The following is a 144,179-nucleotide window of genomic DNA, read 5'->3' as shown; positions in this document are numbered from 1 at the left end:
CCCAGCAGAAAATATCTTCCAAGAATTTGATAACATCCCTGGTCTCTATATTCTGTGTCACTTTGACTTCAGGACAACTTGAGTACATGTCAATTAAGACAAGAACATAGGATTGTCCCCAAGAGGTCCAAGGCTACATGTTGCTAACACTGTGTGGGAGCATCTTGTATGACCATAGGCTGTACCCTAGTCTTACAAACTTTGTCACAGGAGTTGCACTCTGTGCAGTCTCTCAACATTCGTTCCACCAGGATATCAATGCCCGGCCACCAGAAATGCAAACAAACTCTTTTTTTTGTTTTCGAGATGCTCTGGTGCCCCTGGTGAGCCAAATGAACAATTTTCGCTCTAAGAGGTAGTGGAGGAACCAAACGTGTGCCCCCCCAAGTAAATCGCTATCCATGGAAAGCTCATCATGGACATTCCAGAATTCCCGGACATTTTCACTCAGGGACTTGATACCTATCCAACCTTCAGACACCAATCTGCACACCTCTTATATGCCAATATCACTCTTCATCGCGTCTTTCCATTCAGACTCAGAAACTACGCCTTCAACTATCTTGCGTACCTTGAATTCATCAATTTCCCAAGAATCTTCGTCAAGCGGGGCTTTCCCACCCTATTTTAGCACTAAACGAGAGAGACAGTCGGCAACCTGGTTATCCGCCCTAAAGGTGTATTTTACAACAAATCTTGCAGGGCAATCACCCATTTACAAATTCTAGAGGAAACAGCGCCTAGAGTCTTTTTACAGAACAGATCCTTTAAAGGTTTATGATCTGAATGTACAACAAACAAGCTACCCCAGATAAACTTCTTTAATTTCTTGACGGCCCAGAGTGCTTCCTTCTCGATGACGGAATATTGGAATTCTGGACCAACAAGAGCTCTTGAGAAAAACATAATGGTGACTTCCTTGCTATCCCTTTCTTACTTGAGAACAGCGCCTAACACCTTAGAACTGGTATCAGTGACCAGGATAGAGCTTAAGGCAGTGTCAAAGCTCTGAAGGGAGGGTGCGGAACTCAGGGCCTTCTTGGCATCCTCAAATTCTAATTGGCACTGAGGAGACCAAGAGAACTTCACACCTTTCTTCAAGAAGGAACGCAAGGTGAATGTGCGGCAAGGAAACCGGGGAACAAATTTGTTGTAGTACTCCGCCATCCCTAAAAAGGTGTCCAATTCATCTCTAGACTGCAGAATGAGAAGATCCTTAATGCTCCTCACCAGATAATCCCTAGGCCTGACTCACACCCAGTTAGGCAGTGACACAGGTAATCAATTTCAGAGAGGTTGAACCTGCATTTGTTCTCACGCAAAGTCAAACCTTCGCACAGAAGCGTTTGAGAATGGACTTCAGTCTTACATCATGCTCTTGTTGAGACAAACCAATAACTAAGACGTTGTCTTGGTATTTTTTTACCCCTTCCACACCATTCAACACATCTTCCATGACCCTTTGGAATACGGAGGCTGCAAAGTTCAAGCCAAAGGGAAGGCAAGTGAACTTGTAAGTCCCAAAAGGGGTGATGAAGGCAGTCAAATCTATGGACTCATCATCAATTTTAACTTGATGGTAGGCCGATCTGAAATCTAGGGTAGAGAAAATGCGCGCATCTCTCAATTGGGACAACATCTCATTGATGTTAGGGAGAGGGTACCTGTCAGCGGCAACTGTACAGTTGAGAGCACGAAGGTCCACATACAAACGTACCTCACCGGAGGGTTTGCGTGCAAAAACGACTGGAGCTAAGCATTCACTAGCCTCCGTCTCAACAATGATCCCTTCCTTCTTCTATTTTTTGAGCTCAGAGTGCATAGACTCCCTCATAGCCAAAGGTAGGCTGCGAACCTTACATGTCACAGGAACAGCTTCAGGTTTTAGTGTAATTATGTGGGTGTAACTCAAGAGGCAACCCAACTTCTCGCTGAAGACTTCATTAAAATCAGCACTTAAGGAACAGCTTGGCACAATTATACTCGGAACAACACTTGACCTCATTTGAAAAAACGTTCTAAGGAACTGGGAGTGGAGAGATGTCTCTGAGGACAATGCAGGGATCACCACCAGGAATCAATGAGACACCCAGATCAGCCTGGTGAAACCAGCTAATTATGATATCACCTCTACAGGAGATGTATATATTCCCAGCAGTTAGTCTCCCTCTATATTCAATATCCCCTATGAAATAGCCGAACAATTATATGGGTTTGCCACCACAAGCTAGGGGCTTGATGTCAGGTTTGTAAACTTTCACTCTCCCATGCAGCTTTTTGTAAATGTAAATGTAAATGTAAATGTATTGGCATTTATATAGCGCACTACTTACCCGTAGGGTCCCAAGGCGCTTCGACCGCTGCGAAACCCTTCCTGGCTTCCCTGAGAGATGGTCCCTTAATGGGTATCTCCAGGGTGAGACCAGGCATCCCCGGCGGTCTGGTGGGGCCGTTAGTGAAGATGAGGCAAGCTAATGCCCAGAGTTGCCGAGTGTGATCGCTGATCAGAGTGGGCACCGAGGCGAGAGAATTATCGAGTCCGCTGACCCTGGTCCAGAAACCTGCCGCGCCGGGAATCGAACCCTGGTCCCGGGCCGTCCTCTGCTCTCGGGTCTGCCGCCTCTAACCAGTGAGCCACACTACTTCACAAAGAAGTCCTTGGGTATACGAGAGATCTTTGCCCCTGAGTCAAAAAGCATTTTAATATTGCAATCATTCACCTGTACCACATCGACAGGCCCATTATCCTTTTTGTGACCATCAAGTATTAAAACCTCCCCCCAGTGTAACTTATAGTCAGTCACTTCCATTCTAAAATGAAACTTCCTTGAACCTCTTGCTCTACAAGCCTTGGCTAAATGACCAATCTTCCCACAATTGAGACACTTAGAGGAGAGAGCAGGGCACGACTTGTCAATACTTTATGAATATATATTGTCTGTACATTGCTTTTATGAATCTGTCTTGCATTTTGTGAATACCTACTGTATTTGTGTCTGCACTGTTTATAAACATATGCTCCATATATCATTTTCTGTATAGATTAGGGACTTTGTGTGTTTTACTGGTGCTACCCCGTCCCTTCTCTAACAATTAGGGTACCTCCCTCTTGTTATTAGTCTTATGCTGTATGATGGCATTTCTTTTTAACACTGGGGGGGTTTTGTCCTACGGGTCCTGGCTGGACAATTAATCATTATAACAAAAATGGAGTTGCCAGGGCTCGAATTTCATGCAAAGCTGCTCTTTATTTAGCAGTTCTGGGCCTCCGTTTCATAGATTGCGAAGGCTCTTGTATTAATTCATACAATACTGTACATTTCAACTCATTTGCATTATTCACAAACGTCAGAGGTTTTCACCGACCTTAACAATTAAAATAGTTGATACAAACAACAATCTTGTAAATGATACTCAATGCAAACATAAATGATAGCATTCAATAACTGTTAGACAAGTGGATTACATCAATTGTGGTGATAAAACAACTCAATATGGTACACCTGTACCTATTTCTGTGCAAATCATAATGTACCAAATGAATGTGATGGAACACAATGGGCCTTTCGGTTTTCTCAGTTCCTGAGTTATTTTAAATTGCCCTATTTGTGATTGGGGATTTTTATTAATCCTGTAATCTCCAAGGTGTAGGCTCCCTTGGGACAGCCGAACAGCCGACGTGTTTCCAAACCCTTGTTCTGTTACCAGGGTTCATCCTCAGGGCTGAGCTGTGTACCTATGGTGTAAAAATTTGGGGAATGTTTAACTTCTCCTATTCTCTGAATTGTTAGACTCATAAACATTTCTGGAAAAAGAAGAGGAAGGGACTTTACCTCATTCTTCAAAAGCGTTCTCTCTCTGTCACTTTCTTACAAGGGGCATCTTTGTATCCTCCAATCTGGCCTGGGTAATGAATCAGAGGATGGCTTACTGTTAACTGTTCTCACCGCTTGTGTGAATTTAATACTAAACAATACATGGCATCAATCGTTTTAGTATTAAGGGGGTGCTAGCACTTACTTCACTGAAGATGAATGATTCTCTAAGGTTGCATTGGATTTGTGAATCTTAACGGGTCGCTAGTACTGGGTGCTGTGAAATATAAAAAAAAAACATTCAGTCAAAAAACTCAGTCTGGGTGCATATTCGATTTTGTTTCCCTGCAGCGTTAGCACTTACTTAGAGGCAGGAGGGATGTTTTTTGCACATGCGGTGTTGCTTCGCTGTATTTACTTTGACTTGGCGGGGGTCCCTGAAATATTAAAGTGTGTGGTTTGTTATATTTTCATGGGGTCACTCGGGTCAGCGTTTGCGGCTTTTATAAACCTTTCTTACCTCCTTTTACTCTGAACTGGTTCGCATTAGCTTGCGTTTCAATTACCGCTAGTCGACGAATGGTTTTCAAACGGTCCCCCGGAACTGGTTTGAACCTTATATATACTGCTGTGTATAGTGGGACTTGTAGTCTCTGATGACTTTCAAGTTTTTCGCCAGTTGGTGGCTGCAATACGGGGTTTAGTTATGATGTGAGTATTAGTTATATTTTGGATAAATGCTGGCACTTATTTACGTGGCGGTGGTGGGGGGGGCAGGGGGCTCAGTAGTTAGATCGTTGCAGTTCGGACATTTCATTCATTCCATCCATCACACAGTTAAACTTGAGAATTAAGTATGCCTCTTTCTTTAACAGCATGGCATCTGCATTTCCTCCACGGGGGGGGAACTTTTATTGCAGATAGGACGGTCCATTTAAAGTCTTTCTCAGTGTGTTTGTACTCTGTAAAATATTCTACCATGGGCGCTGTCAACACCTTATGTCTGATTCTGGATTGGTGTTGCGCCACTCGCTGATTTACTCGTTGAGTATTTTTTCCCAATGTACAGTTTGGGACAGGGACAAATGATTGCGTATATTACGTTGCTCGTTTTGCAATTCGTGAATTCTTTATGGAACCATTTCACTGAGTTAAACTCAAACTCCTCCCCTTCTATTGTGTTGGCACAAGACACACAGGCGCCACATTTATGATGGCCTTTCACTGGTTGGAGCTTCCATAAAGTGCGTAAATCCGATTTGGCCTGGCTTATTCCCAAGTCTGCTCTCACTACATATTGTGCAATGCTTTTATTTTTCTTTAGTGAGAACAGTGGTTTTTCCATTGGAACTTCTGAGTTGGAAATTAAGTGCCAATTTTTTAGAATGATTGTCTTTAGTTTGTTCGTGTATGGCCCGAATGTAGTTACACAGACTGGCCTCTCTATTGGCTTGGTTTCTTTTTTCTTGAGTAGTTCTTATCGTGGAGTATGCCAGGCCCGTGTGATTGCATGTTTTAGCAATTTACTGGGGTACCCTCTCTTACTCAGTTGGTCACTTAGTATTTGGGAGTGTGCTGAAAAGTCTTCTTTCCGAGAACAGTTTCTTCTTATTCTCAACATTTGGCCATATGGGAGGTTGGCTTTTAAACTTTTGGGATGGTAGCTTCCATAATGAAGCATGGTGTTTTTGTCCGTTATCTTCCGGTGTAGAGTAGTGGTCAATTTTCTGTCTTGTGGGAAAACTACTACATCTAAAAAGGTAAGAGATGTTGTACTGGATGTCATTGTGAATTTTAATGTCAGGATTTCTGGTGTTCAGCCACTGATGGAATTGGGCAAGCATTTCTTCAGACCCATTCCATTGGCACCAGATATCATCTATGTAGCGATACCATGTTGTTATGTTTGGTCTATATGGATTGTTCCGGTAGATGAAGCGCTCCTCATACAGGGCCATGAAGAGGACAGCCATTTCTGGGGCATAAGGACACCCCATGGCGGTCCCCTTCACCTGCACGTAGAACGCGTCCATGAACCTGAAATAATTTCTTTTGAGGGCTATCCTCGCCAAGTCAAGTATGAAATCAGTGGGGACTCTTTGTGGTCTGGGTCGTGTTTCTAAGAAGTATTCCATTGCTTCCAATCCTTCCTCTTGCGGGATTTGGGTATATAGGGAAGTGACATCAAAGGATACCATGAGATCGTGACTGTCGTCAAATGGGACATTTTCAACTCTGTTGATAAAATCCATGGTATCTTTAAGATATGATGCTACTCCTGGCATGAATGGTTTTAAAAAAATGTCCACATATTTGGCCAGTGGTTCTAATATTGAGTCACACCCGGAGACGATGGGTCGTCCCGGTGGCTCTGTCAAGTTTTTATGTATTTTCGGTAGAAAATAAATCACTGGAATACAGGGGCTTTTTTTGTCTAGATATTCAAACTCTTTTGTTCCTAGTATTCCTTTGTCAAGTCCCTCTTTTAGTTTGATCTGAATTTCTGCCTTTATTTGTGGAGTTGGATCTTCTTTTAGTTCTCTATACCACTCTGTGTTTTTTATTTGACTGTTGGCTTCTGCAATGTACTTATCTCTGGCCCAAACCACTAAGGCGCCCCCCTTGTCTGCGGGTTTGACAACTATCGTTTCATCTTTACGAAGATTGTTTAGTGCTGTTTGTTGTTCTCTGGTGATGTTTCTCTTCAGAAACATCTTTTGTTTACCTAACTGTGTGATGGAGGAAAGAACTATCTGTTCGAAGGCTATTATTTCCTTAGGTATTGCATATGTTGGAGGAATGAATGTGGACTTGTTGGAGAGATTCGAGGGCTCTTTTGCTCTAGTGTCTTCTTTGTTGTGAAAAAATGCCTTCAATCTTAATTTGCGGCAAAATTTCAAGGCTTCAATTTTCAAATTAGTTAAATCTGTGTTGGTTGTTGGCACGAATTTCAGGCCTAATTCCAAGACAGATTTTTCATGTGAGGTTAGTTGTTTGTTTGATAAATTTACAATGGAAGTTGGATTTAGGTCTTGTACTGAGTTCTTCGTGTTCTCATTTCCCATGGTTGAGGCTGTGGTTTGAATCTGACTCTGACTCTGCCTTCGCCCTTCTCTAAAAAAGGATTGTTACGTTTAGATGGGCCCTCTCTTGGGTCTGTGTCGCTCGCCGACTCTGATGATGAACTCTCTGAGAACGTTACAAATCTGTTTTTGGACCTCCCTTGGTATTGGGTTAGAACTCGTCTAGATTCGATTTGTGTATAGTAGTCTTCTTTTAGGTAGGGATAAACTGTCTCTATTTTGAAAGACTTGACGTCTTTATCGAATTTATTAGACCTGAAGTTAATGGTGTTGTCCCTGAAAGTCGCGATTTCTTTATCAATTTTTTCTAGTAACGCTTTTGCTTCAGTCACCGTGTGGTTATCTTCAATGGCTTTGATTAGAGCCTCGATTTCCTCCTGCTCTTTTTGACATATTCTTTTAGCCGTTTCTACTGTATGGACCATAAGGTCTCTACTGTATTTTGTTGCTATGTAGCTAAAACCCCTTTTATATACTGGGTCCTCTGTGAACACCACCGGTATGTTCTTGACTTGTAGGCCCCAAGGAATGGTGCCTGATTTTAAGTGTTCAAATAAGAAATGCCCATGTAATTCTGTGCGTATGTGTTTCTTATTGAGTCTAAGGAGTTTGTCACTTTCGTTTTGTTGCTGTGCGTTCGAACTAAGTTTGATTGAGGAGAAAGGAGAAGGTCCCGAAATCAAATTTTTAATATGGTCTTCAGTAAAGGAGAGTGTTTCCTCCTCTGACATAGTTAAACAGGTTATGATGGCATTTCGACATGTTTGATCATGTACTTTATGATATTCAAACTCAATCATGCTGCTGCCACCAAACATCCGAAGTACCTCTCGGACATGACATGGCTGTCCTAGCACTTTTTTTTCTTCCATCCGCCATAGCCCATAAATGAATGCTACATGAAACTCTTGTCCTATTCAATGTCTGCGGTTACCTGAGTGCATCTCATAGTTGTTTCTGCACTCTTGCTTTTTGATCTTGCCTGGCATTAGTAGTGCCCATGCACTACTCTCGCCATGCGGTGGCTTCTTGGAATCAATACGGTTCCAGAAGTTCGCTTTGTGCTCTGCCCATGTTTTCCATTGGTGCACGTCATTTTGCGTCACCAATTATGCAAAACAGGGTGTTATGATTATCCTGGAGGATTTTTAGCCCCTCCTGGTTACCACCCTGTCCACTTTTTCCCAGCCCACGTGGACTGGATCATTTACAGGCGGCATGACACAGTCTCCTTCATTAGTCAACACGCACTATTTCTTTTCACAATGCCGACAGCTGTTTGGAAAATGTGCCTCGGGTGGGCTCTCTACCTCGTCTTCAGACTCCAGGTGAAGAGTTTGTTCATGCTAATTCCATTCTTCTGCTGCTACTTGTTGGACAGGCCACATGACGGGCCGCTCTCCCCCGGCTCGACCAGGCCCGAGCCAGTCACGCAAGCACCACACACCACCATTGCACGTCCTACGTCCCCTCAGGGACACCTGCCCTCGAGCATGATAACCTCGTGGGTCCGATCCACTGCCGACCCATGCGCCCAGCCGGGGCCGCCATCTTGGACACTTCGCCACGAGGCAGCCTGGCCCCCGATCGACCTCAACCCTGGGCCTAGCCCGGCCTCAGACATTCCGGCACCACCCTCCACCCAGGAGGTGAGCGAGCTACTTGGCCAGTCAATGGGAGGAAGAGGTGTCGATGGTTCTCCCCCGGCCAGTGCCGCTCGCCCATCGCCTCCCCGGGCGCTGGCTCCACCCCCCTGCTGGGTGTCTGGACTCCCTCATCCCGGACCTCCCGACCTCCAAGTGCGAGGGTCCGGACATCAAAGCACGCCAGCCCTATAACTGGGGCAGCTCCAGAGCAGGAAGGCAGTTGTATCTTGGAGTCGAGAGACGAAAGAAGAACTCATCCTGGACGGACTACTGGCGCTGCCGTAGCTCTGTCCTGCGCACCATCATCCTGCCTGTTGGCGCTGCCACAGCCGTCGTAACCTTCATCCTTCATCGTCGTCCGGATCTGCTGGCGAGGCCGCGGACCGTTGTAACCGTCATCTGCATCGGGACCTGCTTGGCTTCTCCACGGCCCGTCGACCATCCTTCATCCATCTCGGGACCTGCTTGGCTCCTCCACGGCCCGATCAGCAAACCCGCCGAGCTCGAGGATTGAGAGCTATTGAACTCATTGGTAACTAAGACTGTCCCGCTACCCTTTTCCTCAACCAGAGATCAGAACCGAGGGGACCCCTGAGTCCAGACCTCCTTGTATCATATTGACGTAACCTAAGAATTGCATATAAAGTCTCGTTAACCTTCAATCTTGTGTGGTGTCCGTCTGTGGGGGGGAAGTTACTTATCTGTACAGTCGTTGGAGACGGCTCTCCCTGGAGACCTCTCCCCGTAACCTCGGCCGACCCTCCCGGTCCGTCTAACATTGGTGGCCAGCGGCGCGATCCGAATCACCGCATAACGTACAGAGAGTAGCTCACCCCACAACGAACAACAATGTCGACTAAAGAGAGCGGAGCAACTGAGAAGTTCCAAATGGAAAAACTAGAGGAATACAGCCATCGTGAACTAAAGCAGTTCTGCATCGAACTAGGTATCGCTACCACCGGACTAAGCACCAAGGACGATTTTAAGCATGCCCTAGAATCTTGGGCAGAAACCGGGGATGTCGAAACCCCTGAGCAAAGCACCGCGAAAAAGACCAACACGGCCCCTGAAGAGCAAAGAACGGGTCTCTCGCAAGACGAGATCCAAGAAAGAGAAAAAGCCCGACTACACGAACTCGAAATGGCCCGACTCAAGATGGACGTAGAACTCAAATTGGCCGAGCAAAAAATAAACTTAGAGCACCTTCGCCTCCGAGAAGAAAGAGAGGAGAAACAGAGGCAAAGGGAGCTCGAGGAAAAAAAACTAACGTACGAGCACGAGCGGAACCTAGCCGAGATCAACCTGCGCAAACAGAATAAAGAATTAGGGGTGCCCGACAGACCGTCCACCCCAGGGACCACGGACAAAAAAGTGCACATCCCCAAGGATGTGGTCCGAGAATATTTTCGAGAAGACGACATCCAGCAATGGTTTAAGGCATATGAAATCGCGATGACTGCGCACCGGATCGATAGAGCCGACTGGGGAGCCGGCCTATGGGGCAAATTCCTCAATGAGGGCCGCGATACTCTGTTACAGCTCCCAGACCACCAGATGACCTCCTACGACCATATGAAAGCGGCCCTCCTCACTCGCTATGGCCTCACGCCCGAGATGTACCGTCAGAGGTTCCGAGACTGCACACGCATTCCAGGTACAACTTGGGTGGACTATGTAACGTACTTTAGCCGAGCCTTCGAAGGCTGGATCAGAGGGAACAACGTCACGACCTACGAGCAGTTGTTCAATCTGATGGTATGGGAGCATCTGTCCAACAATTGCTTCATTGAACTACGCCAACACCTCCTCGACAGCAAGCTAACCGATCCCCGGCAGCTCGCAGCTGAAGCTGACCGGTGGGAGATCACCCGAGTGGGCCGGAATGGGTCCTACGAGCAGAACAGGAACAACAATGGTCACTACCGACCCAGAGGAGGAGGAGGGGGCCAAGGACGAGGAAGAGACCATACTCCGGCCGCCCCCGCTACCAGCACCACCCCCCCGGCCAACCGGGGCAGCACCCCGGCGCGACCGGGATACAGAGCCAATGTTACATGTCACCGATGCCAACGAGTCGGCCACTATGCAAACGACCCAAGCTGCCCGCAGTATCAGAGTCCAAGACCCCGCCAGGTGGCCGCCGCGGCACTAGGGGAAGAACAGATCTCCGAGGAACAAGAAACAGGCGAGCAAGAGTATCAAGAGTGGGAGCCAGCCGCCATGACTCTCGCGTGCTTAGGGGGAAGAGACATGGTCCCGCGGGTCCCCCTACCCGCTAACACCCAGAAGTACAGCCAATGGGTGAGCATCAATGGACAGCGGGCCGAAGCCCTTCGAGACACCGGGGCTAGTGTGACAGCCGTCCGCTGCCACCTGGTGACCCCAGGACAATATCTACCGAACATTCTCTGCCCTGTGCGATCAGCCGACAACTCGGAGAGTCTGTGTCGGATGGCCTGCGTCCCCTTTGAGTGGGGAGGGGTCTCCGGCATGTTGAAAGTAACGGTCCGAGACGACGCCCCCGTGGACTGCCTCCTCGGAAATGACCTGGAAAGCTCCCCGTGGGCAGCCGTGGAGCGAAAAGAACACTTGGGGATGTTGGGCGTCCCAGACTGGGCGTGTGTCACCACCCGGTCCATGGCCGCCCGTGCCAACCATCACCCGGAAGAACCAGAATGGCCGGCGCCTCCGCCTCCGGTCGCCCCCGCCGAGACCCCCGACCAGGACATCCCCCTCGAACCTGCTCAACCTTCCGACCTTGCTAATCTTGACCAGTGGGCTCAAGAAGGGGGACCCACACAAGAACAATTTCGTCAGGAGCAGAAGACCTGTCCCTCCCTTGAGGGACTCCGACAACAAGCGCTCGCCCAAAGCGCAGGGGATACCTCCGGAACTCATTGGGTCTACTGGGACAATGACCTATTGTACAGCGAGCAACGAATCGCCGAGCTGGGGGCCAACCGAGTACTAGTGGTGCCCCTCCGCTTCAGAGACTTCCTGCTAAATCTGGCCCACGATGTCCCCCTGGCAGGGCACCTGGGACAAGATAAAACCTACAGCCGCCTAGTGACCCACTTCTTCTGGCCAAAAATGAGAAACGATGTGCACCAGCATTGCCGATCTTGCCCCACGTGCCAAGCTAGTGGGAAGAGCGGCCGCAAGTTAAAGGCCCCCCTGCAACCCTTTCCCGTAGTCACGACCCCATTTGAGAGGGTCGGAATAGACATTGTGGGACCCCTAGACCCGCGTACAAGACAAGGCCATCGTTTCATCCTAGTACTAGTGGACCACGCCACCCGCTACCCTGAGGCTATTCCTCTCCGGACCGTGACAGCCCCAGTGGTCGGCAGGGCCCTGATGGGGATCTTCTCCCGTGTGGGGTTCCCCCGAGAAGTCGTCAGTGACAGAGGCACGAACTTTATTTCCAAATATATGAAGTCCCTCTGGCAACAGTGTGGGGTCACCTACCGCTTCACGACCCCCTATCACCCCCAAGGAAACGGACTTGTTGAGCGGTTCAATCGCACACTAAAAGGGATGATCGGGGGATTGGAAGAACCCCTCCGTCGCCAGTGGGACGTGCTGCTGCCGTGCCTCCTCTTCGCCTACCGGGAGGTCCCACAGAAGTCCCTAGGCTTCAGCCCATTCGAGCTGCTCTATGGGCACCCAGTACGGGGACCACTCAGCCTGATCAAAGAAGGCTGGGAGATGCCTCCGGCCAAGAGTCCTCCAGATGTCTTCCGGTACCTCCTCACCCTCCGCAACCAGTCTCAGAGGTTCAGAGACCTAGCAAAAGCCAACCTAGAGGCCAGTCAAGAGGACATGAAGAAATGGTATGACCAGAACGCCTCATCTATTGAATTCGAGCCGGGGCAACAGGTCTGGGTAATGTCCCCCACAGAACCGTGCGCTCTCCAAGACAAATGGACGGGACCCTTCAAGGTAATCGAGCGCAAGGGTCCTGCCACCTATCTGATCGATATGGAGTCCGCCCGGAATCCGCTCCGAGTCCTCCACACCAACAGACTGAAACCCCACTTTGCACGAACAGAACTCAGCCTCTTGATGGCCACAGACAACGGGGTTGAGGACGACTCCGAGCCTCTCCCTGACCTCTTGCGGACCCAGGAGCAAGACGGCTCCGTGGATGGGGTCCGACTCTCGGAGACCCTCACCCAGGAACAACGCCAAGAGTGCCAAGCCCTCCTATCACGATTTGCCAGCCTGTTCTCCCTCACCCCAGGTGTCACTTCCTGGTGTGTGCACGATGTGGACACCGGAGACAGCCCTCCTATCCGCCACCGGGCCTACCGCGTACCTGATCGGGTACGGGCCTGCATCCAGGCGGAAGTAGCCAAGATGCTCACGCTCGGGGTCATCGAGCCCTCCGACAGTCCATGGGCCAGCCCGGTCGTACTGGTCCCCAAAGCAGCCGCCCCCGGAACCACACCCGAACTCCGGTTCTGTGTCGACTACCGGGGCCTGAATGAAGTCACCAGAACGGACGCACACCCCATCCCCCGGGCAGATGAACTGGTCGACCGAATGGGCGCTGCCCGCTACCTCAGCATCTTCGACCTAACGGCGGGCTATTGGCAGATCGGCCTCACACCCCGAGCACAAGAACGTTCTGCCTTCTCCACCCCCGATGGCCACTATCATTTCACGGTCATGCCCTTCGGCATGAAAAATGCCCCAGCGACTTTCCAACGGCTCGTCAATCAGGTCCTGGCGGGGCTCGAAGAGTTCAGCGCCGCCTACCTGGACGACATCGCTGTGTACAGCCACCATTGGACCGAGCACCTCCACCACCTCCAAGCAGTGTTGCAAGCCCTTCAGCGAGCTGGCCTCACGATCAAGGCCAGCAAATGTCAAATTGGACAAGGGTCGGTGACCTACCTCGGACACCAGGTGGGAAGCGGTCTAGTGGCCCCTCTACAACTGAAAATTGCCGCCATCCAGAACTGGCAACCCCCTATCACTCAAACTGAAATACGAGCCTTCCTGGGCCTCACGGGCTACTACCGAAGGTTCGTGAAAGACTATGGTACCATCGTGGGGCCTCTCACCGAACTCACGTCAAAAAATCAGCCCAAGAAGGTGAACTGGACCCCAGAGTGTCAAGCGGCATTCGAACAGCTAAAGGCCGCCATGTGTTCCGCTCCTGTGCTCCAGGCCCCAGACTACAGCCGAGAGTTCGTCGTCCAGACGGACGCCTCCGACCAGGGCATTGGGGCGGTCCTGTCCCAGGTGAACACCGAAGGCCTTGATCAACCGGTGGCCTTCATCAGCCGGAGACTCCTGCCACGGGAACAACGCTGGAGCACCATAGAGAGGGAAGCCTTCGCTGTGGTATGGGCCCTCAAGAAGCTCCGACCCTACCTTTTTGGCACCCACTTTCGGGTGCAGACTGACCACCGACCCCTGCAGTGGTTGATGCATATGCGGGGGGAAAACCCAAAGCTGCTACGCTGGTCCATCTCCTTGCAAGGTATGGACTTTACCGTTGAACACCGGCCTGGGTCCGACCACGCCAACGCGGATGGCCTGTCCCGGTTTTTCCGCCTCGACGAAGAGAGTCCCCAAGAGGATGGGTAACTCTCCCCGCCTTCAGCTGGGGGGGACGCATGTTGGACAGGCCACATGACGGGCCGCTCTCCCCCGGCTCGACCAGGCCCGAGCCAGTCACGCAAGCACCACACACCACCATTGCACGTCCTACGTCCCCTCAGGGACACCTGCCCTCGAGCATGATAACCTCGTGGGTCCGATCCACTGCCGACCCATGCGCCCAGCCGGGGCCGCCATCTTGGACACTTCGCCACGAGGCAGCCTGGCCCCCGATCGACCTCAACCCTGGGCCTAGCCCGGCCTCAGACATTCCGGCACCACCCTCCACCCAGGAGGTGAGCGAGCTACTTGGCCAGTCAATGGGAGGAAGAGGTGTCGATGGTTCTCCCCCGGCCAGTGCCGCTCGCCCATCGCCTCCCCGGGCGCTGGCTCCACCCCCCTGCTGGGTGTCTGGACTCCCTCATCCCGGACCTCCCGACCTCCAAGTGCGAGGGTCCGGACATCAAAGCACGCCAGCCCTATAACTGGGGCAGCTCCAGAGCAGGAAGGCAGTTGTATCTTGGAGTCGAGAGACGAAAGAAGAACTCATCCTGGACGGACTACTGGCGCTGCCGTAGCTCTGTCCTGCGCACCATCATCCTGCCTGTTGGCGCTGCCACAGCCGTCGTAACCTTCATCCTTCATCGTCGTCCGGATCTGCTGGCGAGGCCGCGGACCGTTGTAACCGTCATCTGCATCGGGACCTGCTTGGCTTCTCCACGGCCCGTCGACCATCCTTCATCCATCTCGGGACCTGCTTGGCTCCTCCACGGCCCGATCAGCAAACCCGCCGAGCTCGAGGATTGAGAGCTATTGAACTCATTGGTAACTAAGACTGTCCCGCTACCCTTTTCCTCAACCAGAGATCAGAACCGAGGGGACCCCTGAGTCCAGACCTCCTTGTATCATATTGACGTAACCTAAGAATTGCATATAAAGTCTCGTTAACCTTCAATCTTGTGTGGTGTCCGTCTGTGGGGGGGAAGTTACTTATCTGTACAGTCGTTGGAGACGGCTCTCCCTGGAGACCTCTCCCCGTAACCTCGGCCGACCCTCCCGGTCCGTCTAACACTACTTTTCTTCGGCAAAGCCTTTTGTGAGTTGCTCAGTCGGTATCTCTAAACCTCTTGATATGTTTCTTTCATAGCTGTAGGGCTCTTTGCATACAAACATCAGGGTCTTGCTAAAGATTGTGATTCGTTTTCTTGCTTCGCTAATCTAATTTTCTCCTTTGGAACTCTGTGGCATCCTGTTCGAATGCATTTGTGAAAGCTACAAATATTTGAAGCTCCACATAACGACGAGTAATGCTCTGTCTGTACACGCAAACTGTCTTTACAAGCCTTTTAGCATTACAATAAGTCATTTTAGGGGCTTCCAACATAGTTACTTTTGCAATGTTTTAGTTTGAAGCTGGCCGTCAGCTTGTGCACAAACCTATTCTGAGGCATTCATTATGACATTTCTGTTAAAACAGACCCTTAGCAAGGGATGAGCTGAGAGCAAAAAGCAACAATAAAACGGGTTATTATTTCATGCTAGCTAAATATATTGTGTGTGCCTCACCCTGTCCGACAGAGAGGAAGGCTGCAGCTGTATCCACTCTTGTTTTTTGTTGTGCAGACAAATGGCCGCTTGAATTCATTAATGTAACCATTAATACAATGGGGTATCATACAATTAATATTGTATGATACCCAGGTCCTGGACCTGGGTATCATACAATATTAATAAACAAAGGTCTGTGACCTATTTCTTTTAAATCAAAAAATTAGTCAGTACTTGGTCATCAATTAAACATCTCTTGAGCATGTCTTATAGATCTGCTCAACCCAATAAATGCACCAATTTCAAAAAGGAAAATCAACAGCATCAATATAAACCAAGAGCAATTTATTTATTCATTTCCTCTAGGTAAACTTTGATTAACTAACAATTAATAAGAGTCATACTGGTTGCCCCAAGTGGAGCGTGCAAATAGAGAAGAGTGAACAAGATAGTGTTTGGTGATCAAAGAAGGAAATAAATCTCAAGAAATAGTGACATAAAAATATTCATAAACAATTTATACAGAACAGTGCGGATCCGCAATTATCCGTTCTGTTAGACCTGCCCACAAATACAAATCATTTCACAATTTTCATAAATTTTCAAAAAACACACATATGTATCATCAATGGTTTGCACATAAATGTGGAGCGGAAGCATATGGGTCCAGGTTTAATATCAAGGGCGTCAACGTTTCGACTTGACTTAGGGCCTATCGGTAAATTATGCCTGGGCCATGCGAGTCTTCATCAGGACCATAAAAACACAGGGCAACCATAGCTTTTTCGATGACCCTATGGGGAAGGAGAATAAATGTATATATATATCAGCTGTTGCAAATATAAATCTAAAATGAGGGTTGGATGGCCCAAGATCGCCATAATGCTTACCCTCAAGGAGGAGGTGGTGAATATATTATATTCACTTGTTCCAATCAATGGTGTTGCCTCCTAAAATATAATAACAATAAGGTCTTGTTAAAAACCTGGTCCGAGAGTATGCTCCAGGTTATTTATTTTGACACCGAAACGGCAATACCTTGACTCCATCATGGTGGTAATGCCAATGGAATTTGGTTGGCTAAAAGTCCTCAGTCCTCCATAGTCGATATTTATATCCCTGAAAGAATAAAAATTCTTTTATGTATCAAAAACCTTTCCGTCCTCCAAAGGTGTTAGATAAGGGGTTTGGGGTGATTTTCGTTACCTGTTTAGCTAGTAGCATTGATTGCGGGGCTCCTCTCATCAAAAGTGATGTTATTCTGAGTGTTATGAAGCGATGGTCCTGTCAATATCAAGCCACTGTGAATGAAAATAAGGGTCGGACATTAGGAGCTATCGGGCTTCAATATTAATTTTTCAACAAAGTTACTCTCCCCAACGGCTTACCGTGCTCAGCAACCGCTGCTCAGTCTGCTGGGTATCCGGAAGCGCGTTCGTGTTCGCGTAAACCGGCATTCAAAAATGCTCAGCATGTGAACGGGACATGGAGAAGAGACTAGGATGTGCATCCCTGTTGTGTTCAATCACTCATTTGTGAGTTTGTCCCTGGATTATACATTACAATACCAATGGGGAAGGGAGGGTATACCACGACACTCACTGGGTAACGATTCTTTACAAGGAAATGAAAATACCCACAAATTCGGCAATCAAATACCTCTGTGGCCGCCATTTTGGATTGGGAAGGCACAATTGTCCTCCTACAGTCTTACCATTGAATCTCTGATTCAATCGCATTCAACCAGTCAGAAGGGGGCAACCTGGAGACAGTGCCAATTAGCTTCAAATTAACTCAACAAATCCTATACGGCAGTCATCTAGTGGTCACGCTTGGCACTAATAAATTGTGGATGATATAGCCTATAGGCACAGGTATTAGAAATAAGTCCCTTTGGGGTATTATTGATACAACGTGGATAGTATCCCCTCAAGGGAATAGGTACATAACTTCACATATACATACAATTTCCACTATCAGACATACATCAAGACATTTTCATACATATTACACTTAAGGCAAAATCAACAATTGGACAAGAGAACAATCATAGAAACTCACAACACAACTTATTGGGTTAAACTCATATTGGACCAATATACCAATGTTATACGGAATAATGTATACCACGCTAGATACAAAAGCTCTATCCCCTCAAAAGGGACACCTGTCTGTTGATCTCCTCTAGCTCATTCAGTCCTTTGTTGACAGTATCCAAAGAATGTATCCATTTGCACTCCCTTTTACTCAAAATGCTACTGAGGTCACCACCTCTTGGATTCGCTCTCAGTTTCTCAATGACCCACCATCTTAAACTATTTGGATCATGCTCAAATGTGGTAAAGTGCTCCACTAAAGGGGCCCATGATGTTTTGCAGCGTATCCTACTGCTGTGTTGTAAAATCCGGCACTTGATTTTCTGAATAGTTTGACTCACATACATGAGCCCACAGGGGCATAAGATGGCATAAATCACCCCTGTGGTATTACAATTGCTGTGTTCTTTCAATGTATGTACCTGATTATATAGGTATAGTAGCGCATTCTGTAGTAAGCAGACATGCCTTGCACGTCCCACATTTAGTGTGTCCAATCACCGGTGGGAGACCCCACAGAGTTGTTTTGCTTATTTGCTGTATGGTTGGCAAAAGGGATTTTATTAGGTGCTCCCTGATATTCTTTCCCTTCCTGAACGCATGTAGGGGAGGGGGCATTCCCCCAAGTTCCTCCTTGACTAAATGCCAATGGCGATTAATTGTTTTCTTTATCGCACTGCTCTTTGTATTAAATGTGGTCAGACACACTAGTCGTTCTTCGGTCATCTCCTTTGGTTGCCCATTCAATAGATGTTCCCGGTGGTTATGCCACGCTCGTTTATGATCTTTTTTTTTAAGACGTAGTGGGTATCCCCGTTCACTCAACCTCGCAATCAGAAGTGAATACTCCTCAAAATAGTCCTCTTTTTTTGTGCAATTCCTCCGTAACCTCAGAAATTGTCCAAATGGCAAATGATCCCTGAGGTTACGGGGATGGTGGCTCGAGTATCTAAGGAGTGTATTCCACTCACTACTCTTTCTATATAGGCTTGTGTATAAAGTACCAGCCTCTGCTTTTATTTGGATATCAAGAAAGTTAATTAAAACATTATCAGACTCGAGTGTAAACTGAATATCTTCTGAGCAAGTGTTGAGCCACCCCTGAAATTGTAGCGAAACCTCCTTTTTGCCTTCCCAAATTAGAAAGACGTCATAAATGTATCTAGCCCACAAAGAAATGTGGTTTCGATACGGATTGTTCTGGTTCAGCACATACTCATGTTCATACTCACTCATAAATATTATTGCTAGATTAGGGGCAAAACTTGCCCCCATTGCTACGCCCTTGGTTTGTACATAATATTTATTTTGAAACATGAACATTTTTTGAGTCATGGCTATAGTGAGTAATTGAATGATAAACTCTGTTGGGACCCTATGAGGAGCAGCGGTTGCTGAGCACGGTAAGCTGTTGGGGAGAGTAACTTCGTTGAAATATGAATATTGAAGCCCTGTAGCTCTAATGTCCGACCCTTAATTTCATTCATAGTGGCCTGATATTGACAGGACCATCGCTTCATAACACTCAGAATACCATCACTTTTGATAAGGGAGGAGCCCCGCAATCAATGCTACTAGCTAAGCAGGTAAAAAAAATCACCCCAAACCCCTTATCTAACACCTTTGGAGGACAGAAAGGTTTTTGATACATAAAAGAATTTGTATTCTTTCAGGGATATAAATATCCACTATAGAGGACTGAGGACTTCTAGCCGACCAAATTCCATTGGCATTACCACCATGATGGAGTCAGGGTATTGCTGTTTTGGTGACAAAATAAATAACCTGGAGCATACTCTCGGGCCAGGTTTATAACAAGACCTTATTGTTATTATATTTTGGGAGGCAACACCATTGATTGGAACGTGTGAATATAATATATTCACCACCTCCTCCTTGAGGATAAGCATTATGGCGATCTTGGGCCATCCAACCCTCATTTTAGATTTATATTTGCAACAGCTGATATATATACATTTATTCTCATTCCCCATAAGTTCATCGAAAAAGCTTTGGTAGCCCTGTATTTTTATAGTCCTGATGAAGACTCGCATGGCCCAGGCATAATTTACCGATAGGCCCTAAGTCGAGTCGAAACTTCGACGCCCTTGATATTGAACCTGGACCCATATGCTTCCGCTCCGCATTTATGTGCAAACCATTGATGATACAAATGTGTGTTTTTTTAAAAATTACGAAAATTGTGAAATGATTTGTATTTGTGGCCAGGTCTAACAGGATGGATAATTGCGGATCCGCACTGTTCTGTATAAATTGTTTATGAATATTTTTATGTCACTATTTCTTGAGATTTCTTTTCCTTCTTTGATCACCAAACACTATCGAGTTCACTCTTCTCTATTTGCACGCTCCCCTTGGGGCAACCAGTATGACTCTCATTAATTGTTAGTTAATCAAAGTTTACCTAGAGGCAATGAATAAATAAATTGCTCTTGGTTTATATTGATGCTGTTGCTTTTCCTTTTTGAAATTGGTGCATTTATTGGGTGGAGCAGATCTATATGACATGCTCAAGAGATGTTTAATTGATGACCAAGTACTGACTAATTGTTTGATTTAAAAGAAATAGGTCGCGGACCTTTGTTTATTAATATTGAATTAATTAATGAATATTTTGAAATGAGTAAATAAAACCCCCTACGAAGGCACAACCATCTCACTCTATCTAGAGTTTACTGTCACTGTACAGAAGGCTTGTCTAAAAATTCAATTATGTCAAGAAGTCCCTTTGCAACTAGGACTCAAATATGCTATGCTCTACCCTCAATGAAAATCCTCAAATCTTTGACACCCCAGCAGAGGTGGCCGCTTTATGTAAACAGTTACCCTCCAAGCCTTCTACACTTCGACAAACATCACCCGAACATACTAGATCTTCCACTCCTCCACAGACAACTCCTCCAGATTGAGGTGCCTTGACACATTGGACCTGTCCCTCATCTGTGGGCTGTGCCCATATAGCCTTAATGATATGCCCTTGATACTGTCCACTGTTCATCATCTTTTCATTTTTTTCAGTACATATCAAGAATGTATTCATGCAGTTGTTTCTTCTTTACCTTTCAGATACCTATTCATCAGTAGGCCATGCCATACTGAGCCGTCGCCCATCCCCATGGGAACACCACCCTCAAATTGTTGGGATTGTTTTGTCTTTTGTTTATATTTTCTGGGCTTCAATGGATGCATTTCTACCTGGTGTGGGTGGAGGGTTGGGGTTATGGAGACTTTTCTTTGCTATCTCTTAAATACTTGCTATTCTCATTTTTCCTAGCACATCGTACATACCCCATGCCACTGTTTGACAATCCACCATATTCCATATTCTCCACTTTTATTGCCGCCACACTCAGGGCCAAAAAGGGCAATAGATATCACCCTCATTACATGGCACATACATGGAATTAACCATCCACATATGGGTAAACAGGTTTTGTTCTATCTGAACAGACATGGGGCCAGAATAGCCTTTCTTCAGGAGAAACATTTCTTGTTATAGTTTATACTCCCGGGGCATTTTGATTCTCATACTCAAAAGCGTCCCTTTCACCCTCCATAATTGCCATTCTGACCTGAATGGTCATTATATCCTTTTCCAGGGTATCCTAGCCAATAAGTGTGTTTTACAGGTAAATGTATATGCTCCAAACATCTACGACGCAGAATTCTTACAGGAGCTCTATGCTCCAATGGGACGCTTGGATACCAACTGTGTAATACTGACCGGAGACCTAAATAGGGCACACTGCCTTCATCTCAACTCTACCAGCACCTTGCCCTGTAGCAAACCTCAAGTGAGGGATTTATTCTGACACATCACTGATACATACACTTTACAGAATTCCTGGCATGCCCGATACCCGACTATCCACGGCTTTACTTTCTATTCTGCTCCTCATGCCGTCTGGACAAGTTTTACTGGTTCAATGCCTCGCTCAGGGCCACAGATGTCACATTGCTGCCACAGACTCTATCTGACTATAGACCCATTCTTCTTGGCCTCCAGATACCCAATGAGTGTGGTTCGGACTGCACTTGGAGGTTTCACAGCGAGGCCCTTCACAACCCTGTGTTCCATAGCGATATACTTGACTCCATAGTTGAATACTTCACATTAAATACAGGAATAGTCCTGACACAGGCTACCCTCTGGGAGGCCTTCAAGGCGTAAATCCACGGTTTGTATATTTCTAAATATGTTTGTATTCTCGAAGACATCCGCTCCCAATTACAATGTATGGAAACGGATTTGGAGGATATACATAGAGCCGTCGCTTATGGCGGGGATCCCCGGTTGCATCAATGCTCGGTCTTATTGACCTAGTTCCGTGACCTTGTCAACAGGGAAATCACGTATTTGGGGAAGTATGCCAAAGCCCGGCGTTATGGCGAGGGAGAGCGCCCTAGTCACGCCTGCCCACGTATACTGCACAGTAAACATTGTTTACCACAAAGTTTTTACATCGCGGTACCTTTAGCACGCATCCCTTACAATGCAAGTAGTTACCACCACTTGCGCTGGAGGGCGCTAAAGGATTAAAAGTAGTACATTTATTATCCCAACACCTTCCCTAGGGTCCACGGGGACTGGTGTTAGAATAGTAAATTATACTATTCGAAATCCGCACCCCCAACGCAAGTCGTGGTAACGACTTGCGTTGTAAGGGATGCGTGGTAAAGGGATGCGTTGTGACGGTACACGTTGTACCGTCATACATCCATACTGCACCCTAACCGATTAACTAGTTATCTCACCAAATTGCATGAGGACACCAGATCGCTGATATGCAGCACGTGAGAACGTCCTGGCAGAGTTCCAACATTATTATGAACATATGAACAGGCCTCTAGTGTACCTCATTACACACACAAGATCCCGTCATAACCAGAGGGAGCCACAATGGTCCTGTTCACGGATAGCTAGTGTCAGTTTCTTATTGAACTGATTACTCAAGAGGAGAATGTTCAGGCAACTGATACTCTGGACGGGTCAAAAGCCCCAGGACTTGATGGCCTTTTTTAAAGGCCTTCAAACAACAACCCCCGGGGATCTCTTATCACTCTATACGGAATCTTTAGCTTCTGGTACATTGCGATCTACACTCCGCAAAGCAGTTCTTACACTCCTGTTGAAACCTGGCAAGAATAACCATCTCTGCCCCTCCTACCGACTTGTTTACCTCTTGAACCTGGATAATAAAATTCTAGCTATAGTCCCTGCTACCAGACTGTCTCTTTTAATGGAACAGATTATATCCCCGGTCCATGAATCTGGCCTTGTTTCCCATAGATCCACTTCCCTTAACTTACATACCATCTTTGCAGTTCTCAATAGGATCTTCCCGTCAGCACCAGCGGTAGTTGCTTTGCTGGATGGCGAAACGGTGGTTGACTCCATAAAGTGGCCCTTTTTAAAGGCAGTTCTAGTTAAATTGGGAATCCCAGCTACTTTTGTCTCCCTGATCATGCTTTTATATTCCAACCCAGTCGCTCGTCTGCGGGTCAATGGCTCATTGACAGAAGCCTTTCCATTTGGGAGAGGGACCAGGCAGGGATGCCCCCTGTTCCCTTTTCTCTTTATTATTTCAATGGATCCCCTAGTCCGTTATATACAGGAACAGCATTCACACTGTGGCCTTCAACTTACACATGGTTGCCTCCTTCTCCCCTTAAAAACAATGATATATTATTATTAATTTTTCCATCCATCGGACAACCATCCTCCGCTTATGCAGGAAATTATTCGTCTCAGCATTCTATCTGGGCATCAGGTTAACTGGACCAAGTCTGAGATTTTCCCCCTTACTGATGCAGCTCAACCTGCCCATATATACTATCCTTTAACATGGGCTGCAGAAAGCACCAAATATTTAGGTATCCGACTCTAAAGAGACAAAGACCAGCTATTACAGCTCAATGATGGCCTGGTACTTGCTGACCTTACTACTCAATTAGAAAGCTGGTTTAAATTGCTGCTTTTCTTGGCGGGAAGAGTGGCAATTATCAGAATGGTAGTACTCCCCCGCTTTCTGTACCTTTTCTTAAATATACCCATCCCCCTCACACAGAATTTATTTAACACTTTATGTAGCCTTATTACACACCTCATCTTGGCAGGGAACCGCCCCGCAAACACTGGGACACTTTTACTCCCCCCTACGACCGTAACAGATTTGGGGTCTCAGATCTCTATTTCTATTATCTGGTGGCCCTTTGCTAATATGTGCTTTGGTGGTACCACCAGGATCCCCGTATTCCATATCTGAAGCCCAAGCGGGACCAGTAGGAAGATCTCTCCCACTCCTCGATCCTACTGAAGGGCGTCCTAATGTACGCCAGTGACATCAAGACTTTATCCATGACCTTCTGTTCATTGCAGAAGCTTAGGCAGATACAGGGCAGTGGACCTCCTTACTCCCCTCCTCTTCCTCTATTAGATAACCCCTGGCTACCACTAATGCAAGAGAAATGAGTGCAGCCCACACTTAGCCGCCATAACCTGCTCACTCTAGGGGACCTATTTCCTAATGGACATGTCTTGCAACACTCTGATGATCCTCACTTTCATACTGCTTCATATATGGACCAACTTGTACTCCATGATTAAATAACACCTTACGATCTCTTCTACCCTCCTACCCCTTGTCCCCAGAAGACTTACCACCTTTAACGCTCGTTTTATCAGATACTGATGGAGATAATCTGATCTACAGACTATACTGACTCTGCATACCACTACCCGCATACAGGAGGCCTGGCAGCGGATCTAGGGTTCCCCATCATAGATAAAATATGGTCTTATTGTTGTTCACAGACCCCTCGCATATCAGTAAATCAGAGACACAAGCTTTGACATTTCAAATTCCTACATTGTGCCCATCTCTCTCCCTCCGACATTGCCAGATTTGACCTGCACAATCTGATCATTGTCTCAAAAAGCTGGATCAAGGGGCAAACTTTGTACACTTGATGTGGAACTGCCCAACGATATCCATGTATTGAACGCACATCCGTCTTCACCCATGTTTCGGCCATGACCAGTGCAGTGGTCACACCAGACCCTCTTAGAGGTCTCTAAGGGCATACGAGGGTTATACCCAAGTCCACTCGCAGATTGGTTTTGATGGCACTCCTGTTGGCCAAGCCTGAAATTGCGAGCCACTGAGGCAGTAACAGGGCTCCCACCCTCCTCAGGTTGGTTTAAAGTATGACATATTAGTGTTAGCGATGATTATGCACTCCTGCAACCCCTCAAGTCTCATCACAGGGACGTTTGGCAACCCTTACGACATTATTTACGCTTTCTTGAACATGATTCCACAAATCGAAGGGGTGGGCGGGGCAGAATTCCACGGAGTTGCGCGATTCTGCGGTGTTCCGCTTCGCCCTACTAATTTTCTAATAAAAATGAATTGTCCTTCCTCTCTTTCTGAAAGTAGTTAGGGAGACTGCGGAATGAGACCGGATGCTCCCTAGCTGAACTGCCATCTCCTCCAGGCAACACGTCTAATTGTTTGATGCCCGCAAGAGCATGTTGTAACTCCCTTCAGCAGGAGCCCCAGAGGGAGCGGGCAACAGGGCTCGCTTCACCGAGGGCAGCACGGAAGTGTTCAGGGGGGATACATCTGATGAGGGGCGAGGGAGGCAATAGCAGTTTGACTGGCTCCAGGAGTGATGGTAAATGGATCAGAAACTTCCCCTTGTGGCAGGAGACTGTAATGTCCTCCGGCGCGGAGTAGCATTGCAGTCTACCCGCGCCTCAAAGGTCACGTTAGCGCTGGCATGTGTCGTCACGCGCCAGCTACATAATAAAGGGGGTGTGGCCAGGCAAGTTAGTCGGAGCTGCGTAAGAAGCACGGCAAGGTGTCCGGAGTCTTTATTATTGCTGCAGCGCTATTGCCACGTGCTCGAGCGGCCCCCACCACACTGGCAACGAGGGGCAGAAACGACCCCATGTGGTGCTGGGTATTTGCCTAATTAGCTGGTGATTAAGGTTTTTCTCTGTGACTTTGATCTGGGCTCTAGGCCCACTGAGTGTAGCCAGACCTCTTGCTGGCCTGCTGGGTGCCCCAGGGTGAGTCTGCTGTGTCTGAAGCAGCCCCTGACGCCCCTGAATGTGCCTTTCGAGCAAGTTTGGCCTTGGTTGCACACCCGGAGGAGCTCTCGCCAGCGTGTGCCCTAGCAGCCTATTTGAATAGGAAAGGAAGGAAGAGGGTGAAGAAGGAGGACAGACACTACGCTGAGGCTGAAGATATACAAGCCACAGGAGAAATCCCGGACAACATCACCGTCACCCTCGTCAAGGTGGCTGCAAATGGGCCCAGGAGGTACGCAGTGCGCGTGCCGTGAGGTGTGACTGCGTTTGTGCCAAGATGGCGTCGATCCCCGCCATTGAGCTTTTCGTGGTGGACCGAGCACCCTCCTCCCTTGCCCCGCGATGGAGAGACTGGACCGACCACTTCCATATCTACTTTAAAGGGGCGGGCATAGCCCGGGAAAGGCACAGAGCTCTACTCCTCCACCTCAGAGGTAAAGACATCCACCGTATCTGCAAAACCTTAGTAGAAGCCACACCTAAAACATATTTCACGCTTCTCAACGCCCTAAACGCACACTTCGAGCCGATAGCGAACAGAGACTACAAGAGGTTCATTTTTCGCCAGGCCAAGCAAGAAGCAGAGGAATCATTGGACGCGTTCCACGGACGATTAAAGGAGTTGGCCAGCTCGTGCGGATTCCGTGATGAACAGGAGGAAATTCGAGGTCAGATAATTCAAGGATGCTACTTGTCCAAACTCAGAGTAAACATTCTTCAGGAAGGTGGCAAGCCACTAGCGGACATCCTCACCTTGGGCCGATCGGAGGAACTGTCGCAAGCCAGAGCCTCTCACATGGAAGCGGCCCTCCACCGACCCATCAAGACGGAACAAGTCAGTATGGCGGAGAAGGCGAACGTGGTGAGGCCAAAAGGGTGCCAAAACGCAGGGAGAAGACAGCCAGTCAAGACGAAGGAATGCGGCTACAGAGAAGGCCCACACCATCGCAAGGAAGACTGCCCGGCAAGAGGAAAGAAGTGCAGTGCGGGTGGGTGGGTGAACCATGTCGCAGCGGTATGCCGATCAGCAAAATCAAAAAAAGAGGCAGCACAGACTGTAGCTGAAGAACGAGACAGTGAAGATACGTATGACGACGTGGGTGACTACCTGGTCCACTATGTGTTTTCAGTTGATCAGCCACGATGGAAGAGACGACGACTTCCAAAGTGCAGGATGAAGGTTCACCATCAGGAGGTGAGAGCTACTATTGACACAGGGGCATCGATTGAACTGATGGCCGCCAATGTATACCACCAACTAAGTACACACACACCCCTACGCGAGGCAAGGATCAGAGTATTTGCTTACGGCCAGAAGACACCCATCCCACTTATGGGATGCTTCAAAACTGAACTACAACACCAAGATCTCAAGATTCCCACTACAGTGTATGTGACAAAGGAAGGCAGCGGGATGCTAATAAGTGGACAAACAGCTGAAGAGCTGAGGCTAATATCCTTTGCCATGGCAGTGCAGGAAGAAGAACTAGAGGCCATCATGGAGGAGTTCGAAGACATTTTCAAAGGTATAGGATGCCTGAAAAGGAAGGAAGCCTCACTCCACATCGAACCGTCAGTCCAACCGGTCGCGCTGAGGCACAGGCGCATTGCATTCCACCTGGATAAGAAGGTTGAGGAAGAATTGGAGGCACTGGAGAAGCAAGGTATTATTGAAAAGGTCAGCGGACCCACCCCATAGGTGTCCCCGATCGTAGTGGCACGGAAACCGAAACAGCCAGGGCAAGTCCGCATCTATGTGGACATGCGCCTCCCAAATGCCGCGGTGAAGAGAGAACGTCACCTGACCCCGACCATCGACGACATACTGGGAGAACTGAACGGCGCGAGGTGATTCTCGAAGATGGACCTCCGGTCCGGCTATCACCAACTACCACTACACCCGGACTCCTGATACATCAGCACCTTCTCTACACACGTCGGCCTCAGGAGATATCGCCGCCTCAATTTTGGAATCTCGAGTGCAGCAGAGGTGTTTCAAAACACCATCCGTGAAGTCCTGAGCGGACTCCCAGGGGTTTTGAATGTAAGTGATGATCTACTCATATATGCGTCATCAATAGAAGACCACCACAAGAGACTGCGGGGGAGTCCTCCAAAGGAGCAAAGAATCTGTATTGACCTTACACTGAGAGAAATGCCAATTTTTGAAGAACAAAATCAGTTTTTTTGGCTACACCTTCTCGGACCAAGGACTGGCCCCAGATCCAGATAAGGTGCGAGATGTACAAGAAGGCCCTGCCCCATCTAATATCTCGGAGATAAGAAGCTTCCTGGGAATGGTGAACTTTTGCGGACGTTTCGTCGCCGACCTGTCCAATCTCACAAGACCCCTCAGGGAGCTGACAAAATCATCCACCACTTGGCAGTGGGGCCACTAACAGGAACAGGCCTTCAAAGCCACCAAATCAACCCTATCAGCAGATACGACCCTGTCATACTTTAATCCTACCAGATCCACCAACGCCGCAGTGGATGCCAGTCTTCATGGACTTGGAGCTGTGCTCACAAAATTGCAAGGAAATGGAGAATGGGCCCGGATAGCATACGCAAGCCGTTCACTGACGGACACGGAACAGAGATATTCGCAAATAGAGCAAGAAGCGATTGCCATCCACTGGGCCTATCGGCACTTCCCCGTCTATGTATACGGCCATCCATTCACGGTATCTACAGACCAAAAACTCCTCATCCCTCTGTTTCAAGGGTCAGCGTCCAAACCTCCACCGAGGATTGAAAAATGGATCCTTCAACTGCAGGGATATGACTATCGGGTGGAGTACAAACCGGGCTCATCTAATCCAGCGGACTACCTCTCGAGGCATCCCCGAGCGGCCACCAAAGCAGAGGAAGAGGATGCGGAGGACACTGAAGAATATGTCCGGCTTGTGTTGGAAAGATCCCAACCTCTGCCTATCAGCCTTGAAGCTATCGTTGAAACCACCCAGAACGATGAATGCCTACAATTGACCATGCACACTGTCCAATTGAATGACTGGTGCCCCATTCAGTCCACCATGATCAGACGGACGCAGCAAGCAAAGGCTGTTTTAGAATCAGTGGTGCGAGTCAAGGAGGAACTTTCAATCGACGGTCGAGGCTGTCAGCTCCGAGGGCCACGACTGGTGATGCCGTTGAGCCTGACTCAGCAAGCAATAGACCTCGCACATCGGGGACATCAAGGCATGGTAAAGACCAAGAGCTGGCTGAGAGCTAAGGTGTGGTTCCCAGGAATGGACACACTGGTGGAACAGACCGTCAGAACATGCACATGGTGCCAAGCAGCGGGGCAACCAGATCGCCCTCACAGAAGACAACCCCCAACGGCCATGGGAGTGCATGAGCGTAGACTTTGGACACCTCCCGGATGGCCGCTATGCACTGGTAATCATCGACGATTTCACAAAGTACGCAGAGGTTGAAATTGTGGGGAGTCAGACGGCCGCGGAGGTCATCACCAGATTCGAGAAGACCATTGCTACCCATGGGATATTCGAAGTGGTGAAGACAGACAACGGTCCACCCTTCCATGGACAAGAGTTCGCGGTCTATCTAAAGATATGGGGAATTCAGCACCGGAATGGCCAATGGGGAAGTAGAGAGGTTCATGCGTACTCTCAACAAAACAATACGCATAGCGCATGCCAATGGGTAACCGCTGGAGAGGGCCATAAAAAGTTTCCTAAGGGAATACCGACTGACACCCCATCTCACAACCAAGGCAGCCCCAGGACCGGCGACCATGGGCCGAGTGGTGAGAGACACCATCCCGCATCACCCAAGCTGGACCCCATCTCAGATCGACGTTGGAAAGACCCTAGCCAATCGGACCAACTCGAATAACCAGGCCAGTGCCAGACGACGGGCCCGGAAATCTGTCATTCAAGTGAGAGACAAGGTATACATGAAGGACAGATACCCTGGGAGCAAATTTCGGCTTCCGTTTGAATACAAACCATGAACAGTCATCCGCAGAATGGCACCATGGTGACAGCACGGAGAGGTACAGAAGTGGTCACCCGCAACATTTCTTTCTTCAAGAAGTTGCACGCCGGAACTCCGGAACTGCCGGCGTCAGACTGCCAGACCATGTCAACCGGCGGTGGAAGAGGGCGCAGAGGGGCCAAGAATGCCCCCCCACTGAGAATGAGAACATGGTAGACCAGGACATTCTGCCACTACTGGGAACGCCAGGGGGAGTCTGCCGAGCTCTCTGTCGAGATCCCTGGAGAGTGAAGTCTCGCAAGGAATGACCCCATCACTGCCATCATCATGGGGAGAACACGCCAGGTATGGACTGAGAAGAAACCCGGCTCCATCCTCCAGGCTGTCCGACTTCATGGTGTAATGATCCGGGGACTGGAATTCTAGTGACTGGTAATAGATCCAAATGATCACTGTTATTTTGTTACGTTTGTGTGTTTAATAAAGGTTAGAAGGAATGTGATGTCCCCCGGCTCGGGGTAGCGTTGCAGTCTACCCGCGCCGGAAAGGTCACGTTAGCGCTGGCGCGTGTCGTCACGCGTCAGCTACATAATAAAGGGGTTGTGGCCTGGCAAGTTAGTCGGAGGTGCGTAAGAAGCACAGCAAGGTGTCCGAAGTCTTTATTATCGCCGCAGCGCTATTGCCACGTGCGCGAGCGTCCCCCACCACAGAGACAATGATTTCCTCACAGCTGATGCATGCTTTGTTGTCACAGCCTAACACTTTCCGGAATGCTCATTTGAAACATGCTGAGTTCGTCCTATGTACATTAATCAGTGAGAGCGACTTGACATTTATTAGACAGACATGGAAAGAAGAGGGGCGTGTCCTTTATAGAAAGATAGAAGTCGGACTTTTTGGCACTTGGTTTGCCCAAGAGTTGACAAACAGTGAGTCAGGTGGGAAATTATTTTGGCGTTTGCTGTCAGCAGTATATCTCATGCACAAATGTTTGGACGCAATGATAACTGTAGTGACATGTTTTATAGATTTGAACTGCGGTATATATATTTATTCAACTAAACGTGTGCTTTAGAAATAGAGGCAGTTGAAACCCGAGGGATGTGTAGGACAATGTAGCTAAGAAAACCAATTGCCTTGAAAATGTGCACTGTTGATCTCATTATACATAACAATATGCCAGCTTCGGGAACGGGCCTCCACCAAACGGAACAATATTGACCCCAAAGTACGACAGAGAAACACATGGTGACGTGGACAAGCCATTTGTGCAGACATGCATAAATAGACTTTTTGGTAGCGGGACAGATCCAAGAAATTTGAATTCTCTTGGTCTTCAATTCGAAAACCCAGACTTATGCCATCAAAGCAAGGCACTGCCTCCATTATGTAGCTTTGTTGCTCAGGCTTGGGCAAATGAGGCAGTTCAGTTTAGAATAACCGGTATTGCAGGGCAGAATGGATTTTTCAGGGCAGTCCTTTAGGACACACCCGGTGCAGAACTTTACAGACAGTGGGAGTCATATACACCTTTGCACAAAAGTGGGCACAAAAAATCCCCGGTGCAAAAGAAATTTTCGACAGTGCCTGACAATATTTTACTCTGCAACTTGTGTGTGCGTGTACCTTGATGAAGTTAACGCATACCTTTATGTGTTCCTGCTACACATGCATCTTTCTGTGGGCCTGCCTATCTCCATTTTTTTTTACTAGTGCATTAACAGTGTAGTGTGCCCACTTCTGATATTACAATACAGCATTCCCTGCTTGTGGCTCCGGTTGAGCTTCTGTCTGTATACTTAGAACCAGGGCTTTAAGTGGGCCGGGTCAAGGGGTCTGAGCACCAGCAGTTTTTTTAAGGGGGCCTCGAAACGGGTCTCTATCGGGCTCTGTTTTGAGCCCTGACACAGGCAGTACTTTTTTTTTCTGGACTGCAGTGACAGCCGTTTGCGGTCACTCCAGTCCGGAAAACAATGCCAGGGCGCAAAACAACCCGATAGAGACCCGTTTCGAGACAGAAGGCACATCGATGTGCAGTGCCCATACTGCTCACTTCTCATTAGTGGAGCAGCTACGCCCCATAACATCATGCCAGGTGAGCGTTGTGGGGGAAGGGAAATCCTTTAAAGAGAGTCATTTTCTCTCTGGATTTCCCTTCTCTTTCTGAAACGCAAGAGCAGCAACATTGTTGTGGTGTCAGCAGGGTTCTAAGTGGAAGCTTTTTCAATATTATATGTCACAAGCCATAGTTGCAGCTTATTTATTTTATCCAACTAACATCCATTGACAAGGCCAATAGTCCTGACTTGTTATAGGTGTGATGTTACTTATTGTATCATATATCTGGGTACAATGACAGAAACAGCAAAATACAAGTCGAGCTGCACACTATGCTAAACACATATTTTTAGCCTAAGTGTTTTAAAGACACGCCTCTAATTACACTGGCCACGCCCCTTGCTAAACACATATTTTTAGCCTAAGTGTTTTAAAGACACGCCTCTAATTACACTGGCCACGCCCCTTTGAGAGACCCCCCAGTTTTTTCATCCCACTTAAAGTCCTGCTTAGAACGGATGTATATTTGTGTGTCACTGTTTGCCCCTGCATACATCTCTGCAGCGTGCGCCACTGCATTCTCTGTTTCTGGTGTGCTGTACCTTCCCCATAGATGTGAGACTTAGGGTACATAATGAAAACTCACAAGTGCCAGTCCAAAGTCCCGCAAAACCGTTATAAAACTATATTTAGCTTATCATTAAAAAACACAGTGCTGTAGAGAAGAGACTCAGTACTCCGACCACCATGTGTAAACCGGCGTTTGCATTAAGCACCATCTTAAAATGTCAAATGTATAGCCACCACTCTATAATAGCATTAAAGGATGGACAATACCTGACACGACTTGTGAGTGGATCTTTGTATAAAGAATGTAACTGTAGTGGGCAATTTGAAACCACTGCTGATAGAATACTGATCAATAGCCTGTACTATACAAAGGCAGCAAAGGGACTAGTTGTGTGTGGGTCGGAGAACTCCATAAATGCTCCATGCAGGAGGCGGAGTTTTTGACAAACTCCATGCTCCAAGGGAAGCGCAGAGTGGGGAATAATTCACAAGCTCCGCCAGCGGAGCGGAGTTCACCTCCCACCCCTACATCTTCTTTTCCTCCAACCCTTGGGCTCTTTCCCACCCCACTATGGCTCTGTCTACTTTTTATGTCTTAAGTATGCGTGTTAACCATGCTAATTCACGATATGTTTGACTATGTTAATTTATGATGGTGCTCTCCACTCCTTAACATATAATTAGGGTATATCTCTGTGATGTGCTCTTTTAGGTTTAACTCCGTTTTAGTGAAATAATTAGCATGTATACAGTTTTCATAGCACACATCATCATAAAAGAATGATGTCAGTGCGGACCACAGCGGATCCAAGCAGGATTTGCTTGCACTCTGCCAAAAGCTCTAGCTGGTTTTTGTGTGTCTTTTAAAGTTGGGGGCCAACCTCCTTTTAGTTGTTTTTAAACTTTTAAGCTTTTAAGCTTAAGGCTCACTCAGATTTACTTTTTAGGGTGAAATAATTGTAGTGCTCACCTGCTCCCAAACGTGCCTCAGCTTGCCGCTTGGAACTTAGGCCCCCATTAGGATGGTGGGCGGACTTTGCCAGCCCACGAGCTGAGCGGTGGTCCCGACTTGCATATTATAACATTGCGGCGGGCGGTGTTTACACTTACACCCGCGGCAATGCTATAAATGCATAGCATGCATTTGCATACATAAAGCTGCAGGCACCGTGCAGTGCCTGCTGCATTGTGTATGCAAATGCAGGGGACAAGGGTGTTCCTCAGGGATCATGCCTGACCCTTAGCCCGACTCTGTTCAATATATATATATATATATATATATATATATATATATATATATATATATATATATATATATATATATATATATATATATATATATATATATATATATATGTATGGGCCCGCTGGCAAAGATCACAGAGCAATAAGGCTTTGAGATCATCTCATAAGCTGACGGCACCCAGCTTATGTTTACCATGGGCCGAGACCTAGAATCAGAAAAAGAGCGCTTCACGATCGGAAAAATAGCAATCTCTAACTGGATGACTAAAAATCGTCTCCAGCTTAATCCAGAAAAAACTGAGATTATGTTACTCAGTACATCTCTGGCCATTTGGACGGACGATTGGTGGCTCCACCAATTGGGTACCATCCCCGTGCCTAAACAAAAGGTAAAAAACCTAGGAATAAAACTGGACCAAGCCCTAACAATGAAACACCATATTGCTGCCATCACAATCTCCTGCTACTACAATATGAGTCTCCTGCGCAGATTTTTCCCCCTCCTCCCCTCAAACGCCCTTAGAATCCTGGTCCAGGCAATGGTGATCAGCAGACTGGACTATGGAAATGCACTACTGGCCGAAGTGGGTGATACCCTGCTGTCAAAGCTGCAGGTGGTCCCGAACACCGCAGCCCTGCCGGCACCCCTTCGGCGCCCCTGCTCAGGGAACTGCACTGGCTCCCAGTGAAGAAGAGCTCCCATTTCAAAATCTGCTACCTCACGTGTAATGCCCTGAGAGGCAATGGTCCACTCTATCTTAAAAAAAAAAAACTTACTGCCTACATCCCCAGCCGAAGTCTTTGATCAAGTACTCAATCCTTTCTGTGCGTACCCCGAATCCGTCACACCCGTACCGGGGGTAAGGCTTGCCATAGCGCTCAGAGAGACCCCCACATATAGCAAATTCAGGAAAAACTAAAAGCTTATCTCTATTAAAATACCTGGATCTGCAACAGTGCCGAGATGCCCCCAGGTGATACGTGCGCTATAGCAAATAACACTAACATAACATAACATAACATAGCCACCTCACAATGTTCATTGTGGACCAGAGTCCAAATGTAGGTCATACATAATTTGCCATTACTTGTGAAGTGCAATTCAACATACTCCGCAATATGTTTGTGAGGTGTGCAAAGTTCTGATATAGATACGCATAGTAACAAGAAAAACAATACTCAACATAATCCAAAGGGATTCAAACATGCCCCCCTCCCTCCCCAATCCCCGAACTGGTATACAAGATTACTATTTCGATTTTAAAAATTGGTTTGCAGAGAGAGCTCCATAACAACTTTCAAGTTCTAGTGGTCGTCTCCTCAATTGCTGTGAGCCGAAGAAGGCGGAGATACTTTGGGCACCTGATCTCATCAAATTCTGCAACAGAAGAGTTATAAACGACTGCCAAACCTCTTTGAATCCCGATACAGTGTTTGTGAGGGAAGCCTGTATCAGCTCCATCCCCAAGATAAATGTCTGACATAATATCGATTTTTTATGCTTAAAAAGAATATAAATTAAATTAAAAATACATATAATTAAAATAAACATAGTTAAAATATGTTTAAAATTATAAGTGATACATATAATGTAAAAAAATTAAACATATACATATCAAATGTAATATATATACTTAATAATATTTACAATTAAAAAACCATTTACCCATAATTTACTTAAAAAATTATTACTAACTTCTTAAAATGTAATACATATATTTTAAAGTTAGTACAATAATTAACAAAAATTATAAAAACAAACATCTAAAATACATAATAGAATACATAACAATAATATTAATATCGAAATATCAGTAACATTGATATTTTTGCTATCGATATTACTATCTTCGATATTAACAAAAACGATATTTCTTACCTTCGGGTCGATATTCTGGTTGTCGATATTCTTGATTTCGATATTCTATCCCTCCGTTATTTCCAACTCGATATTATTGTAGGTCGAAAAAAAAAGAGATATTTAGACTGTTTGCCCCCCAAGATATGCCATATTCTGTGAAGCCATCCTGTGTGGGTCAGGATTGTTTGTGTCTCTCAGTGTGATAAAATGTTCTGAAGTGCCGCCCCCAGAGGTAGACCTACTTGTTTACCTTTGAGAGACTTCAGAGGGATCGTTAAGGGATTGGGTAACTGCCAGCAAGTAGGGCTGCGGTCTGGGTTCCCTTTATTAAGGCGCACAGGTGCCAGGTACCAATACGGGCAATTTTAAAAGCTGTTTTTTGCTGGCCGTGTTTCACATCGTATGTTTGGCCCTGTAGTAGATTTCCCCTCACTCCTTCCCTGTGAGCTCCTTTCCTATTTCTTTCGCCCAGCGTTTCTGGCTAGCAGTGGACTGCGTAGGGACTGGAAGGCGCAACATGTCATAAAGCTTGGTAATCAGTTTCCTATCGATTAGCTTCGATACCATCCATTTCTCGTATTTCGTCAATTTCCTTTTCACCTCCGGCTGAAGTCTGGATGTAGTAGCCAATGTCTTATTTGTAAATAGTGGAACCTCTCCAACTCTGGGAGTGTATAGTCCTGTCTTAGTTGTGAAAATGGTATAAGCCCCTCGATATCAAACAGATGGCCTGCCGCTTTGCAAGACGAAGCCAAGTTCAAAACGCCTTTCCATCGAGCCCTGTGGTAAACTCCTTGTTTTCGAATAGGGGAGTCATCGGGGAGGGGAAAGTCATAAGTTCCCTTCTACTGGCTACCCCTTCCCAGACCTGCAGCACGGAAATGTATCAGCAATTCAACAGTGAATAATAAATAATATATTTTGAATTTTGACATTGGGTTGTGTGTAACTTGACCTTTGTATATAAGAATTCATCCAAGTAGTTTTGTAAATTTGGTAACCTGCGCAAATACTCATTACACACTAGTCCACCTGTCCCTACAGGATGTCCACCTCTAACACCATTTGGTTTATTTTTGTTGTGACTATCAAGTGATCCAGGTGTGCATATGTACCATGTGCATGGGATTAGAATGAAAACTGTGAGGCTTGTGGAAGTGCCGCTCGCCACAAATCTACCATCCCCCTGGATTGAAGCAATTCCTTCCCATCTCTGCACAGCTCTCCCAATTGATTGAAGCGGATACCTGACCGGTCTTAAGTTCCATCCACAACGAGATTGTGATCCCCTCCCACAATTGTCCTTCACTCCTGTATGCCCAAGACCTCAAAGAGAACCGCTTTCAGGAATTTCTCTTGTCCTGAGTTGGGAGCATTTATCGATGCTATCACAAGGGAGTGCCACCCCGACCGGAAATGTATAAGCCAAGAGTCATCCTTTGTCTTCAGGCATCTTATCCCCTACTGTCCCAGAGAAACGCTTAGCAACCAGTATAGCTTCCCCCACTTTTTTATCCAGAGTAGAGGAGAAAAATTGATGGGGGAAGGATCGTGATCTCATCGGGTGCCAGTCCTTTGAAAGGAGGTGAGTCTCCTGGAGGAGACACACATTTGCCCCATGAAAGAAGGGATTTCCGCTTGATGGGATTATTAAGGCCGTTAACGTTTAGGGTAACAACGTTCACTGTGGGGTATGACATGGTATGAGATTATGGTGGACCCTTTGTTCCCATGGACTTGTGATCCCTCGTTCCTTCTGTGCCGCCCCCCCTGCAGCAGTGCCTGCTCCATCCTATGCAATCTCTGCCCCTGCAACACCAACACCCAATATACCAGTTCCCTCCCTCCCCCTCTCTAACCCCAACTGACAATCTCAAAAATCTCCATAATGTCCAGAGCCCGCGGTTTGAGTTCACATGCCCTTGGAAAAAATAACTGAGAGGTGCATAGTGTGACCCAAGCCCTGTGGACAGCCCCGCTAACAACTACCGACCCCCCCCTCAGCTCCTCTTAAATCTGTCAATTTTAGTTATCCCCTAAGAATTCAGGAGGCATCTTGGGAAGATGTGTCTATGAGCAACATCTCGAGAACCGACTGCCTCTCCTGTACAATGGTTGTAGGGTCTGGTTTCAGTCCATGCTCTGTGAGGCGCCTCCGCCGGACTCTCTGCCATTGCTCCTGAGGGGATTTGTGGCCATTGCTGTCTGCCTCCTCTTGGGTCGGTTGCTCTGGGCCCAGCACCCTGCAAGCTTCTTGTAGTGATTTGATAGAGTTTTTCTTGCCACTTGAATATCAGTCGGAAGGGATGGTCGGAGGAGTACGCCACTCCCTGGTCCCAAAGGAACGTTGTCCCCACTCGACACTCCCGTCTTTTTTGCAAGGTTATCAATGCCAGGTCCTGGTTTAGGGCCACTGGATGATTTTGATATTTGAGTGGTTGCTTCGCCCTGGCATCTCGTAGAATACGTTCTTTGAGGGGGAAGTCAGGGAGGTAGGCCAAAATGCCTGGTGGAGGTGCTGGTGCCTTTCTTCGCAAACCCACTCTGTGTGCCCGGTCTATCCTGATGTCAAAGTCTGGTGAGAATCCCTGCAGTTATTGAACAATGTCTGAGTCCTCTTCCCCGGATGGAACACCCTTAACACGTATGTTGTTCCGTCTAGAACGATTCTCCAGGTCCTCTGTGTGCGCATGTAGATCAATCTGCTGAGCCCATAGCCTTATCACCTCTTGTTGAAGCTGCTCCACTTCCTTATCCCTGGCCTGCTCTTGCTCTTCGATACTTGCCACTCGCTCTCCCACTGCATCCACATCTCAAAGGATTTCTTTCACATCTGTTGCAATTTTGCTCTTTAGTATCTGAAAATCCTTTGGTAGGGTACTGGACAGTATATCTGTAAAGGAGCTGGTGACAAGGGCTTCCACTCCCTCTGCTTTGTGCTCTAGTTGTGGGGTTGGGGATCCTCTGCCCTCTCCTTCGCTGGTCTGCAGGGTTTTGGTCAACATGTCTTTCAGAGTCCGATCTTTCTTTCCTCTTATTGAGGACATGACGACTGTGTTCCAAGCCGCTGCTTCTCCGACGTCCACCCCACTTGGTTCTAGTCATTGTGCTATACGAGGTACCCTATGGTGTGTGCACCTCCAGATCCGTGCACTCTAAATGACAGCCCCTGGTCTCCTCCTTGTTCCCATGCTAAATTCCCGCTTGGGTCAAGCGCTTCGCGCTTTGCTGGCTACCCAGGGGCTCTTTCGGTGTGCCTGAACACCGGCCCTGGTCAACCGTCCTCACACCCTTTGAAATCTGGACACCCTTCTTCACGGGCCAGCTCCTCTCAGCCTATCCCGTTGTATCTTCCTATAACGTCCCCAGGAGGATTGTGCTAGACCAGTCTGATTCGCTCCTGTTTCTACCTCAGCCCTGATATAGGGGGACTGCAGACACTCCCCTTGTAGTGGCCTCTGCTGATGTCTGCTTCTTGGGTGTCTGCCCACTGCCAGGCCATCTTATGGTTGTGCCACTTCGGCTACTGTCCTTAGGGATCTTGGTGTCGTCTTCTGCTCCACCTCGCGCTGCTGCTTGATGCGGCCCCCAGGGGAAGTGAAGGTCGCAGACCAGTCTTCCCCCAGGGTTTTCGCGCAATAAACGGAAGGACAAGGTGGGGGGCGGGACTATAGGGGTTAAAGGAAGGGGTGGGACAGAGAGGGCATATAAGGTGTCAGGAGAGGAAGATCCGTCCTCTTCCTGACACCTGAGCACCACCGGGAGGATTTTTTAAGTTTGTTAGATCAGTTTTTGGAGGAGGCCGATTTGTCGATCGGCTGGTGGTCGAAGGGTTGGCATTTTGTCGTGTCTGGGCTAGAGAGAAGATCTCCGTGGAGATGCCCCGGGGAGTCTTTCAGCACGGCGGCTGGTTTCGCCACGATGTGAGTGCATAGCCCGAGCAGGCCGGGGGGAGAGGTCATGGCGGGCGTGTCCAGCAGGCGCAGACCCTGGCCTGGATGGGTTTTGTGAAGTAATTTGTGCACGTGCGGGGGACGGCCGGGTGCTGCTGCGGGGTTTGGTTGGCGAGGAGGAGCCTCCACTGTACATGTCGGATGTGGCAGGTAGGGAGGAGGGACTCTGTTCGGGGAGCGGGCAGGGGACCCTCGCTGCGTGCGCGCCTGTGGTTTTCATTTAACTGGTGCGTTTCCTGTGATTGCGTTGCATGCTGTCTTCACCCGCGGGGGTGGAGGGGGGCTGGAGCCAGTGTGCGAGGCTGCTGGGGCCCCCGTAGCGAGGGTGGGGGGTGTGTGTTTTTCCCTGCATCCTCAGGCTTGGGGGGTGGGGGGTTTGAGTCGGGGTGCCTAGGGGGGAAGGGCATAATCGGGCTTAGATTAGGCATCGGAATGAGTTTTTGGCCGTAGCTGTTCCTTGTCTTTCGGAGGCATTCCATTCATTACTTCAGATAGGGGCACCTTAATTTGTAGCGGATATTTCCATGGTTAGGTAGTGGACGGTGGAGCATATTTTAATGACGATGCTCGGAGCCGGCAGTGGTTCCGTCAGGCCTCTATCTTTTTCTGCAGTGAGGTGGAGGTATGGGCCCATCCATTCTGGGACCCCACACTATTTTAGCAGGTCATGGTGCACTGAAGACAGTTGGGGAAGTCGGGCGACAAGTCCCTGCGGAGTTTGTAGGTGGCGCTGTGAAGGGTATACGGGACCAGTGTGAGGGGCTGCCAGGACGGCACGAGGCCCAGTGGTGCTTGGGCCCACCTGGTTGTGTCGCCCCGGTGGGGGGCGAACTAAGGCCGGTGGTCGAGCCCGGCAGTAGGTGTGATACCAGCGGGCGCACAACGGCCTCCAAACGCTGGCCGAAGCAGTAGGGGGGTCTGCGGTGGCCTGCACTCCGTCGGGGACTCGCTCAGCGCCCAATACAGCTTTCTTATCCAGACGACGTTACAGATGTACTGTGTGAGAGTTGGCATGGTTGTTGTGGGAGAAGTTAGAGGTCGGCTGGCGTGGTTGTGAAGGTCGAAGTGGGCTCTGGGGGTGGTGTGGGATGGGGATGTTGGGTTGAATGGAAGTTATTGTGAGAAGGGCTGGGGCCGAGTGGTTTGCTACGGTGGGGGTACATGGTAACCAGACCGTTTTCTTATTGTTGCAGGGGTCAAGTGCGGCCAAGGAAGGACCTGCGAGCACGGCCACTGTGGGCATGGCGCCTACGAACAAAGGGACGATGTGCTGGATTAACCCTTAGCTACGCGATTATGGCTGAGGTCTGGGGAAGCAGAAAGCTTTTGCGGGGATTCCGGCAGTTCAGCTGCGATGCGGTGCGAGTGTGGGGGGGTGTTTTGTGGGAATACAAGTGCTGCTGCGGCAGGAGTCATGATGGGAATCCAATGTTGTGTGGCATGAGCCAGAGAGGATACTATGGCAATGGGGATAACAAGGGTGGCCGCTCGGCTCACAAGCAGTCATTTGGTGGCAAGGCATTGGCTTTCATATGTTGGTGGGGCTCAGGGGTTGGACACTTACACTGGCGGCGGGGGTAGTCTTTACGCAAGATACGGACACTGCCCTCCACATGGCATGCTGACGAGCTTGGCGACGTCACGTGGATGCAAGGTTGGAGCAGAGAAGGTGGGATTGTGGCGCTAGATGCTCCTGGGTGGAAGCTGGGTTTGTTGGTGTACGATGTAGGAGGAGGAATTCTTCACATCATGGCTCAGCAGATGCGCGGGAGGTGCTTGTCAGATGGGCTATCCACACCAGGGTGGGGGGCTGGTTGTGACGGGCTGTAACAGAGGGTAAGAGGTTTTAGTATCCAGATTTTTTGTTTTGCATGGCAGTTTCTTGGGGTTGGGGGGTCACATGAACCAAGTGCAGGAGGGAAAGCACAGTCTATGACAGCGAACACGGGTCTGAGGGTGCTACGAGGGGTTTTCATGGGGTGAAAGTAATATGGTGACGGGCGACTGACGCGTCGGCATGGGGCAGGGTGTTTTTGGCTGGAATGTTTTTGGGAGAGGGTTTTTTTTTGGAGGTGAATGAGGAGATTCGGAAGGTGAGGCATGTGCGGGGGTGCAGATGGTGTCTCGGGATGGCCATGTTTGGACAAGTGAGCATGATTTGCTAAGGGCGTGTAACGTGGGGGTTTTGTGCGGGGATGGTCGAGGTGGGGCTGGAAGATGTAACGCTGTGGTAGAGGTATAGAGCCCCTGTGTTATATGGTCTATGAGAGTTTTGTTTTTTCGTTGAACTGGGTCCTTGGTACTGCACACCCTGGAGGTGGGAGTTTATGGTTCAGAGGTAGCTACGGATAAAAGGGAGATGAAGGGGGGGCAGGTTGGATTGCGCTGGGCATTTTGGTGGGGCCAAAATGGGGCACAGGCAATTCGAGCGGAGCAGCGGCAGTGCGGTACAGATGTGATAGAGGTGTGCCCAAACATTAGGGCAGTGGGGGCCGCGTGTAGCGGTTTGTTCTCGGGCAAGAGTGTGTGTGGCAAAATCACAAGGTATTGAGAGTGGAGGACGTTGGGGGGTAGGAGATGTTGTTTTTCAAAAGGGGGGAGGCATTTCTCCTGGTCTTTATTGGCCTTGTGCGTAAGCGGGCTATTTTGTGGCGGGGGTGTCTTGCGGAGGCGTGTGGTTCTTGGGTGCTCGGGGGTGGCAACAGCTGTGGTGTCATAGGGCGGGTCCTGGGGGGGGCTGCTGACCCGGGGCGACAGGTGTACAGTACGGTGTCTGTGGCGATGTAGGTACTGGGGGCATGGGTTTGCTTTGCAGATGTGTTTAGGTCGACTGCCATAGGAGGGCTAGGGACCACGATGCATTTTTTGCAGGACAAATTTTTTCTTTTTCTACCATAGGGTCTGGAAGTAGAGCGGGAGCCAGGGCAGTCGCCTGGATGGGGTGGCATTTGGACAGCACAGGAGGCGCACTAGCTGGTGTGCAGACATTACTGGTGCAGAGAACACGATCATTGGGCTGTGAATTGATGGGAGAACCAGTTGAATAAAAATTTGTGGGGGGGTGTTTGTTGCCAGTACGGTTGACATTGGGCCACAGGAAATATGAGGTTGACGGATCTGGGACTTGCAGGGAAAAAGTGTGCTGGGATATGTCAGGTCTGGCGTTATCCTGGAATGCTTGGCCGGGGATGTGTTTCCAATGAACAGAGAACGGGGCATCCTGGTGACGCGCATGGATTGTGCTTGGTAGAGCACGGGTTTGGGGGGGAATGGATTTGGAGGTCCAGGCCATGACGCACTGGTGATGAAATGGTTTGAGGTGAAATTGCAAGGGGGGTTCTTTTTTCAAGGGGAGGCACCTGTCTCTGTACAAGAATGGTCAGGGACTGTTCCTCACTTACATTGGGACACAGGTGCAGGTGGTGGATGGTCGTTGACGGGGGGGCACCTCGCATGGACGAACTTTGACCCAAGAACGTCTGTGTACAGGATGCAGATCCAGGTGGTGAATAGTCGTTCACTGCGTGTAGTGGGATCCATGGTTAATATCCAAAGCAGAAAGATATAAGAGACAAATTAAATGTTAACATGCAGGAGTTTGATTCTTAACACGGTCCAAAGTTTGTTCACATTGAACGCCTATGATCATCTGAAGATCACGACACGCTATTGAATACTTCTGTCGTCAGGAACTTCTAAGGTTACACAGGCCGTAAAGAGACGATGCGATTACACAGACGGGAAAAGGACTTACATGCTACTCAGCGTTGGGGGCACCCCTTTTTTATGGACGAGGAGCAGTCTAAAAATGTTATTGTTTATCAAGGGACGCAATGAACGGACGTTCAAGGGGTGGATGGTCATACACCTTGACGGGGGGGGCACCTTGGGTGACCAATGGATGGGTCAGGAAAGGTGCTTGTTTTGCTGGGCACAGGTATAAGTGGTGGACGGTTGTTCGCCGCAAGGTGGGCATTTGTCCTGGGTCGAGGATTGGGCCTGACAGAGGTTGTATGTACATGTGATTCAGGTCCAGGGGATGACTGGTTGTTCAGGGCGAGGGAGGTGTCTGTTTGCGGACAGGGAATGGCCCTGCAAGGTTACCGGTTTCCATGGGATGCAGGCCAGGTGGTGGATGGCCGTTCGCCATGAGAGGGGGGGCACCTTTTTTCGGTCAAAGGATTGGGCCCGGGCAGGTTGCTGTTTTATACGGGCATTGGTCCAGGTGGTGGATGGTCGTTCACCACATTGGAGGGTGCAGTTTACGGCTGGGAGTGGCCCCTTTGGATGTTAATTGCTTACCCGCCACGCAGAGACAGGTGGGAAGATGGACTGTTGCCGTATTGAGAGCATCTTTTCTTGTTGGGGTTTTGTCCCGGGAACATTCCTGACTTGCTGGGGACGCATGTTTAGGTGAATGGTCGTTCACCAGGTGCTGCAGAATGGGGCAGCCTTTAGGCGCACAGGACTGAAGGGCATGTTGGTCCGTTTGTATAGGGCACCTTTCGCGAGTCACGTTTGTACCAAGGATGGTACTTTGTGCAGGACGCAGGGTATGGTGGTGGATGGTCGTCCACTAGGAGGCTGCTGGGTAGGCTGGCAGGATGCGAAAGGTGCAGAGGACAGAGGGGGGGGCAGGTAACTTCCCTATGGGGGTTCCCTGGTTGGCGGTTCTTTGGAGGGGTGGGGAGTTACATACGGGCGGATCCACCCCTCGGGTGGGCGGAGAACGGTACACAGGTGACTGATAGTGGGGCACAGGAGGCAATGAGCAATGAAGGCAAAGTCAACAGAGGATGCTTGGAGGGCAAGTGAAGGTGAGAATGGGGAAAGGAAGGAGGTTATAGAGTGAATGGGTGAAGAGTCAAACAGGTGAGATGGTTTTGAAAAGGTAGAATGGAGAATGCGTGGGTATGGGATGGAATCGTATATTTTATGCATTGATGTACTGTTAATAAGTCTAAATGATTGCAACCTTGTCCTAATAAAATGGCCTTTTATGCTTCAAGTAACAGCGTGGAGTGTAGGTATTGAGAGATGCGGCCCCCGGGGGAAGTGAAGGTCGCAGACCAGTCTTCCCCCGGGTATTTCGTGCAATAAACCGAAGGACAAGGTGGGGGCGGGACTATAGGGGTTAAAGGAAGGGGTGGGACTGGGAGGGCATATAAGGTGTCAGGAGAGGAAGATACAGCCTCTTCCTGACACTTGAGCACCACCAGGAGGATGTTTTAAGTTTGTCCACCCACCCACCCTACAGGTTTTCAGGGAAGGACTTGGGGTGGTTATGAGGGTGCCAGTTTAGGGCAGGTTGCGGGCAGAGGCGTTACGGTACTTTGGAGGGGTGGGGAGTCACATATGGGTGGATCCACCCTTTGGGTGGGGGGAGAACAGTAAACAGGTGACTGATAGTGGGGCATGGGAGGCAATGAGCAATGAAGGCAAAGTCAACAGAGGATGCTTGGAGGGCAAGTGAAGGTGAGAATGGGTAAAGGAAGGAGGTTATGGAGTGAATGGGTGAAGAGTCAAACAGGTGAGATGGTTTTTTGAAAAGGCAGAATGGAGAATACGCAGGTATGGGATGGAAACGTATATTTCATGCATTGATGGACTGTTAATAAGTCTAAATGATTGAAACCTTGTCCTAAAAAAATGGCCTTTTACGCTTCAAGTAACAGCGTGGAGTGTAGTTATTGTGCGATGAATTCACTGGGTCGCTCGGAGGAAGGGCAGGTTCACCGCTGATCTCTCCCACCCTCTCCCTCCTTGGCATATGCATCCCCAAGAGGGATCGCACGATCTCCCCTCTGTCCCGGTGCTCTCAATGGCTCCCGTGGCCTCGTATTTCAGCCCTCAGTCGTGCTCCTGTTCTCTGCCAGCTGAGTGTGCTGGCCGTCATGCTGCCACAGCTGCGTGGGTGCCCCCGCTCCCCTGTAGCTTTTCCCCCTTCTGAGAAGTACCACTTTTCGGGGGCCAGTGTCGTGGGCGCCTCTGGAACCGTGTGTGCGTTTCTCTGTCGGGACCTGTCTGTCTCCCGGGCCTCTTCCCCTTCTCTCCGGCCTCTGCTCCTGGAATCTGCCTCCTCCAGTGCTCAGATATCCCCGATGCCTCAGCTGCACAGATGTGCACCCGGGTCTTGGTGCCCAGGCTTCCCGGTCACACTGTCAGGGATGCCTCTTCTACAGTCAGGCCTTGTTTGCTCCTCCAGGAGCCCCCACCATTTTCTTCCAGCGGTCCTGCTCCGCTGCTCTTGCCTCGCTCGCTCGTCCGCGGTCACTAGTGCTTGAATATCAGTCCCACCGGTGCACCGTCAGCTCCAGAGCCCTATTTCCCAAAAATGTAGCGTTTCGGGTGATTTGCAATACTGTAGGAGCCGGAAAAGGGCGAACGGCAGCAGTGAGACAAGAACAACATGTCTTACCCGCTCACCATCTTGGCCATGCCCCAGCGATGTGCTCTTTTGTTTCTCTGTTATTGTCATCTAGATTGTTCCATATATAAATTAATGAATACATTTCCCCCAAAAAAATTAACTGTTTTGAATTGGTATAAATGAAATACATCTTTGTAAAGATTTTAACTAACTGTACAATAAACTACTACTACTGCTAAGCGATTTATGCTGTATGATGGCATTTTTATATGTTTGATTATGAACGTTTTAATACTCATTTTTATGTTACATATTTTGCAATAAATGGAAACTTATTTTTGCTATACTATTCTGACTTGTATAAAATTAGAGTGCCCCGGACTATTATACAATATTCATCTACCACACTTGTATGTGATCAAGATGCTAAATAGATATCTCCAGCCAAAGGTATCAAATGTTTTCTCCAAATCAAGGACCAATCATGCGGAGTGAGGCCATTACGCGGGGACCTCCTCCATATTCCTGAAAAGTCAGCGAATGTTGAGAGTAGTATTTCCCCCTGGCAAATCCATTTTGAACTGAGAAAGTTAAGTCCGGAAGGACTGGTAGTATTTAAGTTTGCAATAATTTTACTAAGACTTTTATAATTGGTGTTGAGTATTTCTAGCAGTCTCTTAGATGAGAAGTTACTGGTATTGCAGCCTGGCCAAATGGTTGAGACAAATAGGGCTTCCCTAGGCGAAGGAGGCAGTCTGTTTTCCAATGTTCGCTGTCTCGTACAATGTGGCTAGTTTTGGTGCCAAAATATCCAGATAAACTCTACAGAATTTTACTGGAAACCTGTTACTACCAGACATTTTCCCAATGTCTGGCTCTTTAATTGCTTCTTTAATTTCATGAATATTGGCAGGAGACTCCATTTCATCTTTAAGGGCAGTGGGACCCAGTGGCGATGGTATGTCGGCTATCAATACTTCTACCACAGCATATGAACTACAACTTGCATCACTTTATAGCGCTTGATAGAAGCTATGGAAGGCATGTGTATTTCATGCTGTGCAATTATCATGTTGCCTGTTATTATCTGATAGCAGATATCAGGGCATTCCCATTTTCTTGTGCAAGAAGCCAAGTCAAGAGTCAGACCGCTTTGTTCCCCATTGTGAGTGTTGTGGCCACATATGCAGTATAGTGAAGTCAACAGAGCCCCTAAAGCAGCGCAGCACAGCATGTGCAGTACATGCCTCTTTAAGAGCATCCATATTTTGATGTGGTTTAGTGCCCCTACTTTTGTAGCTGTTTCAAGGAGCCTTTCTTGATGAGAAGTTCCATATCCAAAGTTTTACCCACCCCAATAGAATCCCCTGACCACAACTTTAAATGCCTCCCACTCAACAGTCAAGGAGGAGGCAGTACCTTCAGTGTTGTCAAAGTAACTATGAATTTTCTTGCCCAGTGTGGCTTGGAATTCTGGGTCGTCTAAGAGCCCTTCAAACGCCAAGCCGGGATAGGGGTGCGAACCGTATCTCATTTAAAATCAACCATCAGAGGGTTAGGATCTGAGATTGATCTACTACAGTAATTTGAGCAAGCAACCAGGGAGCAGAGTAAGTCCTAACAGTTGATTTGGTGTAGGCGAACAAAGAGGTCATGTGGGGGTGAGTAAAATAAAGCGTTGGCCCCACACATCCACCAGCGACCACCGTTGTATCGTGGCAGATAGCTCCTTGCGTTATATGTTGTGGGGGATTGGTGGAGAGGGGAGCAGGATCTATACAGGCCAATATCTAAACCACAGCAGACGTCTTCCCCCAGAACCTAGGGCATTCTTACCAACCTAGTAAGACACTCCAATAACTTTTGTAGGAAGGCAGGCTGGTCAGCCTTTGGGGCATAAATACTTCCCAGCAGCATCCACTCTCCATCTAGTCGATGAGGAAGCATCTACCCTGCTTGTGTAACATTTTGGCTTGTGGAAAGGGACCAATGCTCTCCCATTGTAGACCTCCTCTGGCATATTTTTGGGGGAATATCTGACCTGCCCACCTTTTCTGGATCCTGGTTGCTTGTAACACAGTTAAATGTAAGGCAATGTGAGCCCCCGCTTTTCTCATGATAAAGACATATATAATGTACCTTTTATGTGTTGTGTGCATGGCTCTTATATTCAATGTAAGGATAGTAAAGTTAGTTAGCCGCCCCATGATGATTGAAGTTAAGAAAGCTAGCGAGAAAGTCATTCTGCCTCCTTCCCACAAGTGCCCTCAGCAAAAGGGCTGAAGGTACAGTGAAGAGATGAGTTTCAGTGATGATCAAAATCTATCTTTTCCCTACCCTCAATTTTAAGAACAGTAGCTAAAACACCTATCATATATAGTAGGAGCCCTCCAACCAAACTGTACAAATATTCGAAACCTCATTGTGTAGGGAAGCCTGGTGTAGCTGTGACTGGATGAGGTTGCGCCAAGTGTCACTAGATAGATTACGCCAGAGATCATGTACTTTAATTATTGGTGTAAGGGTATTAGAGACCCATTTTAGGTGTAGTGGTCTATGTGGCACGAATCATTAATGCTCCATATATCTATACATAACATTTAGACCTGTGTGTTGTTTACAATCACATAAAGACTTCAATAGACATTAACATCCGCAAATGCCTCAGTGCAATCCTGCTAGCAGTGCATCGCAAAGAAATAGCATGTGGGAATAAGCAGGTTATACCACCTTTAGGGCAAATCATCTGGTGTTTGTAGGGTCACAAGTGACATTGTCTCAGAGCCCCCAGGGGACTCCTCAATAACATATTGTCATCTCCACTTCAAGTGCCAGCCTGGCCGGAGTCAAAGAACAGCAAAGTCTTCCTAAAAGACGCTGCCATCTCTAAGGTCAAGGGACTTTTGCCATGAGTTGTGATGTGGTCATATTGTGCACAAGATCTTTGAGTGGTTCGTTTCCTTGGGCACCTTCTCAATTGTTGCTCTAACTTCCCAGGCGTATCCTCTGTCCTGTGCCGCCAAATCCCAGGACACCACAGGATTTGTGAATAGATGTCTGTTACCCTGAGATGATTTTGAGCTTTGCTTGGAACAGTAATGAGCATAGTCGGCCCCGGTCTCTTTGCGCCCACTTCACTGCAGAAAGCAAGGGTCCCTGATGTTGCACATCCAATATGTATTCCAGAAAGATAAGTAGGCAGTGATCATTTATTTCTAGAGGGCCGCTTGTCTGACTGCATGCAAATTCTTGTCACCGCCTTTAAAGTGAAGTATCTTAGCTATAATCGGTTGGGGGGATGAGCCTTGGGGTGGCATCTCTGCTGGCACTCTGGTTGTCCTGTAGATGGAAAAAAGGGGTTGTTTGTGAGCTGTCACAAAGCTCTTCGTCCATTTTTCTAGGTACTCAACTATATTTGAACCCCCAGAGCCCTCTGGCAGACCAACAATTCTGATATTACAAATTGCAGCTTGTGTCCTACATCCTGCACTCAAACCCCACCCCCAAAGTCCAGTGCCGGTGTAATCACTAGGGGATTATCTAGATACTCTAAATCCTCGGCCTATCACAAAGTGTTTGGTTCTGAAAGAATATTTGGATAAAGAAGGCGATATTCCTTTAAAGAAACATAGCATCAGTGATGAATTAATTCTCCGGAGGAAATGATATCAAAGATGGTAGCCATTAAATTTCAGCCGTATTTTTGCTTGCATGTAAGCACCAGTATGGGGTCAACTGGCCTAGACATCAAATTATGATTACATTAAAGGATAATTGTAAAAACAGGCTTGATACATGTTTATTATATGTTACTCTTTCAGGATATATGTATGCAAATTGTAACATAACAAAATTGGAAGCAACTTGATTTCTAGATGGGCTACAAATGGGAAAGAAGGGACAAATTAGCATTAAAAGAAATGGTAAACAGCTATGGTTAAAAATCTAACAACACCTGATTAGATTCCGTTTGTTTTTTTAATATATGGATTGTGTAAACATGTCATGAACCAAGTTAAAAGATATGAAGGATTTTTTTTGAGTTTGTTTAATGTGGGTGTCTCCCACAGTTATCTTGGTTTTTGAGAAATGAGTATTAATTACAAAGAAGTTAGGCTGGATTTGGTGTACCTATAGAGGAATAACCAATATAATATGAGTTTTATATATAGGGTTTCTTTTCAACTGCAACAATTTTATGAGTAAATAGTGATAGGAAATCACACAATGTCCTGCTTTTTAGATATTGTAATACACAAGTTTTGAATACAGATAAACATGAGTTCTTACTGCAGTAAATAGGTGTTGTAATTGGAAAACCTTGGACTTAGATAGTTTTCGTATACTTTTTAAAATGTTATTAGCTGTTTTTTTTGTTTTATTAGTTAATATGTTATTTAGAAATATAAATTTAGCATTTACAGCCTTGATAAAGTCCCAACGGGGGACCATACGCATTGGCTGCCAATGAATAAAAGGATGTGAATTTTTATTGAAGTGTAAAGAAGTGAACAACATAGAATATATACAGATTTGAAATACATACCCGACTGGAAGAACACTTTTTGAATGTGACTCTATACCAGGAGTGAATTTGATTGCTGGGTGTAAACTAGCATTGTAATAACAATACTGATATTACTTTGCCAACCGCACCCTTCAGCGTCTCCAGCCCTGGATTCCAGGAAATGCACATACATGATCCAACAATTTGTTAACCTTCTGCTGTAGTTCCGTTTTTTGACTGCCATTCTGACTGTCAAGGGCTGTCAATCAGCTTCTTATGGTCAGGGGCGAAGCTTGGTCAGACAGATTAGAGGGTGTAAGCTTCAGGTTTCGTAACAATCACGCTGGCATATTTTTTAACATACATTATCTGAGAAGCAGGACATGCGGGGGCTTAAGGGGCAGTGGAAAGGGAGAGAAGTGTAGTTTGTTAGTGGTACTTAAAACAACATGTTTTGTAAAATAACCAACATTTTTAAGAACTTCAAAAGAGTGTGAAGTGTGTGTGTGTTTAAGTCTGTGTGCATGTAAAAATCCAACGTGAAATCCGACAGACACCTCATTATGCTCGACTGAAAGCACCTGATACCAACTATTTACTTCAGTCAAAATACATTTATTAGGGGGTGTAGCACCCAAACAACCCCCAAAAACCCTCTCATCCACCACACCTACCCCGACCTCTCACCCCTGATTATGGTCAGTCCGGAGTAGACACACATCAACCGCCACTGCATCGATTTTGCTTTGAAAGGATGTTCTATTTGTGCCAATTGTTTTCAGGGTGGCATTCAACTTATCAGTTGCAGCAACTTGGCATTTGGATGTGTCTGATGTTGAAAGGGCTAGTTCCATGAAGCAATGAGTGGTCACAGGAGTCTGACGGGTCAAAGTATTTGCTTCTGGCATCCCCACTAGGAGAACACTTCAGGGCTTATTTGCGAGCCTCTTGCTCCACCGCAATGTCACTTTTTCCCATATTAAAAGTGACCCACTGGCGGCACAAAGGGCTTGTAAATAAGACCCTTCGTCCCTTAGTGCAGGTGCTGAAGCATCGGTTATGCGGGCCCAGGATTGCAGTTCCACAGTACTGATAGAGTGCAAGTTCACCTGTCCAACATATTTCACCTTGGCCCATAAAACTAAGCATATAATTAAACAGGTAAACTTACACTCAATCAAATTTAATTTTTACCATTCAGAATCTTTACCAATTGACTTTCCAATGCAAGTCACTGATACCTAAAGTCCTAGAGGATCAAGGGAGTTAGCAAGATAAAAGGTAGGAAAATAACTTTTAGCATTTTATAAATAACCACAAACTCGGGAGAGGTATAAGTTCTTTTATCTAAGTAAAATCTTTTAAATGTTTGAAAAACATAAAAATCAGTAATTTCTTGATCTATTTAGAATGATGAAGTCTGAAACAAACATATGCAATAATTTGGAAAGAAATATTGTTAAGTATTAGACAAAGGGTGGGTAGAGAAGGAAAAACAGTACAATGACAAACCCACACTTTATAGTTACCTAGAATGGTGTGAAGACCAACCCTGGCCACGGGCTGAGAAAAAGGATAAGTAACCCAAAGTACAGGTGCCAGCGAGAAAGAACAGGTGCAGACCAGAATCAGGACAGGTTACGGACTAAATTGGATCAGGACAGGACCACCACAGACTAAGATCGGCACCACAGCTAAAGTTCAAAACGCCAGCGTTGTAAATCCCCTCTGCAGCTAACAGTCGAACCCCAATTGGGTCATTAAACTCCTTCCCAGAACCCCGATTTGGTTATGGAATCTTCTGACAGAGTGCTCCCCCAGCACCTCTGCTCTCGATCACTTATTGATTGCGTTGGGTCAGTGACAGGTCAGCTATTCAGACAAGTCGGACAATCTAACTAACTAAGCCTACCCTAGTTATACTATTTTTCAAGTCAGTGTACCACCTCCAAATGTTGCAAATATGTGAATCCCACAAATTTATTGGTAAGAAGATGAGGAGAAGTCATCACACCATATTCATATGAGGTAACTTGTCAATCATGTTTTTAAATGTTCCCTCCCATGACTTTATCTTCCAATGCACGTTTATTCCACCCAGCAGTGAATGTAACAATAACATACAATGTTTTAACAAATTAATCAATTCAGCTTCCTCTAGCAGGGTGAGGCGGTCAATTTTCTCATAGTTTCGTAGACCATGTCAGATTCTGGCACTGGTTCAATGCCATTGGCTTCAGTAGCTTGAGTTTCTTTGCGCAGGCGCAGTTCCTCCAAAGATGGAGTTCATAAGTACAGTTCAGGCCCAAATGCGATACATGCAAAAATGGAAGAGAAACAGTTTTAGAGACCTAGAATAAATGAATGCACTGCATACCACCTATCTCTATTCTTTTCCCATTATTTTATTTTAACTATTGCATTAAAGGTTAAGCAGAACGAACAGCTTAGCAAAAGCAGCGTTGCAAGCTTCTTGCACGTTAGGACACAGAGCAGCCATCTTAGTTCTAGTTCTTAGTTCTAGTGCGCAGAAGCAAAAGTTTCCCACCAAGCGAAATAACGCGTCATGTCACACATGCGCAGCAGCCATTTTAATGCAAGCAGATTATAGTTAGTAAAGCACATTGTTAAGCTTCCCCTAGATACTAGAAATGTTGTGTAATGCAATATTTATATAACGAAACATGTTAGTTAGTACATTAATATTATTTTAGAGAGAGTTGAATACAAGGAAGTCACTTTACGTGTGGAACCTTGCTCCATCAGTACCACAGGGGTCTTTTGCAGACGAGCAGAATGTTTACACACTGGCGAATGGAAACTTTCTGTTCAAGTCTGTCGTGCTGAGAGATGACTCTTACCGATGATAGAAATATACATGCAAACGGAGCTGACTGGTACTAAAAACTTTCCTACTCAGATGAGAGATGTTTATGACTGAAATCGAGGGCTTAATTTGTACAAGAATATGCGTTGGGGCCCAAAGATTTGCTCAGAAGTCTGCGGACATGTCTACTAAATGTCAACATGCCGCTACCAGGGCGTCTTAGTCTGGATTCCATCTCATGCCTCTTTGATGTACCACCACACACTCCCTGCCCCATTAGCTCACTGTTGCCGGTTGATGCTTTTTTTCCCTTTGTTACGTTTTTTTCAATTGTGTCTTCTTCCTTTTTTTCTCCCTTTGTGTTTCCACTCTCAAAGTCTGATGGAAAAAAAAACGAGTGCTTGTGGTGGGCCCAACCTGCAACAACCAGCTCAAATTAAGCACTGCAGAAAATGTACATATTATGAGAGGTGGCTGTTCCAATATGTGATACCAAAATATCCACTCTGACAAGAGGTGACTTCCACCCATAATGTATACACTGATGAGAAGGCATAGGCCAAAGTAATAGGTGATTTGTCGATAACATACCAGAAGTGATGACTTCTCACAATGACGATAACAATCCACATACTGACCGAACGTGACCACCGGTGTCTCCTGCTCATGAAGTTTATAATGTGAGGAGGTGGCTGCTGCCCATGATGGGAAAGCTTGCACTGGATGAGACATGGCTGTTAGTGATGATAACTAGCTGACAAAAGGTGAGTCTGGCGGGCGATAGGATTATACACACAGTAGGTGACTATTACTAAGAACAATATACACCTTCTGGTTATGGGCGAGTCATCCTAATGATATAAATTCGATGCTGTAATGGGAGGTGAGTATTATTGATAACACACATACTCTAATGAGAGGTGTCTCTTTCTGATAACGCACACTTCGAGGAGCTGTGCCACTTAACAATAGCATATCAACTCTGACAAGAGACAAACTATATACACTCTAATGGGAGAAACCTCTTATTCACTGATGAAACTAGGAGACTTTTTAATGATAGGAATATGCATAATCTTTTAGGAAGGGAATATAACTTATGCACTTCGAAGAGAGGAAACTGCTCTATAAATCTTGATCCGGACGAGGTGTGACTCTTACCAAACATGAAAATGGATGTGATATTCTTCTCTTACTCTTCTTGTTGCTCGTCTTCCCTCTTCCCTGCCGCGCTTCGAGCCTTACTCTGGAGGATCCAAGGCCATCTTGAGTCCCATTATTTTCAGTAGAGAAAATGTGCTCTGACAAATAAAACAGACATATTGTGACGACTTTTCGGTCATCATTTACACTGACTGAGCTTCAATATATAGACTGCTCGTCAAATCCAATACTATTTACCAGAGCCACTCTATTTCGCATCTTCATCATTATATTATCTAAGGGGGATATTCTCAAGCAAGGGCGATAATTATCGCCAACCTAGGTTTTAACGTAATTTTACATAATGCCCTCTATCGCAATAATCTAACGCTGTGTTAACGGCATATTCTCAACACACCAGCAACAGGCGATAGTTTCCCGATAACGCATCCAATGTCCGCGCTAAAATTACCGGGACACCGATAAAAAAGGAAACCACAACGTGAAAAAAGTTGCGATGGGCCCAACAGCAATAAAAACATCAGCGATAAGCAGCGCCAGGCTAGCAAATCCCACGTCAGGCGGGAAAAATCACCATAAAAGCTGTAAAAAAAATAATAAACTACTGAGAAGCACCAAGGAGGAAGCTGGAGCAACTACAGAGGCCAACCAAAACCTCACAAACCCCCTGGAGGACCAGCCAGGGATCTCGGGGAAGGAGAAGGGCAAGGTGAAGAAGAAGAGAAACCCGTGATTCAGTCTGCAGGAAAACAAGATCCTGTTTACGGAGGTGAGAAAACACCACCAACAACTGTTCATCACCTCCACTGTGTCATTGGCAACTAAAAAAGCACTATGGCAGTCCATCTTGGCCAAGGTGAATGCAGTCAGAGTGAAGAAAAGGGAAGTGGATGACTGCAAGAAGCGCTGGAATGATGTGAAGTGCAAAACCAAGCTGAAACTCGGTAACAACCGGAAACCCGCAAGGCAGACTGGAGGTGGGAGTCCAGCGCCACAGCAGGAGCTAGATGAGAAGGAGGAAATGGTGTCCACAGTCATCAGTGGGAAGACGATGGCAGGAGTTGGGGGACCGGACACTGCTCAACATGACCTGACCCAACAGCAACAGGGTGAGTAACGACCAGGCACCGGAGGGAAGGGGGGAGATGAGAACAATGGCATACATGCACAATTAAGTAGAGCACAGTGTACACCCACAATGACTCTGGATCATGTCCCTGATCTCCTTGGCATACTGCAGCACACATAGAAACAGCAAGTAGGTCCCCATCGACAATGTGCCCAGAGGGGTCCCTCCCCACACATCACTAATCTCACAACAAACCCATGCACATGTGCTGAACCCAGCAAAGCTGAGGTTCCATGAGCCACACTGACAATGCAAGTGATACTGCATGACGATTACCATGGCTGCAGTCCAATTATCATGACATGGTACACGTCACATCACGACACTGAGGTGGCTGAGTGTGGACCACATCCGTAAAGTAGCAGGTCACACCCTGACGCATCCACGTGCCCAAAGAACCCTTGACGTCAACAAGACATCTGCGAACAAACCATGCCCAAGTGTCCCAACTCCCACCAAGAGCCCAATTTCCCCAAGTCTGCAACATTTCAGCACTGTATGAGCACAGAAGTGAAAGGCACACCGCCTGAAACGGATAAGGGCCAGCAAAATCAGAGCCTACAGGGGCGACTCTCCCACAATGCAGCACACACACATGAGAATGAGAGTACATCAACATTGACAACAATTTGGTACAAACTGTAACACTTTTAGAACAGAACAGAGGACACAACTGCCACCGCTTGTGTGTAGAAACTGGCCAATCACATTTGGCGTCGCAGGAAACTGTGAGATGATAATGTACAAGTACAACCTTACATCCCTGGAAACAAATGTGGGATCACACTGCTTCACCTCCTAGCAGGTTCGCCTCCAGGCATCATGGAAAATGCAGTCTGCCAAGTGTGTGTACTTGCAAAGTCTCTCGAGTGTTTCATCAGGTAGGTACAGATTAGTGCTGGCCATCTCTAGACACGTGTTTCTGGATTGTTATCCGTCATCAGTAGAGATTAGGCAATTAGAATCTATGGGGTTGCTGAGCAGGTTGCCAAAGTATTCTCGGGTCACAGTACCTCTCCATGCGCGCAGGTGCCTCTCCACGAGCTCGTCAGCTCAAATGGCTTGAGGGAGCCTTATAAACAGGAAACAAATGTGTGTTCACACTGCTTCACCTCCCAGCAGGTTCGCCCCTGGGCATCATGGTAATTGCAGTTTGCCAAGTGTATGTACTTGCAAAGTCTCTCGAGTGTTTCACCAGGTAGGTGCATATTAGTGCTGGCCATCTCTAGACACGTGTTTCTGGATTGTTATCCATCCTCAGTAGAGATTAGGCAATTCGAATCTATGGGGTTGCTGAGAAGGCTGCCAAAGTATTCTCGGGTCACAGTACCTCTCCAGGCGCGCATGTGCCTCTCCACAAGCATCGTCAGTTCAAATGGCTCGAGGGAGCCTTTTTAAACAGGATACAAATGTGAGATCACACTGCTTCACCTCCCAGCAGGTTCGCCCCTAGGCATCCTGGTAAATGCAGTTCGCCAAGTGTGTGTACTTGCAAAGTCTCTTGAGTGTTTCACCAGGTAGGTGCAGATTAGTGCTGGCCCTCTCTAGACACGTGTTTCTGGATTGTTGTCTGTCATCAGTAGAGATTATCTGTAATAGAAGGGGGTTCCTGTAATGGCTGGATTTTCTGTTTAGATGGGATCAGCCCCCAGGGGCCCCTGTGACCCAGCCAAAACGTACTCACCTTCCCTTCTTAGATCGTATTCACAATGAGTAGATATACAGATAAATATACAGGTTGCACCTAAGAATGGGGAATGACAATATACATATACGGATTTTCTACAATATCTTATTCACATCAGTTGGCCTCGCGGTCACCCCGACCCAGACCGTTCTACCCTAGGGCAGATCTGACACACAATCCGGTGTGTCTACACACGGGCCTGCAGAACCCAATGCTCCCTTTTCCAAATTGTTCGCGATCCTGCGAAACTACGCGCCAGTGTCCTTCCTGACGTTCTCACTTATTCAAGCCACAATCCGGTGGGTTTCCACGTTGGTATCCCCCCCAACGCTCTCATTAACGCCGCATATCAACGACGACCACATTCCTATGAACCATTATTGGGATGATATTTCGGCAATCTACTTGGGACAAAACTAAAATAATAACTTTGAATATGGGTCCAGATTGTATAGTGTACTTCTTGCTCTTGGCATCGAAGGTCCACTCACTCCCTCTTTATTCGATTACCATTTACCTGATCGGGATTTCTCATCCGTTCACCTAAATAGTGCTCAACTAGGAATGCCGTTTACCAAGATTGAACATAAGCACCAGGTACACAATAATTCTATATGAATTAGGATATTTATTAACAATAGACATAAATCACATTACTATGCAGCATTACATTTGCAAAGGGAATAAAAGATAAAGGTTAAAGTGCGCGTACTACAGGAATTGGTCGGACATCACCTGGTTAATGGGAAGTCTGGACTCGGCAGTCATCTAGGCTCCTGTCTCGTCTCTGGGTCCTGGCTCGCCTTGCAGTCACCCTCAGCCGTCACAAGTACACGTCTGCACCGCTAGGCTCAACCTCGTCTGCTCTCCCTCAGGACCTCGGAACCTTGCTGTTTATTAACTACCGTCTCTCTCTCTCTCTGTATCAGTGCGCTCCGCGCTACTTCTCGTTCAGTCTATCTCAGAGAGTCTCGGTCTTAAATCTTTCTCCGACTTCAAAGATGGCGACTTGTCCACCATGAAAATGAATAATGGCAGAGATGCTGATACTGATACAGAGAGAGAGAGAGACGGTAGTTAATAAACAGCAAGGTTCCGAGGTCCTGAGGGAGAGCAGACGAGGTTGAGCCTAGCGGTGCAGACGTGTACTTGTGACGGCTGAGGGTGACTGCAAGGCGAGCCAGGACCCAGAGACGAGACAGGAGCCTAGATGACTGCCGAGTCCAGACTTCCCATTAACCAGGTGATGTCCGACCAATTCCTGTAGTACGCGCACTTTAACCTTTATCTTTTATTCCCTTTGCAAATGTAATGCTGCATAGTAATGTGATTTATGTCTATTGTTAATAAATATCCTAATTCATATAGAATTATTGTGTACCTGGTGCTTATGTTCAATCTTGGTAAACGGCATTCCTAGTTGAGCACTATTTAGGTGAACGGATGAGAAATCCCGATCAGGTAAATGGTAATCGAATAAAGAGGGAGTGAGTGGACCTTCGATGCCAAGAGCAAGAAGTACACTATACAATCTGGACCCATATTCAAAGTTATTATTTTAGTTTTGTCCCAAGTAGATTGCCGAAATATCATCCCAATAATGGTTCATAGGAATGTGGTCGTCGTTGATATGCGGCGTTAATGAGAGCGTTGGGGGGGATACCAACGTGGAAACCCACCGGATTGTGGCTTGAATAAGTGAGAACGTCAGGAAGGACACTGGCGCGTAGTTTCGCAGGATCGCGAACAATTTGGAAAAGGGAGCATTGGGTTCTGCAGGCCCGTGTGTAGACACACCGGATTGTGTGTCAGATCTGCCCTAGGGTAGAACGGTCTGGGTCGGGGTGACCGCGAGGCCAACTGATGTGAATAAGATATTGTAGAAAATCCGTATATGTATATTGTCATTCCCCATTCTTAGGTGCAACCTGTATATTTATCTGTATATCTACTCATTGTGAATACGATCTAAGAAGGGAAGGTGAGTACGTTTTGGCTGGGTCACAGGGGCCCCTGGGGGCTGATCCCATCTAAACAGAAAATCCAGCCATTACATCTGGCGTCACGAACTGTTTACGAAGCCTGTGTGCATTGTGTTGTTTTAATATTGTTGGTTTGCGCTCGGCTTGTACGTATAAAATTTTGTTTATAATTGTGTATATAATTTTTTGTGTATCATTATGTTTGCGAAAAAATCATCGTCGGTTTTCAAATTACCGATTCAGATTCCCGGCTGGGAATGTACCCCTTACGAGGCCTTGGCACGTGAGTGGGCTGATTCTACTGGTTTGAGTGAAAATTGGTCTTCATGCTTGGAGCAGGCGGAGCCTGCCGATGTGGTGTCGTGCTTGCAGAAAGCGCCAGTAGTGAAGGGTGATGAGCTTCCTATTTTAGGACGCAGAGGGTGGATTGTTCTTAATGCGTACAGAATGTTGCATGAGAAGTTTGTTCAGCTACAGAAGCAGTTTAAAGATATGGAAGGACAGTGTATTGAATTACAAAATGCACATACTCTGTTGCGTTGTCAAAATAAATTGCTTGCCGACAAACTTGAGACATATCAAACCATTGCTGAAAGAGCTGCAGTCCGTATTGCACGATATAAGTATAAACATCGTCGTGGTCGTGTATCTACACGCAAAGTGCGTATGGTTGTAGCGAAAGCTGGAATGGATTGGAACCCCGATGAGTGGGACGGTAATATCTGGGATTCTCATACTTCTGACTCCTCGGCAGAGGAGGGTGACAAGCGCGAGTCTTCTCGCTCCGGACGTGATTGTAAATCTGCTTCATGCATTGATTCAACTCCCGATTGTGACCGTGCTCGTTCTTCCCGTGCGGATGACGTAGCTTGCCCTGATTGTTCTGTTAAATCTAAGATGCGGGCTTCCTCGGAAGCTCTTCCCGCAGTTTCTGCTCACCCGATCTTTCGACGGAAATTACAACAAGCCCCTGGTAATCCGGGTGGTATAGCTCTTGACTGTATTGAAGATTTTACTCAGCAGGAGATTAGTGACATCCTGCAACGATTTAAACAACGGCCTGGTGAGACCTTGCTTACCTGGATGGTGCGTCTTTATGAGCTTGGCGCTTCCGGTATTATGCTCGATGCTGTTGATTGTTTACGATTTTGCTCTTTGAGTTCTGATTCTACTATTCAGGATCATTTTCGGAATTATAATGGTAATGCCCAGACTTCTTTGCTCCAGCTTGCGTCTGATGGCTGTAATCATAAATATCCAACTGAGTCTGATTGGCCCTCTGATGAAAAGCCGTGGTATACTCTGCGCGATGCGTCGCAACGTTTAAAGGAAGAAGTTATGAAAACGTGTATCTTCCTTAGTACTGCTGACAGGTTATTGGATGGTCTTTTAACATCTTCTGTGCGTAATCGCATTATACGTACTTCTCCTGTTGCTTACAAGCAGGTCATGATGACATTATTGATTAACCAAACTGGCAATCCTTTGTCTGCTGTGCTCGAGTCTGTTCGTCAGCTTGGTGAGCTGGGTGAATGGTTTAAACCTGAAAGACAATCCCGACCTGAGGGTCGTACTGGTGGGGACTATAAGTTCTCTAGACGTGACATGTTTCTTGCTCTCATTGCTGATGGTGTCAAAAGGGAAGAGATTGATGGCGAACCTAATAATATCCTATGGGATATGTTTCGTAAGCGTGGTTTGGATCGTAAGGAAGGTGCCCGTCGTGTGCGAAAGAATGAGTATGATCGTGGTTCGGATGACAGTGGTGATGAGAGACGACGTGTGAATTCTGATCGCCGTGATGATCGGCGCCATGACCGTGGTGGTTCCCCCCGTCGTAATGAGGGGAGGGGGAGAGAGGATGATCGTGAGAGGGGAGGAGATGATCGTGGCTCTAGCAGACGTAGAGATGCAAGGAGTTATTCCCCTGACGTACGAAAGAGGGAGGATCGTAACAGACTCTCTGACCGTAACTCACAACTTTTTGAATCTGATACTAATCCGTTTCGTACTGGAGACGGATATGAACAAGAAATTCTGATACCCAAGAAAACTGAGAACATTTACCCTGATCTGTCTTGGTTGACGGAACGCGGGAAAAATGACTAGGAAATAGGTCAAGCTCCGGTACGCAGGTGGGCCCACAGAGATTACAGACCCTATGTAGATATTGAGATTTTTTGGAAACATCGTAATATCCAAAGGGCCCGAGCGTTAGTTGATACTGGGGCGGAGGCCACTTTAGTTCATGGTAAGTCAAGAAAATTTCATGGACAGTCTTTCACAATTACCGGTCTGGGTGGTAAAGAAACACCCGCAGTTCAAACTGCACTTGGAATTAAAATTGGTAGGATTCCTCGTAGAGAATACTCTGTGTTGGTTGTGCCACTTTTGGAATACATTATTGGAATTGACATTTTGAAAGGTATGACTTTGCATTTGGATGATGGTTACTATCAATTTGGTACTAGACAGTACATTTCGACCAGACCCGTACGGGTTGGCCGTTTACGCATGCCACCTATTAAGATCCCTTTAGCTACGAAAGTGATTTCTCAGAAACAATATCGCATCCCAGGTGGTCATGAAGAAATTACAGCTACAATTCAGGATTTGGTTGACGCGGGAGTCATTACTCCGGTCACATCTGCTTGGAATAATCCTGTTTGGCCCGTGCGCAAAAGTGACAACTCTTGGCGCATGACTGTTGATTATCGAGAATTGAACAAACATACACCTAAATTGACTGTTGCAGTGCCTGACATTGTTACACTGATTGAGAGAATTCAAAAGCATCCAGGTACGTGGTATGCTTCTATTGATATTGCTAATGCATTCTTTTCAATTCCGATTGCCCCCGAATGCCAGGAACAATTCAGTTTTACATGGAATGGACGTCAAATGACGTTCCGGAGTCTTCCTCAAGGCTATGTACATAGTCCTACGATCTGTCACCGGCTGGTGGCGGAACATTTATCTGAAGTGCCCACGATTCCACAAGTTCAGATTTGTCATTATATTGACGACATTTTGATTCAAGGTGTAACGCAAGACCAGGTACAGTCTCATTTAGATCAGATCATTGACTGTTTGCGAGCAAAAGGTTGGGAAATTAATCCTGACAAATTACAAACTCCATCCCAAGCTGTAAAATTTCTAGGAATTAATTGGCATGAGGGTCACAGAGAGGTGATTCCACAGGTTAAACGAAAAATACTTGATTTTGCGGTTCCCAGAAATAGGAAAGAGGCGCAATCCTTTATCGGACTGTTTGGATTTTGGCGTCAGCATATTCCCCATTTGAGTCAGATCTTGGCTCCTTTGTATCGAGTCACTCGTAAAAAGAATGCGTTTGAATGGGGCGAACCTCAACAGACTGCTTTTAATTTGGCTAAAGAAGCTATTCAGTATGCTTTGGATTTGTGGCCTGTGAGTGACGGTGATGTGGATTTGAATGTGTCCGTGGAAGGTCTGTATGCCAATTGGAGTTTGTGGCAGAAGCAGGGCAGACAAAAAGTGCCATTAGGTTTTTGGACCAAAAAGTTACCAGAGGCTGGTGAGCGTTACTCACCTTTTGAAAAACAGTTGCTTGCTTGTTACTGGGCTCTGGTGGATACCGAGCAATTGACTTTAGGCCATGCTGTGATTTTGAGGCCTGAAATTCCCATTATGCAGTGGGTTTTGAGTTCACCGAAGTCCCATCGAATTGGACATGCTCAGGAGGCTAGTGTGATTAAATGGAAGTGGTACATTCAGGACAGGGCACGTGTGGGTCCGAAAGGTGTGGCGGTTTTACATGAGCGAGTGGCGCAGGCGCCCTCCAATGAGGCTGAAAGTGAGTGTTCGGTTCCCGTAGTGCAGGAGTCTCCCGTGAAGTGGGGTAAATCATTTGATGATCTGTCCGCGGAGGATAGAAAACATGTGTGGTTTACGGATGGTTCTGCGAAGTTCATTGGTGACAAAAGACATTGGAGAGCTGTCTCCTATAACCCGATTACACAGAAATTGTTAAGTACAACTGGAAACGGTAAGAGTAGTCAATATGCTGAACTTTATGCGGTTTACCAAGCTTTGAAACAGGAATTACCAGGTACATGTCACATTTTCACTGACTCTTGGTCCACTGCAAATGGACTAGCGGTGTGGCTGCCAACATGGCATTCGCATAATTGGGAATTGCATTCTAAGGAGTTGTGGGGTAAAGAGTTGTGGCAAGATATTTGGGAACTGCTTCCGCAGAGTACTGTAACAATCTTTCACGTGGATGCTCATACTCCGATCGACTCCCTTGACAAATTTTTCCATAACATTGCAGATGAACAGTCTAAAATTTCTGAGGCAGTGGTTGACATGCAAGATTCTGATTTGGCGGGATTGGCGAAATGGGCCCATCAGAAAGCAGGACATTTTGGAGAGAAAGCCACTAACAGGTGGGCTGCTGATAGAGGAATTCATATTCCCTTTTCTTTAATTAAAGATGCCATTCTACATTGTCCCATTTGCCAGCATTCTAGAAAGAAAGAGGTGCCTCAAATTGTTCGAGGCCACTTACATCGAGGTAAATTGCCCGCCCAAATATGGCAGATTGATTATATTGGTCCGCTCCCTATGAGCAGAAACTGTCAATACATTTGTACAGTGGTTGATACTTATAGTGGCCTTTTGGTCGCTTTCCCTTGCAAGAATGCTACCCAAGTGAATACAATTAAAACCCTGGAGCTCATTATTTTGTACTATGGTGTCCCATTCCAGATTCAATCAGACAATGCATCCCACTTTCGTGGAAGATTGGTGCAGGAATTCTGTATAGAGAATAATATAGACTGGGTGTTTCATATTCCATATTATCCACAAGCTTCAGGACTGATTGAGAGAATGAATGGCTTGTTGAAAGAACAGTTGCGCAAGTTGACTGATGACCGTTACAGCCAGTGGAGAGATGTCCTACTTCAAGCCTTACTGATTTTAAATAATCGTCCTTTGTTACATGCTGAATCTCCTTTGATGCGTTTGTTTCCTCCAAATGTTGATGCGAAACCTAATTCTGTTGCGACCACTGTCACATATTGGGAAATTACCCCCGGTGCTTTGGCTCCATGTAGAGCAACCCCAGGTTCCGCAGGCCTTGACCTGCATGCATTAAATGATGCACACTTCCCAGGAAAAGATCGAATCATTGTTGAAACTGGCATTGGTGTCTCTATACCTGCCGGTAGTTTTGGATTAATTGCCCCTAGATCTGGCCTGGCCCTGAAAGGTGTACAAGTACTCGGAGGAGTGATTGACAGTGATTATCAGGGAGAGATTAAGGTTCTCTTGCTTAATAGCAGTGAGACTGATTTATTGATCAAAAAGTCTGACCGTGTTGCTCAGTTACTGATTATGCCTGTATTCAGTGGTGAGATCAAGAAAGGCTCTGCCCCAACGTTGCTAACTGTACGAGGACAAAAAGGCTTCGGATCGTCTGATCTTCCTGGAGCTAAAATATGGGTGCAATCGCCTAAAAATCCTCCTGAACAGGCTGATATTATTGCGACCGGTCATGACAACACCGTTTTGGTGATGAAGCCAGGGAAAGATGGCTGGGAAGCTGTCCCAGCTGATAAATGTTACTTACGAGAATGATTAAGGCCTGTGTTTGTATTCTTTCAGATCATTCTTTGGACTGCTGCTGCGGGATGTGTCGGCGTTGGACTCCTTTTGGCTTGCTACGCCGGGAGAGGAGAGGATCCACCGACGCCAAGTGATGGGATAATAAGAGCCGCGCGGTCCGCGTGGCGCGCCTCTTCAAATTTTTGGATCACACTCGCAAAGCGGGTGACGAACTCTCCGCATTTTTGCCTCACTCCTATGAAGAGTGTTACTGACATTTTAGCGACCTGCTTGGTGGCTGTCCCTGCATCTACTGAAACTTTGCACCATGTGTTTAATGTATCCAATGCCCGACCTAATGTTATTCTGGGCGATTTCGCGGCCCATGAATTTTGTCCCTCATGTACTCTTCTTCCAGACCTTGATGTCATTATTAATTCCAGAATTACTACTTTTAATATTACCCCTGGTGACCTTTGTTTTATAATGACCTGCAATCCTAAGGCCATTTCTGAGTGTCTGCGGTTGAAACTCCAAGCCGCTACTACTTTTTCATTTCATCAACGTTTGCTATGTTCAAAGAGACTTCCTAATTCATGTCTTTCAGTGAAAAACAATATGACCTGTAAAAGTTTAGTTGTAGCCACTAGCCATTATCGTTCAATGTTATTACCAGCTGGATGGCTCTTTTCCTGCGGGAATTCATCTTGGCCCTATATTCCTGCGAATATTTCTGGTGGCCCTTGTGCCATCACTAGATTAAGTTTGCTAATGTTTTCCTCACGTCCTCCTTCCCATTCTCGTATTGTTCGAGACTCTATGTCATTACATGAAGATTGTGATTCCTCTGTTCATCTTTTTTCTAGATCTGAATATCTTGGTTTAGCTTTTTCTATTATTGGTGTTCCGGCATTGGCCGTTTATAATGCCAAAACAATCGGCAAAATGGCCTGCTGGATGGTGAAGTCAATCAACCAAACGTCTGCTGTTTTATCTGATTTATTATTAGATTCCCAAGGTGAACGTAGAGCTATTTTGCAAAACCGTGCAGCAATCGATTATTTGTTGTTAAAACATGGGCACGAGTGCTCTGAATTTGAAGGTCTATGCTGTTTCAATTTATCTGACCATTCTAAAGATATCCGATCCCATATTAATAAACTCCACGACTTGACTGCAGAAATTAGAGAACATATAGATCAGGGTTTCTTTGACTGGCTTTTTAACTGGCTCCCTGACATGCATTTGTTACGACAAATTTTGGGAGGGGTTATTGTTGCTATTTGTATCCTTATAGCAATTTGTTGCTTTATTCAGTGTATCCCTTCCCTACTACAATTTTTTAGACTTACTAAGGGTCGTAGATCAGTTAGTTTTGTTTCATATTATTCGTCTACTGACGTTAGTTCCATTTAGTTTGTGGTTAATAGACTGGAGTCAAGGGGTGTAATGTTATGGCTGTCTTTTTGCTAGCTCTCTGGAGAAGGAGAATGATGGAGAGTGACTCCAGCCTATCACCCCCATAGCATAGGGATTAGGCCGATAGACAGGGATCCTGTCATATATATATAAAGGCATTTGCGTGTTATTTCCTTTAGAGTAAGGCTTATGAATTTAAGTGAGGGGTTAGATATATAAGTATTAGTCATGATTCACTCATTTGCTAACATGCAGATCTGTTTTTCATGGAGCTATGCATATTATGGGCTCCGTAGGCCTTAAACGAGACAGACTCCATTTTGCTTTCTGCCCGGTAGCTCGAGAAGGCTTTTTAGGTCAAGTGTAATGTTTTAGTTTCAAGCTGTTGTTCGCTTGGAGAGAACCGGTTCAGGCTGACCCTTATCGAAGGAATGTATTTTTCTCCACTCCGAAGACACAACTTCAGGCCGGCCGGCTGGGAAAGTGTCCTTGGTACGGGGAGGTACAAGAATTTGGTGGGCGGCAGGTTACTGGCCGTGAATTTCCATGAAGGAACGGGCTTTGATATTAGCGAAGGTGTTAGTCTTTTTGTCAGTTAGTCCGTAGGCGGCATCTAGCCGTTAGCATCTCTGCCATTATTCATTTTCATGGTGGACAAGTCGCCATCTTTGAAGTCGGAGAAAGATTTAAGACCGAGACTCTCTGAGATAGACTGAACGAGAAGTAGCGCGGAGCGCACTGATACAGAGAGAGAGAGAGACGGTAGTTAATAAACAGCAAGGTTCCGAGGTCCTGAGGGAGAGCAGACGAGGTTGAGCCTAGCGGTGCAGACGTGTACTTGTGACGGCTGAGGGTGACTGCAAGGCGAGCCAGGACCCAGAGACGAGACAGGAGCCTAGATGACTGCCGAGTCCAGACTTCCCATTAACCAGGTGATGTCCGACCAATTCCTGTAGTACGCGCACTTTAACCTTTATCTTTTATTCCCTTTGCAAATGTAATGCTGCATAGTAATGTGATTTATGTCTATTGTTAATAAATATCCTAATTCATATAGAATTATTGTGTACCTGGTGCTTATGTTCAATCTTGGTAAACGGCATTCCTAGTTGAGCACTATTTAGGTGAACGGATGAGAAATCCCGATCAGGTAAATGGTAATCGAATAAAGAGGGAGTGAGTGGACCTTCGATGCCAAGAGCAAGAAGTACACTATACAATCTGGACCCATATTCAAAGTTATTATTTTAGTTTTGTCCCAAGTAGATTGCCGAAATATCATCCCAATAATGGTTCATAGGAATGTGGTCGTCGTTGATATGCGGCGTTAATGAGAGCGTTGGGGGGGATACCAACGTGGAAACCCACCGGATTGTGGCTTGAATAGGTGAGAACGTCAGGAAGGACACTGGCGCGTAGTTTCGCAGGATCGCGAACAATTTGGAAAAGGGAGCATTGGGTTCTGCAGGCCCGTGTGTAGACACACCGGATTGTGTGTCAGATCTGCCCTAGGGTAGAACGGTCTGGGTCGGGGTGACCGCGAGGCCAACTGATGTGAATAAGATATTGTAGAAAATCCGTATATGTATATTGTCATTCCCCATTCTTAGGTGCAACCTGTATATTTATCTGTATATCTACTCATTGTGAATACGATCTAAGAAGGGAAGGTGAGTACGTTTTGGCTGGGTCACAGGGGCCCCTGGGGGCTGATCCCATCTAAACAGAAAATCCAGCCATTACAGTTCCCCAAGACTAATAAATGATGTAGGCAGGAACGAGGGGGGGGAAATTACAAGAGCCAATAGAAAGTCACCCTGGCAGAAATGATGAGTGGTGGTCCCAGGCGTTATTACGGCGTTTACCATCAGGAAAGGCAACAATATCCCATCTCCCTGCCTCTCGGAAAGTGTACCCACGTCCATGCAACCATAACTCCATCTCCTTTTTGTTGCAGGCTTTATGTTCATTATCTATATGACGTGACTGAATGTGTTAGAGTATGAATGAATTTTTAGATTAGAGTGCCTGTTGAGCCCCCTGTTTTATCTCCCGGAGTGAGTGGAACACTGTATACCTTACTTATGTTTTCCTTATGTTTATCTTTTATGAATTTATCTTTAAGAATGATGAACAGCACTCATGACTCTATGAATTTTTACATGTATTATCTCTGAACACCTTGTTAATATGACTAAATGCACTAAATCAAACAAAATAAAAAATATATATTTTCTATAAATGATCCTCTTTGTGGTCCATTCCTCCCCTTGGTCCTAGGTACTCCCTTGACATTCCTCCCTCCCAATCAAAAGCGGATCCCACCTGGGACCACCACATCATTTCTGGCAGGGTGGCATCAGTAGAGATTAGGCAATTCGAATCTATGGGGTTGCTGAGCAGGCTGTGTTCTCGGGTCACAGTACCTCTCCAGACGCGCAGGTCCCTCTCCACGAGCTCGTCAGCTCAAATGGCTCGAGGGAGCCTTTTAAACAGGAAACAAATGTGGGATCACACTGCTTCACCCCCCAGAACGTTCGCCCCTAGGCACCAGGTAGGTGCAGAATATTGCTGGACTCCATCATCCTAATCTCTGGGAAAATATCATCACTCGTCTTTGAATCTGCCCTTTTCCCACCCAGGCGGAGGATCATTGACTTCCCAACGTTTACCCTGAATCTGGAGACCTGACTGAAGGACTCCAATTCCCTTAAGAATGCTGGGACCGATCGATCCAGGAACTCCAGAGAAGCAAGAATATTGTCTGCATAAAGAATTATTGTGTGTCTATCCCCCCGGAAAGGAATGCCATGGATGTCCGGGTAGTCCCTGATCTTCTGGGCTAGCGGCTCTATGTATAAGGCAAATAAGAGGGGTGACAGTTGACATCCCTGCCATGTCCCTCGTTGGATGTTGAAAGGCCGAGATGATATTCCATTGACCCTTATAGAAACAGTGGGAGAGCTATAACAACTCGCCACCCACGCTCTAAATCGGTCTCCAAAATCAAAGTGAATCAAGTGGTTTTCCAGGAATTCTCAGTCCACCTGGTCAAACACCTTCTCAGCGTCGACCGTTGAAAGCAAGGCGTCCATGTACGTGCGGTGACCTTTATCGACCAGATGAAGAATCCGTTTGATATTGTAACTACTCTGTCTATTTTTGAATGAATCCCATTTGATCCAGCTCTATTATACCAGTTATCAAGGGACCTAGTTGTGCCGCTAAGATGCTGGTGAACAACTTAAGGTCCACATTAAGGAGGGACACTGAGCGATAGGAGCCACACAGGGTTTTATCTTTCCCTGTAATGGGCAGAACTACTATGGCTGCTGCCAGCACATCAGGAGGAGTCGACCACGGCCCGCAAATGAGTTAAATAGTCTTGTCATGATTGGGGCTAAGATATGGCAAAAGGATTTGCAGAAACCCACTGAGAACCCATCCGGTCCCGGTGATTTTAAAAGCTTGAGGTGTGATATTGCCCCTATAACTTCTTCTATCCGGATTGGGGTGTCCAACAGTTCAGCTTGATCCTCAGCTATGGAGGATGTGTTTGCCCCTTGTAAGTATGCCGTCACTTGTGGTCCTGGGGTGGTCTCCCTTCTGTATAGATCTGCATAAAAGTCCCTAAATGTTTTCGTTATCTCATTATCCTGAGTGACTACGTCCCCCTTGTTGTTCGCAATTGATTGGACTCTCATCTGTTTGGTTAGGCCCTAAGTTTACTCGCCAGCATGCACCCTGTCTTGTCCCCTCCAACATAATAGGAGTGCTTGAGACGCAGCGCTCCATATTCGGCTCTGTCGAAATCTAGCCCCGCCAATTGTGGTCTAGCCACCTTTAACTGTCGCCAGACCCTAGGTGCCCCTGTCCGACTGTGAACCCACTCCAGTTCCAAAACTTGCACTGTGAGATGTTCCCTCTTTTCCCTGCGCTCTCTATTCTTTGAAGCAGAGAAGGCTATCAGTTCCCCCCTTACTACCGCTTTCAGACCCCCCCATAAAGTGGGCAAGGAGACGTCAGGGGAGTCATTCATCTCTGGGTAGTCCTTAATACATTTATGTATCTGTCTTGCCATTGCCTCTCTGTGAAGCATGCTTTCCCTAAGTCGCCAACATCCAGGCTGTCTCCGTATCGGCGGCAACCGGAGGCAGACAATCACTACATCATGGTCAGAAAGTGCTGCTGGTGTCATGTCCACCTCTAACACTATTTTGTTTATTTCTGTTGTGACTCCAGGTGTGCATATGTACCATGTGCATGGGAGTAGAATGAAAACTGTGAGGCTTGTGGAAGTACAACTCGCCACAAATCTACCAACCCCCTGGATTGAAGCCATTCCTTCCCATCTCTGGACAGCTCTCCCAATTGATTGAAGCGGATACCTGACCGGTCTTGAGTTGCATCCACAACGAGATTGTGATCCCCTCCCACAATTGTCCTTTGCTCCTGTATGCCCAAGACCTCAAAGAGAACCGCTTTCAGGAATTTCTCTTGTCCCGATTTGGGAGCATATATCGATAGTATCACAAGGGAGTGCCCCCCGACTGGAAATGTGTAAGCCAAGAGTCATCCTTTGACTTCAGCCATATTATCCCCTACTGTCCCAGAGAAACGCTTAGCAACCAGTGTAGCTACTCCCACTTTTTTATCCAGAGTAGAGGAGAAAAATTGATGGGGCAAGGATTGTGATCTCATCGGGTGCCAGTACTTTGGAAGGAGGTGAGTCTCCTGGAGGAGACACACATCTGCCCCCATGAAAGAAGGGATTTCTGCTTGATGGGATTATTAAGGCCCTTAACGTTTAGGGTAACAACTTCCACTGTGGAGTATGACATGGTATGAGATTATGGTGGACCCTTTGTTCCCATGGACTTGTGATCCCTTGTTCCTTCTGTGCTGCCCCCCTGCAGCAGTGCCTGCTCTATCTGAAGCAATCTCCGCCCCTGCAACACCACACCAATATACCAGTTCCCTCCTTCCCACTCTCTAACCCCAAGTGACAATCCCACAAATCTCCATAATGTCCAGAGCCCGCAGTTTGCCTTCACGTGCCCTTGGAAAAAATAACTGAGAGGTGCATAGTGTGGCCCAAGCCCCGTGGACAGCCCCGCTCCCTACTACCGACCCCCCTCAGCTCCGCTTAAATCTGTCAACTTTAGTTATCCCTTAAGAATTCAGGAGGCAACTTGGGAAGATGTGTCTTTGAGCAACGTCTTGAGAACCGACTGACTCTCCTGAGCCACGGATGTAGGGTCTGTTTTCAGTCCATGCTCTGTGAGGCGCCTCTGCCGGACTCTCTGCCATTGCTCCTGAGGGGAATTGTTGCCATTGCTGTCTGCCTCCTCTTGGGTCGGTTGCTCTGGGCCCAGCACCCTGCAAGCTTCTTGTGGCGATTTGATAGAGTTTTCCTTGCCACTTGAATATCAGCCTGAAGGGATGGTCGGAGGAGTACTCCACTCCCTGGTCCCAAAGGAACGTTGTCGCCACTCGACACTTCCGTCTTTTTTGCAAGGCTATCAATGCAAGGTCCTGGTGTAGGGCCACTGGATGATCTTCATATTTGAGTGGTTGCTTTGCCCTGGCATCTCGTAGAATACGTTCTTTGAGGGGGAAGTCAGGGAGGTAGGTCAAAATGCCTGGTGGAGGTGCTGGTGCCTTTCTTCGTAAACCCACTCTGTGTGCCCGGTCTATCCTGATGTCAAAGTCCGGTGAGAACCCCTGCAGTTATTGAACGATGTCCGAGCCCTCTTCCACGATGGAACACCCTTAACAGGTATGTTGTTCCGTCTAGAACGATTCTCCAGGTCTTCTGCTGAGCCCATAGCCTTATCACCTCTTGTTGAAGCTGCTCCACTTCCTTTACCCTGGCCGGTTCTGGCTCTTTGATACTTGTCACTCGCTCTCCCACTGCATCCACATCTCGTCTGATTTCTTTAACATCTGTTGCAATTTTGCTCTTTAGTATCTGAAAATCCTCTGGTGGGGTACTGAACAGCATATCTGTAAAGGAGCGGGTGAGAAGGGCTTCCGCTCCCTCTGCTTCGTGCCCTAGTTGTGGGGTTGGGGATCCTCTGCACTCTTCTTCGCTGGTCTGCAGGGTTTTGGTCAACATGTCTTTCAGAGTCCCATCTTTCTTTCCTCTCTTTGAGGACATGACAACTGTGTTCCAAGCCGCTCCTTCGCCGACGTCCCCCGCCTTGGTTCTAGTCATTGTGCTATACGAGGTACCCTATGGCGTGTGCACCTCCAGATCCGTGCACTCTAAATGACAGCCCCTCTTGGTCTCCTCCTCGTTCCCATGCTAAAGTCCCGCTTGGGTCAACGCTTCGCGCCTTTCTGCACCGGGGCTGTTTCGTTGTCCTGACCACCGGCCCTGGTCAACTGTCCTCACACCCTTTGGAATCTGGACACCCTTCTTCACGGGTCAGCTCCTCTCGGCCCATCCCTGTGTATCTTCCTATAACGTCCCCGGGAGGATTGTGCTAGACCAGTATAATTCACTCCTGTTTCTACCTCAGCCCTGATACAGTGGGACTCCAGACACTCCCCTCGTAGTGGCCTCTGCTGATGTCTGCTCTGTGGGTGTCTGCCCACTGCCAGGCCATCTTATGGCTGTGCCCCTTATTCTGCCATTACGGCTACTCTCCTCAGGGATGTTGGTGCTCGATCAATTCCCTGGGACGCTCAGAGGAAGGGCAGGTTCACCACTGATCTCTCCCACCCTCTCCCTCCTTGGCATATGCTCAGCTGCCCACAGATGCGCGTCCGGGTCTTGTTGCCCCGGCTTCCCGGTCACACTGTTAGGGGTGCCTCTTCTACAGTCAGGCCTTGTTTGCTCCTCCAGCAGCCCCACCATTTTCTTCCAGTGGGCCTGCTCTGCTTCTCTGGCCTCGCTCGCTCGTCAGTGGCCACTAGTGCTTGAATCTCAGTCCCACGGGTGCACCGTCAGCTCCTATTTCCCAAAAAGTGAGCGTTTTGTTTGCTGTAGGAGCCGGAAAAGGGCGACCGGCAGCGGGGAGACGAGAACAATACGTCTTACCCGCTCACCATCTTGGCCATGCCACCACGATGTGCTCTTTTGTTTCTCTGTTATTGTCATCTTGATTGTTACATATATAAATTAATAAATACATTTCCCCCCCAAAAAATTACTGTTTTGAATTGGTATTAATGAAATACATCTTTGTAAAGATTTTAACTAACTGTACAACAAACTACTACTACTTCTAAGTGATTTATGCTGTATGATGGCATTTTTATATGTTTGATTATGTACTTTTTAATACTCATTTTTATGTTACATATTTTGTAATAAATGTAAACTTATTTTTGCTATACTATTCTGACTTGTGTAAATTAGAGTACACCGGACTATTATACAATAGTCATCTTCCACACTTGTATGTGATCAAGATGCTAAATAGATATCTCAAGCCAAAGGTGTCAAATGCTTTCTCCAAATCAAGGACCAAGCATGGTGAGTGAAGCCATTTCGCGGGGGCCTCCCCCATATGCCTGAAAAGTCGGCGAATGTTGAGAGAAGTATTTTCCCCTAGCAAATCCATTTTGAACTGGGAGAGTTAAGTCTGGAAGGACTGGTAGTATTTTAGTTTGCAATAATTTTACTAAGACTTTTATAATTGGTGTTGAGTATTTCTAGCAGTCTCTTAGATGAGAAGTTACTGGGGTTGCAGCCTGGCCAAATGGTTGAGACAAATAGGGCTTCCCTAGGCAAAGGAGGCAGTCTACTTTTCCATGTTCGCTGTCTCGTGCAATGTGGCTAGTTTTGGTGCCAAAGTATCCAGGCAAACTCTACAGAATTTTACTGGAAACCTGTTACTACCAGGCATTTTTCCAGTAACTGGCTCTTTAATTGCTTCTTTATTTCATGAATAGTGGCAGGAGAGTCCATTTCATCTTTAAGGGCAGAGGGACCCAGTGGCAATGATATGTCGGCTAACAGTACTTCTACCACAAAATATGAACTACAACTTGCATCACTTTATAGCGCTTGATAGAAGCTATGGAAGGTTTGTGTATTTCATGTTGTGCAATTATCAGGTTTCCTCTTATTATCTGATAGCAGATATCAGGGCATGCTCATTTTCTTGAGCAAACAGCCAAGTCAAGAGTCTGTCCACTTTGTTCCCCTTTGTGAGTGTTGTGGCCACATATGCAGTATAGTGAAGTCAACAGAGCCCCTAAAGCAGCGCAGCACAGCATGTGCAGTACATGCCTCTTTAAGTGCATCCCTATTTTAACGTGGTTTAGTGCCCCTTCTTTTGTAGCTGTTTCAAGGAGCCTTTCTTGATGAGAAGTTCCATATCCAAAGTTTTACCCACCCCTATAGAATCCCCTGACCACAACTTTAAATGCCTCCCACTCAACAGTCAAGGAGGAGGCTGTACCTTCAGTGTTGTCAAAGTAACTATGAATGTTCTTGCCCAGTGTGGCTTGGAATTCTGGGTCGTCTAAGAAAGAGCCCTTCAAACGCCAAGCCGGGATAGGGGTGCGAACCGTCTCTCATTTAAAATCAACCATCAGAGGGTTAGGATCTGAGATACATCTAATACAGTAATTTGAGCAAGCAACCAGGGAGCAGAGTAAGTCCGAGCAGGTGATTTGGTGAATGTGAACAAAGAGATCATGTGGGGGTGGTATGTATGACGTTACAACGCATACTTTTACAACTCATACCTTTACAACGCATTTTTTACAACGCAACATCCTTTACAACGCATTCCATCACAACGCATGCCATTACAACGAATTTTCTGAAAACTACCTTTACAACGCATTCCAATACAACGCATACTACCTTTACAATGCATACCATTACAAGTATGGTAAGTATTGGATAGTTTAGGGGTAAAAATCACTATTCTAACTCCAGGGGGTGCAACAGTAAGGTAAGTGTTGTAAAGTGTAGGGGTATAAATCACTATTCTAACTCCAGGGGGGTGCAACAGTAGGGTAAGCGTTGAATAGTGTAGGGGTAAAAATTACTATTCTAACTCCAGGGGGTGCAACAATAGGGTAAGTGTTGGATAGTGTAAGGGTACTATGCGTTGTAATGGTATGCGTTGTAATGGTATGCGTTTTAATGACTGCGTTGTAATGACATGAGTTGTAATTGTATGCGTTGTAGTGTCATGCGTGGCAATGGTTGCGTTGTAATGGCATGCGTTGTAAGGGATGTTGCATTGTAATGACTGTGTTGTAATTTGAATTTTGAATTTTGAATTTAAAAACATTTCTATAGCGCACTTCTACCATGCGGTTTCTTGGCGCTGTTGGGTTGTGAGGAGACAGGCAAGAGCGGAGGGGGATTTAAGCATTGTAGGCTCGGGAAAAGAGAAGAGTTTTGAGACCTTTCCGGAACTCGATGTAGGAAGATGACATACGGAGTTCCGTCGGAAGGGAATTCCAAAACGCAGGAGCGAGCACTGCGAATTTCGTACCGCCAGTCTTTTTCTTGCTGAAGCGGGGGATGGTTAACAGGGCCTGATGAGTGGACCTAAGCTCTCTACCTGGCGTATAGGGAGTGATGGCTGAGCAAATGAATTCCGGGGCGGTGCCCATTTTAGCCTGAAAAGTGGTGCAACCAAGCTTAAACAAGGCACGTTCTTTCACCGGCAGCCAGTGCAAGGCCTGCAATAGGGAGGTAGCTCGATGGTATTTAGGCAGGCCGTGAATCAGGCGGGCAGCCTGGTTCTGCACTAGCTGCAGGCCGCGAATGGCGTAAGCTGGAGCACCATTATAGATGATGTTCCCATAGTCGAGGCGCGAGAGCACCATGGCCATCACTATAATTTTTAGGGCAGGTAGGGAGAAGAAGCGAGAGATCTTCCTAATGATTCTGAGGGAAAAGAAACAGGAGGAAACAACCGAATTAACTTGAGAGTGAACGGAAAGTGAGGGATTCAAGAAGATGCCAAGGGTCTTGACCTTGGGAACTGGGAGCGGGGGAGCACCAAGTGAGGAGGGCCAGTGGGAAGGGGACCAAGGACTGCAACCACCTCTGGTCAAGACTAACTCCGTCTTGTCCGGATTGAGTTTGAGGTGGTTGCAGTTCATCCAATCCTGGATGAACAACATGACGGATTGGACGTTGGAGGAGGAGGAGGAGGAATGGGAGAGGTTGAAGATTAGCTGGAGGTCATCGGCGTAATTGAACACCGTGACCTCAAGCTGCTGTAACATAAAAATAAGGGGGTAAATGTATAAATTAAACAAAAGAGGGGAAAGAGAGGACCCTTGGGGGACTCCACATGCAACCTTACGAGGGGCAGCAGTGAAACCAGCAAGGTGGTAAAGGTAATGGTAGTGCGTTGTAAAAGTTTTGTTGTAAAGGTTGTTTCCCGTGGGGGTGAATAAAATAAATCAATTCTTATCCCTTGATTGCGTTGGCCCCACACATCCACCAGCGACCACTGTTGTAAACCACAGCAGATAACTTCCCCCAGAACCTAGGGCATTCTTACCAACCTAGTAAGACACCCCAACAACTTTTGTAGGAAGGCAGGCTGGTCAGCCTTTGGGGCATAAATACTTCCCAGCAGCATCCACTCTCCATCTAGTCGATGAGGAAGTATCTACCATGGTTGTCTAACATTTTGGTTTGTGAAAAGGGACCAATTCTCTCCCATTTTAGACCTCCTCTGGCATAGTTTGTGGAGAATATCTGACCCGCCGACCTTTTCTGGAGCCTGGTCACTTGTAACACAGTTAAATGTAAGGCAATGTGAGCGCCCCCTTTTCTCTTGATAAAGAAGTATATAATGTACCTTTTATGTGTTGTGTGCATGGCTCTTAAATTCAATCTAAGGATAGTAAAGTTAGTTAGCCGCCCCATGATGATTGAAGTTAAGAAAGCTAGTGAGAAAGTCATTCTGCCTCCTTCCCACAAGTGCCCTCAGCAAAAGGGCTGAAGGTACAGTGAAGAGATGAGTTGCAGTGATGGTCAAAATCTATCTTTTCCCTACCCTCATTTTTAAGAACAGTAGCTAAAATACCTATCATATATAGTAGGAGCCCTCCAAGCAAACTGTCCAAATATCCGAAACTTCATTGTATAGGGAAGCCTGGTGTAGCTGTGACTGGATGAGGTTGTGCCAAGTGCAACTAGATGGATTACGCCAGGGATCATGTACTTTAATTATTGGTGTAAGGGTATTAGAGACCCATTTTAAGTGTAGTGGTCTATGTGGCAAGTAACTTTAATGCTCCATATATCTATACATAACATTTAGACCTGTGTGTTGGTTACAATCACATAAAGACTTCAATAGACATTAACATCCGCAAATGCCTCAGTGCAATCCCGCTAGCAGTGCATCGCAAAGAAATAGCATGTGGGAATAAACAGGTTATACCATCTTTAGGGCAAATCATCTGGTGTTTGTTGGGTCACAAGTGACATTGTCTCAGAGCCCCCAGGGGACTCCTCAAAAACATATTGTCCTCTCCACTTCAAGTGCCAGCCTGGCTGGAGTTAATGAACAGCAAAGTCTTCCTAAAAGACGCTGCCATCTCTAAGGTCAAGGGACTTTTGGCATGAGTTGTGATGTGGTCACATTGTGCACAAGATCTTTGATTGGTTTGTTTCATTGGGCACCTTCTCAATTGTTGCTCTCACTTCCCAGGCATATCCTCTGTCCTGTGCCGCCAAATCCCAGGACACCACAGGATCTGTGAAGAGATGTCTGTTGCCCTGAGATGATTTTGAGCTTTGCTTGGAACAGTAATGAGTATTGTCGGCCCAGGTCTCTTAGCGCCCGCTTCACTGCAGTAAGCAAGGCTCCCTGATGTTGCACAGCCAATATGTATTACAGAAAGATAAGTAGGCAGTGATCATTTATTTCTAGAGGGCCGCTTGTCTGACTGCATGCAAATTCTTGTCACCGCCTTTAAAGTGAAGTATCTTAGCTATAATCGGTTGGGGCGATGAGCCTTGGGGTGGCATCTGTGCTGGCACTCTGGTTGTCCTGTAGATGGAAAAAAGGGGGGTGTTTGTGAGCTATAACAACGCTCTTCGTCCATTTTTCTAGGTACTCAACCATATTTGAAACCCCAGAGCCCTCTGGCAGACCAACAATTCTGACATTACAAATGGCAGCCTGTGCCCTAAATCCTGCACTCAAACCCCACCCCCAAAGTCCAGTGCCGGTGTAATCACTAGGGGATTATCTAGATACTCTAAATTCTCGGCCTATCACAAAGTGATAGGTTCTGAAAGAATATTTGAATAAAGAAGGAGATATTCCTTTAAAGAAACATAGCATCAGTGATGAATTGATTCTCCGGAGGAAATTATATCAAAGATGGCAGCCATTAAATTTCAGCCGTATTTTTGCTTACATGTAAGCACCAGTATGGGGTCAACTGGCTTAGACATCAAATTATGATCACATGAAAGGATAATTGTAAAAACAGGCTTGATACATGTTTATTCTATGTTACCCATATGTATGCAGATTGTAACATAACGAAATTGGAAGCAACTTGATTTCTAGATGGGCTACAAATGGGAAAGAAGGGACAAATTAGCATTAAAAGAAATGATAAACATCTATGGTTAATAGTCTAACAACACCTGATTAGATTCCGTTTGTTTTTTTGATATGTGGATTGTGTAATCATGTCATGAACCAAGTTATAAGATATGAAGGATTTTTTTTTAGTTTGTTTAATGTGGGTGTCTCCCACAGTTATCTTGTTTTTTGAGAAATGAGTATTAATTACAAAGATGTTAGGCTGCATTTGGTGTACCTATAGAGGAATAACCAATATAATATGAGTTTTATGTATAGCGGTGTCTTTTCAACTGCAACAATTTTATGAGTGAATATTGATAGGAAATCACACAATGTCCTGCTTTTTAGATATTGTAATACACAAGTTTTGGACACAGATAAACATGAGTTCTTTCTGCAGTAAATAGGCGTTGTAATTGGAAAACTTTTTACTTAGATAGTTTTCGTATACTTATTAAAATGTTATTAGTTGTTTTTTAAATAATTTTTTTTTTAGTTTTATTAGTTAATATGTTATTTAGAAATATTAATTTAGCATTTAAAGCCTTGATAAAGTCCCAACAGGGGACCATACGAATCGGTTGCCAATGAATAAAAGGATGTGAATTTTTATTGAAGTGTAAAGAAGTGAAGAATAGAGAATATATACAGATTTGAAAGACATCCCGACTGGAAGAACACTTTTTGAATGTGACTCTATACAAGGAGTGAATTTGATTGCTGGGTGTAAACTAGCATTGTAATAACAATCCTGGTATTACTTGGCCAACCGCACCCTTCAGCGTCTCCAGCCCTGGATTCCAGGAAATGCACATACATGATACAACAATTTGTTAACCTTCTGCTGAAGTTCCGTTTTTTTACTGCTATTCTGACTGTCAATGGGCTGTCAATCAGCTTCTTATGGTCAGGGGCGAAGCTTGGTCAGACAGATTAGAGGGTGTAAACTTCAGATTTCGTAACAATCACGCTGGCATATTTTTTAACATACATTATCTGAGAAGCAGGACATGCGGGGGCTTAAGGGGCAGTGGAAACGGAGAGAAGTGTAGTTTGTTAGTGGTACTTAAAACAACATGTTTCTTAAAATAACCAACATTTTTAAGAACTTCAAAAGAGTGTGAAGTGTGTGTGTGTGTTTAAGTCTGTGTGCATGTAAAAATCCTAGGTGAAATCCGACAGACACCTCATTATGCTCGACTGAAAGCACCTGCTACCAACTATTTACTTCAGTCAAAATACATTTATTAGGGGGGTGTAACCCCCAAACAACCCCCAAAACTCTTCTCATCCCCCACACCTACCCCGACCTCACACCCCTGATTATGGTCAGTCCGGAGTAGACACACATCAACCGCCACTGCATCGATTTTGCTTTGAAAGGATGTTCTATCTGTGCCAATTGTTTTCGGGGTGCTTTAGCTTAAGGAGTTAGGTCCCGGGACATGAGGAGGGCTGGACCCTTTTTCAAAATTGAACAAATATAGCTTGCTCTCCTCACAATTCTTTGTCGCTCAATGATTTGAAGCACATAACTCAGGTCTGCTACTGGATATGTGGGTTTATTTAATTTCACCCTTTGCTTGTCAATTTCAAAGTACTTCAAACTTTTATGTTTGAAAAAAACACATCACATGTAACACTTAGTGAAAAATATATACAACATACACAATTACCAACAATTTCAATACATCAAAAAATGAATGGACAAAATTACAACACATATATGCACATTTGTTTACAATAGCAGCGATTTTTAAACTGCCAAAAAACGATACTTCTATTTACTTGTAAGTCAATGAAGGACAATGTTTTTTATAAAGAAGGCCAAATGAACAAAAATTTAAATGATTCCCATAATCGCAATTAGTCCTGGTTCTTTATGGGGGCCTTTCAAAATGCCGACGCGTTTCGAACCCGTTAGATAAATTAGCGGGATCTCGTCAGGGCTTCGTCACTTCAATATATTCTCGTTCTGTGGTTTATGTCTAGCCGGGGTCAGGTGGGTTCAACAACCGTCTTGTTTAACTTCTGTTTTGGAACCCTTATTCGAGTACCGCTGCCCCTTTAGAATGTGTCCTCTTTACGATTCTTTTTCATCTCTTGTTTAGTCTCAGGCTTATGCTCCCTTAGAGGGGCATCCCTCAGCAGGCGTAGGTTTATCTTCCTTTATACGTTTCCGTATGCCTTGTTCTCTAGTTGTGGACAAGGGTTCAGGATATCTGGTGTCTGCAGCGCGTCTGTTGCTGTCTGCTTCCGTGTTGGTGCCGGCGTTTAGTGAGAACGACCATCACTAAACGCCGGCACCAACACGGAAGCAGACAGCAACAGACGCGCTGCAGACACCAGATATCCTGAACCCTTGTCCACAACTAGAGAACAAGGCATACGGAAACGTATAAAGGAAGATAAACCTACGCCTGCTGAGGGATGCCCCTCTAAGGGAGCATAAGCCTGAGACTAAACAAGAGATGAAAAAGAATCGTAAAGAGGACACATTCTAAAGGGGCAGCGGTACTCGAATAAGGGTTCCAAAACAGAAGTTAAACAAGACGGTTGTTGAACCCACCTGACCCCGGCTAGACATAAACCACAGAACGAGAATATATTGAAGTGACGAAGCCCTGACGAGATCCCGCTAATTTATCTAACGGGTTCGAAACGCGTCGGCATTTTGAAAGGCCCCCATAAAGAACCAGGACTAATTGCGATTATGGGAATCATTTAAATTTTTGTTCATTTGGCCTTCTTTATAAAAAACATTGTCCTTCATTGACTTACAAGTAAATAGAAGTATCGTTTTTTGGCAGTTTAAAAATCGCTGCTATTGTAAACAAATGTGCATATATGTGTTGTAATTTTGTCCATTCATTTTTTGATGTATTGAAATTGTTGGTAATTGTGTATGTTGTATATATTTTTCACTAAGTGTTACATGTGATGTGTTTTTTTCAAACATAAAAGTTTGAAGTACTTTGAAATTGACAAGCAAAGGGTGAAATTAAATAAACCCACATATCCAGTAGCAGACCTGAGTTATGTGCTTCAAATCATTGAGCGACAAAGAATTGTGAGGAGAGCAAGCTATATTTGTTCAATTGTTTTCGGGGTGGCATTCAGCTTATCAGTTGCAGCAACTTGGCATTTGGATGTGTCTGATGTTGAAAGGGCTAGTTCCATGAAGCAATGAGTGGTCACAGGAGTCTGACGGGTCAACGTATTCGTTTCTGGCATCCCCACTAGGAGAACGCTTCAGGGCCTATTTACAAGCCTCTTGCTCCACCCAGACGTCACTTTTTCCCATATTAAAAGTGACGCACTGGCGGCACAAAGGGCTTGTAAATAAGCCCCTTCGTCCCTTAGTACAGGTGCGATGAGCGGCTGTGAAGCATCGGTTATGCGGGCCCAGGATCGTAGTACCACAGTACTGATAGAGAGCAAACTCACCTGTCCAACATATTCACCTGGGCCCATAAAACTAAGCATATAATTAAACAGGTAAACTTACACTCAATCAAATTTAATTTTTACCAGTCAGAATCGTAACCATTTGACTTACCAATTCAAGTCCCCGATACCTAAAGTCCTAGAGGATCAAGGGAGTTAGCAAGATAAAAGGTAGGAAAATAACATTTAGCATGTTATAAATACCCACAAACTCAGGAAAGGTTTAAGTTCTTTCATCTAAGTAAAATCTTTTAAATGTTTGAAAAACATAAAAATCAGTAATTTCTTGTTCTAATTAGAATGATGAAGTTTGAAAGAAAGATATGCAATAATTTGGAAAGAAATATTGTTAAGTATTAGACAAAGGGTGGGTAGAGAAGGAAAAACAGTACAATGAAAAACCCACACTTTATAGTTCCCTAGAATGGTGTGAAGACCAACCCTGGCCACGGGCTGAGACAAAGGATAAGTATCCCAAAGTAGAGGTGCCAGCGAGAAAGAACAGGTGCCGACCAGAATTTAGTTACGGACTAAATTGGATCAGGACAGGACCACCACAGACTAAGATCGGAACCACAGCTAAAGTTCAAAACGCCAGCGTTGTAAATCCTCTCTGCAGTGAACAGTCGAACCCCGATTGGGTCATCAAACTCCTTCCCAGAACCCTAATTGGGTTATCGAATCTTCTGACAGTTTTCAGAAGTGGTCGCTCCCCCACAAGAGCTCCTGCCTGGTATCGTACTGCGCTCCCTGCCTCCTACTCTAACTTTGCCAAAAGCTGCATAGCGCCTCATAATTGAATAGCGCTATAGCGCGACTGCCTCTAGATCGCTATTATACCATTTTGGTTCGCTTTCAATAGTTTTACCGCTGCGCTGTGCCTGAAGCCCGCATTATTTGTTTATTTATTGCATTGAGTGTGTCTGTTTGCATACTGTGTACTGTACTGCACGCCGCATTTCCTTATTAGTCTGCAGCCATTATTGTGCATTTGGTGACCCTGCCTACCTCGAGTTTACGCGAGGGCCGCCATCTTCATTGTTGTTGTTGCCTCGTAGCACCTCCTCCACAGCCCGCCCCGCCTCCCAGCTGACCCTCCTTCGCCCCTCCCCTTCCACCATCCACATATGACAGTTGCTCTTGCGCCAGCGCTCACGCGCAGCGACCGCGCCCAATCCGCGCCGAAGGTGCGCCAAAGGTAAGCCCGTCTACGCCCGTCCGCGCCTGGACCGCGCCCAGCGCCAGACCCCCTGGCCCCCGTACCTCCCTCCCCTCCCGCATTACCTACGATGCCTCCACCCTCCTAGCCCTTAACCCCGGTCGCGACCCTGACTGCGTCCAAGCCGCACCTGGACACACCCATGGACCTTTCTCCTGCTACTCCTGCAAATTCACCGGTACCGTCACCAACCCCGCTACGCTCACACCTCAGATTCCCGACCCCAACCACCTACAATGCATCCTGCTCAACACCCGATCGGTCCACAGGCACGCCATTGACCTATGGAACCTACTAGACACCATCTCTCCAGACGTCGCCTTCCTAACAGAAACATGGATGAACGCTTCCTCCGCCCCAGACATCACCATCGCCATCCCTGAAGAATATAAGATCACACGCAAGGACCGTACCGGCCACACAGGAGGAGGAATCGCTATCGTCCACAAAAAATCAATCCGCATCTCAACCAGCTCTGACGCCAACCTCGACAACTCCGAACACCTTCACTTCCAGATCCACATCGACCCCAAGACCACACTCAGAGGCACCCTCCTCTACAGACCACCAGGACCCCGCGCAAAATTCTGTGAAGACATCACGGACTTCATCACTCCACACGCGCTCCCCTCCAAAGACTACATCCTTCTGGGAGACCTCAACTTTCACCTTGAAAAGATCTACGACCGCAACACCACCACCCTCTTGGACAACCTCGCCAACCTCGGACTTAAACAACTGGTCACTTCCCCCACCCACATCGCAGGTCACACACTCGACCCCATCTTCACCTCCAGCAATCATGTCTCCTTCAGCCACACTACGGATCTCCTCTGGACTGACCACAGCTGCGTTCACTTCACCTACAACAAGCCAAAACCCATCAACCACCTCCAACCAACTCTACAAAGAAACTGGAACAAAATCACCACCGACCAGATCTCCGCATCGCTCCTTCTAAACACCCCAGCCCACTCTTCTAACCCAGACCAAGCCGCCGCCAACTTCACCCTATGGTTATCCAACACCGCCGACATCTTAGCACCACTGAAAAAACGTCAAAACAAACCTGGCAGCAAGAAGGCCTCATGGTTCAACGATGAGCTTAAAAAGTCCAAGAAACTCTGCCGCTCCCTTGAAAAGGCCTGGAAAAAAGACCCAACCACTAGCACCAAGGACGCCTTCAAAAACGCCACCCGCACATACCACCAACTAATCCGAAAGGCCAAGAAAACAGCATTCAAGGATCGACTTGACAACAACGCCCACAACAGCAAGGAACTTTTCAACATCGTCAAGGAATTTACCAATCCCTCGGCCAACTCCAACGACATCACCCCCTCTCAAGCCCTCTGCGACTCCCTAGCCTCATTCTTCCACAACAAAATTGCAGACATCCACAACAGCTTCGACAACCAACCCGGAGACCAACCCACCCAACCATATGCTGAACATTCTCCCCCCTTGAACACCCTCAACGGGTGGAACCCAATCTCCACTGAGGACACCATCCGCCTGATGAACTCCATCCACTCAGGATCCCCCACAGACCCATGTCCTCACCACATCTTCAACAAAGCAGACTCCGTCATAGCACCGCACCTCCGAGAGGTCATCAACTGCTCCTTCAACTCCGCCACCTTCCCGGAAAGCTGGAAACACGCTGAACTCACCGCCCTTCTGAAAAAACCCACAGCGGACCCCACCGAACTCAAAAATTACCGCCCCATCTCGCTCCTTCCATTCCCGGCCAAAGTAATCGAGAAAGCTGTCAACAACCAGCTCGCCGCTTTCCTCGAAGCCAACAAATCCCTCGACTCCTCACAATCTGGCTTCCGAGCAAAACACAGCACTGAGACCGCCCTCATCGCAGCAACAGACGACATTCGAACTCTACTGGACAATGGAGACACAGTCGCCCTCATCCTCCTCGACCTCTCTGCAGCCTTCGACACAGTCTGCCACAACACCCTTTTACAACGCCTCAGAAACATCGGAATACAAGGAAAAGCACTGGAATGGATCACCTCGTTCCTCTCCGGAAGAACCCAGAAAGTCCGCCTCCCACCATTCAAGTCAGAGGCCACTGAAGTCATCTGCGGCGTACCACAAGGATCTTCACTCAGCCCCACCCTTTTCAACGTATACATGAGCCCCCTCGCGGCCATCGCCCGCCAACACAACCTTAACATCATCTCTTACGCGGATGACACTCAACTGATCCTTTCTCTCACCAACGACCCCAGCACCGCCAAAACTAACCTACACGAAGGAATGAAAGAAGTTGCCGAATGGATGAAACACAGCCGTCTGAAACTGAACTCAGATAAAACAGAAGTCCTCATCTTAGGTACATCCCCCTCTGCATGGGACGACTCTTGGTGGCCGGAAGCCCTTGGAAAAGCACCCATCCCGACAGACCACGCACGGAACCTAGGCGTTATCCTGGACTCTTCACTCTCAATGAACAGACAAGTCAGCGCCGTATCCTCATCCTGCTTCAACATTCTCCGCATGCTCAAAAAAACATTTCGCTGGATCCCCACCGAAACCAGAAAAACAGTCACCCATGCTCTGGTCACGAGCCGACTGGACTACGGAAACACCCTCTACGCAGGTACTACCGCTAAACTCCAGAAGAAACTCCAACGAATCCAAAATGCCTCAGCCAGGATCATATTAGACATCCCGCGCAACGAACACATCTCTGGCCACCTGAAAGACCTCCACTGGCTACCCGTCAATAAGAGGATCACTTTCCGACTGCTAACCCACGCACACAAATCACTCTACGACATCGGACCAGAATGCCTGAACTCACGACTGTCCTTCTACACCCCCTCCCGCCAACTACGCTCTTCCAGCCAAGCCCTCGCCACTGTACCTCGCATCAACAAGACCACCATGGGAGGCAGATCCTTCTCATACCTGGCTGCTAAAACATGGAACTCACTCCCCACTTACCTTCGCCTTACCCAGAACCACCTAGCATTCAGAAAGCAACTTAAAACGTGGATATTTGACAAGTAATCCTCCTCCCCTCCCTAAGCGCCTTGAAACCCTCTGGGTATGTAGTGCGCTATATAAATTCTTTGACTTGACTTGACTTGAATGCTCCGCCAGCATCTCTGCTCTTGATCACCTATTGATTGCGTTGGGTCAGTGACAGGTCAGCTATTCAGACAAGTCGTACAATCTAACTAACTAAGCCTACCCTAGTTATACTATTTTTCAGGTCAGTGTACCACCCCCAAATGTTGCAAATGTGGGAATCCCAAAATTTTATTGGTCAGAAGACGAGGAGAAGTCATCAAACCATATTAATATGAGGTAACTTGTCAATCATGTATTTAAATGTTCCCTCCCATGACTTTATCTTCCAATGCACGTTTATTCCACCCAGCAGTGAATGTAACAATAACATACAATGTTTTAACAAATTAATCAATTCAGCTTCCTCTAGCAGGGTGAGGCGGTCAATTTTCTCATAGTTTCGTAGACCATGTCAGATTCTGGCACTGGTTCAATGCCATTGGCTTCAGTAGCTTGAGTTTCTTTGCGCAGGCGCAGTTCCTCCAAAGATGGAGTTCATAAGTACAGTTCAGGCCCAAATGCGATACATGCAAAAATGGAAGAGAAACAGTTTTAGAGACCTAGAATAAATGAATGCACTGCATACCACCTATCTCTATTCTTTTCCCATTATTTTATTTTAACTATTGCATTAAAGGTTAAGCAGAACGAACAGCTTAGCAAAAGCAGCGTTGCAAGCTTCTTGCACGTTAGGACACAGAGCAGCCATCTTAGTTCTAGTTCTTAGTTCTAGTGCGCAGAAGCAAAAGTTTCCCACCAAGCGAAATAACGCGTCATGTCACACATGCGCAGCAGCCATTTTAATGCAAGCAGATTATAGTTAGTAAAGCACATTGTTAAGCTTCCCTTAGATACTAGAAATGTTGTGTAATACAATATTAATATAAGGAAACATGTTAGTTAGTACATTAATATTATTTTAGAGAGGGTTGAATATAAGCAAGTCACTTTTTGTGTGCAACCTTGCTCCATCAGTACCACAGGGGCCTTTTGCCGACCGGCAGAATGTTTACACACTGGAGAATTGTAACTTTCTGTTCAAATCTGTCGTGCTGAGAGATGACTCTTAACGATGATAGAAATATGAGTGCAAACGGAGGTAAGTGGTACTAAAAACTTTCCTACTCAGATGAGAGATGTTTATGACTGAAACTGAGGGATTAATTTGTACAAGAATATGCTCTTGGGCCCAAAAGGTTTGCTCAGAATTCCGCGGGCAGGGCTACTGAATGTCAACATGCCATACCAGGGCGCCTTAGTCTGGATTCCATCTCATGCCTCTTTGATGTACCACCACACACTCCCTGCCCCATTAGCTCACTGTTTCCGGTTTATGCTTTTTTTCCCTTTGTTATGTTTTTTTCAATTGGTTCTACTTCCTTTTTTTCTCCCTTTGTGTTTCCACTCTCTTGCTCTTAGTCAAAGTCTGATGGAGAAAAAAAGAAAAGAGTGCTTGTGGTGGGCCCAACCTGCAACTACCAGCTCAAATTGAGCACTGCAGAAAATGTACATATTATGAGAGGTGGTTCTTTCAATATGTGATACCAACATATCCACTCTGACAAGAGGTGACTTCCACTTATAATGTACACACTGTTGAGAAGGCATCGGCTATGGTAAGAGGTGATTTGTCGATAACATACCAGAAGTGATGACTTCTCACAATGACGATAACAATCCACATACTGACCAAACGTGACCACTGGTGTCTCCTGCTCATGAAGTTTATAATGTGAGTAGGTGGCTGCTGCCCATGATAGGAAAGCTTGCACTGGATGGGACATGGCTGTTAGTGATGATAACAAGCTGACAAAAGGTGAGTCTGGCCGGCGATAGGATTATACACACAGTAGGTGACTATTACTAAGAACAATATACACCTTCTGATAATCGGCGAGTCATCCTAATGATATAAATTCAATGCTGTAATGGGAGGTGAGTATTATTGATAACACACATACTCTAATGAGAGGTGTCTCTTTCTGATAACGCACACTTCGAGGAGCTGTGCCACTTAACAATAGCATATCAACTCTGACAAGAGACAAACTATATACACTCTAATGGGAGAAACCTCTTATTCACTGATGAAACTAGGAGACTTTTTAATGATAGGAATATGCATAATCTTTTAGGAAGGGACTATAACTTATGCACTCTAAAGAGAGGAAACTGTTCTATAAATCTTGATCCGGACGAGGTGTGACTCTTACCAAACATGAAAATGGATGTGATATTCTTCTCTTACTCTTCTTGTTGCTCGTCTTCCCTCTTCCCTGCCGCACTTCGAGCCTTACTCTGGAGGATCCAAGGCCATCTTGAGTCCCATTATTTTCAGTAGAGAAAATGTGCTCTGACAAATAAAACAGACATATTGTGACGACTTTTCGGTCATCATTTACACTGACTGAGCTTCAATATATAGACTGCTCGTCAAATCCAATACTGTGGTATCGGGTTCCCAAGGCCTACATGCTCCGTAGATAACCCACTTACACTGAAAGAACTGTTGGCACGGAAACTGAAAAGTACAAAGAACAAGTTTATTAAGACCCCATGGGGTGGTGGTACATTCCTACAGCACCCTTCGGCAATGCAAGAAGTATCACACCGAACGTTGGTGTGAGTCCCTCTTTTATACAATTCACGAGCAATAAAAGGTAGGCGGCACAAGGTTTACAGAGTTTATGTACATATATGGTCATTTTTGGAACACAGCCAACTCATGGGAGGGGTTACAACCCCACTGGTCAGTTTGGCGGCACATTCCTGAGGGGTGACTGGTCAGTTGGAACTGCGCATGTGTGGGCTTGACCGTAGCTAAAAATAGCCTGTTGCTGGGCAGAGTCGAGTGGTCAGTGGTACGGACAACGGACTAAAGGGCATGCTGACCACGAGGCCGCTCATTACCTAAAATGGCCGCCGCAATACACAAAATGGCGTTAATCAAGTATAGTCAAGTTAAGGTGAAAAACGTGTTGCACAGCTAAGCGCTAACTTGGCCATTGTCAAATTACGACAGACGACCCTTTTAGCGTTTAGCTGAAGCTACCTCATAGTGGACGTAATCGGGATGTTCATCTTCAATATCAATTAGCATTATTTGAGCTACTTCTTTATGAAGCATCATTTTGTTTTGAGCGAGAGCTCGCCTTGATGGTATGCAAGCCGATAAACACATGGAACATAAGGCTGGGCCACATTGTATACATAAACATACAGAGAACAGTATCCCAACAATGATACATAAAATCGTCAGCAGTTTCCAACCCCAGGTGGTAAGCATAAACCAGAACCACCCTGAAAGAGTCCAAGTTCCAGTGTCCGGGTGTATTTCAGCTGCTATTTTGTGCAATTTCGAAATGGCATCATAAACATAGGGCGAATTATCTGGTACGTTCACACAGCAGCTACTTCCGATGATTCTACATGCCCCGCCACGATCAGCTAGAACCACATCTAGAACCATACGGTTCTGGAGCGTAACAATCCTAGAAATTTGGAGTTCTTCTGTTATGTTCCCCAATGCAATAGCAGTATCATTGGCTACAGCCTCAACAACACGGGTCAACCGTTGAATTTTCCGGCTATTCAATGCAGCCCCCACAAAGGAAAACAATCCCAAATTAAAGTCCACATATTGCTGCAAGGCAGTATCAGTCTGATCGATGTCATCTAAGATCACGGCACGCTTAACACGATTTAGTACAAAATCATGGTAAAGGATGTAGTCATTATGGTACATTGGAGGGGCGATGAATACAGGGGGCAACACAAACGATACATAACATGTGCCTAACCATCCTAAAGGGAGCTGATGATAACCTTTATTGCCACAAATAAAGTATGTATTTCGGGATGCCACAAATGATATACCGTTTGGACTGTCAAATGTAAGTGTAGTGTTACATTCACTTTTCCCCACCGGGATCGTGCCTTTATTGCGAATGCAAAGGTCTGCCTTAGTAGTAATAACATTAATAACATGTGTACTGGACATATTAATGTTCCTTTGATTACTGTAAACACGAGGTGCAGACACATTGTCGGGGCGGTACTCTTCCCATTCAAATCGAGTACCCTCAGCTCGTGGATACCCATCTCGATCATGGTAACAGACTTTGTTCAAACGGAAGAGCACCCCCCCTTTCGTTGGCCATCGCAAGGTGAAAAGAAGAGTGTACCAGGCGTTACAGGAACCATTATGCGAAAATGGGAGTGGAATGAGTGGAGTGCCCCCTTTCTTCTGATGCCCAGGCAACATCCCACACACCCAACAGTTTGAAGTGTTCGTCATATTGTGAGTATGATGCAAAATCTGAATGAAGCTATTGTTCAAGTAAGTCTGTCGGTGCCGTTCTTCATGGTAAGGCAAGGTGAAGTGAAAATGTTCAGATGGAGCCGGGGTAGTCGGCAGCAAATGTTCACGTACAGGCACCACAAGTTCCACTACCCAGGCTATTACCGCTATCACCACAATTGTCAAGACAAACAGGATGGCACCAAGTATTCTTTTGTCTCGTGATGCAGAAGACGCCATAGTTCAAAAAGTTCACAATGTCTCAAATGTATACCTAAAAAAGAAAAATACGGTGCTGAGCTCCGAGGTAGCCGTTGTTTTCTTCTCCGGGGTCAAGACGGGTGTCGCTACTCTTGGCAGAACTGATCCCCCCCCCTTGAGATTCCCGGCTTCCGTTTCACAAACCCCAGAGCGGTATCCAACCAGTCTCGAAAACCAAAAAAAAATCTTCTCCTTATCGTGGCCGCAGATCGTACCGCTGTCATCCAGAAACAGTGTGGTCCGGGAAGGCTCCCTCGACTTCGGCCGATGTCACAGCTGGGCTCTTTTCTTTATCCAAAATCTCCTTGTAGTCAGTCAGCACGGCTGGATTCACCAGGTCCGGAGAGACACGCCGGCAGTGAGTTGAGTGTACCCACTGCTTTCTGTTGGTCACTCGTACAGCTGTTCGAGTAGCCAGGAGGACCTGCTCGGGGCCACGCCACCTCGGTTCCAAGCTGTTCGCCCTCTCAAACGATCTGACCATCACAAAATCCCCAGGACGGAGATTATGAGCCTCTCCAGTAGAATTGTCAGGGAGCGCTTCTCGAACCTGTTGATGAAAAGAAAGTAAATCATTTGTTAATCGTGCCAAATAGTCATTCATCATTATACATGGCACATCATGTATCAATCGCGGCTTAGGCACTCCCCATATATTCATAGGCCTTCCAAACACCACTTCATACGGTGTGAGGCCTGTTCGAGAGTGGGGCACTGATCTAAGAGAGAGCAATGCTAGCGGCAAGGCATCCGGCCACTTCAATGACGTGGACGCCACAATCTTAGCCAGTTTCAGCTTCAACGTAGCATTGTACCGCTCAACAAGACCTGCTGACTGAGGGTGGAACACAGCATGGAACTTCTGCTGGATCCCTAACCCCTTCAGCACATACTCCACAATTTTCCCAACAAAATGAGGCCCATTATCGCTCCACAAAAATTTGCAAACTCCAAAGCGAGGAAAGTACTCCTTGAGCAACACCTTAGCTGTTGTTAAAGCTGTATTGTCTTTCGTGGGGAAGGCCTCAACCCATTTGCTAAAAGCACATACCACCACTAGGATATACTTAAGGTTATTGCAGCGCTCAAGCTGGATGTAATCCATTTGGAGTACCTCAAATGGTGCAGAAGGTGGAACGAACCCTCCTTTCGGAGTATGGGTCCCTTTTGCAGGATTGTGTTGTAAACATATCAGACAGGTCTGCACTACTCTCTTGGCTGTATTGGCAATCTCGGGATGCTCCCAAACTCGTGATAACAATCGAGTGATCGCAAGAGCTCCCACATGTGCTAATCCGTGAGTCATCTGAACCATCGCTTGCAAGTAAGCTGCAGGCAATTTCCATTTCTCCATGTCTTTGCTTCTCCAACAACCCTCATCATCTAGCACCCCCTCTGCTGCCCATGCCGCAAGTTCTGCTTCAGTCGCTGACTTTTGGATATCTAGTATCTCCGCTCTAGCATCATACCATCGCTCAGCTTGTGATTTTGTTACGTACATGGGGGAGTCAGTTCGGGACATAGCTGTTTGTCTCGCTATACTGTCCGCAAAAGCATTTACTTGACCCACTTTATCAGTGATCTTTTTATGGGCACTGCATTTAATGATCGCTACTTTCTTTGGACAAAGCAACGCGTTTAGGAGATCACGCACCAGTTCTCCGTGCATAATGTGTACTCCATGAGAAGTCAAAAACCCACGTTCTCTCCAGAGTAGCCCGAAGTCATGTGCTACTCCGAAGGCGTACCGGCTGTCTGTGTATATGTTCACACATAGGCCAGCACTCAATTCGCAGGCTCTCGTCAAAGCTATCAGCTCTGCTGCCTGAGCTGATTTTTGTGGTATTCGTGCTGTTTCTACCACTGTCTTAAGTGTCGTGATCGCATATGCTGCGGAAGTCGTGCCATCTGGCAGCCTCAAACACGATCCATCAACCCACAGCTCCCCATCCACATCTGGAAGTGGCATATCCTGCAAGTCAACACGACCCTTTGTCTGTTCCTCGGTCAGGAAAACACAATCATGATGTTTTTCTTCCTGACCCTCCTCAACCGGATAGGGCAATAAAGTGGCAGGGTTCAGGGTAGCACATCTTTTCAGTGTGATGTGTGGCGCCAAAAGTGTAAGCTCATATCCTGTTAAACGTGCACTGGTAAGATATTGAGTCTTTGTTTGATTTAACAGGGCATCTACTGCATGGGGAACTAGCACCAACAGTTTGTGCGATAATACTATCCCCTCACTCTGCCGTATAGCTACTGCTGTTGCTGCAACTGCTCGAAAACACCTAGGTAATCCTCAGGCTACAGGGTCAAGAATGGCTGAAAAATATGCGCATGGCCTCTGCTTATCCCCGTGTGCTTGCACTAACACCGATAACGCGCACCCATCTTTCTCGTGTATGTACAATGTAAAAATCTTTGAATAGTCTGGTGTACCTAACACGGGTGCAGAGCAAAGGGCCTGTCTCAATTGTTCAAAAGCATTTTGATATTCATCCGTCCATTCAAGGGGCATTGGTGTAGTTTTGGACAGCAATGCTAACAAAGGTTTAATAATATGTGAAAACCCCATGATCCACTGTCTACAGAAGGACGTTAAACCTATAAAAGCACGTACATCTCTCTGTGTGCGGGGGACTGGTGTATCTAAAATCGCCTGAATTCGATCTGATGTTAATGCACGCCCCTCCTTAGACAAAAGATGACCGAGGTAGGTCACCTTGGGTCTACAGTATTGGAGCTTTTTCTTCGAAACTTTGTGATTGTGCTGAGGCAGAAAGGAAAGTAAAGCAAGCGTACTCTCCTCACATTGCGCATAAGTGTCAGCAGCTAACAAAAGGTCGTCGACATACTGGATAAGGGCAACTCCAGATTGCAATTGAAAGGAATCAAGCTGTCTCTTTAAAGCCTGGCTGTAGATACTCGGACTCTCAGTGTAACCTTGAGGAACACGACAAAATCTATACGATTTATTATTTAACGTACAACCAAATAAGTATCTGCTATCGGGATGGATGGGAATGGAAAAGAACGCATTTTTCAGGTCGATGACACTAAAGGTCGTCGCCGTTGGGGGGACCAATGTAAGCAATGTCGTAATATCAGACACCACCGGGTATTGGGGAATGACAATTTTGTTAATTTCTCTCAAATCAATAAGAAATCGATAGACCTTGTCGTCAGTATCTTTCTTAAGGATTGGAAGAATAGGGCTATTGCAAACATTATAGGGGACTTCCTCCACTACCCCTGCAATGATCAGATCTTGGACAATGTGTGTCAAAGCAATTTCACCTTCCCTGGAGATCTTATACTGCGGTACACGTGGCAAAAGCACTCCCTCCTTTACAGTAATGCGAATAGGTGGAATGAGCATCTGTCCCACATCCGTATCTGAGGTCGCCCACAACGTATGAGGGAGAGAGGCTAATGCTTCACATTCTTGTATAGTAAAAAATCTGTCTGAATCTGGATAGTTATCATTCAAAATAACTCGCACTCCCTCCGGAGCGCAACGTATCGTTGCTCGAAAATATTTGAGCAAATCAATACCCAGAATATTATCTGGGGTATAAGGTGACAACAAAAATTGGCCAAAACTAAAAAATGTATCAAGACAAAGTGCAAGAGGCTTCGATAATGGGCTGGGAGTGGGTGTGCCGTCAAACCCAATGCATGTAATCATATCGCCAGACAGGGGAGCCCTCGGAACCAAGTTTTTAGACAAAGCGCTACGAGTAGCTCCTGTGTCGACTAGAAACTGATCAGTAGAACCCAGGATGCCCGCTGATACATATGGACCACTCTGCTCTACTGGCACTTCAACTGATTCCGTACCCCATCCTACGCAATCCTATGCATGTACATAATCCTGATGCTCCACATTCTCGCCCTCCGATATCTGGTACTGATTCTGTCTATCAAAGGTATTACGCTCATCCTGGCCACGGCCCCTCTCCTCAAACCTGCTACGATCACCTCCGCTACCTCTCGCCCCCGAATAACTTCCCCTCGACCGTCCACCTCCACGACCACGCTGACTACGCTGCTCACGAAGTACCGGGCAATCATCAGCCCAATGCCCAAACTCCTTACAATAGGCACATTGATCCTCCGCTATATCCGTACGCCCATACGACGCATTACCCCCTCCTCGTCTGCCTCTATCGTTCCCTCTAGATTGCGTTCCCCGGACCTGTGCCAACATCACCTTCGTTTTCAATTCCTTCGCTTTCTTATCAATAATTTCCTTAGCCTCCAATTCCTGCCGCTCATAATACTGAGCCATAGTTAACAAAGATGCAGGGGTCGCCGTGGCCCAGGAACTTTCAATCGATTTTAATCTTTTGGCAATCTCCGGTAGGAGATTAGCCATGTACTTATCTACAAACAAATGCCTACCCGTATCGTCTGTTAACGATTGACCACTGTAATCATGAAATGCCTCTTCAAAGCGTGTAAAGAAATCTGACACCGTTTCATCTGACTTTTGTTTGCACGAAGCTAACATGGTCCAATCAATCTTTTTAGAAGGAACAAGCGTTTTCAGTTTAGTTAAGATGGCCGCTGGGAGGTCTAAGATCAAATCGCACGGCTTACATGCAGGTTCCCTGTTTAAATCAGCCTCGTTTATTTCGTTCCACGTTCCCCCGAGCAGTGTTTCATCATTATTTTTACGAATCAATCTCCACATATCAGGCGGAAGAATTAACCCAAAGAATAGATCTATATCAACAAGAGTCATGACACAGGACGAAATAGCCCCTTCCACCCCTTCATAAAATGCTGCTGGATTTTTCCGAAGATCAGGCAAAGAATTTTTAAGCGCCATAACATCTGCTCTATTCCAAGGCGTATACACCCAATTATATATAAAATACCCCTTCGCATCCTTCGACATTTTATCCTCATCTGTACCCTCCCCCTTAGGGGGAACATACAGAGGTGCGGCTTCACGCATAGGCATAACATGCACGTTAGAATTCTTATCTGAACCCCGGAGAGAACACTCGTTAGCCTGTTCAGTGGTCCCCGGCCCGGACTCGTTATTCTTTTTCCGCTCGTCCCGCAATCTGGACGTCTCATCACGCAGCTGGATCAGTTGCTTGTAAAAGGCATCGACATCTGCAAGATCAAATAAACCTTTATCCAAATTCTCACGATGAACTGACTCTGCCTTAGGTTCTAACGTGTCCCAAAATTTACGAAATGTAGTAACAACTTCATCAGCCAAAGTAGCCAAAAAATACAGCAATTCTCGCTCTGTCCATTTACCCCTTTCGGCAACAACCTCAGTCAAGGTAACAAAATTTGTATTCACTTTACGAGCCCAACTACGCAAGTTCGCGGCTTTCTCCGCAGAGAACCTGACACTGGACTTATCCCCTTTTCCTGGCTTATCCTGTCCTTCGTCGTCAGATTCTGCAGTCGGAGCTGTAGGCGAAACGTACGGAGGCGGTGATCGATCTAGTAATGAAAAATCATCAATTTCATTAGTAAGGACAGGATAAAGTGGTCGCCGAATAGGAAATTGACCGGTCGTTTGCAAATTTCGTTCCCGTTCCTCCCTTTCTTTCTTTTCCTGCGCCTCCTTTTCCTCAAGCTGTAAAGCCTTATCTCGAGCAGCCTTGCGCTGCTCCTTATCCGCCAAGGCAACTTCACGCTTCATACGTTCACGCACCGCTTTCTCCCACATTCGTACACAATCAAACATATTCTGTCTAGACCTACGCTGAAACAAACATTGCTCCACAAACTGAACCTTTCGCAAATCAAACGACCCATGTAGTGGCCATTGCAATTCAGGATCTGTTTTGGTGTATTTATGCCATAATTTGCTGTACATTATAGGGGGAAGGCCAAATTTTATGTACATCTCACGATTTGGAGTTCCTTCTGGGGGAGCCGGCTGTGATTCCGCTAACCTAATTGAGGTACCATTTCCAAGACAGCACATCCCTCGGAGTGTGCTTAAAACAGGCATGTTCGAAAAGTATCACGAAAGCGTGATACCGTATAAACTGGCACTTACAGTACTTCACACAAATGTGCCGCTCAGAGGAAAAAAACTAAATTAGAGAAACATCTCTACATGCCTGCCTATGTGAAGTGCACTACACATATGATTCAAAGGTCACAAAGTCACAAATGTTAGCTAACTCAAATCATAGACACAAATCATAGAACTTCGGCAAGCGTCCGAAGACTACCTTACCGATCACAAATCATAGAACTTCAGTAAGCGTCCGTAGACTACCTTACCGATCACAAATCTTACCCAATGTCAAATATCCAGATTCCAACTGCCAAGGTCTTTAATCGAATCAGCCAAACAGGCACTGCACAGCAACGCAGACGATCAGATCTCAGTCGGGGACCGGCGCCACCTGGAAGGTCAGATCAGAAGGAAAGGAAAAAACACCGTGGGTGCCAAGACTCGGGTCACTCGGTGGCACGTACGCGTCCATGGCGAGTTTCCAAACCTTCGTCACGACCTCTCCTTCGGGCATCCGAGTCGCCGATGAGTCCCTTCGTGGTCGCCAATTTGTGGTATCGGGTTCCCAAGGCCTACATGCTCCGTAGATAACCCACTTACACTGAAAGAACTGTTGGTACGGAAACTGAAAAGTGCAAAGAACAAGTTTATTAAGACCCCATGGGGTGGTGGTACATTCCTACAGCACCCTTCGGCAATGCAAGAAGTATCACACCGAACGTTGGTGTGAGTCCCTCTTTTATACAATTCACGAGCAATAAAAGGTAGGCGGCACAAGGTTTACAGAGTTTATGTACATATATGGTCATTTTTGGAACACAGCCAACTCATGGGAGGGGTTACAACCCCACTGGTCAGTTTGGCGGCACATTCCTGAGGGGTGACTGGTCAGTTGGAACTGCGCATGTGTGGGCTTGACCGTAGCTAAAAATAGCCTGTTGCTGGGCAGAGTCGAGTGGTCAGTGGCACGGACAATGGACTAAAGGGCATGCTGACCACGAGGCCGCTCATTACCTAAAATGGCCGCCGCAATACACAAAATGGCGTTAATCAAGTATAGTCAAGTTAAGGGGAAAAACGTGTAGCACAGCTAAGCGCTAACTTGGCCATTGTCAAATTACGACAATACTATTTACCAGAGCCACTCTATTTCGCATCTTCATCATTATATTCTCTAAGGGGGATATTCTCAAGCAAGGGCAATAAAATTTCGCCACCCTAGGTTTTAACGCCATTTTACATAATGCCGTCTATCGCAATAAACTAACGCCGTGTTAACGACGTATTCTCAATACACCAGCAACAGGCAATAGTATCTCGATAACGAGTCAAATGTCTGCACTAAAATTACCGGGACACCGATAAAAAAGGAAATCACAAAGTGAAAAAAGTTGCGATTGGTCCAACAGCGATAAAAACATCAGCGAAAAGCAGCGCCAGGCTAGCAATTCCCACGTCAGGCGGGAAAAATCTCCATAAAAGCTGCAAAAAAAATTAACAAACTACTGAGAAGCACCATGGAGGAAGCTGGAACAACTACAGAGGGCGACCAGAACCCCACGAACCCCCTGGAGGACCAGCCGGGGATCTCGGGGAAGGAGAAGGGCAAGGTGAAGAAGAAGAGAAACCTGTGATTCAGTCTGCAGGAAAACAAGATCCTGATTACGGAGGTTATAGAACACCACCAACAACTGCTCATCACCTCCAGTGTGTCATTGGCAACTAAAAATGCACTACGGCAGTCCATCTTGGCCAAGGTGAGTGCAGTCGGAGTGAAGAAAAGGGAAGTGGATGACTTCAAGAAGCGCTGGAATGATGTGAAGTGCAAAACCAAGCTGAAACTCGGTAACAACCGGAAACCCGCAAGGCAGACTGGAGATGGGAGTCCAGCGCCACAGCAGGAGCTGGATGAGATGGAGGAAATGGTGTCCACAGTCATCAGTGGGAAGACGATGGCAGGAGTTGGGGTACCGGGCACTGCTCAACATGACCTGACTCAACAGCAACAGGGTGAGTAACGACCAGGGACGGGGGGGACGGGGGGAGATGAGAACAATGGCATACATGCGCAATTAAGTAGAGCACAGTGTACACCCACAATGACTCTGGATCATGTCCCTGATCTCCTTGGCATACTGCAGCACACATAGAAACAGCAAGTAGGCCCCCATCGACAATGTGCCCAGAGGGGGCCCTCCCCACACATCACTAATCTCACAACAAACCCATACACATGTGCTGAACCCAGCAAAGCTGCGGGTCCATGAGCCACACTGACAATGCAAGTGATACTGCATGACGGACGATTAGCATAGCTGCAGTCCAATTATCATGACATGGTGCATGTCACATCACAACACTGAGGTGGCTGAGTGTGGACCAAATCCGTAAAGTAGCAGTTCACACCCTGACACATCCACTTGCCCAAACAACCCTTGACGTCAACAAGACATCTGCAAGCAAACCATGCCCAAGAGTCCTAACTCCCACCAACCCAATTTCCCCAAGTCTGCAACATCTCAGCACTGTATGGGCACAGAAGTGAAAGGCACACCGCCTGGAACGGATAAGGGCCAGCAAAATCAGAGCCTACAGGAGCGACTCTCCCCCAATGCAGCACGCACACATGAGAATGAGAGTACATCAACATTGACAACAATGTGGTACAAACTGCAACACTTTCAGAACAGAACAGAGGACACAACTGCCACCGCTTGTGTGTAGAAACTGGCCAATCACATTCGGCATAGCAGGAAACTGTGAAATGATAATGTACAAGTACAACCTCACATCCCTGGAAACAAATGTGGGATCACACTGCTTCACCTCCCAGCAGGTTCGCCCCAGGCATCATGGTAAATGCAGTTCGCCAAGTGTGTGTACTTGCAAAGTCTCTTGAGTGTTTCATCAGGTAGGTACAGATTAGTGCAGGCCATCTCTAGACACGTGTTTCTGGATTGTTATCCGTCATCAGTAGAGTTAGGGCAATTAGAATCTATGGGGTTGCTGAGCAGGCTGCCAAAGTATTCTCGGGTCACAGTACCTCTCCAGACGCGCAGGTGCCTCTACACGAGCTCTTCAGCTCAAATGGATGGAGGGAGCCTTATAAACAGGAAACAAATGTGGGATCACACTGCTTCACCTCCCATCAGGTGCGCCCATAGGCATCATGGTAAATGCAGTTCGCCAAGTGTGTGTACTTGCAAAGTCTCTCGGGTGTTTCACCAGGTAGGTGCAGATTAGTGCTGGCCATCTCTAGACACGTCTTTTCTGGATTGTTATCCATCATCAGTAGAGATTAGGCAATTTGTATCTATGGGGTTGCTGAGCAGGCTGCCAAAGTATTCTCGGGTCACAGTACCTCTCCATGCGCGCAGGTGCCTCTCCACGAGCTCGTCAGCTCAAATGGCTCGAGGGAGCCTTATAAACAGGAAACAAATGTGTGTTCACACTTCTTCACCTCCCAGCAGGTTCGCCTCTGGGCATCATGGTAAATTCAGTTTGCCAAGTGTATGTACTTGCAAAGTCTCTCGAGTGTTTCACCAGGTAGGTGCAGATTAGTGCTGCCATCTCTAGACACGTGTTTCTGGATTGTTATCCATCCTCAGTAGAGATTAGGCAATTCGAATCTATGGGTTTCCTGAGCAGGCTACCAAAGTATTCTCGGGTCACAGTACCGCTCCTGGTGCGCAGGTGCCTCTCCACGAGTTTGTCAGCTCAAATGGCTTGAGGGAGCCTTTTAAACAGGAAACAAATGTGGGATCACACTGCTTCACCTCCCAGCAGGTTCGCCCCTAGGCATCATGGAAAATGCAGTTCGCCAAGTGTGTGTACTTGCAAAGTCTTTCGATTGTTTCACCAGGTAGGTGCAGATTAGTGCTGGCCATCTCTAGACAGGTGTTTCTGGATTGTTATCTGTCATCAGTAGAGATTAGGCAATTCAAATCTATGTGGTTGCTGAGCAGGCTGCCAAAGTGTTCTCCGGTCACAGTACCTCTCCAGACGCGCAGGTGCCTCTCCACGAGCTCGTCAGCTCAAATGGCTCGAGGGTGCATTTTAACCAGGAAACAAATGTGGGATCACCCTGCTTTTCCTTCCAGCAGGTTCGCCCCTAGGCATCACATAAACATCAATGTAGTTAAATTCACGATCACGTAATTTACATTACCGCGACCTGTTTACATAACAGGACATCATGTAGGTGCTCAATACATTATTTTTTAAATTGTGATAAGTATTTTTAAATGACGGAGATCTCAGTGTGTTGTTTTAGAACAGTTAAGGTTGCGATCAAGTGAAGTAAGCAACCAATCAGGTTGCATTTTTGCGAACCAAAGTAGTTTCTATCGCACAATTGGATTGGCCAGACTCCCGATCACGTGTGCTTTAACATAATGACCGTGATCTTTGTTTAAACAAAACATTGATCAACAACGTAATTTGTATATTTTGAGTAATCAATAAGCATGGGCGTAAAATCCGTTCCGCTTGCGGATTTTGCGGATTTTCGGTAAATTCGCAATCCGCGAACTCTCGCGAATTTGCCGAAAATCCGCAAATTTGCTGTGCGCGGCGTTCACTTACTGTCATTCAGCATTTGCCGAGTTGTTTTTCTCGATATATTGCGAGTTCTGCGCCATTTTGGGTCTTGCTGCGGGATCCCGCGGGAGTTGGGCGACCGCGATTACGTCATTGCGGCTTGCCACCTTGCACAGCGAGAGTTTGTCAACGCGAGTACGACGTAATCATGTATCGCGGGAGTTCGCAATTGCGAACACGTAGATGCGGCGGGCAGCAACAATCTCGCACTCGCGAAATTACAAAATTAGCAATTCTGCACAAGAAATCCACCAGCAAGCAGCATAAACCTTCTGAAAATGATGAATTTTATCAGAATAACTCCTCAGGTTGACATTTGCCTGCACTTTTTTTTGCAAGGAGTCCATTTTGTGGCGGGGGTGGTGGGAGGAAGGAAGTGCCCCACAGTCTCCATCTTCCTGTTCCTGTCCAGCAGGCTCCTCCCATTGCTTTCTTCATTTGCTGGTCACTTTAATTCGGATCTTGTCCTGGAAGGATTACTTTTTGTGGATGCTGCTAGATATTTGGATTTGAGGCCTTTTTGACTTTCTTTGGATCACTTTTGGATTAGAAATTTCACAAGTAAGTTTGTTTGGGGCATTACAGTTGCTGCAATTACAATTTTGGAATTTTCGATTTTTGGGCTGTTGTTGGGGCCTTTTGCCCAGGGCTAGTGAGTGGTGCACGGACTGAGTCTTTCTGTGGGGTCTTTTTAATGTAAACATCATGGAGAGCATGGATGTCATGGGATTGTGCTGATTATTGTGTGTTTTTCGATTTTTTTGGCTGCTGTTGGGGCCTTTTGCCCAGGGGTAGTGAGTGGTGGATGGACTGAGTCTTTCTGTGGGGTCTCTTTAATGTAAACATCATGGAGGGAATGGATGGCATGGGATTGTGCTGATTTTTCTGTGGTTTTCGATTTTTTGGGCTGCTGTTGGGGCCTTTTGCTCAGGGCTAGTGAGTGGTGCATGGACTGAGTCTTTCTGTGGGGTCTCTTTAATGTAAACATCATGGATGGCATGGATGGCATGCGATTGTGCTGATTTTTGTGTGTTTTTCGATTTTTTGGGGTGTTCATGGGGACTGGCCATGTGGGTGGGGCCATTTTGAGTGCTGGTACAGGCAGGCCCTGGCCATGTGCTGGGAGGCAAGGGGCCATTTTGAATGCAGGCAGTGTTCTCAAGCCTGCACCCATTTTGCCAAGCTTTCATCCATTATGCCCAGGGGTAGTGAGTGGTGCATGGGCCTAGTCTTTCTGTGGAGTGTCTTGAATTTAAACATCATTGAGGGCATGGATGGCATGGGATTGTGCTGATTTTTTGTGGTTTTCGATTTTTTGGGCTGCTGTTGGGGCCTTTTGCCCAGGGCTAGTGAGTGGTGCATGGACTGAGTCTTTCTGTGGGGTCTCTTTAATGTAAACATCATGGAGGGCATGGATGGCATGGGATTGTACTGATGTTTGTGTGTTTTTCGATTTTTTGGGGTGTTCATGGGGACTGGCCATGTGGGTGGGGGCCATTTTGAGTGCTGGTACAGGCAGGCCCTGGCCATGTGCTGGGAGGCAAGGGGCCATTTTGAATGCAGGCAGTGTTCTCAGGCCTGCACCCATTTTGCCTAGCTTTCATCCATTATGCCCAGGGGTAGTGAGTGGTGCATGGCCTAGTCTTTCTGTGGGGTGTCTTGAATTTAAACATCATTGAGGGTATGGATGGCATGGGATTGTGCTGATTTTTCTGTAGTTTTCGATTTTTTGGGCTGCTGTTGGGGCCTTTTGCCCAGGGCTAGTGAGTGGTGCATGGACTGGGTCTTTCTGTGGGGTCTCTTTAATGTAAACATCATGGAGGGCATGGATGGCATGGGATTGTACTGATGTTTGTGTGTTTTTCATTTTTTTGTGGTGTTCATGGGGACTGGCCATGTGGGTTGGGGCCATTTTGACTGCTGGTAAAGGCAGGCCCTGGCCATGTGCTGGGAGGCAAGGGGCCATTTTGAATGCAGGCAGTGTTCTCAGGCCTGCACCCATTTTGCCTAGCTTTCATCCATTATGCCCAGGGGTAGTGAGTGGTGCATGGGCCTAGTCTTTCTGTGGGGTGTCTTGAATTTAAACATCATTGAGGGCATGGATGGCATGGGATTGTGCTGATTTTTCTGTGGTTTTCGATTTTTTGGGCTGCTGTTGGGGCCTTTTGCCCAGGGCTAGTGAGTGGTGCATGGACTGAGTCTTTCTGTGGGGCCTCTTTAATGTAAACATCATGGAGGGCATAAATGGCATGGGATTGTGCTGATTTTTCTGTGGTTTTCGATTTTTTTGGGCTGCTGTTGGGGCTTTTGCCCAGGGCTAGTGAGTGGTGCATGGACTGAGTCTTTCTGTGGGGTCTCTTTAATGTAAACGTCATGGAGGGCATGGATGGCATGGGATTGTGCTGATTTTTGTGTGTTTTTCGATTTTTTGGGGTGTTCATGGAGACTGGCCATGTGGGTGGGGGCCGTTTTGAGTGCTGGTACAGGCAGGCCCTGGCCATGTGCAGGGAGGCAAGGGGCCATTTTGAATGCAGGCAGTGTTCTCGGGCCTGCACCCATTTTGCCTAGCGTTTATCCATTATGCCCAGGGGTAGTGAGTGGTGCATGGGCCTAGTCTTTCTGTGGGTTGTCTTGAATTTAAACATCATTGAGGGCATGGATGGCATGGGATTGTGCTGATTTTTCTGTGGTTTTCGATTTTTTAGGCTGCTGTTGGGGCCTTTTGCCCAGGGCTAGTGAGTGGTGCATGTAAAAAGTCTTTCTGTGGGGTCTCTTTAATGTAAACATCATGGAGGGCATGGATGGCATTGGATTGTGTTGATTTTTGTGTGTTTTCTGAGTTTTTTGGGGTGTTCATGGGGACTGGCCATGTGGGTGGGGGCAAGGGGCCATTTTGAATGCAGGCAGTGTTCTCAGGCCTGCACCCATTTTGCCTAGTTTTCATCCATTATGCCCAGGGGTAGTGAGTGGTGCATGGCCTAGTCTTTCTGTGGGGTGTCTTGAATTTAAACATCATTGAGGGTATGGATGGCATGGGATTGTGCTGATTTTTCTGTAGTTTTCGATTTTTTGGGCTGCTGTTGGGGCCTTTTGCCCAGGGCTAGTGAGTGGTGCATGGACTGAGTCTTTCTGTGGGGTCTCTTTAATGTAAACATCATGGAGGGCATGGATGGCATGGGATTGTACTGATGTTTGTGTGTTTTTCATTTTTTTGGGGTGTTCATGGGGACTGGTCATGTGGGTTGGGGCCATTTTGACTGCTGGTAAAGGCAGGCCCTGGCCATGTGCTGGGAGGCAAGGGGCCATTTTGAATGCAGGCAGTGTTCTCAGGCCTGCACCCATTTTGCCTAGCTTTCATCCATTATGCCCAGGGGTAGTGAGTGGTGCATGGGCCTAGTCTTTCTGTGGGGTGTCTTGAATTTAAACATCATTGAGGGCATGGATGGCATGGGATTGTGCTGATTTTTCTGTGGTTTTCGATTTTTTGGGCTGCTGTTGGGGCCTTTTGCCCAGGGCTAGTGAGTGGTGCATGGACTGAGTCTTTCTGTGGGGCCTCTTTAATGTAAACATCATGGAGGGCATAAATGGCATGGGATTGTGCTGATTTTTCTGTGGTTTTCGATTTTTTTGGGCTGCTGTTGGGGCTTTTGCCCAGGGCTAGTGAGTGGTGCATGGACTGAGTCTTTCTGTGGGGTCTCTTTAATGTAAACGTCATGGAGGGCATGGATGGCATGGGATTGTGCTGATTTTTGTGTGTTTTTCGATTTTTTGGGGTGTTCATGGAGACTGGCCATGTGGGTGGGGGCCGTTTTGAGTGCTGGTACAGGCAGGCCCTGGCCATGTGCAGGGAGGCAAGGGGCCATTTTGAATGCAGGCAGTGTTCTCGGGCCTGCACCCATTTTGCCTAGCGTTTATCCATTATGCCCAGGGGTAGTGAGTGGTGCATGGGCCTAGTCTTTCTGTGGGTTGTCTTGAATTTAAACATCATTGAGGGCATGGATGGCATGGGATTGTGCTGATTTTTCTGTGGTTTTCGATTTTTTAGGCTGCTGTTGGGGCCTTTTGCCCAGGGCTAGTGAGTGGTGCATGTAAAAAGTCTTTCTGTGGGGTCTCTTTAATGTAAACATCATGGAGGGCATGGATGGCATGGGATTGTACTGATGTTTGTGTGTTTTTCATTTTTTTGGGGTGTTCATGGGGACTGGTCATGTGGGTTGGGGCCATTTTGACTGCTGGTAAAGGCAGGCCCTGGCCATGTGCTGGGAGGCAAGGGGCCATTTTGAATGCAGGAAGTGTTCTCAGGCCTGCACCCATTTTGACTAGCTTTCATCCATTATGCCCAGGGTTAGTGAGTGGTGCATGGGCCTAATCTTTCTGTGGGGTGTCTTGAATTTAAACATCATTGAGGGCATGGATGGCATGGGATTGTGCTGATTTTTATGTGGTTTTCGAGTTTTTGGGGTGTATAACTGAACTGATGCTCCTCTGTCTTCCATTGCTTTTAGGTGCACAAGACTCAAGAGAACCACCAGTGCCAGGAAGAAGTCCTGCAGCAGTGTGTGTGCGCAGAATAACGTCACGCGACATCACGTCTGGCCACAGACAACTCTGCAACTCGTGCAACTGCGGCCTGCTGTTCTGACCTCTGAAGAAGATGGCCCCAAAAAAAAGTTCCCCGTAGCTCCTCTAGCAAGAAAGTTGCCAGTAAGGTCAGAAGAAGCAAGTTACCAAGGAGACTGGTGTGCCGCCCGCCACATTTTTTGGGAATAAAAAAAAAAGTACGCCTGCAGCAGCAGCGGGATCTGCTGGGGACCAAGCTGGGAGCAGCACCCCCGCTCCATTGGGCTCAGTGCCACCATCACCACGCCAACTTAAGTCCAAGCCCTTGAGTGCTGCAGAGGCAGCCAGTCTACCTGTTCAATCACCATCGACCAGTGATGTTGGCTCATCGCAAGAAAGTAGCAGCAAGGTCCCTCAATCAACACAGGTTGTTGTAACTCATCTGACGAGTGTTGAACAACCACAGCTGCAACAACAACCACATGTGCAAGTACAAGACCAAGTACATGTGGAAGGAGAGGCAGCGCAAGGAGATGCGCAAGCAGAGGTGCATGGAGGGGCACAAGTGCCCACAATAGTTGTTCCTCCCAAAGTAGGGGCACATCAGGAAATCGACATTCAAGCCGAGCTATCATTTGAGGAAGCCACTCCTCCTGATGATCATTCATTGTCTTCCACATCCCTAGCAAGGAAAAGATCAAGGATCGTGTCTACATCTTCTTCAAGCCCACCTCCTTCTGATGATATGGATCAAACTTGGGAACCACCACTGCCGTCTGAGAGTGAGGCACACCATGATCTGACAAAGGTAGCTAAGAGTAAAAGGAAGGTCCCCGAAACTCTCATAGTTATGGAGTGTGATGCTGACGCAGAACAAGAAGTGGCGTATACTCCTGCTGATGAAGACTCTCACGACAACGACGCAGTCATCATAGACTTCACTCCAGCCTCAGCGGGCATGCAGCAAACAGACATTTTGACCCTAGCCCTAAAAGCTGCTGAGCGTTATGATGTTGTCGACGAGGAGGCAATGGGAACACCACCGTCATTGGAGTTAACTAGTACACCACCACCTACCGCTTCCATATTTCTTTCTCGCAAGGGACCTCCATCCACCTCGACCTCATTTAGTGGTGGTGCAAGTGCACAACGTAGTAAAGTTCGGCAACACACATCCTCCACTTCATCTGGCATTAGCAGCATGACCACCACCAGTATCGCCTCCTCCGCCCCCCACAGACATTTCAAGTCCGCAGTTTGGAACTTCTTTAGTGTTTGCCCAAAAAGAGAAAACTTAGCCATTTGTAGCATTTGTAAGGTTGCAGTTAGTCGTGGGAAGTTTGGTACCAACTATGGTACCGGAGGCCAGAGAGGTCATCTTGAGAGACAGCACACTGTCCAATGGCTTGCGCACCTAAAGCAGATCAACGAAGCCCGAATTGGAAGTCAACAAACTGTACACGTTGATGTTTCATCTGATGATGATGAGGAGGAAGAAGCGTCAAACACTTCACTTACACCCATTACCCCTGTCAGGAGCACACCCCCTGTGAGCCACACTAAGAGTGTGGGAGAGAGTTAGACACCCATGCCAAAAAGTTCATCATCGAGCGTGACTGGGTCGAAGAAGTCATCATCATCCCGTAAAATGGTCCAGGCCAACATCAGAACCATGTTGTTTTCAGAAGCGCCATTTGAACGCAACCACCCACTGGCGCGTCTGTATAACACTAAGCTGGCTAAAATGCTAGCTCTAGACCTTCTCCCTTTTTCTTTTGTGGAAGGGGTTGGTTTTCTAGAATTAGTGGCAACGCTCAGCCCTAAATGGAAGGTTCCTAGCCGGTTCTATTTTGCCAGAGTTGCGGTTCCAGCACTACATGAAGATGTGCTGGAGGTGATTGGGGCAGCTTTGCAGAAGAGTGCTGTTCACACTATACATCTGACAACAGACATGTGGACCAGTGGCGCAGGCACTGAGTACATGTGCATCACTGCACACTGGGTCTCTTTTTCAGGGGTTAAAGCAAAGCTAAACGCAGATGTTGACCCGGACAACATTTTTAAAGCTGCTCGGAAACATGCAACACTAGCCATGTTTGGCATGGAGACAAGTCATACAGGAGAAAACATTTTGAAGGAGTTTAACACAAAGGTCTTTCAATGGCTCTCCCCCAAAAAACGCATGATTGGTTATGTTTCCACGGATAATGACGCCAATGTAGTTAAGGCCATGGAGCTGGGTAAATATTTCAGAGTGCCGTGTTTGGCGCACTGTATAAACCTGGTTGTTAAAAAATTCTTGAGTGAAGAAAGTCAAGTGTGCGAGTTAGTGACCACCTGCCGAAGAATGTGCAACCATTTCAGCCATTCTTTTAAGGCCCAGAAGCATCTGAGGGGCCTGCTACATGAACGTCGAATGCCAGTGAAAGCACTCATCCAGGAGGTGCCAACACGTTGGAACTCAACCTTCTACATGCTTGAGCGTCTGTATGATATGTATACGGTACTCGATCAGTATTCCTTAACACTGGGTACAGCTCTGAAGGACCTGAGGCTAGATATGGCGCAATGGAAGCTGGTTAAAAGCCTGACAGACATGCTTCGTCCTTTTGAGGTCTTCACACGTGCAGTCAGCAGGGAGGACTGTAATTTGGGAAAAGCTATCCCATTGTTGCGCATGCTACAGCACCAACTGAAGGCGGTGTCTTCTATGTTTGAAAAAGATAAAGAAAAGCAAGAAGCTTTTGTTTTGGCGGAGAAATTATCACAGCGCCTACTTGGCGATGAACGTCTTCAAATGATCCACTCAGAACAGCATTAAATTTGTGCTACTATTCTGGATCCACGCTACAAAAAGGCACTAGCAGGCAGAGCATTCTTTGCTTTTGGTGACGCAGAAGTTTTAATGTACAAACATTGGCTAGCTGTGTCAGCCATGAGGTTTGAAAGAGAACGGCAGAAAATTGAAGGAAAAGGCAGTACATCAGCATCAGCAGGCCATCCCCAGTCAAAAGAATACACTTCTGCACCTGTGGCTGTGGCAGAAGTGACCTCTCAGCCGTCAAAGACACCGGCAACCGGATCATCTGCACCAGACACAACAGTAACATTGGATGAAGAAGAGGATTGGCTAACTAAGCTTGGGTTTGCTTCTCAAAAGGTCCCAGCAAAAAGTAAGCAAAGTGGAGGAACCGTGGCGAACCTTGAGTCGATGGTGCAGGACTATCTGAATGACTCAACAGAGGTCTATGTTAATGCTGACCCATTGGCGTATTGGCATGGGAAAAAAGAATTGTGGCCAGAGATCTCCAACCTGGCTATAAACTACTTGTCTTGCCCACTCGCAAGCGTGTCTTATGAACGTATTTTCAGTGCTGCTGGTGGCATTGTAACTTGCAAAAGGACCCGCCTCTCGCCCAAAAATGTGGAGAGGTTAATAATGATCAAGATGAATCAGCACCTCATACCACCAGATTACAAAGTATGAGAATACACGCCGGAAGAAGACGAGGAGGACAGCAACTTAGATGAGGGAATTTCTTCTCTGTTAGGTGACCTACTCCCGCCTGAATTCGCAGAGTATGAGGACGAACTCTTATTCCCTGACACTGATCCCTGAAAACGTCCTTATTCACTTTTATTCCTGTGTGTCTGTCTTTCTTTGTTTTGCCCAGTTAATATAATTAAAACTTTAATCACCTAATCACAAAAACAAGCCCATCAGCAGAACTGTCTTCACTTATTTGCTTATTAATTTGAAGGTGCCGCAGTCTGCATTCCTCAGGTTCACAAGTTCACAAGAACATGCTCCTCTATCCTCCTCCTCCAGACTCCTATTTCCCTCAAAGCAGAGGGCTGGATTACGCCCAATGAAGAAAGACTCTGCACTTGTGGGGGTGTTCTACTTCTTTGAGGGTGAGTTGGTGGGTCTTGGGGCATTGCTGGGAAGGTCTAATACCGGATAAAACTGGTTTGGACAAAATCAGACTTGAAATCGTTTTTGCCTTTTTGCTCACTATCATGTTTTCTGGGGCCTGTTTGGGGGGCTTCCTGGTGTTTGTTGGTGGGTTTCGGGGTCTGGGAGAACTGCTGGCACAGTCTAATGTTGATTGCATTTGTTTTCTTGGACATCCATGGTGGAAAAGTGGAGTCATGACCTAGCTGCACAGCGCGTTTGGACAGAAGGCCGAAAAATATTGTGAGTATCAGATTTTCCATTTTTGCTTTTTGGCTGTTTGGGGGTGTTGTGCTTTTTTGAGGGTGGGTTGACGGGTCTTGGGGCATTGCTGTGAAGGTCTAATACCGGATAAAACTGGTTTGGACAAAATCGGAGGCAAATTTTTGTTTGCGTTTTTGCTGACTTGCTTGTCTTTGAGGTGCTCTTTGGGGGGGTTCCGGGTATTTGTGGGTGGGTTTTGGGGTCTGGGAGCACTGATGGCACAGTCTAATTTTGATTGCATTTGCTTTTCAGGAAATCCATGGTGGAAAACGGGAGTTATGACCTAGGTGCATAGCACGTTTGGACAGAAGGCCGAAAAATATTGTAAGTATGAGATTTTCCATTTTTGCTTTTTGCCTGTTTGGGGGTGTTGTCCTTTTTTGTGGGTGGGTTGGCGGGTCTTGGGGCATTGCTGGGAAGGTCTAATACTGGATAAAACTGGTTCGGACAAAATCAGACATGAAAAAGTTTTTGCCTTTTTGCTCACTATCATGTTTTCGGGGGCCTGTTTGGGGGGCTTCCTGGTGTTTGTGGGTGGGTTTCGGGGTCAGGGAGCACTGCTGGGTATGAATACTTTGGATTGCAAGAGTTTTGAAGCAAATCCATGGTGGCAGAGGGGAGTTAGGGCCTAGCTGCAGAGCGCGTGCGGAGTGATTTTGGAAATTGCCCTGAAAAAGACTAAGTGCCCATTTTTGTACTTTTGCTTTTTGGCTGTTTGGGGGTCTTCTTCTAGTTTTCCACAGGGTTGATGGCTCTGTGGCCATTGCTGGGAAGGTCTAATACCGGATAAAACTGGTTTGGACCAAATCCATGAGGAAAAAATGTTTGCTTTTTTTAACATTTCGCTCAATGTAGCGTGTTCGGGGGCCTGTTTGGGGGGCTTACTGGTGTTTGTGGGTGGGTTTCGGGGTAAGGGGGCACTGCTGGGTATGGATACTTTGGATTGCAAGATGTTTGAAGCAAATCCATGGTGGCAGAGGGGAATTAGGGCCTAGCTGCAGAGCGCGTGTGGAGTGATTTTGGAAATTGCCCTGAAAATGACTAAGTCCCCATTTTTGTACTTTTGCTTTTTGGCTGCTTGGGGGTCTTCTACTAGTTTTCCCCTGGGTTGACGGCTCTGTGGCCATTTCTGGGAAGGTCTAATAGCGGATAAAACTGGTTTGGACCAAATCAGAGGCGATTTTTTTTGGGCGTTTTTGCTGACTTGCTTGTCTTTGAGGTGCTCTTTAGGGGGGTTTCCAGGTGTTTGTGGGTGGGTTTTGGGGTCTGGGAGCACTGCTGGCACAGTCTAATTTTGATTGCATTTGCTTTTCAGGACATCCATGGTGGAAAATGGGAGTTATGGCCTAGCTGCACAGCGCGTTTGGACAGAATTGAAAGAAGGCCGAAAAATATTGTAAGTATGAGATTTTCAATTTTTGCTTTTTGGCTGTTTGGGGGTGTTGTGCTTTTTTGCAGGTGGGTTGGCGGGTCTTGGGGCATTGCTGGGAAGGTCTAATACCGGATAAAACTGGTTTGGAGAAAATCCATGCGAAAAAGCCTTTTGGGACTTTTTGTAACTTAGGGTTCATTAGGGTTAGCACTAGCAGCAGGATTGCATGTGTTTCGGGGTGTTCTAGATTTTTGCAACTGAGTTCTGGGGACTTAGAGCACTCGTGCGAATGTGTAATTTTGGTTGCAAGTGATTTGAAGAAAATCCATGGTGGAAAAGGGGGGATTTGGCAAAGTTAAAGAAAGCGTTTGCCACTATTCTTAACTTAGGGCTCATTAGGGTTAGCAGTATTTGTATTGCATGTATTTGGGCGGGCGGGGGGCTGTTTGTGGGGGAGTTTGCGAGTCTGGAGCGATGCTGGGTATGGATACTTTTGCTTGCTTGCAAGTGGTTTGAATACAATCCACGGTGGGTAAGGGGATTTGGGCCTACTTTTACTTTCAAAGTACGTTTTGTCACCAGTTTTCTACTAGGCCTCGTTTTTTGAGATCTGATTGGGGGTCTTCTACATTTTTGCGACTGGCTTTAGTAAGGGTCTGGGTGGGAGCACTGCTGGGAAGGTCTAATTTTGTTCTAAAACACAGTTTACAGTACACCTAGCTTGAGGGGAAAGATCAGCTAAATTAATTTGCCCATACTTATTTATCCTTCAAAAGGAGACCCAGACAGAGTACGCACTTTCAAAAATATTGTACTGTCTATTAGGAAACTCAAAGTGTGACTTTTTGCACTAAACAGCGTACATACCTTATATTTATTTGTCAGTGGTGTTCTAATATCACTTCCTGTTTTTCCATCAATAATTACAGGCCGGGTTTCAGTCTGTGCAATGGGAAAAAAAGGATGAAGTCAGGCTTCACATTAGCGAGCCGCAATTCAGCATCCGCCAGGCAGGCAGTGGACAGGGTGTCTTCTGGTCACCAACATTGATGGACGGAGCGTCAGCTGGAATGGAGGAGTCCCGCTAATAAGAGGAATGGTTTGATGCATGCAACTTACCAAATTCAACAGGACAACTACAACAACATACAGATACAGTATCCGTTCTTTTCTAATTATCTTTAAAGTAATGTTATTGCTGTGAACTTCTATGCGTGTGAGTCTGCATTTCTTGGATCTTTGCTTTTAAATTCATCCCTACAGCCATTCTATAGGTTTTACTTCTGCTATTTTTTAAACGTAATTTAATTAAAGAAGTGTTTCCCCGAGTGCAGAGATAGGCAAGTGAAAACGCTGCAGCCCTGTACTGTTGCATTCTGTCATTCACGGTTGTTGAAAGTACTACTTACTTTTCAGTAACCATGCATGCCAATCCAATCCAAAAATTCTTTATTTCGGCCATATAGACCATAAAAGATACAGTACAAAACACAATACAAACATTTAAAATACATTTTTAAGAAAATACATTGTATAAAATTCTCTTCTCTTCCAGCGAGGAATAGGGAGTGTCATACAGTACCATGGTTCAGATGGCTTTTTTCTTTCTGATTAGCCATACTGCCATTAGAAATTTGGATATAGCGAACACAATGTGACCCAATGTGCTGGTTTTCATTACTCTGAATGCCTGTGTGTACTTTCTGAACCCCAGGTTTCTACAGAGCGGCGCTATCCAATATTTTCTGGGTCTGTGATAGGCGGGGCATACAAACATGATGTGGAGGTCATCTTCCTCATAGATGTTACAGCATGGACACATTTTATCGCCCCCCTTGGTCCATTTGTAGGTAAATGTTTTAGTGGGGAGTGTGCCTAGCCTCCATTGTACAAACAATTTCCTCGCGAGGATAGGGAAAATAAAATCCATAAAAGGTTCAAATACATAAGAATTTTTGGATTCCAGGAATCGCGCAGTGAGGGTGCCGCTGTTTTGAGCATTCATCATAAGTGAAAGGCTCCTATCTTTATAGATTTTGATCAAGGCTTAACGTGAGATCCTCTGGCAACCTTGCACGGGATCCTCCCATAGCTCCAATAGGTTCATGGTGAGCAATTCATTTTTTACGAAAGCAAGCCAGGGGATTTTACTATTGCGGTTCAGGTTCATGACATGGATAAGGTCCTGCCTATAGTGGTGTAGTTCATTTGTGGACCAAAGCCTGTGCCAAAACTTCACTGGCTTTGACACAAGCTCCTCAGCAATAGTGGGAAGACCCAAGTCTAATCTCAGTGGCAGGAGTGGCGTGCCTCGTGGGAGAACTAATAGGCGCCTTAGGAAGCTGTTTTCCACTCTTGCCAAATCTTTACCTGCTTTATACCCCCATAGCTCACTGCCATACATGGCCGCTGCCTTGGCTTGAGTCCTATAGGTTTCAAGGGCCGGGCTTATGGGCTTGAATGTGGAAGTATTGGCCACCTTCAGAATTGCGCCCGACAGCTGGGACAATTTAACCCTTGATCTTGCTATCTGACGGTCCCATGATAGATTTTCCTGTAGTGCTACCTCCAGATATATGAAGGTAGAAACCCTCTCAAGGCTAACAGTACCCAGGGTGGGATTTGGCCTGGCTTTGTTTGAAGGATTGAAGATCATGAACTTGGTCTTCTCTGTATTCACCTCCAGCCCGTGTTGTCGACAGAAAAGACCAAATCCATCCAGGATCCTCTGGATCCCCATGGGGGATTTGGAAAGCAGGAGGGTATCATCGGCAAACATGATTGCCGGAACCCTCCTGCCTGCCAAATGTGGGGCGTCATTGTCCTTAACGTTTTCTAGATGTGATATAACGTTATTAATGAAGAGACAGAACAGGGTCGGTGCCAGGACACAACCCTGCCTCACCCCTCGACGGACAGGGAACCTGGACGAAAGGTTGCCATCCCTCCCGCACCTGACCTGCGCATAATTGTTCTCATGCAGCCTGGTTATGATACTAAGTAGCTGGGGGGGTACTCCTAACTTTTCCATAACCTCCCAGAGTTTTGTGCGCGGGACTAGGTCAAAGGCTGACCTCAGATCCACGAAGACCATGTACAGCCTTCCCCCCTCTAACCTCACCGTCTTCCAGTAAAGGAGGACGAGGCGGAAAATCTGATCCATAGTCGACGTGTTTTTTCTGAAGCCAGCCTGCAGGGGGCTCATGATATCATTATCCTCCACCCAGTCTAACAGATGATTCAGGATGAGGCGCGCAAAAAGCTTTTGGGGAACATCTATAAGGCTAATCGGCCTGTAATTGGCTGGGAGCAGAGGAGACCCTTTCTTGTATATCGGCACAATCTCTGCCCCCAGCCAAGAACAGGGGACCGCCATACCTCCTAAGATAGCGTTGAAAAGGATGAGAAGGTACGGACCCCAAATGTCAGGGTGGTGTCTAAAGAGATCCCCCGGTAGCTTATCCAACCCCGGCGCCTTTCCCAGCGCTAGGCGCTCCAATGCAATCACCACCTCACCTAGGGAAAATTCCAGGGCCATATCCGGGGTACAGGGGGGCTCAACCGCCGCTCCATCGGGGCATAGAATAGTATATTGGTAAAGTGCCCCAAAGTGGGCCTCCCAGACAGAGGGGGCGATGTTAGGTTCTACTGCGGATTTGAGTTCCCCTGTCCCGTTGTTTACCGGGGCCCAACATTTCCTAGAGTCTTTAGCTTTTAGGGCTTCAGACAGGTCTTGCCAGTGGTTCCAATCCCACTCTGCCCTTGCATTGGCCATTGCTACTTTATACTCCCTCCTGAGATCTGCAACCTTAGCCTTATCAGTGCCCTCCTTGATGGTAGCAATTAGCTCGGACTTGATTTTCCTACAGGAAGCAGTGTACCAAGTAGGGGTACGAGTCTTTTTCCTTCGTGATTGTACCACCGGATGGAAGACCTCTGCAAGGTCCCTCACTAGTTCCTGGTGAATGCTAGCTAGTCTCTCATTATAATCAAGGGGTCTCGGTTGATTTATGAGAGCTTCCACTTCCTTGAACCTGGGGAGTGCTAGGCCATATAACTTGTTTATAGCATCTTCTGTGTCAAGCAGCTTTCCCCATTTAACTCGGCGCCTATTTGTGGAGAGAAGCATGTCCCCCTGGTCATCTCCTGAGGCAGTAGTGGGGGGCGGCCCTGCTAGGGGGACTGGATGCTGGATCTCCAATTGAAGGGCATTGTGGTCACTATCTGTCCTTGGTAGCACCCTGAAGTCGTGAACTTTGGACCACATGGTGATGTCTATTAATATATAGTCCAGCCTTGACTCATGGTCCTTTCTATTGAAAGTACACAATGAGGGAGTATCAGATGGGGTACGCCCATTGCATGCCCTCAATGCGAAGTTCAAGGTAAGGGACGTAAGTTGTACTGCCAGCGGGGACCAAGCTTTGGGGTGAGGTGAAGACGAAGGTGGGACGCCCCAATAGTCGTCCTCAGCAGTGAGAGCACCCTCCTTTAGTCCTTCTAGGGGTTCGAAGTGGCAATTAAAGTCCCCTCCCATCACTATCTTGTGGTCACCTGACAGTTGACCTAGGAAGGAAGACAATTCATCTAGGGTGGGGGATTCATTGGGCGCGGCAACTGGTCGCGAGTAAACATTGACAATGGCCCATGATGTTCCAGCAGGCCATCTAAGCAGCACACACTGGATGTCTTGCGAAAATGTGTCCATCTTTTCCGCCTGACACCCAATGTGACTCGCTGCCCAGATAGCCAAGCCTCCCGAGGGCCTCCCCCTCCCGTTCCACTTTGCTGGGTATTCCGAAAATTTCGAACCCCCTTCTAGTCTATGGTTCCCTCGCCCATGTCTCCTGAAAAAGGAAGATGTCACTACCATTTATCAGGAGATCCCAATCTGGTGTACCTGCCTTGTTTGTGATCCCTGCCACATTCCAAGAGAGAATTCTCAGCCCTGGACCTTGTGGTGGTGGTCCTCGCCCACAAGAGAGGGGTGGTGCGGTAACTGACGGGGGTTAGGGTCTCGCGGGCCAGTTGTAATAGCCAGATTGGTGGGCGTTACAGCCACCTCCGCTAGTTGCGAGTTGAGGGCAATCCGGGTATTGGGTAGTAACTCTGCTTGACCCGAGATACTACCAAAGGTAGCCCTTCCTTCTTTGGCGAGTTCCTGCGCCCTATTATCAGTTACGGGAACAACTCTCACTTCCCCCCTGGCTGGGACCCCGAAAGCAGATTTTTCTGGAGACTGTTGAATATCACCCTTTTGTGGTCAATCCACCTGATCAAGGCAGGAAAATCTATTCTGGTGGATAAAATTACCACAGCGGGAAATGCATTATGCTTGGACCTGTATCGTGAGCCATCTACTGCAAAGCCCACTCTAGTCCAGCCCCGTTCCCTCCCCACCTCTGGATTACAAACATTTGGATAGAAGTGTGAGAGAGACACTAATTCAATGGTGGATTTATCAGGCCTTACAAGCCAAATACAAATATATGGGGCAACCTGTGGGCTTTTGAAGCTGACAATGATACAGTCCCCCGCCCTATTCTTAGGAGTAAATCCAATCCATGGAATCCTTCTGACCATCAAAAACATCTCCATTAAGGTTCGGAGGGAGGGGCCTGTTGATATTAAGCCAACTAATTACCTTATTGCGTAGCGAGTCCTGCGGCTCCCTTGCATCACCAGTAAGCTCAGGCACTCCCACCATAATCGCCGTGTATGCCACTGCCTCGGGGGCAGATTGACCACCCTGCGCCTAGCGTTAGGGCTAATGGGGCGGCCAGTAGGGCCGTTGACAGAGCTCTCCTCTCTCATTTGTTGGAAGGGTGCGGGTTGCTTAGACCTTCTAGGAGCAGGAACGGGGGGCCTTGACGTTTGGGATGACGATGGGAGCATTTGGGGGGCAGAAACACTATTGTTGCTGTGCAAATCCCCTGGCTGGACTGGTGCCACGTTTGGGGCCTGGGTAATCGTTACAGGGGTCAGAGGTCTATTCCCAGTTGTCTCCCGAGAGACCCTCAAGTCAAGTCAAGTCAGAAATTTATATAGCGCGCTACATACCCAGAGGGTCTCAAGGCGCTTGAGGAGGGGAAGGGAGTTACTTGTCGAATATCCAGGTTTTAAGTTGCTTTCTGAAAGCTAGGTGGTTCTGTGTGAGACGTAGGTGGGTGGGGAGAGAGTTCCAGGTTTTAGCTGCGAGGTAGGAGAAGGATCTACCTCCCATGGTGGATTTATTGATGCGAGGAATGGTAGCAAGGGCTTGGTTGGAAGATCGAAGCTGGCGAGGGGGGGTGTAGAAGGAAAGTCGTGTGTTGAGGCATTCGGGTCCAAGTTCGTAGAGTGCTTTGTGGGCGTGGGTTAGGAGTCGGAAAGTAATCCTCTTATTGACGGGGAGCCAGTGGAGGTTTTTCAGGTGGCTAGAGATATGGTCTTTGCGTGGGATGTCTAGTATGAGTCTGGCTGATGCGTTCTGGATGCGTTGGAGTTTTTTCTGGAGTTTTGCGGTGATACCGGCGTATAGGGTGTTTCCGTAGTCCAGGCGACTTGTAACCAGTGCATGGGTGACTGTCTTTCTGGTTTCGGTGGGGATCCAGCGAAATGTTTTTTTGAGCATGCGGAGGATGTTGAAGCATGAAGATGAGACTGCATTGACTTGTCTGTTCATCGAGAGAGAGGAGTCCAGGATGACGCCCAGGTTTCGTGCGTGGCCCGTCGGGATGGGTGCTTTTCCAAGGGCCTCTGGCCACCAAGAGTCGTTCCAAGCGGAGGGGGAGGTGCCTAAGATAAGGACTTCTGTTTTGTCTGAGTTCAGTTTCAGACGGCTGTGCTTCATCCACTCTGCTACTTCTTTCATGCCTTCATGTAGGTTGGTTTTGGCGGTGTTGGGGTCTTTGGTGAGTGATAGGATCAGTTGGGTGTCGTCTGCATAGGAGATGATGTTGAGGTTGTGTTGGCGAGCGATTGTTGCGAGGGGGCTCATGTATACGTTGAAGAGGGTGGGGCTGAGTGAGGAACCTTGGGGTACGCCGCAGATGACTTCAGTGGCCTCGGACTTGAATGGTGGGAGGCGGACTCTCTGGGTTCTTCCGGTGAGGAATGAGGTGATCCATTCCAGTGCTTTTCCTTGGATCCCGATGTTATTTAGGCGCTGTAGGAGAGTGCTATGGCAGTGAGGAAATATAAATTTTATGGTCAAGAAATGTTCCCTAACGTGTACCCCACCGTCTCCATGTACGAGCTTAAAGTGCATGTAACTTCCCTCCTGTGCCAGCTATGAAGATGCAAACACATTTGCGTCCAACGTTAACATGTCCTCTTTCAGATCCACCCTGAATGGGTTGAATATTCCATTCCTAAATATGCCTTGCCACCGTCTTTGTATGGTGCACTTTCATGTATTCCTGGCTCTGTGCGAGTTAGGCCCTGTTTTCTGTCATCAAGCCTCTTTCCAAAAGCATCTCTGCCTCCTGAAACTGCAAGGTGGGATGCCCCCACCCGTGAACTCTGTCCTACTCCCTGCGAGGCGAGCGGAGCCTGGCTCGGCCTGTCTGCCTGCCAAAGACAGTATTTTACCTTCATGCTATCAGTATAACCAAGCTTAGCTTCCCGAAAACACATTCCAGTCCAGCAGAATAGATAAACATACCCCCGGCTGCAGAGCAAAGGGCCCGGCCTCTCTGTCTCCATGCAAGTAATTCATAGCTCCCGTTTCCATGGTAGGCCCATACCCCCTCGCTTTACCCACAGACACGTAGGCACATGTGCACGCACTCATAGTCAGTATAGGATAGCCTCTGTCCGAGAGACCTTTTCCTTCTAGATAATATGGTTCCCAAACATCAGATACCAGATATGATATAGGAACGAGTTGATCTGACATGCCAGACTTCTGTCTCTTTCCTCTAGTGTAAATGTCAAGTCCCCTGCACCCTCCAACTTTACGTCAATCACACGTCATGCAGCTGCGCGCGCATCCTAGCTACCGATTTCTGCTGACTCTGCACTATTCTGTCATAGAGCCACCCATTTCTGACACTTACATGTGACGTTTCTAGAAAACACCTCTGTGCACGCCTTAGTTCACGCCTTCTGATTACGTATTGCTAACACGTGTGTATCCTTATCTTGTTTCTCTCAGCTGTTACGCCTTCTGCATTGACTTCTATTGTGTATATTAAGTATAAAAGTAATGTAATGTCAATAAAGTATGCTCTATCCCTTCCTGCACCCCAGTGGTGTCAGGAACCCGATATCCGGTACCAGAACCATTCCTTTTTAAGGAATAAAACCCCTAAGAACTCTAACACCACGGACTCTGCGTCTTTCTTTCCGATTGAGTTATTTTTCTTTAAGTACTTACCTGCATAGAAATTAGGACGGTAAATCAAATATTTACCACATTATTTTGGCGCCCGAACAGGGACCCCTCCCCCACCCCACGCGCCGGTTGGTGCGTTGCAGCCTTGGCCCCCTGCCACAGTCGAGACGGACACTACGCGTACCCGCAGGATTTCCTGTATCTCCCTCAGGCCTACGGAGGTGACGGAGACTGCGATCAGCACCCAGACGAGGCGGTGAGGAGTGCGGAGGATCCCGACCAGAGCCTAGCCGAAAGAAGCAAGGTCCGAGGTGTCAAGAGGCCCACCAGTTCCGAAGTATTCACGTATCGAGTTGAGTCGAGTCCAGTCCGGTCCAGTCCAGTCGAGTTTTCCGAGGCCTTCTGTTCCGTGCTTCCCGGTGAGTACCGTTGCTGGGGACGCATCTAGACGGGTGCATTATTATGTATCCGGTAAAGACGGGTTTGGGTACACAAACACGGTCTGCACTGTTTTAGACAGTGTATCTGTGCTGTTTAGCAGTACATCAAGTATTAAAGTTCTTGCACTGTTCTCGACAGTGTATCTGTGCTGTTTAGCAGTACATCTAGTACCAAGGGTAGTCATACGTGTTCAAAATGTTTCATGTGATAAATGTCGTGGTATGAGTGGACTGTTTTGTGTACATTACTGTGTTTTTGTGTAACTAGCTGTGTTCAGAAGTAAGTAACAAATATCGAGTATCCAGCACTAAGTAACAAGATGCCGTTTTTCAATAAGTTAAGACAGATAGGAACTAGGAAAGGGATGCTAGAGGAAGAAATTCCTATCCCCCCTGGGGACACTCCTGGAAATTTTATGTACCATAAGCATGGCTTAGATGCCATACTGTACCTAGATTTATGGGCCGATTATACTAAGCACCTAGAAGAAAGACACAGATGGCCCGTTACAGGAACTTGGGATGCCGAGTGCATCCTGAAAGTAGAAGAAGCGCTATGGAAAAAGAAAGCCAGACAATCTCAGAAAGACGCCATAGAATTTTGGCGTAAAGAATCACATAAACGTGCCGAAAAGGCCCTCCGAAAAGAAGACAGACATAGAGAAGAGTCAGATAAAGTCCGAGAAAACGAATTAGTTAATGAAGGGATCCGAGTAAAAGCAGAACAAGTAGACCGCATGCGAAACAATCTTGTAAATGGCATGTACTTAGTGACCGAGGGTTCGCCTGAAGCCACTTCAGAAACACCGAAAGATCTGCCACCACCATTGGTTCCAACTAAAGTAAATCACAGGACTACAAAGGACATATTCCTTGCTTCCTATCTAGATGATGTAGCTCCCGCTTACACCAATCCACCTGCCCAGGTACCGCCTGCTGACGGTGACGGAGGTGGCAATCCACTCCAAGACAATGTCCCGCCCTTACCACAACAAAGTTCACCCGCCCGAAATCCTGTTCCACCTGTTCCTCCTCTACTGTTCCTCCACCACTTCCTACACCTAAGATAAATACTCTGAATCCGTTTGGGCTTGACCCTGGAAAAACACCAGTTCAGTTACTTACACAGACCCCACAGACAAGTCATGCTCAAGCCTCCGCCTCTGGAGGTGCGACAGGAGGTCACCAGACCCCGCCACAACAACATAGGTTAAACATAAGGGACATATTAAAGAACAGTACGATAAACAGAATTGTATAGCAAGTATGTACAAAAAGATCAGGAAAGAAGTAATAGAGATACACGAAAGAAAGAAACAAGAAAGGGAAGCAGATAACAACCGGCTTGATTCCTCTGAGGAGGACGACCCAGAGGAATCCGAACAACAACCTAAAGAAATGATAGCGTATGTGGGTAAGGGAAATTACCTTAGGAAAGGTATTCGCCCACAAAGCAAGAGTTTTTCTTTCCGGCATATCAAAACCGAATTCTTCTGAATATCTGTTTCAAGATACCGATAAAATGCTTCAAGAACGAATGGGGTACCATGTACTCAATTCTATGGATGAACAAGAACTAGCCTGGTCAGCAGTACTATGGGCTGACAATCCTAGCATATACAATGATGATACAGTAGCACAGACATTTCTGAACCTTTCCCCAGACGAACAGAAATTAGCTGGTATATACATGATTCAGCATCTTCTCACGTTATACAGAAACCAACACTCGGACCCAGGTCCCTTACCTGATACATTAGAAGCACTACTTATGAATAGATGGAGAGGCTTAAGTACCAAGTTGATTCAAATAATTCTAGAGCAACGGCACAGATATAACGCTTTCTTAGGCCCTCAACATGTTTCAGCTCCGCCCCCAGAAAGAAAAATGTTTCATTTGGAGCATTTTGACAGACAGAATCCTTTACGAGAAGTACACCCAGTTATGGGTGCCGATAATACCCTGAAACGTGTGTATGTGTACACACCTTTGACAAAGTTAGAATTGTTAGAGATGAAGAAACTAGTACCCTGTCACGATAAAGACCCTGCAGGTTTTCACCGAGAACTTAAGGATATGTTACTCATGGGAGATTACACATATACGGATATTATGAAATTGTTAAAAGTACTGTTGCCCACTGGCATCTATGAGAAACTCAAAGAAAAAGAATGGGAGGTGGGAGATAAAAAGATTATATGGACAGAAATAGAAGACGAAGAAAAAATCCGTACTCCAGGGCTAGGCCTTGGGGAAAAAGCTAAAGCATTACCAGGATTAATAGTACAGGTTTTGCCAAGATTATTGACAACTAAAAAGGAAGACTGGGACGCGATCTCAGCCTGTAAACAGAAACACGATGAAGATACTAGTGACTTCTATTCAAGATTCGAGAAATGTTTCATTATTAATAGTGGCCTGAAACCAAGCAGCGAGTCATACCCACACCTTTTTGTAAGTAAATTAGTAGAGAATTCCCTAACGCAGGTTAAGAATCGGGTATATAAAGTCGAGAGTACATGGCAGGCAAATACGCCATCTCAGATGTTGCAAATGTTACAATATCATCAGAATAGAATTAGGGAAGAACAAGAACATGAACAGAGACGTATGAAAGACACGAAAATGAAAATACTAGTTGCCCAGTCAGTCCCAGCTGACGGCCAGAAAAAGGGTGGGACGCAGACAAATAATTCAGCAGGTCCTGTTAAAGGGACATGCAACTATTGCAAGCAGACAGGCCACTACGTAAATGAATGCCCAGTCCTGAAACACAATATAGCGACAGGTAAAACTAAAGAAAGACCGCGTCAGCCTAGACAAGACCAGGTCCAGCCACAGATTTCACAGAATATACAGCCTATGCATGCTTCATCACACACCGCCCAGACCGTAGCGGTATCACAGCCACAGCCCATTGCCGCGACTCAGCAAGTTTCACAGCAAATGTACCAGTATGCCCAATCTGACTATCCCGATTATCAGCGATACACATGAAACAGCCTAGAGAGGGAGGTTGGCTTGCCTCTTATTGAGATTCCTGTAGATCAAGAGGGTCCTTATGTACATAGTCGAGTATTGGGAAAAGACAGAAAGTTTTTAACTGACACAGGGGCAAGCCGCACAACAATCAGCCATAATGAAGTCCCAGGGGCACCCCTCTCAGGCTCACAGAATGTTTCCTTGGTTTTTCAGGACAGCCTATTGTAAATGAAGTGTCAGAACCCGTCCCCCTAGCAGTAGGTCCACTATCACGTGTTACAGACTTGTTACTCACGAAATCATGTCCAGAAAACTTGTTAGGAATAAAGACGCTGAAGGCTCTAGGAGCTGTGATATGTTGTTCTCCGGAAGGAGTTAGACTTTTTCTGCGTGACTTCAAGGGCCACTATGTATTACGAGAGTTTGATGTCAGATTGAAAAATGTACCGAAACACCTGTGGGCACAAGGCCCAACCGATGTAGGTTGCATGCACATTACACCATACCGTGTTACACTCAAACCAGGAGTTGTTTTACCCCGAATCAGACAATACAAGTTACCACCCGATGCTGTCGTGGCTTTACTGGAAATCATTGAAGAGCTCATTGCCCAAGGAGTGGTCGTAGAAACCGACTCCAATATCTGTAATTCCCCTATCATTCCGATTCTTAAACGTACCGATCCCAATGCACCGCCAGTATATCGGCTGGTGATTGATTTACGAGAACTGAATAAATGCATTGTTCCACAGTACCCTGTGGTTCCCGACATTTCATCCTTATTGACTGCTATTGATTCAGAAGCGACGTTCTTTACCGTAATTGACCTCAGGAACGCCTTCTTCAGTGTGCCCATTGATCCAGAGAGCCAATATCTCTTCGGATTCAGTTTAAATGGACGAAGTTTCAAATTTTCACGCGCACCTCAAGGATTCACAGAAAGCCCCAGCATCTACAGCCAAGCATTAAAAAGACAACTTGATTGTATCCAAATGCCAGTTAACACTGCCTTATTGCAGTACGTCGATGATCTACTGATCACCGCACGAAGCGAACCCGAATGTGAACAAGCATCACTGATAGTTTTACATTTTCTGGCCGACAAGGGACACAAGGTGTCTCCTTCAAAGCTACAATTCTGTGTTCAGCAAGTTGTGTACTTGGGTCACTTGCTGTCCAAAGTGGGGAGACAGCTCACTCCTGACCGCATCCAGTTAATTGTAAATATGCCACAACCCCAGACACAAAAGGAAGTGCGGGCCTTTATAGGCCTCACCTCGTACTGCAGACAATGGATTCCCCAGTATGCATTTCTAGCTAAACCACTCATTCAGTTGACAACACAGGAGGCAGCGACTTCGACTGCCCTTCCTTGGACTCAGGAACATACACAGGCTTTTGAGGAATTAAAGAAAGCTTTATGTCAAGCACCAGTTTTAGCGACACCATGTTACAGTAAACCTTTTACACTTTTTGTCACAGAACGTGAAGGTACAGCGTTGTCTGTCCTCACTCAAGACCAAGCAGGTTCACATAAGCCTTGCGCTTATTTTTCGAGTACATTGGATTCAGTAGCCCAGGCACTCCCGGTGTGCTTAAAGTCAGTTGCAGCGACAGCCTTAGCAATCAGACAGAGCGACTCAATTGTATTAGGACATCCATTGACAGTACAAGTTCCACATTCTGTAGAGGTCCTTCTAAACCGAACCCAGACTCAACACTTGACTATAGCACGACTGACAGGTTATGAATTGACGCTATTCCAGCCACACATAGAAATCAGACGCTGTAGCATCCTAAATCCCGCAACATTGTTACCCTCAATTATAACAGATCCAGCTCCGCATGATTGTATAGAGATCATTAATGCAGTAACAAAGCCCCGACGAGACTTAGCAGATGTTCCACTGACCAACCCAGACCTGACACTTTACGTGGACGGTTCATGCATGAGAACAAGTACAGGAGAATTAGTGGCCGCGTATGCAGTGACCACTGAAACTGAAGTCAAAGAAACACATCGTATTAACACACTGTCCGCTCAAGCAGCAGAGCTTGTCGCTCTGACCCGAGCCTGTATACTAGCCAAGAACAGAAATGTTAACATATACACTGATTCACGTTATGCTTTCGGAGTTGTACACGACTTCGGAATGCTATGGCAAGAACGAGGTTTCTTGACTTCTCACGGAGCCAAGATTCAACACGGTCCCCTCATTCAAGCACTGTTAGAAGCAATACATCTGCCTTCAGGCATATCCATCATGAAGTGTAAAGCACATACTAAAGTTACAGACTCTATTTCCCAGGGTAACGACCTGGCAGATCAAACAGCAAAACATACCGCATTGACTCACACCCAGGCAACTGATGTAACAAAGGCAATAGTACCGACACATTATATGGCAGTTAGGGATCCCACACTAGATGTAATCGATATTCAGACACATGCCACTTCAGATGAAATTAAGAAATGGACTGAACTAGGAGGGGTCCAGACAGATCAGGGATGGATGACGAAGGGAAAATCTACATGGTTTCTCCCCGACTCTATGGTTCAAGTCATAATAAATACAGCACATAGTCCAGCACATCTGGGAGAAAAAGCCATGTTAGACAGTTTACAGAATCTCTGGTACAACAAACATTTACGAGCAGCAGCAAAACAGAAAGTGCGTACTTGCATGATCTGTTGTCAGTTCAATCCAGGTAAAAGCGTCCCTGTAGAGCAAGGTGGATTTCATCCTCCCGATCACCCTTTTGAAGTCCTCCAGATGGATTATATCCAGATGGAACGTTGTCGAGGATTCAAGTACGTCCTCGTAATTGTTTGTGCACTTTCCCGTTGGACAGAAGCATATCCAGTCTCAGATTACACTGCTCCGACCACTGCCAGGCAGCTGGTTCGAGAATTCTTCCCACGGTACGGCTTGCCTCGTATCGTGTACTCAGATAACGGACAGCCATTCTCGTCCGAGCTCATGAAGCAGGTCTCACTCCTGTTAGGATACCAGTGGAAATTCCATTGCGTCCGACATCCCGAGGCAGCTGGCCTTGTAGAAAGACATAACCAGACACTGAAAACCCGTCTTGCTAAAGTTTGTAAAGAAAAAGGGGTCGACTGGATAGTCGCCCTGCCAGTTGCATTGTTCTATATGAGGATGGTTCCTCATTCGAGATCAGGGCTATCCCCGTATGAGGTGGTCTTCGGCAGGCCACCAAATATGTGGGGGACGCCCATGCCTAAGAAAATAACCGATGTTGACTGTAATATGCTGACAGATTACCTTGCCTCCTTGATGTCTGCACTCCAATCATGTCGTTCACAGGTTGCTGCAGCCTTTCCCGACAACACTGATGTAAAGCCACACGATGTCCGCCCCGGTGATACTGTGCTGATACGAAATTTCGACAGGAGGAGTCCGCTGGAGCCCCGTTGGCAGGAGCCGAAGCTCGTCCTTCTAACCACGAGGACCGCGATCAAGGTGGAGGGCAGAAAAGGGTGGATACATACAAGCCACGTCAAAAAATGTAATGAACTGCTGCTGCCAGAAACTGACTCTTCCACCCCCTCAAAGGACTGCCCAGATTCTAGTGACTTTAAACCTCCCATGGTAGAGAAAACTCTGCAAGAAGAATACAAGTTGAAATTACGGTCTAGCAAGTCAGACAGTTTAATTGTTTAAGTCCTCCCCTAGGTGAATCGGTTAAATAGTCTCTGACATGTATCCCCTAGACCCCAATAGAGGGAGAGATAGAGAGAAACAGATCAAGAAGCAACGCTACTGCAAATCTCTAAAAAGTTACTGTATTGTCACCTTATGGATTATGTTTTCCTTAAGTTTTACGATTATTGTCACCAGTATACTTCTGCATATATACTTTCCTATTGCTACACGTGCACATTCTTCTTCTAATGACACTGCCGAGCATTCTTTTAGCGAGTTACCTCTTCATGAATTGTCCTACCGACTTGCGCTGCGCAACAATACATTCAATAGTATGTTACACCACTCGCATCAGACCAGCAACGCTACAAATTGTTGGATATGTGGCCGACTCCCTCCCTACCAGAAATACAAAGGAGTTCTGCCCCTCTTCCCGTACCCGTTCACACACAATGGTTCATGTGGAGCCTGGTTTAGTTTGATTAATGCCTTAGATTCGAATTCCGTAGTTTATCAGGGTAACTGGGTATAGCGAAACCTGAACACAGTTCTGCATAGAGTATGTTATCCTGACAAAGAGGGAGTCCCCAAAAGAACAGGAACTGATCTAGAAAATGAAGTATATGGATTAGGAAATTTTACACTCAACATCATGATTCTGAATGTTGAATCCGAAACCGAACCAGACTTGCCCACTATGTCAGTACTACCAGTCAAAGGTGAATTATGTATTAGAAAGAAGGGTTCAATACACCTGGGTCATAGTAAATGTACTACCGTGATCGAATTTAGTGATAAGGGCAAGTCCACATTCAAAGCTACACGTCATTCCTATTTCATTTGTGGTCAGACAGCATACATACGTTTGCCTCTAGATTGGGATGGGACCTGTTACATTGGATTCTTACTGCCACCTGTTTTCCTAGCTCCACCAGATTATCATAGAAATTCCCGTCTAGTTCACAGACCCAAAAGAGATCTCCCAATTGTCGACTATACGGAAACGGCATGGGAAAAATTCACAGATTTCAACAAAGGTTTCTTTCCCTACTTAGGGGCTATCTTTAATAGTAAGTCTATACGCCACTGGACCAGAACTCTCGAAGCAGTAGTGAAAGAGACCACTTCCGCCCTAGGTAACTTGACTGAGGAACAGTCTGCTATGAGACTTGTCGTTCTTCTAAATCGTCTTGTTATTGACGTCATACTAGCCGATCGCGGAGGAGCCTGTAAGGTCCTCGGGTCAGCTTGTTGCGTTTTCATCCCAGATAATGCTCCGTCCGTATATAAGGCTATTACCCGTCTCCATAAGATAGCTAGTCAGATACATCAGAATCCAGGCACTTGGACTTGGTCCGGTTGGCTCTGGACTACCATATCAGCTTGGGGTTGGAAAATACTGTCACTTCTTGGAACCATTCTACTTATAGTATTCAGTTGCTGTCTATGTTTACAATGTGGGCCGGCGATTTGCGGCTTGTGCGCCACATCCTGCACTCCCCATTCAAGTCAACGTTCTAAATCCCATGTGAAAAAGGATGAGCAGATGATGCTAACTACTCAAATAAATAGATTAATGACGATTGATATATCATGAAGGGTCCGTAGGGAACAAGGAGGGAATGAGGAAATATAAATTTTATGGTCAAGAAATGTTCCCTAACGTGTACCCCACCGTCTCCATGTACGAGCTTAAAGTGCATGTAACTTCCCTCCTGTGCCAGCTATGAAGACGCAAACACATTTGCGTCCAACGTTAACATGTCCTCTTTCAGATCCACCCTGAATGGGTTGAATATTCCGTTCCTAAATATGCCTTGCCACCGTCTTTGTATGGTGCACTTTCATGTATTCCTGGCTCTGTGCGAGTTAGGCCCTGTTTTCTGTCATCAAGCCTCTTTCCAAAAGCATCTCTGCCTCCTGAAACTGCAAGGTGGGATGCCCCCACACGTGAACTCAGTCCTACTCCCTGCGAGGCGAGCGGAGCCTGGCTCGGCCTGTCTGCCTGCCAAAGACAGTATTTTACCTTCACGCTATCAGTATAACCAAGCTTAGCTTCCCGAAAACACATTCCAGTCCAGCAGAATAGATAAACAAACCCCCGGCTGCAGAGCAAAGGGCCCGGCCTCTCTGTCTCCATGCAAGTAATTCATAGCTCCCGTTTCCATGGTAGGCCCATACCCCCTCGCTTTACCCACAGACACGTAGGCACATGTGCACGCACTCATAGTCAGTATAGGATAGCCTCTGTCCGAGAGACCTTTTCCTTCTAGATAATATGGTTCCCAAACATCAGATACCAGATATGATATAGGAACGAGTTGATCTGACATGCCAGACTTCTGTCTCTTTCCTCTAGTGTAAATGTCAAGTCCCCTGCACCCTCCAACTTTACGTCAATCACACGTCATGCAGCTGCGCGCGCATCCTAGCTACCGATTTCTGCTGACTCTGCACTATTCTGTCATAGAGCCACCCATTTCTGACACTTACATGTGACGTTACTAGAACACACCTCTGTGCACGCCTTAGTTCACGCCTTCTGATTACGTATTGCTAACACGTGTGTATCCTTATCTTGTTTCTCTCAGCTGTTACGCCTTCTGCATTGACTTCTATTGTGTATATTAAGTATAAAAGTAATGTAATGTCAATAAAGTATGCTCTATCCCTTCCTGCACCCCAGTGGTGTCAGGAACCCGATATCCGGTATCAGAACCATTCCTTTTTAAGGAATAAAACCCCTAAGAACTCTAACACCACGGACTCTGCGTCTTTCTTTCCGATTGAGTTATTTTTCTTTAAGTACTTACCTGCATAGAAATTAGGACGGTAAATCAAATATTTACCACAGCAGACTGTGTCGAAGGCTGCGGAGAGGTCGAGGAGGATGAGGGCGACTGTGTCTCTGTTGTCTAGTAGAGTTCGAATGTCGTCTGTTGCTGCGATGAGAGAGGTCTCCGTGCTGTGTTTGGCTCGGAAGCCGGATTGTGAGGAGTCGAGGGATTTGTTGGTTTCGAGGAATGCGGCTAGCTGGTTGTTGACCGCTTTTTCGATGACTTTGGCCGGGAATGGAAGGAGTGAGATAGGGCGGTAGTTTTTGAGTTTGGTGGGGTCAGCTGTGGGTTTCTTCAGGAGGGCGCTGAGTTCGGCATGTTTCCAGCTTTCCGGGAAGGTTGCGGAGTTGAGGGAGCAGTTGATGACGTCTCGGAGGTGTGGTGCTATGATGGAGTCTGCTTTGTTGAAAATGTGGTGAGGACATGGGTCTGTGGGGGATCCTGAGTGGATGGAGTTCATCAGGCGGATGGTGTCCTCGGTGGAGATTGGGTTCCAGTTGTTAAGGATGTTCGAGGAGGGTGCAGGTACGGTAGAAGATTGGGTGGGATAGTTTCCGGGTTGGATGTCGAAGCTGTTGTGGATGTCTGCAATTTTGTTGTGGAAGAATGAGGCTAGGGAGTCGCAGAGGGCTTGCGAGGGGGTGATGTCGTTGGAGTTGGCTGAGGGGTTGGTGAATTCTTTCACGATGTTGAATAGTTCCTTGCTGTTGTGGGCATTGTTGTCTAGTCGGTCTTTGAATGCGGCTTTCTTGGCAGTCCGGATCAGTTGGTGGTGTATGCGGGTGGCGTTTTTGAAGGCGTCCCTGGTGCTGGTGTTTGGGTCTTTTTTCCAGGCCTTCTCCAGGGAGCGACAGAGTTTCTTGGATTTCTTAAGATCATCATTGAACCAGGAGGCGTTTTTGCTGCCAAGTTTGATTTGACATTTTTTCGGCGGTGCTAGGATGTCGGCGCTGTTGGATAGCCATTGAGTGAGGTTAAATGCTGCTTGATCGGGGTTTGAGGAGTGGGTAGGTGGGTTTTGAAGAAGCGAAGAGGAGATCTGGTCGATGGTGATTTTGTTCCAGTTTCTTCGTAGAGTAGGTTGAAGTCGGTTGTGAGTGGTGGTTTTATTGTAGAAAAAGTGTACGCAGCTGTGATCCGTCCACTGGAGGGTAGTGGTGTGACTGAAGGAGACATGTTTGCTGGAGGTGAAGATGGGGTCGAGTGTGTGACCTGCAATGTGGGTGGGCGTAGAGACAAGTTGTTTAAGTCTGAGGTTCGCGAGGTTGTCCCGAAGGGAGGTGGTGTTGCTGTCATTGCTCTTTTCCAGGTGGAAGTTGAGGTCTCCCAGTAGGATGTATTCCTCGGAGGGGAGGGCGTGTGGGGTGATGAAGTCGGTGATAACGTCGCAGAATTTTGCACGGGGTCCTGGAGGCCTGTAGAGGAGAGTGCCTCTGAGTGTGTTCTTGGGGTCGGTGTGGATCTGGAAGTGAAGGTGTTCGGCGCTAGCCTGGTTGACGTCTGAGCTGGTTGAGATGCGGATGGAGTTCTTATGGACGATAGCGATGCCTCCTCCTGTTTGGTCGATGCGATCCTTACGGATGATCTTGTATCCTTCTGGGATGGCAATGGTGATGTCAGGGGCTGATGAGGCGTTCATCCATGTTTCTGTCAGGAAGGCAACGTCGGGAGAGATGGTGTCTAGTAGATTCCAAAGTTCGATGGCGTGTCTGTGGACTGAGCGGGTGTTGAGCAGGATGCATTTTAGGTGGTTGGTGTCAGGTCTCTGCTTGGTGTCGGTGGATGAGGAGTTGGTTTTGGTGCCGTCGAACTTGCAGGAGTTGCATGAGAAGGGTCCATGGGTGTGTCCAGGAGCGGCTTGGACGCAGATGGGGGAGCGGCCGGGGTTAAGGGCTAGGAGGGTGGAGGCGTCGTAAGTAATGCGGGAGGGCTGGGCATTGCGAGGACCAGGGGCTCTGGCGCTGGGCGCGGTCCAGGCGCGGACGGGCGTAGACGGGCTTACCTTTGGCGCACCTTCGGCGCGAATGGGGCGTGGTCGCTGCGCGTGAACGCTGCGCGTGCGGACATCTGTCATAAATGGAGAGAGGAGGGGGCGGAGCGTGGGAGGGGCAGCAGCTGGGAGGCAGTAGCAGGGAGGAGGGGCGGGCCAGGGAACAAGTAAATAAGATGGAGGGTCAAAGGGAGAGAAAGGCAGGGGCAGCAGATGCACCTCGGCACCGGGGGCACAAATCAGTTCCCAGCCGTAATGTAAAATTAAATAAATAAATCCCAGCGCGACTCAAAATAAATAATTAATTCACAGCGCGACTCGAAATAAATAATTAATTCACAGCGCGAGTCGAAATAAATAATTAATTCACAGCGCGAGTCAAGTTAAATAAATAAACACCAGCGCGAGGTGAATTAAATAAATTAAAGCAGTTACAAATCTGCAGTCTCGGTCTCGCCAGCAAGCCAGAACGTGAGCAGGAGCTGGGATCAGGGAGCGTGGGGGGAGCGACCGTGCTGGAACAGGTCCAGGCCCTCTGTGCATTTGGACCCACCCCCGGACCAGGACTGTTTCTTTTATGAGTATTTTCTAAAGCCATCAGTCTAGCCTCTATAGAGTCCAGTTTTACAGACAAAGGGTTCAATAAGTTCTTAAAGATGTCCGTAAGTGAGCTGATAAGCAAGTCTGTGGTGTTAGGAGGGGCCCCACCAAATATAAATGGCCCTGAACACACTGGTACGGCTGTAGCTGGAGGAGGGCCGGAGTGTTCCGACCTGTTTCCCGGGGAGATGACCTCAGACGAGGCCGAGATGTCTATACTAGCATCCAGGTTTTGCTTGGTTGAATCAACTTTGGCCCTCTTTGCCCCTCTTAACTTCCTTGACCTTTTTCTTTTCGATGGTTGGTCCCCTCTACTGCTTGCGGGTTCTGTTAGAATTACGGCCTGGCCCACGTCCTGCGACTCAGTTTCCGTGCAATCCACATTAGGAGAGGGGTCTACAACCCCAGAGAGGCGTAATGACTCTCGATCCCTCTGGAGGTTTGACGGGGTCCTGAGTTGTTGTAGGACTGACTCAATAGTCTGGTCGACACTATCCATGAGTGACAGGTGGGTGGCATCCAGAAGTAGTGGGGTGCTAGCATCAATTGAAGAGTCCGGGGAGTCCAGTGACAAGTTTTCTGTGCCCACCTCGGGGTGGTTATCTAGCACTATTTGTCCTTTATTGGCCACAGCACTGGCCTTGGGGAAGAATTTTTCCAAAGTGCTAGAGCACTGTTGAGCAGCCTTGCTCCTGGATACCCTGGTAGCCATGTTGAATTGGAGTACACAGGGGCCACAAACTTAAGGAGAAAAAATTTTCTTTGAAGGAGCACGGCGTCAGAGGGATGGCCCGGTCCGGTCTCTACCGGCCTCTAACGGCCTAGAACGGCCCGCTCTTTGCCCGCTCTTCGCCCGCGCTTCCGTCCGCGCGCGTCCCGCGTACGCGTCTGTAAGCTGGGCTAAGTAGGAGGAGGAGGGGGGCGGGAAGAGGCACCAGGTGCACGCGATTACCTGGCGCAAGCACCTCTGGGCCTCGCAGTCCCGCTCCCGCTGGCTGCCTCGACTCCCTCAGCTGCTGGCAAAACCCTGGGGTGGAGCACACGGGCTCAGGCAGAGTTCCGTTCCTCCCAGTCACAAGTAAATCCGGCGGCGATGGAGCGCACGGGCTCAGCGTTCAGGGCTCCCAGTAATGAGATGGATAGCAGGGAAAAAAGTCCTCCTCCACGCTTAAGAACACCACCACGACTGCGAGCGGCTCCCGCGAAGCGGGGGCCGCGAGTCGTTAAATGCTTGCAGGGAGGAGGGGGCGGGAAGAGGCACCAGGTGCACGCGATTACCTGGCGCAAGCACCTCTGGGCCTCGCAGTCCCGCTCCCGCTGGCTGCCTCGACTCCCTCAGCTGCTGGCAAAACCCTGGGGTGGAGCACACGGGCTCAGGCAGAGATCCGTTCCTCCCAGTCACAAGTAAATCCGGCGGCGATGGAGCGCACGGGCTCAGCGTTCAGGGCTCCCAGTAATGAGATGGATAGCAGGGAAAAAAGTCCTCCTCCACGTTTAAGAACACCACCACGACTGCGAGCGGCACCCCATGCATGCAGTAGAGCATGCACTTCCTTTATGTCACTTAAAAGATTTATGGTTAGCTTTGTACCCAAAGATTTCTTTATCTTCAATTATTGTTTGTCCATGCTGTGCTTTTTTTTTCTTCTCTCAACAAAACTTTCCCCCCAAAAAAACCACATTCCCATCCATTTTCCAAACCCTAACCCTCTTCCCCCGGGCTGTGTGGTTTTGATTGATGTGTGACTAAATGACAGCAATAATTCCACACACTTGCTGGGAAGGATAAGGTCATAGCAACAGGCTGGTGAAGGAATCCGAGGATATATTATATTCTTACTCAGCTTGACACTCAGTCACTATTGGCAAAGGAAAGCAGATTTTCATGTGCGCCATCAACTTGATAGGTCATCAAGATTAGAACATCCTCCTCCTAGACGTGGCAAATTATTACGCTGCTGTGTCCTTCACCTTCGGTACTATTTCTTGTAGTAGTAGCCAATGTCAAAGAAATTTAACGCAAGTACTAGTTATACTTTCAATACTTTACCATTTGTTAAGCTACATTGTGGCACTGTTCTAGTGTACTGTCACCTGCTATATTCTCTATCGTACCGTTCTAATGCTACGGTAAGGACAAACAAGGTTTCATTTTCTTTTTTTTCAGATGCTGCAACTGCCACTGTGTAACACCACTAGTACCAACGCAATGATGACATTTCATCCGCCCAGGATTGCCAACCTTAATCGCCATTTGCCGTGCAGCCAGCCCTGTGCCTAGCCCTATTTCCAAACACAAAAAACAGGTAAGATAAGCGTTTGGGGGGAGGAAGTATAATGGAGTATTAGGAGAGACGAGAGACTGACGCTAGTACTAGTAAAGTCCTAGGACTATTGAATTCACTTACTCTGTGAGAGGCACTTAGTTTTGAAAACATTTGGGCAATTAATTACACAACTTGAATCAAGATGCCACTTAAGTTTCACAAAAACAAAGTTACTGTTAAACCCCCACCCACCAGCCTCAAAAGCAGTAAAAAAAACACGTATGCTAAGATAAAATTTAAAGTATATTTATATCCCTGACAAAAATAATCTCCTACAAGACCCAACCCACCCCCACTTCCTAACCCCAACAAATGTCCGTGAAAAGTCCAAAAAAGTGAAAAAACCCAACTCCCAATTCCCACCCCCCAGAAGTCTTTAGAAAAGGGGCAAGGGACAGTGTCTCCTCCTACTGCTGACTGCTGCTGTTGACTTTCCGGGCCAAGTCGGGATGCTCCTTGCGGAGGCTCTCGAGCAGGGTTTTCGTGCTGAGCAGCTCCTGCTCGAGGTAGGAAACTCTCAGGGAAAGGCGGTGCATCCGTTTTTTGCAACTGCTGTGGGGGGCAGCAGATTTCTTTGCTGCTCGGCGGTGGCGGGTGGCTTCGGCAGTGGTACCCCGGCTCCGTACCGCTGGAGACCTTCTGCGCTGACTGGGTGACCCAGGGAGCGCGGAGGAGGATGCAGCTGTGCCGGTAGATGTTGTTGTAGACTGCGTGTCCCCCTCCTCCTGGGCCACCAGCTGCCGATATTCAGCGACAGTGGCCTTCAGCCTCCGTTGCCGGGCCCGTCTAGCCAGCTCCTTCTGGGTTGGTTTGGAAGGAGCATCTATATGAAGAAAGAAAGACATAGTCTGTAACCAATGCTCTTTAAGATTAACACAAAATGATTCAGCAGAAAGTTGTGTCACAGTAGAACCAGCAACTTGCAAGTGCAGTACATAACTATTGTGGCCAGTATCTATCTAACCTCCCACTTCTTCACCCTTGCTCTAACATTAGTGGGAGTTTAAGGAATCAATTCTACGAGCACTGTGGACTCACTCCATTAGAGTCGACTATGACAGTACACCAGTCTTATTCTTCTTCTTCTCTCTTGTTTAGCAAAATTGGTACGTTAACTTCTGCAAGCCGGCATAATGCCAGCGCAGTCAACTTCCACCCGAGAAAAGCAGACGCCCGCCATGTTGAGTGAGACTGACTTGCATTACTGTACCACTCGAGTACATGCAGGTGGTGATGCTCTTACTTTTCTATTATGGGTGGCACTGAGAATACTCTGTTACAAGGGCTACTGCTTAATTAATTTAACTTTCACCCTACAGTGCCAATGAATACTAGGAAAGGAAAATGAAGAAGATAAATAATCTGATTATCTATCACTGCACATGGTATGTATTCGCTTACATATGGGATGACTTTAGGTGCTTTGCTTTCTATTGAGTGAACAGTGATACATCCACACATGAATGACCGAGTTCTACTAAACTTATTAACAGAGGTAGTGAGTGGCCATCGTAATAGCCGGATATATGCTGTGCTTGCAATACAAACTACTGCTACTATTCATGGTAGTATTCGGACAAAATTACAACTTCTTTTCCATGCCTTTCCTACACTGGGACGGACGTGCGGGTGCGGTGTTACATTCTCTTCAAAGTAACACTTAGTTCATCCAGTGACCGTCTACTCTCTCTAGATACACATATGATATCTAAGAGTCAGATAGTACCATGATCCAGGCATCCATCCATTCGAACTATGGGGCAGATTAGGATTGCGGATTTCCCGCATCCTCCGGGCCGGCGGAATCCACCGCCGGCCCGGAGGATGTAGGAAATCCGCAGCGGACTGAAAAAGACCCCCCGCCAGATTAGGATGGCTGGAGGATCATTTTTCAGTCCGCAGCTTTTCCGCTGCGGTCGCCTCCCGTCCACGGCGGAAAAGCACTAACATGGCTGGCGGTGTCTATCAGACACTGCCAGCCATATTAGGATGTCTGGAGGAACATGCCTTTACACGGCGGCATTTCCACATTGCAGAGGCATACAGATTTTTGTTTAGGGGCCCGTTGCGGGCCCCCAGGGGTGAAGGGGGGGTGGGGGTGCACATGGGGGGTACCTATGGTACCCCCCTGCATTTGCCTGCACAAAGCGTCAGGCACCGCGCGGTGCCTGCCGCTATGTGCATGCAAATGCACAACTTACATTTTTATCATTGCGGCGGGTGCTGCTTCAAGCACGGTCACATCCTAATTACCACGGAGGGACCGCTGCTGCCCCTGCGGACGGTCCCTCCTACTCTATGGTGGCGGACGGACTCAGGTCCGTCCACCATCATAATAGGCCCCTAAATGTCAATCATTCTTCTTTATGTCTCTCATCTGGACAAACCTTAAGTTTTCTCACGGGGAGCAGCACACTATGAAGTCTGCAATCTCAATAAGTAAGGAATATAAGAGCTTACCACTGCCCGCCACTACCGTGGCAACCCGCACAGCAGTTTGGTCCGGCACTTGCTCCGCCTCCTCCCCAGAGCTTCCCTCCACCTCCGCGCTGGGCCCAGCACCAGATGTTCCACCTACAAAGTACATTTAAGAATGTTAGATGTCATAGACATACACCACTCACTGTCTACTCTAAAGTAAAAATGTCCCTTTTTCCAGGGAAGGGTGTCTTGCTGCACTTTTGGCACAACTAAATGTGTAAAATAAAAAATGACTAAGCACTTTCCCATTTTTAATTAAGCGTTTATGTTTTATGACAAGCTTGATTTTAATAAATATTTTTACTTTTAATAAAGCTTTAAAACTTAAATAGACTCTGTGGTTTTTGGTCATGAGTGAATGAGCAAAAGGTTTTGCAATTTGCAAGCATGAGTCCGTGCCTCGGACACTTCTGGACTCTGACTCCGTACTCTTGTCCTGCATTGGATAATCATCATTGGGGATCAATCATCGATGAATTTGGGAGCTAAATGACTCTGCCACACTATCTAGTCAGTAAGGAGATTGGGGGTTCTTCAAAGTCTGATATCACTGAGGTATGTGGAAAGAAAGTCTACCTGCGCCTATTATAATTGATAAACAATGCACTTTTTAGTGTCCATAGTTCTGTTTGTGCAGATTTGTCCCTGCAACAGTAGTAGAACGGATTGTCCTCCTATCCAAACCAAAAGTAAAGTAGTATCTTATTCTTTCTTGGTGGTCATTCACCTTTTTATTGTTGGTAATTGTCAAAGCATAAACATTTAGAAGACTTGAAAAGACATTATGGACAATCCCAGAGGACTGCACTCAGTGCATAGAGCTATTGCTGACTAGAATGGGAGTTTCGTTTTACACCTTTTGCCAAATGTGCAATCTTAGTTAGCTACACAGACAGACTAATAAGAATAATCTAGTAATACCACAGGGAGTCATAGTCGAGGCAGGATAAGAATTTAGATACATTCTACCAGAAGATCAAAGACGATTTAGAACAAATCGAATGAGGAACGCTAGGAAAAAATAGGTACTCTATATTTAAATTAAAACTTACAGGGGCCAGCAAAGGAGCCCTCGCCTGACCGATCCTGGCCTTGTTCAGCAGCAGCAGCAGCCTCCTCCAATGCCCTCTTGCCCCTGGGGGGAGCTGATGTACAACATGAAAGAAAGAAAGACCAGAAAACATGTATGATATTTGTCAACCAAATCAAACATTTTAAAAGAACAATAACAAAATATTTTGGCGAAATAGCAAATGGACAAGTATTCCACTGGATATATTGACCTATCTCATGTGGTCTACTACGATATTAGTATTGCTTGATTTGCGGACCATCGACTTGGAAAGTTATGTAACTCACTAAACAAACTACTAAAAAGGTTCGCCTAGGACTGGCAGGCAGCAGTCCGCAGCACGCAAAGTGACAGACAAAGTCCATCGTGATTGCAGATCAGCGACAACACTAAAACGTTTCCTACTACATTAACCAGTCATTAAAATACTCAAACTATCAATCCACCACCACTATTTCTTCTTATTGCCAGGTGTACAAAGGAAGGACTGGACTTGAGTCTGTAGGGGCTGATTTAGAAGCCCCTTGCGGCTCTTTTGCTCCATTATTGCGTGACTTTTGTGACGCAGCGGCAGAACAAAAGAGGCACCATGGTGCGGCGTATATTAACAACGTGACGCATATGGGAGATGCATCACGTTGTAAAGCCCTGCGCCATCAGGGGGCGTTCCGGCGCAAGGGAGGGCGTTCCTGCGCAGGAACACCTCCTAAAAGTGGCTGAGGGAAATCTACAAGATTTCAATCAGTCACTTTGAGGACAATGATGCGTGACTCAAACCCTGCGCCTGCTTGAAGCAGACGTACGGCTTGATGCAGCATTGGGGAGACAGGGCACCCCAGAGCATTGCTGGAGCTGTGCCATCATTGCGACGCAACTCCAGCAATGCGCCGCCTTTACGGCACAGATGCGTAATGCTTCAGTGACGTTTTGGGCCCATGGTGCGCCGCATTGTAAATACGGCGCACCATGGGTGGTGGTGGCGTGGCGCACAATTACTAGCGCATCCCTGCTACTGTGCAGGGATGCGCCGGTAATTAAAAATCTGACCCTTAGTGTCTAGCATTACGCAGTTCTTTAACCTACACTCATGCATAATTTCACAGGCTAATGAAATGAAAACTAAATCGAAAACAAATAGGCATAGTAGCAGCACTACTGAGAAGGAGAGCAGTGCACCTGAAATGCACAGAAGATTTTGAAATATAATTTACCTACAATGTAATCAGCAGCATTATTGCTCTTGGTAAAAAACAAAAATTTGCAAGATAATAACACACAGAGCAGGATGAAACAGAGTAGTAAAGAAATAGCTACTACTACTCACCAAGCCCGGGGATCTCAAGGCCGAGCAGGTCAAGCAGATTGCGTTCCTGGTCCAGGAGATCCGTCCAATGGTGGGTGGCCTGGTTGTAGGTGCGCCGGATCCGAGAGTGTTGGTACATGGCCCGGCACACCTTCTCCCACCGCTTCCGGCGCTCCTGGATCCCGTACCCGCTAGCGATCCTGCCGCCTGCCATGATGGTCCTGGGGAGGCGGTGCTGAACATAAAAAACTAGTGCGACCACCTCCTCCGCGCTGAACATCTCCCGGGCTGTGACTGTCTCCCCCCTCAAACGCCTGCAACGCCCTCATTTTTGCAAAACTGAAAGCACTCAGCAGGTGCAAAAGTTCAAACTCATCATTAGTAACCATTCCCTGTAGTGCTTCCTGAGGGGCCCCTCCAGAGTTCAGTTGCCTACTTGCAACTATTCTATGACCCTGCTCTGACCCTCACAGCAGGCTCATAGAATAGCTACAAGTAGGCCACAAAGGTCCTGGGGAAAAAAATTGCACTGCAACAGAAAGCAAATTACAGATAAGGAAGCAGATGGGTGGCAGTGATGTACCAGAGGGTGGCATGGGTGAACCAGAGGGTGGCAGTGGTGAAACAGAGGGTGCTGTGAACCTGTGATGATGAACCAGACGTAGAAACAACATAGTCGCGACTGTTGCGAGCTGACAAGAAAGTTTGCAATTGCGAACTGGTACAAAACCCTCGCGAACTGGCAGAAACCCTTGCGAACACAAAAAAAATCTGCAAATTTGCGAGAGTTCGCGGATTTTGCGGATTGCGAATTCGCATATACGCAAATTCGTGAACGCCAGATTCGCAAAATTCTCCCATGCTTAGTAATCACATCATGAAAATTAAAGCATGTTAACCAGTTACAGTAGACATGAACCAACAGAGTATAATCCAATCACGTGACCGACTACACCAATCACCATGCCCAATAAATAGATGTAGCAACACTCGCCATTTTCACCTAAAGTCCCGTTGCGGGAACTGACTGAATTACCGAAGGAAACTTCAGGAAATTACACTCAGAGTAAGTGGGTTTAATCTGTAGGAACCTTGTAGTTTTCAGCGAAAGTAGCGTATTTCAGCACATGTGCAACACGCAGAGCTGGCGTTTGTAATCATTGTTTTTGAAAATTGAAAAGTTTTTGTTGCAAAGCACAGTTAGAAGTTTTACGAAGATTGTGACTTTTTGGGGGCTTTTGTTAAACTTTTGTTAATGACTCGGAGTGTAAGAAGAGACTAGCTCAACGTTTCCTTTTTCTTTCTTTTTCTATAGACCCCTGAGGAAGGGTCACACATAAGAACCAAAATGCATTGGGTTTAAGCATGGGCGGAAAATCCGTTACAGTCGCGGATTTTGCGGATTTTCGGTAAATTCGCAATCCGCGAACGCTCGCGAATTTACCGAAAATCCGCAAATTCGCACGCAGCGGATTTTTTTTTCTTAGTGATACAATTTTGCGGCGTGCGGTGTAAATTCGCAATTGCGAACTGGTACAAAACCCTCGCGAACTGGCAGAAATCCTTGCGAGCACAAAAAAAGCATTCAGCAGGTTCAAAAGTTCAAACTCATCATTAGTAACCATTCCCTGTAGTGCTTCCTGACAAGGGCCCCTCCAGAGTTCAGTTGCTAGTTGCAACAATTGTATGACCCTGCTCTGACCCTCACAGCAGCCTCATAGAATAGCTACAAGTAGGCCACAATGGTCCTGGAAAAAAGAATTGCACTGCAACAGAAAGCAAATTACAGATAAGGAAGCAGGTGCTAGACTGGAATTTTAAAACAGTGACACATTAATAAATCAACCCCAAATTAATTCATGTCAGTTGAAGCAGGCAGGTGTGCTTGCTTTTTCCCCCCATAATCTACAGTGATGATGAACCAGAGGGTGGCATTGATGTACCAGAGGGTGGCATGGGTGAAACAGTGGGTGGCAGGGGTGAAACAGAGGGTGCTGGGAACCTGTGATGATGAACCAGACGTAGAAACAACATGATCGTGACCGTTGCGAGCCGACATGTAAGTCCGCAATTGCGAACTGGTACAAAACCCTCGCGAACTGGCAGAAATCCTTGCGAACTGGCAGAAATCCTTGCGAACACAAAAAAAGCATTCAGCAGGTTCAAAAGTTCAAACTCATCATTAGTAACCATTCCCTGTAGTGCTTCCTGACAAGGGCCCCTCCAGAGTTCAGTTGCTAGTTGCAACAATTGTATGACCCTGCTCTGACCCTCACAGCAGGCTCATAGAATAGCTACAAGTAGGCCACAAAGGTCCTGGAAAAAAAAATTGCACTGCAACAGAAAGCAAATTACAGATAAGGAAGCAGGTGCCAGACTGGAATTTTAAAACAGTGACACATTAATAAATCAACCCCAAATTAATTCATGTCAGTTGAAGCAGGCAGGTGTGCTTGCTTTTCCCCCCCATAATCTACAGTGATGATAAACCAGAGGGTGGCATTGATGTACCAGAGGGTGGCATGGGTGAAACAGAGGGTGGCAGGGGTGAAACAGAGGGTGCTGGGAACCTGTGATGATGAACCAGACGTAGAAACAACATGATCGTGACCGTTGCGAGCCGACATGTAAGTTCGCAATTGCGAACTGGTACAAAACCCTCGCGAACTGGCAGAAATCCTTGCGAACTGGCAGAAATCCTTGCGAACACAAAAAAAGCATTCAGCAGGTTCAAAAGTTCAAACTCATCATTAGTAACCATTCCCTGTAGTGCTTCCTGACAAGGGCCCCTCCAGAGTTCAGTTGCTAGTTGCAACAATTGTATGACCCTGCTCTGACCCTCACAGCAGGCTCATAGAATAGCTACAAGTAGGCCACAAAGGTCCTGGAAAAAAAAATTGCACTGCAACAGAAAGCAAATTACAGATAAGGAAGCAGGTGCCAGACTGGAATTTTAAAACAGTGACACATTAATAAATCAACCCCAAATTAATTCATGTCAGTTGAAGCAGGCAGGTGTGCTTGCTTTTTCCCCCCATAATCTACAGTGATGATAAACCAGAGGGTGGCATTGATGTACCAGAGGGTGGCATGGGTGAAACAGAGGGTGGCAGGGGTGAAACAGAGTGTGCTGGGAACCTGTGATGATGAACCAGACGTAGAAACAACATAATCGTGACCGTTGCGAGCCGACATGTAAGTTCGCAATTGCGAACTGGTACAAAACCCTCGCGAATGGCAGAAATCCTTGCGAACTGGCAGAAATCCTTGCGAACACAAAAAAAAATCCGCAAATTCGCGAGAATTCGCGGATTTTGCGGATTGCGAGTTCGCAAATTCGCAAAATTCGCGAACGCCAGATTCGCAAAATTCGCTCATGCTTAATTGGGTTAATGTAATTTTCTGCTAAATGAATTACTATGGATACAATATGGAATATGAAACATGAAAATCGAAAAAATTGATAACAAATAAAAATGTATTCGGAAGAAGAATTCAATTGAATTGGTTAATACTTGAATGAAAACATGAAACTTTTAAGTTCTTTGTAAAGTTCACTCATCCTACTGGAACAGAAATTTCTGCACAAAATACCTCTGGATTGTTATCCGTCATCAGTAGAGGTTAGGCAATTCGAATCTATGGGGTTGCTGAGCAGGCTGCCAAATACATTCTCGGGTCACAGTACCTCTCCAGGCGCTCAGGTGCCTCTCCACGAGCTCGTCAGCTCAAATGGCTCGAGGGAGCCTTTTAAACAGGAAACAAATGTGGGATCACACTGCCTCACCTCCAGTAGGTTCGCCCCTAGGCATCATGGTAAATGCAGTTCGCCAAGTGTGTGTACTTGCAAAGTCTCTCCAGTGTTTCACCAGGTAGGTGCAGATTAGTGCTGGCCATCTCTAGACACGTGTTTCTGGATTGTTATCCGTCATCAGTAGAGATTAGGCAATTCCAATCTGTCTTGCTGAAAAACCTACCTGACAAACGCTGACTCCTGCTGAGCCCGTGGAACCTGCGACTCTTTGCCTGCGTTCTGGTCTCCCTCCCGCCGCCGCTGTAGTTCATCTCGCGGCCGCCGAGCGGAGGGAGACTACACCTCCCAGCCTGCCCTGCGACCCGGAAGCCATCACCGGGGTCACCGCGCCCGGCGGCGCTTTAAATTGACGGCGCCCTCGGTGGAGTGGGTGCCCTGCTGAAAATCCTACCTGACAAACGCTGACTCCTGCTGAGCCCGTGGAATCTGCAACTCTTTGCCTGCGTTCTGGTCTCCCTCCCGCCGCCGCTGTAGTTCATCTCGCGGCCGCCGAGCG

This window comes from Lissotriton vulgaris, chromosome 5 (genome assembly GCF_964263255.1).
Source record: "Lissotriton vulgaris chromosome 5, aLisVul1.2, whole genome shotgun sequence".
In the NCBI taxonomy this organism is placed as follows: domain Eukaryota; kingdom Metazoa; phylum Chordata; class Amphibia; order Caudata; family Salamandridae; genus Lissotriton; species Lissotriton vulgaris.
The sequence above is the reverse complement of the archived record's forward strand: the minus strand, read 5'-3'. Positions refer to the sequence as shown.